General features: G+C 42.8%; 1 protein-coding gene and 1 long non-coding RNA gene across 3 annotated transcripts; one reads left to right on the plus strand and one right to left on the minus strand.

Moving 5' to 3' along the window:
* Nucleotides 1-15,628: 15,628 nt before the first annotated feature.
* Nucleotides 15,629-42,620, minus strand: LOC124552622 (NEDD8-activating enzyme E1 catalytic subunit). Its single transcript, XM_047126950.1, has 5 exons — nucleotides 41,858-42,620; nucleotides 40,902-41,045; nucleotides 34,791-35,012; nucleotides 20,690-20,890; nucleotides 15,629-16,035 (listed from the first exon to the last, which is right to left on the minus strand). The coding sequence occupies exons 1-5, from the start codon at nucleotides 42,542-42,544 to the stop codon at nucleotides 15,949-15,951; spliced, it is 1,341 nt and encodes a 446-aa protein (XP_046982906.1). The 5' UTR covers nucleotides 42,545-42,620; the 3' UTR covers nucleotides 15,629-15,948.
* Nucleotides 42,621-42,726: 106 nt separating this feature from the next.
* Nucleotides 42,727-80,812, plus strand: LOC124552623. Of its 2 annotated transcripts, none has more exons than XR_006967944.1 (4): nucleotides 42,727-43,187; nucleotides 79,997-80,157; nucleotides 80,247-80,393; nucleotides 80,557-80,812. It is a non-coding gene; the product is annotated as an uncharacterized LOC124552623 (long non-coding RNA). The 2 variants fall into 2 exon arrangements; XR_006967943.1 differs by having other exon boundaries at nucleotides 80,560-80,812.
* The last annotated feature ends 63,367 nt before the right edge of the window (nucleotides 80,813-144,179 follow it).

Raw genomic sequence — 144,179 nt, forward strand, 5'->3', positions numbered from 1 at the left:
CACAGGTAATGCAACATCTGGTTCCCATAACCCTCCTGGCCTCTGCATTCTTAGTCACTGCCCTTCACCCACCTATTCTCTTCCCTGTTTCCACTCCAGCACTTCACAGCTCTCAATTCCACCAACGCACTCACATTGTTTTTACTTCTCTCCTTTCCCACTTTGTCATGCCCCCCCCCCCCCTTCCCCCCAACCTTCTGACTGCACTGACTATACTCTCGCCAGCTCATTCATATATGCTCCCTCAAGCAGCACTCACTGTCCCCCACCTTACCTTGATATCTCTCCCGTGTGTGTGTGTGTGTGTGTGTGTGTGTGTGTGTGTGTGTGTGTGTGTGTGTGTTGTCTAATTTGGATGAAGGCCTTTTGGCCAAAAGCTTACTTGCTTAGCAGTCTTTTCATTGTGGATATCTGTGACTCAACATCTCCACTATATGGTGAGTAGCAATCTATCCTTTTCATAATATTGTCATTATTTTATTGAAACAGAAAAGTTATTACATTGCAGCACTTGTTTAATACTGTCATGTCGTGACAAAGTTTAGAGGAAGTATACAACATCTAAAGGGGGTTCAGGTTAGTACACTGTTTTTGAGTTATGAGGTGTAACTGCAGAAAGACAAACTTCCAGTGATGGAAGTGACTGATCTGTGCCAGACACTGTTGTAGGGCACCTAACAGACGTGCAGATTTTGGGACGTGATAAGGGTACTTGTAGGAGAATCAGGAACTCGAGGGTCTGAATAACACTTCTTTATTGCATTCAGACTAAACTGCTACACTGAAGGTTATTTCTACACGTGAGATAAAGCAAATGGCTCAACTGTTGTTACAACAGAAGTCAGTGTCGAAGTGCCATGTTGAGAGCTACCAGAAGCAGCAATCACTAGCAGTGTCTTAAAATGCAAACATATACAAGCCTCACTCCAAGCGAAAAAATGGGCTCAACTCGGATCCTATTTGAGGCTAGTGTTAAACAACACGGAGTTGGAGTTCTGATTGAAGACCACCTCGACTACAGAAATCAAAGTTTTTAAAGAGCGCTGATGGCACTACGCTTCTCTTCGCCTTCCTTACATCTAGGCCCTGTCAACCTTCCGTTCGCGGACGTCACTAAATTCGTGGGTCTTATGTTTGACAGAAAACTGTGCTGGTCCTCCCACGTTTCGGCTCGCTGTCTGTGATCCCTCAACACCCTCCGTGTCCTGAATGGTACCTCCTGGGGAGCGGACCGAGTGGTCCTTCTCCGCCTCTATCGCGCCTTAGTGCGCTCGAAATTGGACTAGTTTACTCCTCTGCTCGGCCATCTATTCTTCGGCGTCTCGACTTTGTCCACCAGTGTGGATTACGTTTAGTGTCTGGAGCTTTTTACTCCAGCCCTGTGGAAAGCCTTTATGCAGAGACTGCTGAACCTCCGCTGTCCAATCGGCAAGCTGTCCATCTGAATCGTTATGCTAGCCATCTGTCTTCCATGCCTACTAATCCGGCCCATGACATTTTTTTTTATGCCTCTTTGGATTTAGGGTATGCAGGCCGCCCATCCTCCCTACTACCACCGGGAGTCCGCTTCCGTCAACTGCTAAGCTCTCTTTCCTTCCACTTTCCTAAGACTTTCCTGACAACTTGGGGGTATAGCACTGCCTTGGCTCCGGCCACGGACCTGCCTGCTCCGTGACCTGTGTCAGTTTCCCAAGGATGTTTATCGTTGGGCATTTGCTGTTCTATGCACACAAATGAAGGATGCCACATTTATTTACACTGATCGCTCAAAAACTTCATTTGATGTTGGGAGTGCCTATATTGTTGGTGACACCCCAAATCGATTTCAGCTTCCTGACCAGTGTTCGGTTTTTACTGCGGAGCTTTACACTGTTCTCCAGGCTGTCCAATACATCTGTCGCCATCAGCGGATACAGTATGTTATCTGCTCAGATTCGCTCAGCTCTCTCCTCAGTCTTCAAGCTCTCTACCCTGTCCACTCTCTGGTCCACCAGATTCGGGACTGCCTCCACTTGCTCCACTTGGGGGGCGTCTCTGTGACATTCCTCTGGATCCCAGGGCATGGTATCTGTGGAAATGAGGCGGCCGGTATAGCGGCTAAGGCTGCAATCTCTCTTCTTCAGCCTGCCATTTGCATGATTCCCTTTGCCGATCTACGGAGTGTTTTATGTCGTCGTGTTGCTCTTTTATAGCACGCACATTGGTCGACACTTCCCAATAATAAATTGCGGGACGTGAAAGCTCTTCCCTGTGCTTGGACCTCTTCCTCCAGAACTCGTCGTCAGGAGGAGGTAATTTTAACTAGACTCTGGATAGGGCACTGTCTTTTTAGCCATCGACATCTTTTAAGTGGCAATCCTCCCCCACTCTCTCCCCACTGCTCTCAACTGTGGACAGTGAGACACCTGTTACTTGAGTGCCCCTATTTTACTCTGTTACGTGCCTGTCTACAGCTGTCGCCTGAGATATCTTCCATTTTAGCAGATGACACATGCTCAGCCGATAGTGTTCTTGAGTTTATTAGTGTGAATGAGATGTCATCAGTTATTTTACGCTCATTTTGGGGACAAACAACCCCTCTTCTGTAGTGATTTTTTAAGCTTTCCTTCTGTTTTTAGTTTCCCCACTTTTTGAATTTCGCTCCCATTGCTGCCGGTTTCCAGTTTTGTTTTTTTACCTTTTCCTAATGACCATAGCAGTTTTGCACCTTAAAACCATAACAAAACAAAAACTACACTTCTCCAGTCTGCAGTGGGCCTGCCAACTCTGCTGTTACTTTAGTCATCAATTAATTTGACATAAGGTTTGCACCTCCATAGTGCCTCCAGCACACCACATTTGGGTCCTTCCCATTCCCTAGATGCTACCCTGTAGATGGGTGTTCCTGGTCTTTATACTAACAAACTCCTTGCTTGACAGCAGCAGCATCCAGCTAAAAGCTAATTATCACTGGCCTCCCTTGTAAGTCCAACAACAACAGTGACTTATGTCTCTTTGCACTCCCTGGGAGGTGGAGACTTCTTTCTTGCGAGTTGGGGCCACTATAATAGAAATTTTATCTATTTCCCATCTCAGTGTAACTTTTATCAATCCACTGACATTGCAGTTCTCAGGAGCAAGGACCATGGTTGCTGCATACGAGGGTGAGATATGGATTGTTCCTGCTGCATTGGCCACGCTAACAAGTGGCAGCAACAGGTAGGGTATAAGCCAACGCTTAAATTAATGATATTGGATCAGGTCATAAACATAACCACCTTGCACTGATGTGGGACAAAGCCACAAGAAAAAGAAGATTTGTAATGTCGTTAAGTAGCAGTAAGTTTCTTATGGTAACTACAAAAACATGTTCAGTTTATTTTTTACTTAACTAGTGAGCATGTGTGATGCTTCCACAGACCACAGTACCCAGCTACTAACTGCAGATGACCCAAAGGCCATCACTCCTCAGAGAAGTGCGCACATCTTGGGAAGTTCCATTTGTTGTAAAACTTAAGATGGCAATTTTTCTATTAAAGTTGACAGACACTGTAAGGTTGTCTGATGTTCTAAAGTTATTGTGGAGGAATGATCAAATCTACACTACTGGCCATTAGAATTGCTACACCACGAAGATGACATGCTACAGACGCGAAATTTAACCGACAGGAAGAAGATGCTGTGATATGCAAGTGATTAGCTTTTCAGAACATTCACACAACGTTGGCACCGGCGGCGACACCTACAATATGCTGACATGAGGAAAGTTTCCAACCGATTTCTCATACACAAACAGCAGTTGACCGGCATTGCCTGGTGAAACATTGTTGTGATGCCCCGTGTAAGGAGGAGAAATGCGTACCAACATGTTTCCGACTTTGATCAAGGTCGGATTGTAGCCTATCGCGATTGCGGTTTATCATATCGCGACATTGCTGCTCGCGTTGGTCAAGATCCAATGACTGTTAGCAGAATATGGAATCGGTGCGTTCAGGAGGGTAATACGGAATGCCATGCTGGATCCCAACGGCCTCGTATCACTAACAGTCCAGATGACAGCCACCTTATCCGCATGGCTGTAACGGATCGTGCAGCCAAGTCTCAATCCCAGAGTCAACAGATGGGGACGTTTGCAAGACAGCAACCATCTGCATGAACAGTTCGATGACGTTTGCAGCAGCATGGACTATCAGCTTGGAGACCGTAGCTGCGGTTACCCTTGATGCTGCATCACAGACAGGAGCACCTGCGATGGTGTACTTGGTGACGAACCTGCGTGCACGAATGGCAAAATGTCATTTTTTCGGGTGAATCTAGGTTCTGTTTACAGCATCATGATGGTCGCATACATGTTTGGAGACATCGCGGTGAACGTACATTGGAAGCGTGTATTCGTCATCGACATACTGACATATCACCCGGCGTGATGGTACGGGGTGCCATCGGTTACACGTCTCAGTCATCTCTTGTTCGCATTGATGGCACTTTGAACAGTGGACATTACATTTCAGATGTGTTACGACCCGTGGCTCTACCCTTCATTCGATCCCTGCAAAACCCTACATTTCAGAAGGATAATGCACGACCGCATGTTGCAGGTCCTCAACGGGCCTTTCTGGATACAGAAAATGTTCGACTGCTGCCCTGGCCAGCACATTCTCCATCTCTCTCACCAATTGGAAACGTCTGGTCAATGGTGGCCAAGCAACTGGCTCGTCACAATACGCCCGTCACTGCTCTTGGTGAACTGTGGTATCGTGTTGAAGCTGCATGGGCAGCTGTGCCTGTACACGCCATTCAAGCTCTGTTTGACTCAATGCCCAGGCTTACCAAGGCCGTTATTAAGGCCAGAGGTGGTTGTCTGGGTACTGATTTCTCGAGATCTATGCACCCAAATTGCGTGAAAATGTAATCACACGTCAGTTCTAGTATAATACACTCCTGGAAATTGAAATAAGAACACCGTGAATTCATTGTCCCAGGAAGGGGAAACTTTATTGACACATTCCTGGGGTCAGATACATCACATGATCACACTGACAGAACCACAGACACATAGACACAGGCAACAGAGCATGCACAATGTCGGCACTAGTACAGTGTATATCCACCTTTCGCAGCAATGCAGCCTGCTATTCTCCCATGGAGACGATCGTAGAGATGCTGGATGTAGTCCTGTGGAACGGCTTGCCATGCCATTTCCACCTGGCGCCTCAGTTGGACCAGCGTTCGTGCTGGACGTGCAGACCGCGTGAGACGACGCTTCATCCAGTCCCAAACATGCTCAATGGGGGACAGATCCGGAGATCTTGCTGGCCAGGGTAGTTGACTTACACCTTCTAGAGCACGTTGGGTGGCACGGGATACATGCGGACGTGCATTGTCCTGTTGGAACAGCAAGTTCCCTTGCCGGTCTAGGAATGGTAGAACGATGGGTTCGATGACGGTTTGGATGTACCGTGCACTATTCAGTGTCCCCTCGACGATCACCAGTGGTGTACGGCCAGTGTAGGAGATCGCTCCCCACACCATGATGCCGGGTGTTGGCCCTGTGTGCCTCGGTCGTATGCAGTCCTGATTGTGGCGCTCACCTGCACGGCGCCAAACACGCATACGACCATCATTGGCACCAAGGCAGAAGCGACTCTCATCGCTGAAGATGACACGTCTCCATTCGTCCCTCCATTCACGCCTGTCGCGACACCACTGGAGGCGGGCTGCACGATGTTGGGGCGTGAGCGGAAGACGGCCTAACGGTGTGCGGGACCGTAGCCCAGCTTCATGGAGACGGTTGCGAATGGTCCTCGCCGATACCCCAGGAGCAACAGTGTCCCTAATTTGCTGGGAAGTGGCGGTGCAGTCCCCTACGGCACTGCGTAGGATCCTACGGTCTTGGCGTGCATCCGTGCGTCGCTGCGGTCCGGTCCCAGGTCGACGGGCACGTGCACCTTCCGCCGACTACTGGCGACAACATCGATGTACTGTGGAGGCCTCATGCCCCACGTGTTGAGCAATTCGGCGGTACGTCCACCCGGCCCTCGCATGCCCACTATACGCCCTCGCTCAAAGTCCGTCAACTGCACATACGGTTCACGTCCACGCTGTCGCGGCATGCTACCAGTGTTAAAGACTGCGATGGAGCTCCGTATGCCACGGCAAACTGGCTGACACTGACGGCGGCGGTGCACAAATGCTGCGCAGCTAGCGCCATTCGATGGCCAACACCGCGGTTCCTGGTGTGTCCGCTGTGCCGTGCGTGTGATCATTGCTTGTACAGCCCTCTCGCAGTGTCCGGAGCAAGTATGGTGGGTCTGACACACCGGTGTCAATGTGTTCTTTTTTCCATTTCCAGGAGTGTATATTTGTCCGATGAATACCTGTTTATCATCTGCATTGTTCTTGGTGTAACAATTTTAATGGCCAGTAGTGTACTTCAGAGTGAATAAAACCCAATGTCAGTTGCAAACTCGCAATTTTTATTTTTGTGAAGTTAGAGAAAAACTAAGCTGAAGATTATCATAGATTCATTAATAGTATGAAAGTTAGTTCCACTTACTGCTTAAAAGCTGCCAACCAACATGGAGTCTGGAAACATCGATCATGTGAAATCGAAATTGAACTTTTCCCACATCACATACTGAAAGCTTCAGATCAAGGCAGTCAGGTAGGTGCAGTATTCCTTGTTTTCTGAAAAGCATTCAGTTCAGTACCACACCTACGCTTATTGTTAAAAATATGATCATATGAGGTGTCAAGTACAATTTGTGACTGTATTGAAGAGTTTTTGATAGGGAGGTCACAGCATGTTATCTTGGATAGTGTATCATCAGATGTAGAAGTGACATTTGACGTGCTCCAGGGAAGTGTGTTGTATATTAATGACCTTGCAGGCAACATTAATAGCAACCTCATGCATTTTGCAGATGATGCTGTTATCTATAATCAAGAAAGAAGCAGTCTAAATATTCACTCAGATTTTGATAAGATTTCAAAATGGTGCAAAGGTTGGCAACTTGCTTTAAATGTCAAAAATATAAAACAGTGCAATTCACAAAATGAAAAAAAAATGTTGTATCCTAGGACTATAAATCATTGAGTGATTGTTGGAATAGGCCAACCTATACAAATACCTGATTGTACCACTTTGTGGGATATGAAATGGAATGTTCACATTGGCCGAGTTGTGGGTGAAACAGGTGGTAGACTTCGGTTCATTGGTAGAATACTGGGGAAGTGCAATCAGTACCTACCAAGGAGATTGCTTAAAAATCACTTGTGTAACCGGTTCTAGACTATTGCTCATGCGTGTGGAACATGTACCAAACAGGACTTACGTAAGATATTGAACGTAAAAAGCAGCATAAATGGTCACAGGTCTGTTCGAACTGTGGGAAAGTGTCACAGAGATACTGAAGAAACTTAACTGGCAGACTCTTGAAGATGATGTACGACATCAGTTCAAGAAATTCCGGAACATTAGTGATTTTGCGCCAATGGTGTGTTGGAGCAAAATGCAGTTGGCATCCCTGCATATGCTTGTGTTTAATGTATAACTTCCAGAAGTTTCATTGTTGTATTTCTGTTACTAATTATTCAGTGCTGTATTAAGCAGAATGTTGTGTCGCACAGTTTGTGAATTTGGAGACAGGAGAGTTAGAGAAACAATGTGTCTGCATTAAATTTTACATGAAACTCGAGAAAATCTTTACAGAGCCACACCAAATGATGCAAGAAGCCTGCGGTGATAAGTGTTTAAGTCACACTCAGTGTTACAAATGATTCACACAGTTTAAATATGTCCGGACCCAATTTAAAGATGACTCTTGTACAGGATGCCCTTCGATGTCTACCAATGATGCTCATGTCAGGAACTTCAAAGAAATTGTGCATACCAATCGAAGACAGACCGTCCGAGAGATTGCAAAAGAATGTAACATTTCAGCTGGATCATGTCACGAAATCCTGACACAGCATCTTGGAATGCATCGTGTTGCTGCCAAGTTCGTCCCATGACTCATGAGTTACGACCAGAAATACCTTCACCTCCTTTGGATTTCACAAATGAGAACTAGATGTTACTTAAGAGGATCATAAGTGGTGGTGAGACATAGTCTACGGTTATGATGAGACCAAGGTTCAATCTTCACAATGTGTTGGGAAAGGTCCAACAAGACCAAAACAAGCCCGTCAGGTCAGGTCAAATGTCAAAGCTACATTGACAGTTTTCTTTGACTACGAAGGATTAGTTCATCATGAATTCGTGCCAGGGAGGCTAGCTATTAATCAATGGTACTATCGGGATGTGTCGCGATGCCCACAAGAAAATGTGAAAAGGAAATGGTCTGAAATGTGGCGAGACCGTTCATGCCTCTTGCATCACGAGAACACATCCTTGTCAGTGCGTAACTATTGCACAAAAACAAAATCAGTGTGCTGCCTCATCCTCCATACTCTCCAGACCTGGCCCCTACAGACTTTTTTATTTCCAGTGTTGAAAACCCTGTTGAAAGGATGAACATTTGCAATGATAGACAAGATAAAAGAACATTTGCAGACGGCACTTCACTCGACTCAGCAATAGAAGTACCAACGCTGCTTCCGGAAGTGGAAACGGCACTGGGAGCAGTGTATCGATTGTTTAGGAGAGTATGCACAAGTAAAAGAAAAATTTTGTGGACAAACTTCCAGAGTTTTTTTGAACAGACCTTGTAAACTGTCCTGAGGAAGCCTACTAACAAAGTTTCAAGAACTGGCTTTAAATGATGACTCTATGAATACACTATGACCCCCTATGTATCGCTCACATAGGGATCGTGATGATAAGAGTGCAGTAATTACTGCATGCAGAGGGGCATTCAAACAATCATTCTTCCTGCATTCCATACACAAATGTACGAAGAAGCAGCCATAGTAACTGGTACAATGGGATGTACTCTGCCATACACTTTGTGGTGGTTTGCAGAGTGTAGTTGCAGAGAAGACTTTCGAATATTTTGGCAGGAAGGGGAGAATATTTTTAAGTGAGGAATGTATTATGTTACCATGAATTTATGAAAGATTTTAACATATATACATTCTGTACTGATCTAAACTAGGTATTTGATTTAATTGGCAGTAGAGAAAGTTGAAGCATTTTATCTTTTTCGTCATCCTTGCTTTTATTTCTACCATCTATATTTCCTCTGACATAGATAAATGAAACTGCAACACACTTTTGAAATTAAATGAAACAACAAGTTCACTGTTACCAGTCACTGTTTGTTTATCTCCACGATGCATTTCAAAGGTTTAAACCACCATCAGGTGGATTTACATTTGTTAGTATGACTGTGTGTGTGTGTGTGTGTGTGTGTGTGTGTGTGAAGATTTTTTGGAGCAGATTTTTTGGAGCAACTTGTGGGACTGTCTAGTGGAGAAACCAAACACTATTTCAGAGCATGGTTTTGGGTTTCTTTTGAAAAAAAAAAAAAAAATTAAATGTGTACCAGTAAACATAAAATAAGTAAAAAGGTATCTCCAGTGGTCACAGGTCCCTTTCACTGTCATAACACATTACATGTATACTGTCATATCGTGTAAACAAATATGGTGTCGGAAACATAAAATGTTCACATTTAAATTTTGAAATTTATTTCCAAACCAGATAAGTGAGATTGGACAGGAACAGAGGGATTACATGAAATGAAATTACTGAGCTTATCTGATGACAAAGTGTTTTATTTGCTTTATAGTCAGATACATAATTAAAAATAAAATTTTAACGCTGCAATCTACAGGCTGAAGAATGATCGCTGGTATGTGTATGAGCAAGCTCTGTTGTCAGTGAAATTTCATCTTGACAGTCTATGTAAGCAATATGCAGGAGGCAGGAGATCTTTAGGTTCTGAAATGGACATTGGTCCTTGGAATTTTCTAAGCAGTTTTTGAAGTTACTTGAGATTTTTATCAATACATCAGGTGCACTTTCTTATGACACAAACGGTCTTACTGCTGCTGTTGTTGTTGTGGTCTTCGGTCCAAAGATTGGTTTGATGCAGCTCTCCATGCTACTCTGTACTGTGAAAGCTTCATTATCTCCAAATAAATTCTACACTCTACATCCTCCTGAATCTGCTTACTGCTTTCTCTCTTGGTCTCCCCCTACATGTTACTCCCCACACTTCTCTGCAATATTAAATTGCTGATCCCTTAATGTCTCAAATGTGTCCCATCCATCAGTTCTTTATTTAGTCAAATTGTGCGACAAATTTCTTGTCTACCCAGTTCTATTTAGTACCTACCCATTAGTCACATGATCTACGCATCTAGTTTTCAGCATTCTTCTGCAGCACTATTTTGAAAGCTTCTATTCTCTTTTTATCTATGCTGTTTATCGTTCATGTTTCACTTCCATACACGTCTACACTCCAAACAAATACCTTCATAAAACACTTAAATCTATATTCGTTGTTAATAAATTTCTCTTCTTCAGAAACACTTTCCTTGACATTAACAGTCTGCATTTTATATCCTCTCTACTTCGGTCATTATCATTTATTTTGCTGCCCAAATAGCAAAATCTATGAACTACTTACGTGTCTCGTTTCCTAATCTAATTCCTCAGCATCAGCTTATTTAATTCGTTTGCATACCATTACCATTGTTTTGCTTCTGTTGATGACCATCTCATATTGTCCTTTCAAGACACTGTCCATTCCATTCAACTGCTCTTGTCTTTTGCTGTCCCTGACAGAATTACACTTTCACTGACAAACCTCAAGGCTTTTATTTCTTCTCCTTGAGCTTCAATTCCTACTCCAAAATTTTCTTGAGTTTCCTGTACTGCTTGCTCAATGTACAGATTGAAAAACATTGGGATACACTACAACTCTGACTCACTCCCTTCTCAACCACTGCTTAATTTTCATGCCCCTCGTCTCTTTGTAACTGCTGTCTGGTTACTGCAGAAGATATAAATAGCCTATTGCTCCCTGTATTTTACCCCTGTTACCTTCAGAATTTCAAAGACGGTTTTCCAATCAACTTTTTCAAAAGCTTTCTATAAGTCTACAAATGCTATAAATGTATGTTTGCCTTTCCTTAACCTATCTTCTGAAAGAAGTTGTTGGGTCAGTATTGCCTTGTGTGTTCCTACGCCAATAAAGCCGAATCTTTCATTTGTTTAACTACAACTTAGCCCATGTGATTGTTTTACTTTATTTACTGGTTTGTTAGTTGATTGTTGGAGTCAAAGGGACCAAGCTGAGAGGTTGTCAGTCCTTTCATCCTATATGTATCGAACCAGGAACAACCCTGAAAGAAGAAAGACACAAAAGACAAATCCTGGGAAGCCTGACTGTAAGCAAGACAGATATAAAATCAAGGAGAAGTAGGAGGGGAGTGAGAGGGGATAAGGTGGTGAAATATTCTGCCCAAAATGCAGTTGGGGGCCCCAGATCAAGGGATGCAGTGGGAGATGCACCCTCAGCATTCCACCAGCACCACCTCACTGCCTGTTACACCAAGGAAATGAGCAACACAGTCAAGGCGATAAAAGTTTAGGAAAGATAAAACATTAAAAATGGCAAACATAAAATAACAAGGAGAATAAAAGACGGGAAGGCCAGGGGCCAGGCCAGACTGCCGAGCAAGAACCACTGTGGGACCAGTGCCCCTCCAACTGTTCAGGCACTCAATGAGGCCGAAGTGCTCCTCCCCACAGAGACAAGTGGAAAGCACCTTCTCGGGTGAAATGTAAAACCAGGTCAGCCACTTTGGCTTTGTCTGCTAGCACCAAAGGGTGTGTCAGGAAGCTTTAAGATATCACGACAAAGCAGCCAAACTTGGGCTGTCTAGCAGAATGCAGGCACCACATTGGCATTAAAGTGGGTCCTCACATTGGAGAATGTGGCTGTGGGTCAGCCAAGTGTGGCAAATGTGTAGCCAACAAAGTACAGTGGATTCCCTGCGAGAAGCACAAAGGGAAGACTGCCATGTGATCGTAGTCTCCTTGATTGCCCTCAGGTTGGCGAGTCCAAGGCAGATCATTCAGAGTTCCAGCCATCCTACAATTGATGGCATAGAGTCGTTTCCAAAATCATCTTGGTGGCCAACTTTGCCAAGAGTTGGCATGTTCATTCCCTATGATCCAAACATCTCCAGGGGCAACAATGAACATGGATAAGGGCTTGTTTGATGGTCATAAATTCAGCAGTGAAGACACTGCATCCATTCGGAAAGGAGCGTAGTTCACTACATCTTTAACGTATGTATCCAAAACCAGTTCATCTGCAACTGTTGAACTGTCAGTGTACACCACTTCCAAACCTGGAAATGCTTTGAGGACAGCCAGGTCAACTGAACCATCCAGTCCACAGGATAAATAGAGACAGATCCAAGGTTGGGGTACATGCCATGGATGCGTACAATTGCTCTCTGACAAGATGCAACAGTAGGGGAAGTTGGAGTTCGGAGCAGAGACACTGTAGTCAAACTGCAATTGTGACTCCAGTCCTTGGTCTCTACTGTGGTAGGTGGTCCTACCCACTAAGAAAATGGGCACGGTAGTTTGGATGGTCAGAAGAGCAGCGAACATATATAGCACAATTCTGTAGCTGTTGGTACCTGTTCCATAGTGGAGGGATCCCAGCCTCCATGCGTAGGCTGTCCACATGGCCATTTCAAAAGGCTCGTGTTGCAAGTTGGACCCAACAGTGGTGTATCAGGTCCAATGACTGTATGCTGAGGACGATGCTGAACCATATGCCAGACTCCCATAATCGAGACGGGACAGGATCAGGGCTTTCTAAAGCTGTAGGAGGGTAGTGAGACCTGCACCCCAGTTGGTGTTACTGGGACAGCAAAGTATCAAGTTGTAGACAGCACCTTTGCTTAAGTTGACGAGGATGGGAAGCCATGTAAACTGGGCATCAAAGACCAGTCCAAAAAAGTGATAATTCTCCACTACACTGAGTAATTGATAGTCGAGGGAAACTTCTGACTGGAGTAACAGTATTTAGCGGCAGAAGTGCACAATGTGGGTCTTTTGGCGACGTAAAGCTGAAAGCCATGGGTGAAGGACCATGACAGCACCTTTCGAATGGCACCCTGCAGTCAGCGTTCAACAACACCCATATTAGAGAAGCAAAAATTGTAAGCATACAAGGAGAGTGATACTGAAGATCCCACACTTGCTGCTACACCTTTGATGGCCACTAGAAAGAGGACACTTAATACACAGGCCTGTGGGGCCCCAATTTCTTGGATATATGGGGAGTACTGTGGGAAGCACCAACTCTGACACAGAAAGTACAGTGCGATGAGAAGTTCTGGACAAAAAAATGGAAGTGGGACCCGGGGACCACACTTATTTAAGGTAGCAAGGATGTGATGTCACCACGTGATGTCATACGTCTTTTGTATGTCAAAGAAGACAAGAATAAGGTCTCAACGTTGGTCAAAAGCTGTCCAGATGGCAGACTCCATGCAAACCAAATTATCAGCAGTACAATGGGATTTGTGATAACCATCCTCTGAGGAGCCAGAAGGCCCTGAGACTCAGGTCGACACAGCCACTGGCTCACCAAAAATTTGAGCTCCTTACAACAAACACTGGTGGGATTTACGGGGTGATAGTCACCCATCTCCAGGGGATGCTCACCCAGTTTCAGTACCGGTACGATGAGCTCTCCCACCATTGAGATGGGAACTCACACTCGCTCCAGATACTATTGAAGATGGTAAGGAGATGATGCTGACAATCTGCTGGCAGCTGTTTGAGCATTAGGCTATGGATGCCTTCTGGTCCTGTGGTTGTATCAGGGCAAAGGGTTAGGGCACTGAAGAATTACCACTCACTAAAAGGCAGGTTGGTACCTCTCAGACACAGAGACTCGACCATAGCACAGAGCAAAATGTTTGACTACAGTGTCTGGGTCCGTGAAGACAGCATACTTCAAGGAAATACCAAGTATACCTGCAGAGGACTGGTATCCATAGATGCAGTTGATCTTCGCAACGAGCAACAAAATCTGTTCATACACATGCAGCTGAACTTGGAGACTTTTTGAACATTTATTGTGAATGTATTGTGAAACTGTATGAACATTGTACAACTTCCTTAGCAGTGAGCTTTGTTTTTTCTGGTTTAATATGAATTCAAGTGCGCTATGGTATTAATCAAAGTAGATTATCTAATACATTCATACAGTTTCAGTTAACGTTATTACCATCATTTTTCCAAAATTAAATTCCCTACAACTTCTGTTGGAAACTTGTGCAATTGTCTGGAATTTAAAAAACAAAGTGGGCCAAGTAGGTAATAAATTAAAAATTTTACGAAATTACATCTTTGCTTCTCTGGATGTTCTGGAAAATTACTGCAGATACACATGTGGGACATGTTTTATTAGATTCACCAGATCAAAAACAACAAAAAATGGAAATCGTGCTTTACTTTAACCTCTTACAGTTTTATAATGGCTTCATATTAGCGAAGTTGCTAAATTTTAGGCAAAATCTTACTAGCCGCACTAGGCCGTACTAGAGTGCTCCCGTCCGCTGCTGGCGCGCCGCCCCGATTGCGTAAGCCAGCCTCGGGCGCTGGGGGTCAAAGGTCAAACTGATAAGAACTTTAACACAGAACATGCTGTTGCCTCCTTGAGCCCCCGGTTCTAGATGTACCCTTGTCCGGTTCTCAGCTACGCTACAGATCAATTTATTTATGGAAATACAATGTACAGTCTCCAACAAACTTTACATATTCACATACTCCTTTACCTTTGATCCAAATGAATACAGACTCATTAACAGATATTTTTCTCTTACTACGGGTATACAAGGACAATGGAAATGGATGGCTGACCGTAGCCATTGTACGAGGTGGTAGCGGAGTTCCGTCTGTTGGTGGCCTTGAAAGTTTTGTTGATAGACATTATTACCTACCGTACCTATCATATTGGAGAACTTGCAAATAAAGACTTTGGTAAATCTGTGTATATGTCACCCTCTTCATTGTCCTTGTATACCCGTAGTAAGAGAAAAATATCTGTTAATGAGTCTGTATTCATTTGGATTAAAGGTAAAGGAGTATGTGAATATGTAAAGTTTGTTGGAGACTGTACATTGTATTTCCATAAATAAATTGATCTGTAGCGTAGCTGAGAACCGGACAAGGGTACATTTAGAACCGGGGGCTCAAGGAGGCAACAGCATGTTCTATGTTAAAGTTCTTATCAGTTTGACCTTTGACCCCCAGCGCCCGAGGCTGACCTATGTTTATATGAACTTTTTCTTTAGTTTTACTTGTAGAGCAACATATTAAAAATGGGTACTAAATTTAGGGCATTTTGAGAACACAAGACCTTAGAAAAGCAACTGAGGTGTCAATAAAATCATGCTTTCTGAGCAAAACTTAAAAACTGAAACAAAATCAGTCTGATCGTTATGAAATGATTTGCCTAAAAGAAAGAAATAAAAACAGATTAGAGCAGCGTTTAATGTGCCTTTGAATTATGCACAAAATAATGCACAGCAAGTCTGCTGTGTCATATGCATATGTAATCTACTTCATTTCTTACTTTAGACAAATCATTTCATAAAACATTTGACTGATTTTTTAAAATATGCTCCCATCATTTCAACATATTTGCAAAATCATTAATGACCTTAATTTCAATGTTCTCCAGTGTTTTATTATTCATTAGTTATAAAATTTTAGGTGTAACATATATTACAAAATTTCTATTTAGTAAAGAATACAAGACATTATCAGAAACTCCTTCCAGAAGGGAACAAACAAACAAAATTGCACTCTGCTACATACAGCCGACCTGCAGCAACCACAGCTGTTCCCGACTGAATTATACACACAGGCACTGCTGTCATCGTCTTCTTCACGAGAATAATTTAGTTTATACAAAGGCTTCTGCACTATATAACAAAGTTGGTTCACTGATACTTCATAAATAAAACAGGTAGGCAGTGAAATGCCTACTTCATCTCCACATCTCCATCTGCTCCGTTATATCTCAACCTCAGCACCACAGTAACAGGTGTAGTGGAGTCAGCTACTGCTACCTGCAACAAGGAAATTTTATTTGTAACAATAAAACAGAAACAACAAGGCTTAGCTCTCTTCAACAAACCAGAAATTTGCTTTAGGTCAGCATGTCACTAACACAGAACTGAGGACAAAGATACTTTCAATTTTTGATCTCTGCAACTTTAGATTTAGAAACAGCTTTTGACAATATTGACTGAAATATTATCTTTGACATTCTGTAGTTATCACGGATAAAATACAGAGATCGATAGGTTATCTATGACTTTTACATAAACCAGCCTGTAGTTTCGCAACTCCTATATCCCGTGTTATTCAATTTGCATAATGAGCAAACACTAAAGGAAACGAAGGAGAAATTTAGAAAGAGAATTCAATTTCAGGAGGAATACATTAAAGCTGAGGTTTGCCCATGCTATTATAATCCTGTTGGAGACACCAAAGGACATGGAAGAGCAGTTTAATCAAATGGATAGTGTCGAAATGAGTTTTGCTATTTAGGTAGAATATTAACTGAGAATTGTAGAGGTAAAATGGAAATGTCGTGTGGCTAGGGCCTCCCGTCGGGTAGACCGTTCGCCTGGTGCAGGTTCAAATGGTTCAAATGGCTCTGAGCACTATGGGACTTAACATCTATGGTCATCAGTCCCCTAGAACTTAGAACTACTTAAACCTAACTAACCTAAGGACATCACACAACACCCAGCCATCACGAGGCAGAGAAAATCCCTGACCCCGCCGGGAATCGAACCCGGGAACCCGGGCGTGGGAAGCGAGAACGCTACCGCACGACCACGAGATGCGGGCGCCTGGTGCAGGTCTTTCGATTTGACGCCACTTCGGCGACCTGCGCGTCGATGGGGATGAAATGATGATGATTAGGACAACACAACACCCAGTCCCTGAGCGGAGAAAATTTCCGACCCAGCCGGGAATCGAACCCAGGCCCTTAGGATTGACAGTCTGTCACGCTGACCACTCAGCTACCAGGGCGGACTATTGTAGAGGTTATAAAATACAGGCTGACGAAAGCAGCAAAGCTTTTCTGAAAAAGAGCAACACAGTTGACATTGACAACAAATGTAAGTCTTAAGATGTCTTTTCTGTCTAGTGTATTTCCTTTCAAGGCAGTATGGAAATGAAGAGAACAGAATCATCTGAAATATAGTGCCACAGAAGAAATCTGGAGATCCAATTGGTACATTGAATAATTGATGAGAGAGATTTTGAATCTAATCATGGAAAAAAGAAATTAAGGCACAGTTTGACTAAAAGATGGTATAGGTTGATACAATACACCTTAAGACATTAGGGAATACCAAATTTAGTAAAGAGAGTGTGTGTGTGTGTGTGTGTGTGTGTGTGTGTGTGTGTGTGTGTGTGTTGGGGGTGGGGGGAGTGGGAACTGTAGAGAGACCAAGTCTTAGCTACAGTAACCAGGTTCAAATGGAAGTGTATTACAATAGTTAACACACGAGACAAGGCTTGCACACGATACACTAGTAAGTGAATCTACATAATGCACTGCCCCTATTATGATGTTGAAATAACTACATATTATTACTGTAAAAATGTAGTCTTATGGCAGTGACACTGAATAACATGTACTTGGGCTTCCAGCAGTGTCAAGTGTTATGATACTTCAGAATTACAACCAAGTACTCATTGGCCATTTGTCATGTGACATTATTGCAGGCGAGATGCAGATATAACCTTATATACTCTATCTGGCAGCTGTGATGTCACCGGTGCTTACAACATTGCCCTATATGGTGATACATTGATTCTGTTTTCTATGTGCCCCTTCAACCCCACGATCACTGGACCCACGTTGTGATAACGTGCTGAGATGCAGGCCACCGTCACTGTTCAGGCTGTTGGTAACCTTTATTATGATGGCTTCTTTAATTACACAATCCCAGAAGCTGTTAGTTTGAGCTGTGGCAGAAGTCATATCTGATCTGGTGACTGTTTTTTTAGAACATTTTCAGCTACAGCAGATTTTTCAGGGTAGCATAGGCAATAAAGCCTCTCGTGCTCCTTCCTATGTTGTTCTTCAATGCGCACCATTCATCCAATAAAAGATTGGTCATATTCACAAGGTATCTTGTAGACCCCAGGTGCCTCAGAACACCTGGCATCTACAAGACATTGCAAGTGTGGCCAATCTTAAGTCGGATAAACAATGCATACTGGAGAACACAGAAATTAGCAAAAGACATACCAGGGCACACTTTACAAAACTGTCACCAGACCAAATTTTACAATACCTCTGCCATGGCTCTCACTTGTGAAGATCACAAAAACAGCTTTAACAGAGTCGGTGGCCTGTAGCTAAGTACTGCACTGGATCCAATGAGTTTGCAAGGATGTACCTGCAGCCCACCAGCAATCATTTCACGTGACAGTTGCCAAAGAGTACTCATCAGGTTACCTTCCATTAGGAATGTGGATGCACTCAATGATGATGACACTTTCAAAATGATGGAGCACAGCAGTCATACTTTTCTTTCAGGTTTTATTAAACAAATCTACAATTTCAGCTAGTGCTTAGTCATTATCAATGCACTATTTCATAGTATCAATGCATGTCCTAGTATGCCGGTCCCTTGTTGTTTGGATTTCTGTCACAGTTCATTCAAGACTTGAGTCTTGACGTACTAGGACATGCATTGATACTATGAAATAATGTATTGATAATGGCTAGGCACTAGCCGAACTCTATATTTGCTTAATAAAACCTAGAAGGAAAGGACAACTGATTGCTATGCTCTATGTTTTAACCACTTTATGTGGCTGGAAGCTTATAAACACTTTATTCACTATTTATTACAGGCTTGCAAAATACTTTCCAGTAAACAGCACATTCAATTACCAAACATATTTAATAAGTAAAATCTGGTTCTCTCTAAAATGTATGATGGGAAGGTGAACAGATCTTTATGCTAGCACAAAGATGATGTCAAATTAGTTTTCTTTATGTCAGTGCAATAAAAGAAGTGCCACTTGAGTCCTAGGAATAATTTTGTTTCTACACTTTTTTTGACGTATCACTCATCCCAAATATCTTTACCAGAACAAAATAATTGCACAGGTTGTCAATGGGGTGGGGAGTAGAGGAATCACTTGATTCCATGAGTGACAGGTATAGTTTGTGCTGCAGCTATTGTTCATGCACACTGCTGAATGCCTACATAGCTCTAATTTCTGCCTACTTCTGAGCTGGAGGTGAATTTCTGAATACATTTCAGATTTAAATTTTTTGTCACACGCTACAAAACCCGCTCGCTCGCTCACTCTTCACAATTAATAGAAAGAACAACAACAATCTAGTAATATTAACCCTTCATTTGGTAGTGTTGCTCTCAAGCAACATCAGATTTACGTTGGCCTTATGGGACAACAAATACTTCCCAGTGTCTTTTACTGACATTGTTGCCTCCAGGCAACATTCCTTTACACATTGCAAATGCCAGTTGTTGTAATAGTACAAGGTTTTCCACACGAGATGGCAGTTTGTGCAGTGGTGTTACAGAGATCTCATGTGAGCAACAGGGGTGTCTTATTTCGGTTCTGAAAGAGTGGATTTCAATAAATTGGCAGTAATCTTAGTAGATTTTCTTCAAGAAATACCCAGAGGTGAGTTTACAGCAGAAATATTTCAATCTAATATTGTTTTGAATTACGTAAATAGTATAAAACTTTTATGTTGCCTGTGAGCAACATTGCCCATAGTTGGGACATATACCATATGCTTACAGCGGATATTCAAAACAATAAAACCGTGACACTTGCAAGCTCATTTTGTGGTGTCCTATCACTCTCAGCAGTAAAATGATGGGACAGCAATGAAAAAAGAAGAATTGAAGTGTCCTGTCGCAGTATTGTACATCAGTACAACAAGCATATGGGAGGAGTTGATCTTGCTGGTATGCTGATAGAGCTCTACAGAGTACCAGTCTGAGTGTTGTAAATGCCTGGCTGATATTTCGAAAAGAACCTCTGGACAAGAAGACCGCACTGAAGTCATTCAGGGCAGATATTGCCAATGGTTTGATGTTTTCAGGGAAAGGGAAAGTAGGAAGGCCCTCAATAGACATAACACCACCACAAAAGAAGAGGAGGAAGCCAACAGCTCCGACTGTTACACAAGATGTCGGATTTGAAAATATGGAGCATTGGCCTGTATACGGTCCCAAGGCCGTTGTCGTTATTGCGCTTCGTTCCAAAGAGAAACTGTTTCCAAAAATTCCATTGCAAGAAGAACTAGAAGGGAAAATGAAACAGTTCTATTACACAGCAGGAATGCATAAATGTGTTTATAAATTAAATTATTCACGTACAGGAAACCTTTTGCTTGAGGTTATTGGCAAACACTTTTTTTCTATAATATGTATAAATGTGGTCTATTGCTGGCAATGTTGCTTATAAGCAACATTTCACAATTTTCATAATTTTTGTCAAAAATTTCTAAAACTGACTGAATTGTATTTCTTTAAGCATAACAAATAAATATAAGCACTGAAAAATTTTTTTTGTTTTTATTTTCACCATTTGCCAAATAAAGGGTTAAAGAATACGATATACGAAACTTAAAATAGTTTATTGAGACAGGTTTGCCTTACTACACTGAAAGCAGGATCTGCATTTATGAGAGACAGTGTAACTCACCTCATGACCGTTCACCAAACCAAGTTCCCCAAGTGTCTTTGTAAGGTTCACTCGTGTCTTCTCCTCGATGCTGGCGACAGTTGGCATGTACAGTGTTCGATTCTTCCCGTCGACCATAGCTGTCAGGCCAGGATTTTTCATCTGTAAGGCTGGGTCGTCGCGGAGTATTGTAATGAGGCCTTCCAGTTTTACGTCTGGACCCTGAAATACAACATATTAAGTAAAATGGTACTGTGTTTCACAATGGTTGGCATCAAATGTACTACACTGCAGAGAATCTAAAGCAGCTGTCCAGCACTGTCACTGAAAGGTTATGTGGCAATATTGGACTTGACTCGTACAGCTGCTGAAGGCACAATAAAGGTTCACCTCAATCAACTGGATGCCAAAATATGTGGCAAGGTAACATTGCCAACAAGCAGACCTAATCACTTGATTCATTTCAAATAATTGATATTGCAACAGTTTCTCTAACAAGCAGTCCATACGAGCAAAGCAACCGCAACTTTTCCTGCCGTTTCTTGTACTTTAGATAACTGGGCTATGCACGGATCTGTTTAAAAAGATTAGCTCAATAACTTCGTAGGGTTGAGCCACACATGTCTGCTTTCATGCACAGCAGCTAACTTTCTCCAAACAATACCCAGTAGCCATAATCCTTCAGTAAAGATACCTATATAGTGGCGGGAAATGCGAATTAATGAAATACACAGAAATAATAAATAATTAATAAAAAGGTTGTGTTCTAATGTCAGTGGTCATCCAAGGCTAACAAAAACTCTATCTAGATCAACACACACAATCCGCAAGCCACTGTACAGTGTGTCATGGTGTGTACTCTGTACCACTACTAATCATTTTCTTTCCCGTTCTACTCACAGATCAAGAGCCCTAATTTCTTTTATCTTCTCTTTGTGGTCCTTATGCAAAATGTATGCTAGTGGCAGTAGGATCGTTCTACAGTCAGCTCCAAATAAATTAAGCCCATTCGTGATCACAATACACATCTCATCATCTCAAATAATTAAAAGTTCAGCATCACGATTCACAAAGCATACAAAATACAAAGAGTAATAACTCACATTCTGTTCTCAACTCCATAAGGCAATCAGAAAAAGTTAAAGTTTTGCACTGGAGCACATTTTGACCTCGTGAAAATAAAGTCCCTCCAAAAGTTAAAGTAATGTAGCGGACGTTCACCACAAAGAATCTATCGCCAACTTGACTGAAAATCACTATATCAGTGGCAGGTCTGCCTTCTTCAGTAAAAGCTTTTTCATGAAAACATTTAAGATTAGGCATAACTACGACTGTTATGAATATCAAATAACTGTACCCAGTCACTTCTACAGATTTTTTGACTACGCGTTTCAGATGGTTATTTGCAATTATAAGGGCAATTTTTAGGTATGCAGAGAAACTGTTAATGCAATTGTTGGCAATGGTGTTGCAATTTGTGCTTCCCCTCTCAGACGAACATGCACACACCTCTCTGCCATGCTCTGTTTCGGCTTGTCATTTGTCGAGAATGGAGTCCCTGTCGAACACTCCTGCCAACTGCAATGTTTGCACAGTCATTCAATTTTTGAACAAAAAGGCATTAATCCCATTGAAATTCATTGCCAATTCATGAAAATGTGTAGGGGCAGTCGTGCACGGATTTCAAAAATATTTGCAAGTGGTGTAGAGAGTTCACAGCTGATCGTACTACGCTTCACAACAAAGAAAGGAGCTCTAGGCTGCTAATTGCCAATGAGGCAGTCGCACAGGTTCAGGAAATTTTCATAAGGATTGAAGGATCACTCTAGAAGCTCTCAACCTTTGGGTTCCTGAGGATTCCCGAAATACAATCCACACTATTTTAACGGAAAAGCTGCAAGGCGATATCCCTCTTAACCTGCGCCTCAAATATTTGAACAATGCATCTGCTGGTAAAGTGGTGGCAACCGTGTTTTGGGATCAGAAGGGGGCCATCACTGTTTGGCTTTCTGCCTTCTGAGACAACAATAAACATTGACTAGCACTGTGAAACACTGAAAAAACTCAGGACAATTCAGAGCTAGAGAAGAGAAATGTTGAACAAAGGTGTAAGCATTCTCCACAACGAATTCCCTTACACCATTCATCAAACTGTTGATCTCTTGCAAAACTTTGGTTGGAATTTCATCACCCGTCCATTGTACAGTCCAGAGATGGCACTGAGTGACTACTGCCTGTTCCCCAAGTTGAATGAACATTTCTTGTTTCAAAATTTCATTGACAGGGAACAGCAGCTTTATTTAAATTCCCTACAGCGTTTATTAATGGTTCTGTCAACAGCTGCAGTTATTTATTAGGGGACTAGTTTTGAAACCTTATAGGTTCATTTTCAAGCCTGGTCCATTGAGGTTACAGTATGTAGTTATCAGTGAACAGTAAATACAAAATGGTATTACAAAAAAAGCTCAAATGCGAGTGGTAACACGTGCTCTATAAATGTTAGCAGGATGAATGCCACAATCCAAAATGCCTGTTACCAAGTCAAAATCAAACCAGAGGTCAACATAGCCAATAGCACCAGCAAACTTTTGATGGCACTAGTGTCGCACCTCACGTACAAGTGCATCCCCAGCCAATGGGAGTGTCGTGCTTTAAAATGGGGATGGGTCTAAGCACCTTTATTAAAGCCGACATCAATACAGTGAATGACAGCAACAAATGTACAGGTATTACATAAATACAAATACTAGAGTGATGTATACCTGTCACGTAGTTCAACAGAAGACAAGCATTTCATGTTCAAGGGTGCATCAACAGCCAACACACACATCAAATTAAAATATGGGACATTGCAGCACCTTTATTTACCAGTCACATGTAATATTTGCTCCACTGCAACTTTTGTATTGTACATACAGACAGTTGCCTTCCAAAAGCCTACATACATATAGTTTACATACATAAAACATTTAAAAACATTACAATTGTTTGACTAATAAGTTTTGTAAAACACAGTTAAATAATCCTAATAAAATTGTCTCATAGCACTGAATAGTTACAGCACCACGTCATGCATGACTACTTTGAAATCGCCTTGTTGTGTACTCACAGTGCCTACCTATTCATGCGAGCTCTGTAGTGAATTACAGAGGACAAGTACTAAAATACAGACACTAAAGCGTTTTACATTATTCCAAACAATTTTGCATCATGCATGTTGCACGAACAATGTTTTCCGTATAGTTCCTCTATGATCATGCCACACTTCAGATACACACATCATAACCTGAGATAATTTACTAACTCGACATGCCAATCCAATTACAGATGCACTTAAATGCTCTCCTATGAAACATTGTTTCACATTTAAACATCCTGATCCAACATGTTTACTGGCTCAATACGCGTCTAATTACAGATTACAATATAATAGAAGGAAACATTCCACGTGGGAAAAATTATATATAAAATCAAAGATGAGGTGACTTACCGAACAAAAGCGCTGGCAGGTCGATAGACACACAAACAAACACAAACATACACACAAAATTCAAGCTTTCGCAACAAACTGTTGCCTCATCAGGAAAGAGGGAAGGAGAGGGGAAGACGAAAGGAAGTGGGTTTTAAGGGAGAGGGTAAGGAGTCATTCCAATCCCGGGAGCGGAAAGACTTACCTTAGGGGCAAAAAAGGACAGGTATACACTCGCACACACGCACATATCCATCCACACATACAGACACAAGCAGACATATTTAAAGACCTTTAAATTGTCCACTGCAGACCGGCCCCGACGGAAGCCACCCTGGGATGGAGCGAGGAGACCGCGCGACTCAAGGACCCAACACAAACGCCGCCCCACCATACGTTCGAGCAATTTGCACAAAACGTTGGTGAGGGTAATGGGACGATAGCTGTCCACCGCCAGTGGGTCCGCACCGGGCTTCAAGATGGGGACAATAACACCCTCTCGCCATTGTGACGGGAACACGCCTTCGCTCCAAATGCGATTAAATATCGCGAGAATGTGTCTCTGGCAGTCCCTGGAGAGATGCTTCAGCATCTGCGCGTGGATGCAGTCTGGGCCTGGTGCTGTATCAGGGCAATCGGCGAGGGCAGCGAGGAATTCCCTCTCGCTGAAAGGAGCATTGTATGTTTCAGAACGACGCGTGTGGAATGAGAACGGCGTCCGCTCGGCTCGCTCCTTGAGAGAGCGAAAGGCGGGGGGATAAGTTGCAGTCGCAGAGCTCTGAGCAAAGTGCGCGGCAAGCTGTTCAGCAATGGCGGCAGTGTCCGTGCAGACAGCGCCGTCCAAGGAGAGCCCAGGGACACCCATAGGGGTCTGGTATCCATAAATCCGCCGGATCCGGGACCACACGAGTGAGGGGGAGACATGGGAGCCCAAGGATGAGACATACCTCTCCCAGCACTCCTGCTTATGCCGTGCAATAAGACGACGGGCCAAGGCACGGAGCCTCTTAAAGGCGATGAGGGTCTCGAGAGACGGGTGCCGCCTATGACGCTGGAGAGCCCGCCGACGGTCGCGAATAGCCTCAGCAATCTCCGGCGACCACCAGGGTACAGCCTTCCTCCGAGGGAGGCCAGAAGATCGGGGGATGGCAGCCTCGGCCGCTGAAATGATGGACGTGGTTAAAACACGGACCACCTCGTCAATGTCACCCTGTGGGGGAGACTCAATGGCTGCAGCAGAAGTAAAAGCCGGCCAGTCTGCCCTGTGGAGAGCCCAGCGGGGCAGGCGCCCAGAAGAACGACACTGGGGTAGTGACAAATAGATGGGAAAATGGTCACTACCGCACAGGTCAGGGTGCACCCTCCAGTGGAGGGATGGGACAAGTCCGGGGCTGCAAAGAGAGAGATCGATGGCCGAGAACGAGCCATGGGCAACACTGATATGCGTGGGAGCACCGGTGTTCAAGAGGCTAAGGTCGAGCTGAGCCAACAAATGCTCCACGGCCCGACCGCGGTCATCAGAGACAGTCCCACCCCATAGAGGGTTGTGGGCATTGAAATCGCCCAGAAGCAGCAATGGTGGCGGGAGTTGAGCCAGCAGCGCAGCCAAGACATGTCGGGGGAGCTCCCCATCCGGAGGAATGTAGTTGGTTGGTTGGTTTGGGGGGATTAAAGGGACCAGACTGCTACGGTCATCGGTCCCTTGTTCCAAAGACAAAGAACACCCACAGAGAATAAAAACGAGGAACAGAAGAGATCACAGGCGATACAGAACAAGAGAAACAGACAAGGACAAGACAAAACGAACTAAAACCACACAGAGCGTGACGGTGGTTGGCCGACCATAGAAAGAAATAAGGAAAAGCCAACCGCTTAGAAACACATTAAAAAATCAGTGTAAAATCATAGGCCAAAGGCCAGAATCAACACAAAACGAGAAAATAAAACAGAAACACTCAGAGTAAATGATAAAATCCCCCTGCCCGAATAAAACATAAAACTAAGTCAGCCATAGTGGAGTCGTCTGTTAAAAGGGCAGGGAGCGTAGCAGGCAGCGCAAATGTCTGCCTGACCACAGCTAAAAGGGGGCAGGCCAGCAAAATGTGGGCCACTGTCAAAACTGCCCCACAGCGACATAGAGGAGGGTCCTCCCGGCGCAGTAAATAACTGTGCGTCAGCCGGGAGTGGCCAATGCGGAGCCGGCAACGAACTACTGAGTCCCTGCGAGTGGCTCGCAGGGATGACCGCCACACAGCCGTCGTCTCCTTGACAGCACGGAGTTTATTGCGCATTGGCAGTTCGCGCCATTCATCGTCCCATAGCGCCAAGATTTTGCGGCGGAAGACTGCCCGCAAATCAGTCTCTGGGAGGCCAACGTCCAGAGATGGCTTACTGGTGGCCTCTTTCGCCAGGCGGTCAACATGTTCGTTACCCGGGATACCGACATGACCGGGGGTCGACACAAAGACCACAGAGCGGCCGCAACAGGCGAGAGTATGCAGAGACTCGTGGATAGCCATCACCAAACGAGAACGAGGGAAACACTGGTCGAGAGCTCGTAAACCGCTCAGGGAATCGCTACAGATAACGAAGGACTCACCTGAGCAGGAGCGGATATACTCTAGGGCACGAAAGATGGCGACCAGTTCAGCAGTGTAAACGCTGCAGCCATCCGGCAAGGAACGTTGTTCGGAAAGGTCCCCTAGAGTGAGCGCATATCCGACACGACCAGCAACCATCGAACCGTCAGTGTAAACAACACCAGAGCCCTGATACGTGGCCAGGATGGAATAAAAGCGGCGGCGGAAGGCCTCTGGAGGGACTGAGTCCTTAGGGCCCTGTGCCAAGTCGAGCCGAAGGCTAGGGCGACGAACACAAGATGGGGGTGTATGCAAAGTAGCCCGGAAAGGAGGTGGAACAGTGAAACCCTGGAGCCCAGAGAGAAGCTCTTTGACGCGGACCGCTATTGTACAACCAGACCGGGGCCGACGTTCTGGCATACGGACGACCGACCGCGGGAACAGGAGGGGATAGTTTGGATGCCCGGGCGAGCTTAGAACATGGGCAGCATAAGCGGCCAGCAAACGTTGGCGTCGGAACCGCAGTGGAGGTACACCTGCCTCCACTAGTACGCTGTCCACAGGGCTGGTGCGGAAAGCACCAGTGGCAAGGCGTATCCCGCTGTGGAGAATCAGGTCCAGCACCCGTAACGCAGATGGGGATGCTGAGCCGTAAGCCAGGCTCCCATAATCCAGACGGGACTGGATTAACGCCTGGTAGAGCCGCAACAGTGTAGAGCGGTCGGCGCCCCAGCGGGTGTTGCTCAAGCATCTCAGAGCGTTTAGATGCCGCCAACACGTCTATTTCAGCTGCCGGATATGAGGCAGCCAAATCAACCGGGCATCGAAAACCACCCCCAAAAACCTGTGGGTCTCCACCACAGCAAGGAGTTCGTCGGCAAGATAAAGCCGCGGCTCAGGATGGACTGTTCGGCGCCGGCAGAAATGCATAACGCAGGTCTTGGCTGCCGAAAACTGAAACCCATGCGCTACAGCCCAAGACTGCGCCTTACGGATAGCGCCCTGTAGCTGACGTTCAACAGCTGCAATGCCAGTAGAGCTGTAATAAAGGCAGAAGTCGTCAGCATACAGGGAAGCGGAGACAGAATTTCCCACGGCCGCAGCAAGCCCGTTAATGGCTATTAAAAACAGACAGACACTTAAAACAGAGCCCTGTGGCACACCGTTCTCCTGGACGTGGGAGGAACTATACGAGGCCGCGACTTGCACGCAGAAGGTACGACACGACAGAAAATTGCGGATAAAAATCGGCAGAGGACCCCGAAGACCCCATCCATGAAGCGTAGAAAGAATGTGATGACGCCATGTCGTATCGTACGCCTTCCGCATGTCGAAAAAGACAGCGACCAGGTGCTGACGGCGGGCAAAAGCAGTACGGATGGCCGACTCCAGACTCACCAGATTGTCGGTGGCGGAGCGGCCTTTACGGAACCCACCCTGAGACGGAGCCAGAAGGCCCCGAGACTCCAGTACCCAATGCAAGCGCCGGCTCACCATCCGTTCAAGCAACTTACAAAGAACGTTGGTGAGGCTAATGGGACGGTAGCTGTCCACCTCCAGAGGGGTCTTCCCAGGTTTCAAAATGGGGATGACAATGCCTTCCCGCCATTGCGACGGAAACTCCCCCTCGACCCAAAGACGGTTGTAAAGATCGAGAAGGCGCCACTGGCAGTCCACTGAAAGGTGTTTCAGAACCTGACAGTGGATGCCATCTGGCCCAGGAGCGGTATCAGGGCAAGCAGCTAGGGCACTGCGAAATTCCCACTCACTGAATGGAGCATTGTAAGATTCCGGGTGGTTGCTGCGAAACGAAAGGCTCCGACGTTCCAGCCGCTCTTTAATGGAGTGGAAGGCCTGGGGGTAATTCGCAGAAGCGGAACTCATAGCAAAATGCTCTGCTAAGCGATTTGCAATGACGTCGGAGTCGGTACAAACGGCTCCATTCAGTGAGAGCGCAGGGACGCTGGCAGGGGTCCGATAGCCGTAGACGCGTCGAATCTTGGCCCAGACCTGCGAGGGAGTGACATGGAGGCCAATGGTGGACACATACCGCTCCCAGCACTCCTTCTTGCCTTGGCGGACAAGGAGGCGGGCCCGCGCACGCAGCCGTTTGAAGGCGATAAGGTGGGCTAAGGAGGGATGTCGCTTGTGACGCTGGAGTGCCCGCCGGCGATCTTTAATCGCTTCAGCGATCTCAGACGACCACCAAGGCACAGCCTTCCGCCGAGCGGACCCAGAAGAACGGGGAATGGCAGATTCGGCGGCAGTAACGATGCCGGTGGTGACAGATTGAACCACCGCATCAATGTCATCAGTAGAGAGAGGCTCAAAAGCGGCAGTGGAGAAGAACAAATCCCAGTCAGCCTTATTCATAGCCCATCTGCTAGGGCGCCCAGAAGAGTGACGCTGTGGTAGTGACAAAAAGAGCGGAAAGTGGTCACTACCACACAGGTCGTCATGCACACTCCATTGGACAGACGGTAAGAGGCTAGGGCTACAGATGGAAAGGTCAATGGCGGAGTAGGTGCCATGCGCCACACTGAAGTGTGTGGAGGCGCCATCATTTAACAGCGAGAGATCGAGCTGCGACAACAAATGTTCAACGATGGCGCCTCGACCTGTGGCCACTGACCCACCCCACAGAGGGTTATGGGCGTTGAAGTCGCCCAATAGCAAGAAAGGCGGCGGCAATTGGGCGACCAGTGCAGCCAGGACATGCTGCGAGACATCACCATCCGGTGGAATGTAAAGACTGCAGACGGTAATAGCCTGTGACGTCCATACGCGTACAGCGACAGCCTCTAAAGGCGTCTGGAGAGGGACAGACTCGCTGTGCAGAGTGTGAAGGACATATATGCAGACGCCACCAGACACCCTTTCATAAGCTGCTCGGTTCTTGTAATAACCCCGATAGCCACGGAGGGCGGGGGTTCGCATCGCTGGAAACCAAGTTTCCTGGAGAGCAATGCAGAAGAAAGGGCGAAGGCTGAGAAGTTGGCGGAGCTCAGCTAAATGGTGGAAAAAACCGCCGCAGTTCCACTGGAGGATGGTATTGTCCATGGCTGAGAAAGGCGTGAAAGGACTGGGAAGGCAATTTACGCCGCTTGTTCACTCACTGCCACCGATTCAGTACCCGTACGAGAGGCATCCATGGCGTCTGAGGGACCAGCGAGATCAAGGTCCTCAGCGGACGCTAGAATCTCGACTTCATCCTCAGATGCAGAGCGCGAAAGGTGCGGTGGGGTTGGTGCCACCGCAAGTTCTTTGGCCTTAGAGGTCTTTCTCTTGGACTTCTCTCGCTGAACCTTGGGTTTCACCGGCTGGGAAGGCTTCACCGATTCAGTCTCCGGGACAGAGGAGGATCGTGAAGCCCTACGCCCGGCCGCTGGTGAGGACTTATCCCACTGGTGGCCGTCATCCTTCCCGCTGGTGGAACCCTGGGAAGGGAGGGTCCCAAGGGAACTCTTACGGGCGAGAGTAGTCGAAGAAGTTAGACGCTTCTCCGGCTGAGAAGCGGGGACGGACGTCCCCGACGGGTGGGAGGAGGTTGCTCCTGAGGTAGGTGGTGCAGGAGCAACCTGTTGGGTAGAGCCCCCCACGAGCAAGGGGGCAGGAGGAGTCTTACTGCTTATCGAGCTGGCTGGAAGTCTCGAAACTGATGGAGCTAGCACAGTAGTTGTAGCAGCTGCATAAGAAGATGTCATTCTCACAGGATGGAGTCTGTCATATTTCCGTTTGGCCTCAGTATAGGTCAGCCGGTCCAGGGTCTTATATTCCATGATTTTGCGCTCTTTCTGAAAGACTTTGCAGTCAGGCGAGCAAGGTGAATGGTGCTCCCCGCAGTTGACGCAGATGGGAGGCGGGGCACATGGAGTATCGGGATGAGATGGGCGTCCGCAATCGCGACATGTGAGGCTGGAAGTGCAGCGGGAAGACATATGGCCGAACTTCCAGCACTTGAAGCACCGCATCGGGGGAGGGATATAGGGCTTGACGTCATATCGGTAGACCATCACCTTGACCTTTTCCGGTAACGTATCACCCTCGAAGGCCAAGATGAAGGCACCGGTAGCAACCTGATTGTCCCTCGGACCCCGATGAACGCGCCGGACGAAATGAACACCTCTACGTTCTAAGTTGGCGCGCAGCTCGTCATCAGACTGCAAAAGGAGATCCCTATGGAAAATAACACCCTGGACCATATTTAAACTCTTATGTGGTGTAATAGAAACGTTAACATCCCCCAACTTGTCACAAGCAAGTAACCTGCGGGACTGGGCGGAGGATGCCGTTTGTATCAGTACTGACCCAGAGCGCATTTTAGACAAGCCCTCCACCTCCCCAAACTTGTCCTCTAAATGCTCTACGAAGAACTGAGGCTTTGTGGAGAGAAAAGACTCCCCATCAGCTCTCGTGCAAACTAAGAATCGGGGCGAATAACTGTTACCTCCATCCTGAGACTTACGCTCTTCCCACGGCGTGGCCAGGGAGGGGAACGTTTTCGGATCGTACTTCTGAGCATTAAATTGAGCCCGAGAACGCTTAGAGACTGCTGGCGGCTGGCCGCCAGCGAGAGATGATGTACCACGCTTCATTGTGGGTCATCCACCCTGATGCCACCTACTCCGACCAAGGGCCCTCCCCACGGGCGCCACCCAGCCACAGCAATAGCCACCTGGCAGGATGGCCATTGCCGGGAGTCCTGATGCCCCAGGGAGATGGGCATCTACTCCTTGGCATACGTGGGGAGTGAACGGCGCAGGCATCAGTAGAGCGATCCCTGTGTTGTCAGGGGGCTACAACCAAGAGGGTACATGGCGGCCCCACCACAACGGACTGGCTACCGTGCTGGATGTTAGGTGACATGTGGTCCATGGGCGTCGTCAGTGCAGAAAATTGCCCTGCACAGTGCTTGGCAGAAAGTGCACGCAGGGGCGCATCGATGCCCAAGAGATGGAGAGCGGGCAAGACTGCAATGCAACGACGAATAAGATGGCGAAAGTTCTCAACACAACACGAACACAATGCACCAAGTAAGGCGCCCTTCCCCAATCGGCTCGCTCTTCGGAAAAATTTTGAGATATGGAGGTCAAACCCAACAGGGGACCATCACATAAGGCCGAAACGTTTGAGACTCCTTTTAGTCGCCTCTTACGACAGGCAGGAATACCGCGGGCCTATTCTAACCCCCGAACCCGCAGGGGGGCCGGAGGAATGTAAACAGAGCAAACAGTAATACCCAGCGAGAGCTCAACCCTGGCAGCAACTGCCTCTAAAGGCGTCTGAAGGGGTACTGGCGAGCTACAGACAGAGTGGTGAACAAAGAGGCAAACCCCACCTGACGATCGTTGACAGGCAGCACGGTTCTTATAATATCCCGATAACCGCGAAGGGCGGGGGTCCGCAGTGCAGGAAACTTGGTTTCCTGCAGAGCAATGCAGAGAACAGGGGAATCACTCAGAAGCATCCGGAGCTCAGGCAGGTGGCGGAAATAACCGCCGCAGTTCCATTGGAGAATGGAAGCAGGAAGGGACTGGGAGGGCGTGAATGCAACTAAGAGGCAGACAGCGCTTCAGAGCCAACTGCCGCCACCGGGGGAGAGTCAGCTGAGTCCACAGGAGAGGCCCCCAAGGGTTCCATGAGGGCGAGATCCACGGCAGAGGCGAGAATCTCCACCTCATCCCCGGAGCCAGGACTATGTACAGCAGGCGGTGCTGAAACCGCCGGAACGTCCTTCTTCTTGGACACATGCCGTTCCTTCTTCTCACGTCGGCCCTTAGGGTGAGAGGGCTGGGAGAGCTTCTCGGAAGGAGCGTCGGAGGCTGACGACGACGCAGAAGCCCTACGACCAGCAGGTGGCGGAACCTTCAGCCACTGGCTGACATCTGGCTGGGAAGGAGAAGAAACGGAGGAAGGGAGAGCCCCGAGGGACCCCTTCCGCGAGAGAGGAACCGGCGGAGGCAACGCCGGCGGAGAAGGAGGGGGAGGAATCGAGCCTCCCGGTTGTGGAGTAGATGTCACTCCCGAAGTAAGCGTGGGGGGAGCGACAGAGGAGGGTTTGCCCCCAACTGCTAAGGGGGCAACAGAGGAAGGCTTGCCCCCAGACACGAGGGGGGCAGACAGAGATACACGGCCCCGACGGCCCACTGAAGGCGGCACAGATGAGGCGACAACCGTCGCTCGCGTGGGCGACGATAACGTGGCTGCAGCATAAGATGGTCGAATGGAAGCAGGATACAACCTTTCATATTTCAGTTTTGCCTCTCGATAAGTAAGCCGGTCCAGGGTCTTAAATTCCATGATCTTCCGCTCCTTATGAAGAACGGGGCAATCCGGCGAGCATGGAGAGTGGTGCTCCGCACAGTTGACACATACAGGCGGAGGCGCACATGGAGAATCGGGAAGAGAGGGGCGTCCGCAATCTCGACATGTAGCGCTGGATGGGCAACGGGAGGACATATGCCCAAACTTCCAGCACTGGAAGCACCGCATCGGGGGAGGGACGTATGGCTTCACGTCGCAATGGTAAACCATCACCTTGACCTTCTCGGGCAAGACATCACCCTCGAAGGCCAAGATAAAGGCACCGGTGGCCACCCTGTTAGCCTTGGGCCCCCTACGTACACGACGGACAAAATGTACACCACGTCGTTCCAAGTCGGCTCTCAGCTCGTCATCGGATTGTAACAAGAGGTCACGATGGTAAATAATCCCCTGGACCATATTTAAGCTACTGTGGGGAGTGACGGTAACAGGGACGTCACCCAGCTTATCGCACAAGAGCAACGCTCGTGACTGGGCTGGGGAGGACGTCTTGAGGAGGATGGACCCATTCCTCATTTTAGACAACCCCGCCACTTCCCCAAACTTATCCTCCAGGTGTTCCACAAAAAACAGAGCCTTCGTCATAAGAAAGGAGTCACCATCAGACCTGCTGCAGACAAGGTATTGCGGTACATAAGGCTCCCGCTTGGCACTAGATCGGCATCCCTCCCATGGCGCAGCCAACGAGGGGAACGACTGAGGGTCATATTGTGCAGCATCAAAGTCTACTCCACCACGCTTAGAGACGCTGGTGGCCGTGCGACCACCAGCTTGGTGTGATTTATTGCGCTTCATTGCGCCACATCCGCCCAGATGCCACCTACTCCGAACGAGGGCTCTCCCCAAGGGCACCACCCAGCCAAAGCAACGGGTACCTGGCCGATATCCTGTTGCCTGGAGTCCCCGTGCCCCAGACAAGATGGGCACATACTCCTTGGCATGCATGGGGAGGAAACAGCTCTGGCATCTGTAGTGCGATCCCTGCGTGGTCAGGGGCCTACCACCAAGAGGGTACATGACGACCCCACCACAACGGACTGGCTACCGTGCTGGATTTTAGGTGTTGAAAGGGTCCACAGTTGTCGTAGGCGCTAAGAAGAAGAGTGCGCACAAGGCGAGAAGGAGACAACCCAGAAGATGTTGGGCGTAGTCCCCCCCCCCCCCACACGACAATAGGTAACATGCAAGATGGTGGAGCATGATGGACCAATAGAAAAACACCACGTAAGGTGTCCTTCCCCAAATGGCATGCACTGACAACGGGGGGAAAAAAAGTAGGTCAAACCCAAGAGGGGACCATCACAGAAGGCCGAAACGTTTGAGACTCGTTTTAGTCGCCTCTTACGACAGGCAGGAATACCGCGGGCCTATTCTTACCCCCGAACCCGCAGGGGGGTAACCCTTCTGACCTCAATCTTCACTAACCTAGTGTCCCCACAGCCTCTATGACAACTCTTACCCCACCCTAGTCCACCTACCAAAATACAATCTCTGAATTGTGTATTCACCCAGAACAATATAGAGGCACAGGCATGTGCGTATTTTTGTGCTGTAGCTTGACAGATTTATTCTGAAAGCTAGAATAGTTTTCTTTCTTTTTTGTGCGTGCATCTGTTGACGAATCAACAATTCTGCTAATCAGCGAGTGGTCCTTTACTTCTAAATTACATACATCGAAGTTAAATCTGATTTTTTGTTACCTCAAAGACAAAGAAACTAGCAGTAAAGTAGAAAAGGGCCCCCCACTCACCTCAATATCAATAACTCTGGGCACTTGACTACAAGCGAGGCAATCTTCTTTCTTCTCCGCCTCATACGTATACGTGTAAATGCCATCGGCATCATTAAACACCATGTAGTTGTCCATGGGAACGCAACAGCTCGTAGCCAGCTTGAAGGCTTCTGTGGCACATGCCGCAGCCACCACAGCATTCGTAGATGCCACTGCAGGTATTATGTTCTTCACAACACCCTGTAACAAAGTAAAACTTTACCTTAGTGCATCATCAAATTCATGTTATACTTTTGACGACCATACTACAAAAGTTATTACAACGAAAATAATCAATTATTGACTATATAATGTAAATGGATGGATAAAAAATCTACTCACCAAGCAGTGGCAGGGTAACACACACACACAAAAGGATTTAACTTTTACACACTTTCAGAGCCAGTAGCGCCTTCTGTCAGAAGAGTTGAAGGAGAAGGAAGAGGGGTGAAGGAAAAGAACTGGAGAGGCTTAGGGAAAGGGATACAGTTCAGAAAAGTCGCCCAGAACACTGATCAGGGAAAGCTTACCAGGCGGGATGAGAAGGGAAAATTGATTGTTGGGGACTGCACCAGATGAAATTTGAAGATCTGGGAGCTTAGATGTGGAAGACAGCGTAATATGCAAGACAGAGATTACTGCTAAAACTTCATGTACGAGTTAATAAGAGTGAGGAACCAAGTGCATTGTATGTAACAAGGGTGGGAGGGGATGGTGAAAAATAGAAATGTAAAAAAATGAAAGATGTAGAAAACTAAAATGGAGTGAAAAAAGTAGTCACTGTGAAGAAATGCTGGGATAGAAGGAATTAATGTAAATTAAGGCCCAGTGGGTGGCGAGAACCATGGACATGTTGCAGTGCTTGTTCCCACCAGTGGAGTTCTGAGAAACTGGTGTCTGGAGGAAGAATCCAAATGGCATACGATCCAAATAAATGATTGGAAAAAAATAGGGAAAGTCATGAAAGGATTCTTTCCCCACACACCAGTTTTTCAGAAGACACACATTATTTCGGTAGAGAATGTTGGTCTCGATTCAGTTTGTAGATGTATGTATAGCTAGCTCATTATATATGGATGTCTGAATAAAATGCACAGTGTCAGGAATTGGGGTGTACATTGCCCGGTAGCTGCACCAGAGGCTCATCCAAAGGGTGTGGGAACCCACAATAAAGGGAGGGCTGTCAGTAAAGCCAGTACTACACAATACATCTAAAAAAAAAACAAGCTGTGATTTGAGCAGACAGTTTATCTGCCAGGGAGAAATAGAAACTGTTCTATCCTGCCATGGACCTGTGCAAATGTGGTAGAAGAGGGGCATGCACATAACACACCATTTCAAGTGGACTTTCTGGTTATTTTTTTCACTTGCGGTACACAGGAGAGACATACATTAACTCTTGAGAGTTTTTTTTTGGCTACTGCTCAAGATATTCGACACATTTATCAGTAACTTTTTATAAATACAGTAAATAATAATAATAATATTAATATTAATGTGGGGCTGACAGGCCTTGTGCAAGTCTTTCAATCGGACGCCACTTCAGCAACTTGTGTGTGTCTAGCCTACCCCAGTTACCAAACCAGGGAAAGGAGAGCTAAGGTTAATGTGGAACATAAACCATGTGTCATTTCTGGTAATTACTCACCCCATACAGTAATAAAATAAATGAAAATTCTCTTTTTTTGAATTGGCGTTGAGAAAAGCTGTATATTTAATGATAGCTTCTTATTGTAGCTGTACCATTATAAGGTATGTCCACAAACGTTTAGCTCCGAGTTTATGTCTTCTATGTATATGTACATATAATTTTGCTTTTGATGTGTGTATGTATCACATTAATTGGTTAAAGTGTGAAATAGCTTCCCTCATTACTGTGCCACTTGTGCAAATCGCACCATATATGATCGACAGCAGTTTTTCGAAACAAGGTATGTCCATTCTGACAAAGTTCCTAAATTCCTGTGGATCTTAGGGCTCAAATGTTTCATTAACAGGGAGAGTACGTCCCTGCCTTCATGCCTTTTTCCCAGTCAGTGTTTAACACAAGTCCTACTCCTGACATTACATTGTCATTCTGCCATTCTAACAACGAAGGCGGACACCATCATGGCAAATACTGCATAGATAATAGCAGCCTCCGTGTCAATCACTGAAATGTAAACACAGATAATCATTTGTTAGAACTAGGATAACAAAATTATCACATTAGTCCATAACTGTGTGTGACTAACATAATTTCATTCTAGCTCCACAAAATAACAATAACTGCTTAATAAATATGACTCTAGACCTCATAGAAGTCTCAATATCAGTAAATACCAGATGTGGCTATGTAGACTTTCCCAGCGTATTAGTATATCAAACTCTAGTCAGGTTTCCAGCCGGATCAAACTGTCATCTGAGCACAATGTTTCAGTGAGAAAAGCTACGCTGCTCTCACCGATAACTGAGTCGACTCGCAAATGATTGCACCTTTATATGCATCAGAAGTACAACAGCACATGCGCTAAATACAGTGCACACGCACTCAATCATTCCTGCTGCCCCCGGCGCAAAAAATGTTGCGGTGCCTCCTGTGGTGAATACTATTAAAAATGATATAGTGTTACAAATGATTATTCATAGCCAGCCGATTCAGATGCCGTTGTTTCTTAATACCTGATAAAACAGGATTCCACGTTTTACTTAGCAGATATCCATTATCAGGATTAATGATATTATCTGCTAGTCTGATTTCGACAGATTCTTCTAAAACACAATCCCAGTACTGTGAAGCATTTGCAACTACTTGCGTTTCATTGTATAGCATACTGTGTCCCTCTGTAAGGCAATGCTCAGCCACCGCAGATTTATCTGGTTGTAATAATCGTGTATGGCGATGATGTTCAATACCCCTGTCGTTGACGGTCCGAATAGTTTGGGAATGTAAATTTTTCTGCACTAACACGATATTTTGTAAATGCCAGACTACCTCAAACCTAAATCATCTTTGACAGAGCCAAGAAGTGCTCAAATCGTAGCTGGCAGACGAGAAACACATCTGATCTCATATTTCTTCAAAAGTCTATCTATCTTGGCAGACACATTCCCAGCATAAGGAAGAAAAGCCACAGACCTAAAGGTATCTTCAGAAGGTTCAGGTAGGTGTCCAAACTCAAAAGCACGTCGAATTTGTTGGTCCGTATAGCCGTTATTATTGAACACGTCCTTCAGATGTTGCAGCTCCTGTGGTAAATTCTCAGCATCCGAGACAGCATATGCTTGTTTAACCAAGGTCCGAAGGAATCCTGCACGTTGAAAAGGTGGATGGCAACTGGTAGCATGTAAATACCAGTCGGAATGGGTAGGTTTCATGTTAACACTGTGTCCAAGAGTTCCGTCATCATTTCTATAAACTAGTACATCCAAAAATGTAATATTCCCTCCTTTTCAATTTCCATCATGAATTTGATGTTCAGATGAAGACAATTAAAATAGTCCAATAGCTGGTGCAAAGAGTCTATTTCATGTGACCAAACAAGAAACATATCTCAAAAAACACAAAGGCTTCAAAAATATGTTTACACGGCCATATCCTCAAAGTTCTCCATAAAAAGATTAGCGACTATGGGGGGGATAAACGACTCCCCATAGCCACACCGTTCGTTTGTTCAAAATATTTGTCATCTTGGAACATGATGGCAGAGCTTTGTCATTTACATATCAGTTTTTCATTAATTAAAATCAAAGACCCGAGTAAAAGGGACACCACATCAAAACTAACAAGTAAATCAGAGGGACCAAGGCGAAGCAATTTTAAACACTGAATAAATTCCATGGAGTTGGATACATGGTATTCACATTTACCCACATGAGGGCTGAGAGCCGATGCTAAATATTTTGCCAAGTTGTAAATTGGTGCACCCAAATTAGAAACAAAACCTAGATTATACAGTTTGCCAAAAATCCATAAGGATGGGATCCCATTGCGCCCTATTGTTTCAGACTAGCAGATAATATCATTAATCGTGATAATAGATACCCGTTAAGTAAAACGTGGAATCCTGTTTTATCAGGTATTAAGAAACAGTGGCATCTGAATCATTTGTAACTATATACCGTTTTTAACAGTATTCACCACTGGAAGCGCTGCAACTTTTTTTTGCGCCAGGGGGCAGCAGGAAGGATTGAGCGCATGTGCACTGTATCTAGCGCATGTGCTGTTGTACTTCTGATGCATATAAAGGTGCAGTCATTTGTGAGTGGAATCAGTTATCGGCGAGAGCAGTGTAGCTTTTCTCACCTGATGATGGCGGCCAGGTGGACCGCTGAAATATTGTGCTCAGATGACAGTTTGATCTGGTTGGAAACCTGTCAAGAACTTGATATCTGTAAATACCTGCTGTACAAACATATCAATATCAGGCATAAATGAGCCTGTGATTCAGAATGTGGATCCTTGGGATTCTAGCGCAGACTTACGTGTTAGTTGTATCATGTAGTAGGGCTAACGAAAAAATTGGCAGTTCCAAGTTAGTATGTTTGGGGCACTGGTGGAAACTTGTAAATAAAGGTGTGTCGTGTAATACTGGCTTAACTGTAGGTCTTGCATACACGTTCTTTGGGAGGGGGGTTTAAGTTCTCATAGAAGGTCTTCAAGTTGTACCGTTGCTGACTGCCGTATTTGAAGTGGCTAATTCTCTTGGAGATGGTACGGAATTAACTTTGTAAACACTGAAACCAACACACTCAGTCAGTTACAAGGCAGATATAATGTTCAACATTAGGCATAAAATGGGGCTCAACATAACTTTATGGTGAAAGAGAAGGGTAAGAGCTGTTACTTATGTTTTTCCTGGCGAAATGTTGATAGCACTAGCTGCTCCATGTGAAGCAAATGCAAGAGGTGGTGCTGACAGCTGTTTTAAGTACACAGTGAGAATACAACAACCACGAAACATATTCTCTAGAGATGAACTTGTGTTCAACAAAAATAGTGATCAGTAACCTTTAACAATTAGTGCATCAAGGCTGTGTGGTTGGCAACAAACTAATAGCTTACACTGCAATCAAAACAGAACTTGACAGTGTGCAAATAATCCGAGGGTGCAGCACACAGCAATTTGTAGTGTGATAGTTTGGAACTGTCAAAGAATAAAGAAGGGATAGCAATAAAAGTCCCAAGCTTTGATCTGTGATGCTGTCAACAAGGTAATTATCCACGATACCTCTGAACACTGGCTCTTTGGATACCATCTTGATTGGTTTTGACAACATACAACCTAAACTTAGACTTCTAGATGACCAACAGGTCATTTTGTCATCATAAACTGCTTTCCACTGATCTATCACATTCCCCATCCCTTGCCATGAATCTTGAATCCTTGGGAGACAATTTCTTAACATGGTCTGTCGGTTCCAAAATTGCTCTACTAAATCACCTATTCCAGTAAAGCAATATTGTTATGATTTGCTTTATGAAGTTGTGGAAATTGTGCTATTTGTACAAGTTTCTTGAGAATTACATGCCGAGTCAGGCAGAGCACCTTGGACCCGAGCAAGTATGATACAGCTGACTGGCAGTAGAGATGACCCACAGGAAATCCTCTCTAGCCCCCATTCACTTTACATCTATACCAATCTTGTGAGCCAGACAGGCAAGACAAGGACCCTAATCCATGCTACGTTTCAGTGCCACACTTCACTGCATTTGGTCGAGCATGCCAAAGTCTATGATTAGGATGAACTTGTAGCACTCACTTCCCCCCCCCCCCCCCTTCCCCCAACCTACCCATGACCATTGGGTGCACCATGCACCACCAAACTCATACTGGGCAAGGTTGCAAGGGTTTTCAAGACGAAACCCAAAGGAACAGTATACTAGCTTAACAAACAATGGGATGCTGTGCGACGAGTGCTTACAAGAGCCTTATTAGAATTGTTGAGCATGACATGATCAGATTCTCTTATGTCTGATATTATACTGCTTTTGAAGTTGCCTAGGCAATCATAAGGCAGAGGAGAATAAAAAATCCTCAATTTAAAAGCCTACATTGGAAAGAGAAATGAACACCATACAGTGTCAAAATGGAATACAATGAATATTACCTGGACAAGGCGATATGTAACACCCATTATGCCAAACTGTGCAGCACGCTCTGATGCTTTCTCACAAATCCATCCAATATGCGCTGGGTCATCCCCATCAATTGGAACATCACACCACGGGGACTCTCGCGGCCACTGGATCACCTGAAAATGAAACTCTGAGCAGAAAATATAATAGCAGAATAGTTTGTTATGAAATAATTAACAGATATTCAAAATGCTTGTTACAAAATCTCAATTAGCCTATCTCTAGCAGCAAATCTCTTTGAAGACTCCTGTGGGTTAAACAGGAAAGCAAGGTGAATGCTTACATAGCTGCATAGTCAAAATTGTTACACACATGTAAGATAAAAATGATAACCGAAGATTAATACTAACTATCATCCAAGTGAACTTTTATGTGAGACTGCATACCAAAAATGTTACATACAATATAAAATACAAACTATGTGAAGAAAACTAACTGTATTTTATAACTTTCGTTTTCTATAGTGAGAATAAAAACTCATTTTCTTCCATCTGTAGCATAGTAAATACACAAATTTTTTTTAATCACTCAATATGTGGTCAAAATAAAATTCTGCACTATAGCAGGCTATTGTCATCAGCTTCTACTACTGGCAAATGCTCTTGTAAATTTTATTTATGTCCCCCTTTCCTTGTAACGAAAAGATGCAGTCCACAGTTGCATAATGCAAGTACTGAAAGGGATAAATAGATTACCATATTTGGAAACGACATGGGAGTCGCATGCTCCCTGAAGAACACTTAATTAGGATTAAACAGGAGTCCCACATTTTACTGTATTATGGCTTACACAAAAGACGAGAAAATTTTGCAAGCAAGCAAAAACTGTACAAAATAATACTTTGGGATGAAGTTACACAATAGAACCACGATATTAAAATAAAAATTCCCTTTATTTGCGTTAAATGTCACGTACAATACTCACTTACCTTCACATATTCAATACAATGCTCTGGCAGACGCGGTGTGTTTGCAATTGTACAAAGTGGGTATGTCACTTGTGGGGGAAAGAGATCCAGAGTGCATTCGATGCAAGCAGTGACACCGGGTAGTATCACTCTAGCATTGCCCTTAAAGCCTTCTGTGCCACCGTCAACCATTGGCACAATTGATGTTCGATCTAACTCCCCGTCCTCATACTGAAGCAATGATATCAGCATACCATTTATCCACCGACGGGCGACTATTGAATCGAGGCCACAGACAACTAAGTGAAAGGATCTATAAAACGATTCGTCGAAATCTTGAATCTTACAGAAATGTGGCGTCACACGGCAACCGGGGATCCGGTTGTTTATGAAGTCTGCTGCAACTTCTGCCTTCGATTTTCCTATATCTTTTCTTCGGAACAGAAACTGTCTGTTAAGGTTAGAAAGTTCAATTGTGTCCATATCTATTACGTGTATGTCTTTAAATCCCATAAGAGCCAAGTCTTTCAGTAATTCACAACCTAATCCGCCGGCACCTATAACCAATATCTTGCATGTACTCATTAAAAAATTTAATGTTTCCGATGACGGTTCGAAATCAGGGTGACAAAAAGGCCCCGACCTCTCCAACACTTTTCTCAAATGACTCCATCTACGCTGCATCCCGTCTCCGTCACCACCACTCATTATTAAATATATGAAGTTGACGGCCCAAACAATTACACCTCCATAACCACACAGCGGGCAGAGATGTGATACACTGTCAATGACGTATATCTTATCTTTGTATTATTTTCGTGTCAGAATCGCACGCTAAATGGCTATGAAGTGGTTTTCAGTAAGATAACATAAAAGTTTCTGGGAATATTAATTTCCTATTTTTATAATTAATTTGAAATAAATAAAACTTCCGGAGTTTGATGTGACGTAGCAGCAGGAAAAGTGGCGAATTGAATGGTTAAAAGTGTACTGGCAACCAAACAACAGCAAAATAATCTACTCTATGCTGATTACCATAGACCTTACGCTGATAACCACTGATTTAATGGCTTCAGCTAGTTCAGTAGCATGAGGTATGAGTTATTTGTGAAGCAAGAATTTGTGCGAAACAATGCTGGTGAATAAACTCTCATCTGTGCACATCCGCTAGCAAAAGGAAGGCATTTTCATTAAATTGCATCTATAAGATGTTTCTCAAGCGAAAGAAGCATGCAAAATAGCATATTCCAGCCCTGCTGTTCGTTAGATTCGTTTTTGAGACATGAATTATTCTAACGCTAATGAACAACTGCACGCTACCTAACCGAGGCATCACTTTTAAAATTTGAAGGTACACGTTTTTGTTTTTATACCGTCCTCTATTTATGTAAGATTACTCTACTTGTAGTGTAGTATTTAGAAGCTAACTCATTTGATACTTTTATGGATGATTTTTGTTTTCTTGATGAACAGTGAAACTTTCAATTAAATTTCGAGTTTACTACGTCCTTGCTAAGAGTATGTGTGAAACGTATCTCAGAACGTTCAAGATTTTCGTATAAAGTACAACGAAAAATTTGCAGAAAATAACCTCCCTTCTCCCCCCCAGTCCTTTAGTATTCCCCTCCTCTGCCTACCCCACTCCCTGTCGCGTCTGCCCCCCACCCCTCTTATGGGTCCTCATCCTCCTTCAGCTCCTTTCCCGGCTCCCCCCTTCGCTTTTACTCTCCTTTCCCCCCTTTTTTGTTTTCCCCTCTTCTGTCCAGTTTCCCCCCACCTGCTCTCGACTGTGGTGTCACATTTGCCAACTTTTTAGTGCAGTGTTCCAGTGACTATTCAGTGTTGTTTGTCTTTCTCGTGTTGCGAACAGAAACCATGCTGTCGCTAGGTGTGAATTTTATGTCCTTTGCGAACAGAATCCAGACTGTCGCCGTGTTTTTTAACTGTCTATTGTTTTCCCTGTCTGCTTCGTATGTATTTTTCTTAGCATCATCATCCCTCTGTTGTTGTTTTAAGTTCCACGATTTCTTTTCGCCTTGTTATCTCTAAGTCTCCGATTTTATCGCCTGTTTTTTATTATTTGTTCTCTTGATCTTTGTCACAAAATCTGTCGGCTGAAGAGCGGCATACTAAGCTGCTGCCAGCCTGCCCCCTTCGGGGGGGAATTGAAATTCAATAAATGAAAAAAAAAAGAATTGCAGAAAATATTTGTGTCAACGTACGTCTTGTGGGATTTCATACTTCCATCATCCTTCAACCATACAATAATTTAACGGATGTCTGGTTTGTGCTGATTTACACGAAAGGTTTTTTATAGTGCGATATGAAACGGTGTTACACACACACGGGGTCTAGTGCAGCAGGGGATACAACCCGTCGGCTTTGAACAATGACGTCATTCCTTAGTCATAGATCATAAAGACTTCACTTCCAGGCATAGATAATAAAGCAGTTCTGTGTTCTAATAAGCACTATCATTAAAATAATTGAATGTAAATCTAAAAGCTTTTGCTGTTATGTTCCAGTTTCGTTTCTTTACTGATTGCTTGATGAAGTAGGATCAGTTTATTCTATCTCGTGAGATTTTTTTTTTTAAAAAGCCAAAAAACTCTTATTACGTACTGAAGGGAGCTAGAACACTAAGATATTGACAAGATATTGCGGATCAGTTTATTCTATCTCGTGAGATTTTTTTTTAAAAAGCCAAAAAACACTTATTAGGTACTGAAGGGAGCTGCTTAATAAAGTAGGATCAGTTTATTCTATCTCGTGAGATTTTTTTTTTAAAGTCAAAAAACACTTATTATGTACTGAAGGGAGCTAGAACATTAAGAACAATCGCTTCTCGGCTTTTGACAAGATATTGCTTAATAAAGTAGGATCAGTTTATTCCATCTCGTGAGATTTTTTTTTTTTTAAGTCAAAAAACACTTATGCTTTTAACAAGATCAATGTTTATCTCTCTCGCATTCCTTTGTTTCTCAACATTCTCCTCAGCTCTTTCATCTCTGTAATACATGCTCTCTGGCGACTTGTGACGTCATTGTTCAAAGCCGACGGGTTGTATCCCCTGCTGCACTAGTCCCCACACACGCACAGAAACACCGGAGTTTGGAACGTCACTTTAAATACGCCATCTTGAAGATGGTGACAAGTGAAGTTATTCATAGGGATAAGCTCAGTAGTATGCTCCAGGCGAAAGTCCTTCTCTCAAATATCTACAGGAGTTAACACGACTGCGCATCTTTTAACCGAAGGATAGTGACGCTGACAAAGAAAAATGGGAACTACATATGTCAGGTACGGACATGGGTATCTCGTAGACACAGTTTGGAGACGTCCAGTACGCTAGTAAGAGCAAGATAACAGGAGAGATACTGAGAAATAATTAATTTCAAATATGCCGAGTACGAAAGTCATTTTCGAATGTAAAATCAGTTTTAATTATTTTTGAGGCACCTGTCCGGCTCTATACAAAACCGAGGAGACGTACGTGAGATGCCAAGCCAGTTCACGGTATTTTATTAGAAGTATTCATTGAGATATATGGCAACTGGAGGCACTACAAGCACTGCAACATACGTGTTGTATTCTGAAGAGTACAAGTTCAAAATTTTTATGTTATGTGCTTGGGTGCTAACTACTACACACCAAAGGTACAGCAGAAAGTTTTTTTTTTTTCATCAGTTCGGCTTTGTTTTTATTTTTAGATTAGAGTTAGCCAAGATTCTGATAGGTGACAAGTTCCGTAAATATAATATTGCCTTTACAGATATGATATTAATCTTGTAACCAAATATTGTAGTATTGTGTAGAGCAGTCATTATTTAGTGATGTGTAAATACAAACACAGCAGTATTTAAGTAGGATTGTCATTAGCTTCAAAAGTAACTTTAATTCCCCAAGGGCGCAAGTGAATTTTGTTCTGATGACTGTTATCTGTAAAGACAACGTGGTACCATGTACAATTTTGTTTATGTTGAGTCTTCATGACTTGGATATAAAATCAAAGATAGCTACACAGCAGCTGAACCATACATTTTCGACAAATTGCCAGCAACCATTAAAGACCTGGTTTCAGATAAAGCACAGTTTAAACAGAGCTTCAAAGACGTTTTGGTAAGAACTCCTTCTACTCCATAAGTGAATATCTTATCAGGGACTGTTAGGCTATCTTAAGTAAAAACGTTTGTTAGATTTCAGTTTTGATAGCACTTGGTCACAATAGTCAAGATAATGTATTTTGTGTATGATAAATTTATTAAAGGTGCATAACGGTATTTCATTCGGATAATGTATTAATTCTGTAAATATTAGCAGTGCCAGTTTAATGTATTCATATATCTTGACAATCTCCAAACAAATGATCGAGGAAGTGAGTAATACATTCAGATGTTCTGTTTTTTATGTTATACTCCCCGACATGTTCCATTCCCGCGAGAATTATCCTATTTTTGGGTCAATGAACGAAAACTGAATCTAATCTAATCTTAAATCTAAATCAATCTGCATTAAACGGGTTAAAAATGTATGACCGATGCTGCCCTTCCTCCTATTTTGAATAAATTTTCCACACTCATGTTCAGAAAAAACAGAACACCTTGAATGACTAGAGATATGACGTTCATATTCACAGTAAATGAATATTAGTATGTTCAGCAGAAATTATTAGCATTTGAACCACGTCGGCCCGCGACTCTCGAAAGTCGATTGTGCGGAGAAATGAGCTGGCAGTGTCTAGAATGCTAATTAGCGAGTTGTAAAATGGGATCGAAGCTTTCTTCGAAAACCATTTTTGAATGATCAGGTGTAGTTTTGAACCTTTATTGAGACTAATAGGCACATCTCTTCAGAAAAAATATTCGCTAATGCGGGATGCTATTGCTGCTTCTCTAAAGTTGCAAGTTACCTTAGGGATCTTGCTTCAGGCAATTCATTTGCCTTACTGCAATATACTTATTATAGGTTGTATGAAAAAAAGTTAAACCCCATGCATAGAAATAGAAACAACTGCATTTAAGGTGTCTTACTTAAAATAAGGATTCTAAATTTGCAACAACCTGCCTCATACGGTATCGCATTACACTGTGCAAATTTGGATGACTGCTGCTGAACATTACAATGCTTTTATGGTGCACCAGAACTGTTGATGCATATAAATTCACACATACAGGATACTGTTGTAACAAGCAGCATTTAAATTTGCATAAATAGTACGTACCTCTGTAATTCTTTTAACAAGGAAGAGGCCACGTGCCTAGTATATATTACCTTAAAATATCTGCTACTTTAACATATTGAAATTATCAAAGAAAATGGTTAAATGATTTTTTGTAACGTTTGCTTATGTGACCCATACTATACTATACACTTTCATCACTTTGTGGTACATTTTCCCTCGTTTCGTTTACAGTATCTCTTATTGCTTCTGCCTACATATTTCTGTCTTTATAAGGTTGGTTGGTTGGTTTGTGGGATTAAAGGGACCAGACTGCTACGGTCATCGGTCCCTGTCTTTATAAGTACCACGAGCATAGTGAATGCATTATTGTGGCCAAGATAGATACGAAGCCCACACCTACTACAGTAGTACAAGTTTATATGCCAACTAGCTCTGCAGATGACGAAGAAATTGAAGAAATGTATGATGAAATAAAAGAAATTATTCAGATAGTGAAGGGAGACGAAAATTTAATAGTCATGGATGACTGGAATTCGAGTGTAGGAAAAGGGAGAGAAGGAAACGTAGTAGGTGAATATGGATTGGGGCTAAGAAATGAAAGAGGAAGCCGCCTGGTAGAATTTTGCACAGAGCACAACATAATCATAGCTAACACTTGGTTTAAGAATCATGAAAGAAGGTTGTATACATGGAAGAACCCTGGAGATACTAAAAGGTATCAGATAGATTATATAATGGTAAGACAGAGATTTAGGAACCAGGTTTTAAATTGTAAGACATTTCCAGGGGCAGATGTGGACTCCGACCACAATCTATTGGTTATGACCTGTAGATTAAAACTGAAGAAACTGCAAAAAGGTGGGAAGTTAAGGAGATGGGACCTGGATAAACTGACTAAACCAGAGGTTGTACAGAGTTTCAGGGAGAGCATAAGGGAACAATTGACAGGAATGGGGGAAAGAAATACAGTAGAAGAAGAATGGGTAGCTTTGAGGGATGAAGTAGTGAAGATAGCAGAGGATCAAGTAAGTAAAAAGACGAGGGCTGGTAGAAATCCGTGGGTAACAGAAGAAATATTGAATTTAATTGATGAAAGGAGAAAATATAAAAATGCAGTAAATGAAGCAGGCAAAAAGGAATACAAACGTCTCAAAAATGAGATCGACAGCAAGTGCAAAATGGCTAAGCAGGGATGGCTAGAGGACAAATGTAAGGATGTAGAGGCTTATCTCACTAGGGGTAAGATAGATACTGCCTACAGGAAAATTAAAGAGACCTTTGGAGATAAGAGAATGACTTGTATGAATATCAAGAGCTCAGATGGAAACCCAGTTCTAAGCAAAGAAGGAAAAGCAGAAAGGCGGAAGGAGTATGTAGAGGGTCTATACAAGGGGGATGTACTTGAGGACAATATTATGGAAATGGAAGAGGATGTAGATGCAGATGAAATGGGAGATACGATACTGCGTGAAGAGTTTAACAGAGCACTGAAAGACCTGAGTCAAAACAAGGCCCCGGGAGTAGACAACATTCCATTAGAACTACTGACGGCCTTGGGAGAGCCAGTCCTGACAAAACTCTACCATCTGGTGATCAAGATGTATGAGACAGGTGAAATACCCTCAGACTTCAAGAAGAATATAGTAATTCCAATCCCAAAGAAAGCAGGTGTTGACAGATGTGAAAATTACTGAACAATCAGTTTAATAAGCCACAGCTGCAAAATACTAACACGAATTCTTTACAGACGAATGGAAAAACTAGTAGAAGCCGACCTCGGGGAAGATCAGTTTGGATTCTGTAGAAACACTGGAGCACGTGAGGCAATACTGACTTATCTTAGAAGAAAGATTAAGGAAAGGCAAACCTACGTTTCTAGCATTTGTAGACTTAGAGAAAGCTTTTGACAATGTTGACTGGAATACTCCTTCAAATTCTAAAGGTGGCAGGGGTAAAATATAGGGAGCGAAAGGCTATTTCCAATTTGTACAGAAACCAGAAGGCAGTTATAAGAGTCGAGGGACATGAAAGGAAAGCAGTGGTTGGGAAGGGAGTAAGACAGGGTTGTAGCCTCTTCCCAATGTTATTCAATCTGTACATTGAGCAAGCTGTAAAGGAAACAAAAGAAAAATTCGGAGTAGCTATTAAAATCCATGGAGAAGAAATAAAAACCTTAAGGTTCGCCAATGACATTGTAATTCTGTCAGAGACAGCAAAGGACTTGGAAGATCAGTTGAATGGAATGGACAGTGTCTTGAAAGGAGGATATAAGATGAACATCAACAAAAGCAAAACGAGGATAATGGAATGTAGTCGAATTAAGTTGGGTGATGCTGAGGGAATTAGATTAGGAAATGAGACACTTTAAGTAGTAAAGGAGTTTTGTTATTTGGGGAGCAAAATAACTGATGATGGTCGAAGTAGAGAGGATATAAAATGTAGGCTGGCAATGGCAAGGAAAGCGTTTCTGAAGAAGAGAAATTTGTTAACATCGAGTATAGATTTAAGTGTCAGGAAGTCGTTTCTGAAAGTATTTGTATGGAGTGTAGCCATGTATGGAAGTGAAACATGGACGATAAATAGTTTGGACAAGAAGAGAATAGAAGCTTTCGAAATGTGGTGCTACAGAAGAATGCTGAAAATTAGATGGGTATATCACATAACTAATGAAGAAGTATTGAATAGGATTGGGGAGAAGAGAAGTTTGTATCACAACTTGACCAGAAGAAGGGATCGGTTGGTAGGACATGTTCTGAGGCATCAAGGGATCACCAATTTAGTATTGGAGGGCAGCGTGGAAGGTAAAAATCGTAGAGGAAGACCAAGAGATGAATACACTAAGCAGATTCAGAAGGATGTAGGTTGAGGTAGGTACTGGGAGATGAAGAGGCTTGCACAGGATAGAGTAGCATGGAGAGCTGGATCAAACCAGTCTCAGGACTGAAGACCACAACAACAAGTACCACGATTTATGATCCACGGACACGGTCACACGGATGTTGTTTGTAGAGTTCCAGAACTTGCACAGTATACTGCAACAGCCACTTTTTTTGTCACTGCCATTGCATTTCAGATCTCAGCAACAAATTAAAATTTGCTTGATGTCAGTCAACTCTCGAACGGTCAAAAACAGACTATGGCATTTGGCAAGAAGGACCATTTGGCGACGACAATTAAAAAGTAGTGGGGGAATCAAAAGTACACAACTAAATAGAACAGTCTTCAATTTTCATTTCTACGTGCGTCAGTTGCGACAACGTGCGGTTTTCGATCTTTACACGTACATCTTTATGTGTGCAAGTCGAAGTGTGCCAAAAATACGTACCCATGTTAGATGAAAATCATTGTTGCTACTTTATTATATTTGCAAAAGTCTTCCTTCTAAAATTATTCAGCTTATTCACAAAAAAGGAGTTAATAACGATTAACTGTGCCAACAGTTATCATTGACCCATAATAACAACAAGGTGAAGCTGCTTTCAACATCAATTTCAATGTATTCCGGATCGATTAGGGAACACTCAAGAGCGACTCTCTTAAAGTGTTAAAGTCATTAAATGTTAATTTTGGAAAAAAAATGTTTCGCATTCGTCGCTTATGAATCTCAAAAGTTTCTTTCCTGTCACCAACAGTAATGACATAGCACAGTTATTTGCCGACAGTGACGTCGCAGGGTTGACTGCTAAAAATAAAAATACACTCATCTACTGTTTTTCATTTTTTTCATATGGACAATAAGAGCTGTTAATAAAGGCCGACTCGCTTTTCGCACAACGGAACACATCACGTCGCGTTAAAAATTTCCACAATTCATTTCAAATGGCGGTGTTCACACAGGCTGTCAGTGGCATGGAATGAGACGAACCGTTACTTATTGTCAAGTTTCTCAGGGAAAAATTTTTAATGTTGACGTTGGTGGAGGGGGGGGAGGACTGTTTCGTCATCTTCTAACAACTTAAGTTAATCTAAACTGACAGAAAAAATCACAACACCGAGAAGGAGTTGTGCAACATAATCGAAAGCCGGTAGGAGCGTTTCTACATCTGTAAGATGATGTCTATTCAAATTTCGCGCCAGTCCGAAAAGAGTGGCGCTAGTAGCGCCACTGCAAGATTGCTAATCAGATTTGCTTTAAGTACACGCTGTAATGGCCGTAAGCGTTAGTTACTGTTGAGACTGGACAAGATGAGTTGATGTTAGTCAAGAATGCCTTTAAGGCGACAAAGACGCCATTATCAACACCTCACGTAGTTTGAACGAGATCGTGTAATAGGGATAAGAGAAGCTGGTTTCTTCTGCGATACTGCTGAATGCCTGACACTGTACATGATTGCTGGCATGGGAATGTATGGTCTCAAGAAGACCAGGCTCCGGATGGGCCACGTGAGGCTACTGACAGGGGAACCTCCCCATCGCACCCCCCTCAGATTTAGTTATAATTTGGCACAGTGGATAGGCCTTGAAAAACTGAACACAGATCAATCGAGAAAACAGGAAGAAGTTGTGTGGAACTACGAAAAAAATAAACAAAATATACAAACTGAGTAGTCCATGCGTAAGATAGGCAACATCAAGGAGAATGTGAGCTCAGGAGCGCCGTGGTCCCGTTGTTACCGTGAGCAGCTGCGGAACGAGAGGTCCTTGGTTCAAGTCGTCTCTCGAGTGAAAAGTTTAATTTTTTATTTTCAGACAATTATCAAAGTTCAGGCACTCACACATAATCAACTTCGCTCTCTAAAATTCCAGGACATGTTCAGATTTGATTGGACATATGCAGGATTTGACGGTCTACACACGGAAAAATTTGAAAACGTTAAAAACATATGTTTTGACAGAGTACAGGGAAAACTGTGCGACCTAGAAACTGTTGCATTCATTTGTTGCAGTTTATGTGACAAACTCTTATGTTTTCATCACTTTTTTGGGAGTGATTATCACATCCACAAGAAAACCTAAATCGGGCAAGGTAGAAGAATCTTTTCACCCATTCGCCAAGTGTACAAGTTAGGTGGGTCGACAACATATTCCTGTCATGTGACGCACGTGCCGTCAACAGTGTCGTATAGAATATATCAGACGTGTTTTCCTGTGGAGGAATCGGTTGACCTATGACCTTGTGATCAAATGTTTTCGGTTCCCATTGGAGAGGCACGTCCTTTCGTCTACTAATCGCACGGTTTTGCGGTGCGGTCGTAAAACACAGACACCAAACTTATTACAGTGAACAGAGACGTCAATGAACGAACGGACAGATCATAACGTTCCGAAAATAAAGAAAGAAAACTTTTCACTCGAGGAAAGACTTGAACCAAGGACCTCTCGTTCCGCAGCTGCTCACGCTAACCACGGGACCACGGCGCTCCTCAGCTCACAGTATCCTTGATGTTGCCTATCTTACGCATGGACTGCTCAGTTTGTATATTTTGCTTATTTTTTTCTTAGTTCCACACAACTTCTTACTGTTTTCTCGATGGATCTGTGTTCAGTTTTTCAAGGCTTATCCACTGTGCCAGCTTATAACTAAATCTGAGGGGGGTGCGATGGGGAGGTTCCCTTGTGAGAGGGAAGACCACCGTTTTCGGTGTATGGCTCCGGCACATCGTACTGCATCTGCAGCAGCAATTTGAGCAGATGTTGGCACGACAGTCGACACAAGAAACGGCTACAAACTTCAAGGACAGCTTCGTACCAGACACCTTGTAGCATGCATTCCACTTCAAACTGTTGCCGTTAGCGACTTCAGTGGTGTCGAGCAAGAACTCATTGGAGAGCAGGGTGGAGGTCTGTTGTGTTTTCTGATAAAAGCTGGTTCTGCCTCGGTGCCAAGCTGTGTGGTGGTAAGAAAGATGCCGGTTGAGGGTCTGCAACCAACTTCTGTGCATACTAAACAAAATAGTTCAAAAGGCTCTGAGCACTATGGGACTTAACTTCTGAAGTCATCAGTCCCCTATAACTTAGAACTACTTAAACCTAACTAACCTAAGGACATCACACACATCCATGCCCGAGGCAGGATTCGAACCTGCGACCGTAGTGGTTGCGCAGTGCCAGACTGTAGCGCCTAGAACCGCTCGGCCACCCCGGCCGGCCATACTAAACACGCTGGAGCTACATCTAAAGTTATGGTATGGGGTGAGATCGTCAGCAGGAGCACTCTCGTGGTTATCCCTCGCACCCTGACTGAAAATTTGTATGTTAGTCTGGTTACTCGACCTGCTGTACTGCCATTCACGGACAGGTTACAAGGGTGTGATTTCCAAAAGGATAACGCTGGGACACATATCGCTATTGTAACCCAGCATTCTCTACAGAGCGTCGACATGTTGCCTTGGTTTATTGGTCACTAGATCTGTCTCCATTCGATCACATAATTGTACATCATCCGATGACAACTCCAGCATCATCCACAACCAGTATTAATCGTCTGTATTGACCGACCAAATGCAGCATGCATGGAACTCCATCCCACAAACTGATATGCGGCACCTGTACAGCACAATGCATGCACGCTTACATGCTTCCATTCAAATTTCTGATGGTTACATCAGTTATTAATGTAACAGCAATTCACATTTGCTGTGGCTTATCTCGTGCGTATATTAATCGGTGGTCTTACAACATTAATCACTTAAATATGCTGCCTAGACAAATGTGTTCCCAGAATTTCATTACCCTGCATTAATTATTTTTTTGTGTAGCGATTTTTTCCCGTCAATATATTTTCTCCCCAGTTGCTGTAGTTATAGTAGTCAATTTTGTGTTTTTGTGTTTTCGTAATTATTCCTGTATTATTTTGCTTTGTTCTCGTGACACATTACAAATGTTCCGTTATGGCTTGAATAGTCTTTCCATTGAGTCCAGAACGCCCATTGAGTCCAGAGTCTGCCAGGTAGTTTCCATTAAGTGTTCTTCCATTGACGAGGACAGATATCTGAAAGCTAAATACACTCCTGGAAATGGAAAAAAGAACACATTGACACCGGTGTGTCAGACCCACCATACTTGCTCCGGACACTGCGAGAGGGCTGTACAAGCAATGATCACACGCACGGCACAGCGGACACACCAGGAACCGCGGTGTTGGCCGTCGAATGGCGCTAGCTGCGCAGCATTTGTGCACCGCCGCCGTCAGTGTCAGCCAGTTTGCCGTGGCATACGGAGCTCCATCGCAGTCTTTAACACTGGTAGCATGCCGCGACAGCGTGGACGTGAACCGTATGTGCAGTTGACGGACTTTGAGCGAGGGCGTATAGTGGGCATGCGGGAGGCCGGGTGGACGTACCGCCGAATTGCTCAACACGTGGGGCGTGAGGTCTCCACAGTACATCGATGTTGTCGCCAGTGGTCGGCGGAAGGTGCACGTGCCCGTCGACCTGGGACCGGACCGCAGCGACGCACGGATGCACGCCAAGACCGTAGGATCCTACGCAGTGCCGTAGGGGACCGCACCGCCACTTCCCAGCAAATTAGGGACACTGTTGCTCCTGGGGTATCGGCGAGGACCATTCGCAACCGTCTCCATGAAGCTGGGCTACGGTCCCGCACACCGTTAGGCCGTCTTCCGCTCACGCCCCAACATCGTGCAGCCCGCCTCCAGTGGTGTCGCGACAGGCGTGATTGGAGGGACGAATGGAGACGTGTCGTCTTCAGCGATGAGAGTCGCTTCTGCCTTGGTGCCGATGATGGTCGTATGCGTGTTTGGCGCCGTGCAGGTGAGCGCCACAATCAGGACTGCATACGACCGAGGCACACAGGGCCAACACCCGGCATCATGGTGTGGGGAACGATCTCCTACACTGGCCGTACACCACTGGTGATCGTCGAGGGGACACTGAATAGTGCACGGTACATCCAAACCGTCATAGAACCCATCGTTCTACCATTCCTAGATCGGCAAGGGAACTTGCTGTTCCAACAGGACAATGCACGTCCGCATGTATCCCGTGCCACCCAACGTGCTCTAGAAGGTGTAAGTCAACTACCCTGGTCAGCAAGATCTCCGGATCTGTCCCCCATTGAGCATGTTTGGGACTGGATGAAGCGTCGTCTCACGCGGTCTGCACGTCCAGCACGAACGCTGGTCCAACTGAGGCGCCAGGTGGAAATGGCATGGCAAGCCGTTCCACAGGACTACATCCAGCATCTCTACGATCGTCTCCATGGGAGAATAGCAGCCTGCATTGCTGTGAAAGGTGGATATACACTGTACTAGTGCCGACATTGTGCATGCTCTGTTGCCTGTGTCTATGTGCCTGTGGTTCTGTCAGTGTGATCATGTGATGTATCTGATCCCAGGAATGTGTCAATAAAGTTTCCCCTTCCTGGGACAATGAATTCACGGTGTTCTTATTTCAATTTCCAGGAGTGTATGATTTAGGGTTTACAATAACATAACACAGCTGATGCTTATCCTTGTTAGAAATAAAAACATAAATTGATGAAGCAATTCTATTAAATAACTTTGTATTATATAAAAAAGTCAGCTCCATTGAAGGAAAAAATACAGTTGTTTATGACATTCTTTCTAACACAGGAAGAAAATAAAGGATAATATAAGCAGGCTCCATGTTTCCATTTACTAATATTGATTTGATGTGTTTGTATGAGGTCTGTTCAAAAAATTCCGTAACTTTGTTCACAAAATTTTTCTGCTATTATCTTTTACTTATTGTACATGGTCTCCTTCGACATACTCTCCTCCACAACTGATACACCGCTCCCAACGCCGTTTCCATTTGTGGAAGCAGTCTTGATACGCCTCCTGCTGGATCGCGTGAAGTGCCGTCTGCAGATTTTCTTTATCTCGTTAATCGTTGCAAATCTTTATCCTTTCGATGGGATTGTCAACTTTGGAAATAAAAAGATGTTCGCAGGGCTCATGTTAGGAAAGTGTGAAGAATGGGGCGCACACTGATTTCTTTTTTTGTGCAATAGTAACACACCAACAGGAATGAACGTGGGGGTGTATTATCGTAATGCAAGAACCATGAATTGTCTCGCCACATTTCACGCCGTTTCATTCTCACATTCTCTTGCAGGCGTCGCAACACGTCCAAATAGTACCATCGATTAACAGTTAGTCCAGGTTGGACAAATTCATGATGAACTAACGCTTCAAAGTCAAAGAAAACTATCACCATGGCTTTGACATTTGACCTGACCGGGCGAGCGTGTTTTGGTCTTGGTGAACCTTTCCCAACTCATTGTGAAGATTGAACGTTTGTCTCAAATCACAACTGTAGACCTACGTCTCGTCACCACTTATGATTCTCAATGTACCTTAGAAGGACTAAGAAGCGGAGGAGTGATGTATGTGACCATGGACAATTATGATCGTTAAATAATATCGTAGAGTGTGGACTTCGTGGATATGTGAAACAAGGAGAACGGTGCATGTAGAAAAATAAAAGAAAGTATTGATGATATAGTTAACACTTATCGAAGCACCGGGATTTACTATCAGAATCGCAGCAGTTCAGAAAACTGTCTTAATAGGGGTCGTCGGCCTTCATTTTATCCACTAGACGGAGTTAAAATAGTTTCTACTTCAACAGCAATTATAACAAACTCTCTGAAACAGTGTAACTGTATTCCGAAAGAGGCAACGTTTAAGATTTTCGTTAATGTAAAATCGCGTGCTACCTCTGAAATACAAATGGCACAATTTTGGATGGTAGGAAATAATGGCGACCATTTACAGCCGGTATTATGCTTTCTGTTTGCATTTTCGTGCGTTTCTGTCAATACTTCATTTCGATCATCCATATCGTCGGTACCGACGTTTCCTTGAACAGGTCACGATTGCTACCTTTCTGTACGCTTAACATTAATGAAATTTATGTTCATTTCCTCTTCGGTTTAATCTACATTTAGTATACTGCAGAGAAAAGGAAAAAGGTATACTCGTGACACCAATACATTTTGTGCTGCGTATTCGATTACGATATTTTTAAAAATAATACCGGTATGATTATCCTAACTTAACTGCGATGATGTTTTTTGACAAACGGGACAAAGAACAACTCTGTGTTGCCTCAGCGTGAATAACAATGGGACGACTCTCTTACTCATTGGTTCCGTTGCTAGGTTTCTGCACATACGTCGCGTCTTTTCAACTGTTTCGCTAGGTGGTGTTGGAAGCGACATTGCTAGCGAGGTCTGACGTTTAGCGAAGCGGGGAGTACTATGGCAGGAGTCTCGCGAGAGGTTGCACTCAGTAGACGCCTTCGGCTGGAAGGCGGGGCTGATGAGCGGATCATGGACACGTTCAGACTCCAGCAGCTGCAGCTAGAAGCTGCGAACAGCCTGTGCAGGCGTGTAGACGCACTGCTGGAGAAACTGGACACAGCTACAGAGACGCTGATACGCTGTTGTGGAGTGGAGCGCTCCGGAATGCGTCCCCAGCTGGAACATAAGCTGGATCAGGATAAGCGGCTGGAGAAAGAGCAGTGTCAGCTCCTGCAGAGGCGAGGCCAGGATGGTTATTCTGAGGTGGTGGGCGAGATATACGAGCAGATGGAGGAGGAGCTGTATCAGAAACTCCTAATCAAGCTAGAAAAGGACGAGAAAGAGGAGAAACAGCCCGAGGACGAGCCGCAGCAGCCTCTGCAGACAGAACAGCAGCAGCAGACGGCAGAGGCACCTGGCCAGCAGCAGCTGGAGCAGGAGGAGGAGCAGCGACGACAGCTGCATCTGCAGCAGCTGGAGGAAACGCTGGAGAGAGATCAGGAGCTGTGGTGGTATACCGACCCGCCTGCGACCGAGTCGCGGTGGCGCATCGCCGCGGTCTGCCTGTGTGGCGTTTCTCTGCTAGTTTGCGGGCTCCTTCCGTGTCTGTGGTCCGTTGTTGGGGATTTGCAGCTGATTCACCACAGCCCACCGCCGATCTGAGAAAGTGTGCCGACAGCGTGTCTTTGTGTACGGGTCTGGCGTTATCGTGCTTTTGACAGACATTAGCTGGAGTACTCCTCCTGTTATAGGAGTCTGAGAAACTCGCCACCCAAATCTACAGTTCTCTGCCGTCTTACAGAATACAGTGCTAATCTCAGTATTTGTTTAGCAAGTAAGATAATCATTTGGACAGAACATGGCTGCAGTACTCCTCCTGTTATAGGAGTCTGAGAAACTCGCCACCCAAATCTACAGTGCTCTGCCGTCTTACAGAATACAGTGCTAATCTCAGTAGTTGTTTAGCAAGTAAAATAATCATTTGGACAGAATCTGGCTGCAGTGTTACTCCTGCTTCAGGAGTCTGGTGTGTCTGCTCACATGAATGGAAGCGTAGGGAAGTGCCAGATAATACAGTGTTGATCTCATTTATTGTGCAACAAGTAATATCCTGTTTTGGACAGAATACTCGTGGAATACTCTTCATTACTAATGTGCCTAAGGATGCCTACAGTGAATGGTACGCATACAATATACAGTTCTTATATCATTACTGGTTTAATATATAATTATCTTAATTTGGACAGAGTATTGTTACAGTACATCTTCTGTTTTAGGTGTCTGAGGCTGATTTCTCGCAAAACCCACAGTGTATTATAATGATTGTGGCATACCTCATTAATTGAATAACAAGTAATTTCTCGATTTGGGAAGAACATCGCTGCAGTTTTACTGCTGTTTCTGGGGCGCGAGGATGGCTGCAGAGCTACAATGCATGGTACGCTTACAATATACAATGTTTATCTCATTATATCTCTTATATCTTAATTTGGACAGACTTTTGTTACAGTATCATTCTTGTTTCAGGAAGCTCATGCTGTCTGCTCGAGTAATTACAATGCATTACATTGACTGTGATTTTCCTTATTGCTACGTATTTATAAATTTTGGAAGATAATCGCTGCGTTTCTCCACTGTTTTTGGATCCTGAGGATATATTCTGAGAGTGAGTACAGTGCTTTTTTTATTATTTAAATTTGGAATGACAGCGTTGGAGGCTTTCCAATAACTCGATTATGATGAACGAAATTAAATTTATTTCATTAATTGTGACACAGATGTTATTTTGATTTAGCAGGAATCGAAGCAAGACTGCAAGCCAAATCTACAGTGAAGTGTTGGCTGAGAGTATACACTGTTTATATGTCAGTACATGTGGAACTGGTGTAGTCGTAGCCTGGACATTAAACTGCCGCAGTGGTACTCTTGCTTCATGAGTCAGCGTTAAAAATAAACTCAGTACTTTGATCGTGCTTCGGACGGACAATTACTGCTAGACCATCATGTCTTCCATAAGTTTGAGGAAGTTTATTCTTGTTCTGTTGTCAACAGTCCAGTGCATACAAACTGACAAATTGATACACATGTGATATTATCTTTTGTGGTGTTTCATGTTGTGTGCTATTAAAACTACTTGAATATTAATGTGTGTTTTACTTACATAGAACGGTGTGATGTATTGTGCAATGCATTTGGTTAAATAACAAATGCAATATTTTTTCAGGTTATGCACCATAATATTTTCAAAATGATGCAGCACTTGTTGAAGTGTAATTAGTAGCATACATTTTACAATCCAGTTTCCTGATGCCTGACTCTGAAGCTTGTTTTTCACCAGAATTTTGTTTAGCTGCCAAAGGTTGGCATGCTTTATCTCTGTGCTGTACAAGGCCAAAATGTATTCTACTATAAGGATGTTGTTTGGGATCCGTCTCCTTGTTTTTCGTAGATGTATTAAAATTATAATACCGAAATTGTGCATTACATTGAAAAACACACTTCTGCATATACCCTGGTTTGTTCTGGTACTGATTTGGAGAGTCAATGTGGAACGTAGCGCTTCCATGTTTCGATAGACATAAAGAACGGTATTTTCTGTTTGAGAAAATATGAAAATGATGTAATATAGAAGTTAATTTGTGCAACGGGAGTTTGCCAGTCGAAATGCAAGAATTGTGAGGGTCAAAAAAGTAGAAAGAATTATTAGTTCTCAGCATGATAACATGAAAACACGAGTATCAGTAAGGTCTTAATATACAAAAAGTCAGACCAAATGTGGTACTATAATACTTGCACAGCAATCTCTCAATCACTACAAGAAAATTTTTGGCGATGAATGAAAATAGGGAACTACAACACTCAAACACGCATGATAGCAGAACGGCTAATATCATAAACTTTATATGAGTGTAATAGGGGAGTAAATAACACAGAAAATAAATAAGGGAGATTTTACATCTTTCTATGAGAAGTCAATGATATGATAGTGACATAGCAGGAAACAGTTGAGATTCAAACTCATAGGAAGCGTACAAAAAAATGCATTTGTGTAAAACTAACAAACAATGCGGTAAAACATACTTCTCCAACTCACATCATATATTTTCAATGGCGTAGCAGAATTTACTTGAACCAAGTTACAGACAGTTGAGATCTACTCTCTTCCACAGCACTGTATTTTGCTCGAGGGATCAATAAATTATAGTTGACAGAGGGGCTAGCTTAGCCACAGTTTGATAAAGAATCTGATAGGAATTGCATTGGGCCCCGGAGCTTAGTTCAATTTTAACGTTTTCAGCAGTTTCTCAACACCACTGATACTAATATCTATTTCATCCATCTTTACCGTGGTACGAGAATTTAATTTTGGCAGTACTGCTGGGTTTTCCTCTACAAAAGAACACTTGAGAGTAGAGCTAAGCATTTCCTTTTTTGCTTTGCTATTCTAAGTTTCTGTTCCTGTCTTGTCCATAAGTGACTCGATACTATCTTTGATGCCACAAACTGCCTTTATATATGACCAGAATTTCTGTCGATAATATTCTGCTACAGTAGTCATTGAAAGCTTCAAGCATTGCTCTGTTGACTGCCAAGCGTATTTCATTCAGCATGTCCCTCTCTATATGTGGCTCTATACTTTCTTTTAGACCTATTATGTAATGGTCTCCGTTTCTTTAGAAGTATCTTTATGGTGAGTGTACACCAAGGAGGATCTATCCCATGATGAACTGTTCAACTGTGTACATATCTGTCCAATGCACGATCGACTATTGTCTTAAACTTGAACCACAGTTCCGCCACATGCTTCTTCCCTCAGGCAAAAGTTTCAAGTTGATCATCGAGATATGACACTATTGTTTCTGTATATAGTTTTCTGAAAATGTAAATCTTTCCACTTGTCTTAATTGCTCTTTGTAGTTTGGTATTCATTCTTGCTATAACTGTCTCATGGCCACTGATGCCAGTTTCGATATGGACTTTCTCAAAGAAGTCCGGTCTGCTTGTTGTCACTAGATCTAATGTATTTGAAACCTGATTGGGGTTCCGAACTATCTGTTCCAGGTACTTATGAGAGAAGGCACCCAGCACGTTTCACAGGATATCATGCTACGTCCACCGTTAGCGAAACTATAATCATCCCAGTTGATTGTTGGTGATTAAAGTCTCTTCCAATGGTTACAGCATGATTAGGGAACTTGTGTACAAGCGAACTGAGATTTTTTTCTCAAGTTTTCAGCTAAAGCAAAATAATAAAGTCTAAAAAGTGCGTAACATCACGAAATACAGTACTATAACATGAGTGAGGATGGCAAAATTAGTTTACTTCCGATATTAACAGAAGCTAACACCATTCCTTGTATGAACGTCAGTGTCGAAACTTTCTTCCCAAGAAACCTTAAACTTGACGTCCTATTCTGTTCTGTGGACGGTGTGTGTGGATGTCACCATTTGAAATGCATTGTGGAATGTTTCGACTCTCCTTTCCGCCAGGTGTGAATTGACCTTTGTCGTTTAGGGAGACTCTTCCTAACCTCAGCTTTGACAATGCTTCGGATTGTAAATGTCATAAAAGAAGTACAGAACGTTTTCTGAGCCATCCGACAACCTTATGTGAGCAGAAAAATGTTGATAATTCCCATTTTGAGCGAAGGACTACCCTGCTGAGTACGACAGTTACTCCTCAGCCAACTTTTCACAAGCAGTCTTCAGTACGGCAGTGACGAGCAGCTGCCAGAGAAATGGCAGGATCTCCAGAGGGCAGATCCTGCTGCCGGTCAAAAATGTGTAAATCTTTGATTCCACATGCAACAACAGTTCTCTCTCTCTCTCTCTATTCGTTTAGTCGGTTCCGACTCTTCGTGACCCCATGAACCAAATCACGCCACTTTTTCCTGTCTTGCACTTTCTCCCGTAGACCTTCCAGGTTGGAACACATTGCTTCTGTGATGCCATCGATCCATCTCATCCTCTGACGTCCTCTTCTTCTAGTTCCTTCAATCTTCCCCAGCATTAATGTTTTTTCCAGCGAGGCATGCCTTCGCATTGTGTGTCCAAAGTAGGTCAGCTTTTGTTTTAAGATTAGACCTTCCAGGGAGAAATCTGGTTTAATTTGCTCCAAAATTGATCTGTTGGCAACAACAGTTACACCACAGCAATTGGCGTGACGGCTGATTCGGCCATGGCGCCGTTTCCACACACACTTGTCAAAACTCTCCTTGCTCGGTTTTCACGATGGCATCAACTCAGATTTTTCGGACATACATTAGTGTTGGCATTCAGGTTATGGCGTTAGAACTGAGCCAAGAATCCGGTAAGGAGAAGAGATAGGATATATGTTGGTGTTTGAAGTGGGTTTTGCGCAGTAATAACACAGGGACATGTAAGACACTTATAAATGAAGTAACACTCGTAATCGAAAATCCATTCTTGAACCACATCCAGACAACACAAGTAAATTTCAGGATCTAGTTGAGCAGCAGATCTAACTATATTACAAAAGTTCGATACTGAGATAGAGATGCATTACCTGCTACACTCTGATATTTGACATATCATGATTACCTGTCGTCTCTCTAATGTAAGGCGCGTTCAAAAAGAAACGAGCCGGAGGCATAATTACAGAAACCGACCCTGGCTGTAGAGACACTTGTCCAACTGTGACACAAAGCGGTCAATGGCTGTCTCGTAAAATTCCTGGGACTTCGATGTTAACCTGTTTCGATCATACAGGTGGACGTCTTCGTCCGAGGTGAATCGGACTTTCTTCTTTGACCAAGATGGCGCTTCTGTGATTCACTTCCTGCAGCGCGGGACAACAGAGACTACCCAGCGTTACTAGCAAATCTTGACCACCATTCGCCAAACGATCTCACCTGTGGGGTAATTCCGCTCCACTTCAATGTAAAGCCTCATACGGCCATACAGTCGCGGCTCTAATGCACAAATTGAAATGAGAGATTCTCGGCCACCCTCCATACAGTCTGCACCTCTCTCCCAGTTTTGGTCGCCTTAAAAGGGCTCTGAGGGGAAACGATTCACCTCGGACGACGACATGCAGCTGTACGTGTGGAACCGGTTAACATCACCCCCGGGAATTTTATGAGACAGCCATTCTCCGCCTTGTGTGAGAGTGGGACAAGTGTCTCAACCGCCAGGTTCAATACTTCTAACATACCAGTACTGGTTTCTGTAGTTATGCCTCCGGCTCGTTTCTTTTTGAACGCCCTTTTATTTATACCACATCTTCAAACCTACAGTTTCACTGTTCTTGTCTGATGTGCTGCATTCTATTTCCTCCTACTATGCTCTGAAGGCTACCTTGAAAGCTAATATTTTCACTTTTGTATCAGAGATCAGTTAAATACGATGAAATATTAAATTTAATCTATACGAAATTTTAGTGTCATGCTTCGTGAAAGTGCACTAAAAGACACTGTCACATAGTTGATTTCCTTTATTAAAAGCTAAAATCAATATGAAATTATACTGCGACCAGAAACCTTTTCATTTGCTTCTTCTAATGCACCAGACAACGGTTTAAGATAATATAATTTGCCAGTACTAGAGTCGGAACATACTGCCGACAATCGATTCATTTTCGCCATTTCTAGAGTTAAGTGATCTGTTGTAAAGCTACTACTTTCACTAATTACTCACTCACGAATTTTATCCATGTATTATATAATAGAAATAGCATATACTTTCACCACATAACCGTTATGTGCTCATAGATTTTTTATATACCGAACGCGCACTTTCTGCCATTGTAGGGCAACACATTGTACTGTCGGGTTGGTGAATAGGTCCATAGCGTATTTCCGCAAGTTTAATTAATACAACAGATACACATAACAGAGAGTTTGGTCATCAATAATATATTCCTTTTCACTGTTTACAACACTTTGCCAACGCTGGGGTAACTTTTTGTTTCCGCGACTGTAGAAAGCACGTGGTTTTTTGGCGAAGAACGCGTTGACTCATGTTCACAATGGATTTCATCCTGAACAGAAGTTCTATGAATGCTGTTAAATAGAAAGGAAAGGGCGAAATTCTGAGGGCGCAAGTTCCACCCCAACGCCGGTATAGTGTTTTTTATCAGTTTAGCAGAATGCGCGTGGGCTTTATTGTGGAATAGCATCACTTCACGCTATCTTCCTGTTCGTTGTTGTAGGATTGCGGCTGCAAGACGTCTTGATCGTTGAGAATAAATGTGCCGCAGTGATGGTTACAACTCGGCGTGGCGGTTTGTATTTCGCCACTCCGTCGCTCTTTTACCACGTGCGTAACATTATCTTTTGTGTATTTGTGAGGTCTTTGTAGGAGGAGTTGCTGCTTTGGGATCAACCGTTGCTTTCTTTTCCTTATATTAGTGAAGATGCAATATAAGAATGATCGATGTTGTTCAAGAGCCAATTGTAAGTAACGAGCAAGGAGAGATCAACATATGACCCCCTCCCCCCCCCCCCCCCCGGCCCACTGATTTTTGTGATTTTGGCTTAGAGCGCACAGAACTCTCCCCATTGCTTGCAAATTTCATACGATGGTGGAGTGATCACAGTTTATCACTTCTGTCAGTTGTCCAGTATAGTTACGTGGATCATTGTGAACTACTTCGTTTAAATGATGTCCCAACACCGAAGGGCTCTCTGAACGTGGAGAGTAACCAATGTCAAAACAAGCAGTCTTAAAACGAGAAAACTATTTTCTTGCCATGTGCTGTCCAGTGGGATTATCTCCCTATACGGCGCAAACAAAGTTTCTAGCTGCCTACGCTACTGTCATCGCTCTATCAAACTCAGTCACAAGAGTATGTCGGAAATGATCCGATTTCTTCACTAGGCACTCTGTTTTCTACTGTCCAAACACTCACTAATTGTCTTGACATGACAAATTGACAGCATGTAAACTCAAATAGCAAAAATGAAGTACAAATAAAATATAAGTCGGTAAACAAACCCATAGCACCCGGAGTACCAACATGCAAACCGAAAACGCTACGAATTTGACCTTCAAAACATATCAACACCATCTGCCGAAGTCAGAGTGAACTAGAGGTTTCTTTTTCTTTTTTTTCCCCCAATACCGAGTATGTTAACGTCGAAACTAAGTTGTTTATAAATAAGTTGTTTATGAATGTGCAAAGTTCTATCTTCATGGGTACCGGACTGGGTGAAGGTGAAACTAATGTGCTTGCAGGAATAATTACGAAACTTATTGAAAATACTTTACAAATTATTTTTCCTACTATTCCTTCATCGCCGGCCGTTGCGGCCGAGCTGTTCTAGGTGCGTCAGTCCGGAACCGCGCTGCTGCTACGGTCGCAGGTTCGAATCCTGCCTCGGGCATGGCTGTGTGTGATGTCCTTAGGTTAGTTAGGTTTAAGTAGTTCATCAACCCCAAAAGTAAGACATTTTCCAGAATTAAAAAACACGGAAATCACGCATCATTGAATACAAATACGTATTTACTCAACAGATTTCATTTATGTATATCAACAACGGTGAATTTTATTTTTAGAAACACTGGAATTAGTTTCAGAAGTTTGTTTATTATTGTAAAGGGTGGATAGCCAATCTAGCAGATGAATTAATGGAGTAGCTCATTATATTTCCAGTTGGTACATTCACAGTAATTTTGGAAACTATTGCTACCTTTTACTTCTTCGAAAATGAGAAACTGCCAACTCGTTACTTATATATGTATTACAGAAACTACTTGATGATGAGCTCCCCCAATGGTAAATAAGTGTGCTGGCTGTGTTTAGTGTGTTCTCAGTTGCGTGAAAAATGAAAATTCACTTCGAGAAAAATAGACTTCTTCCTTTTCAGCTGAAAATAACAGAAACAAGGAAGAGAAAAACAGGAACATTTCTATATCGGTAACAGAATACATTTCATCAGCATATGTGCTTCAAATATTTATATATAGAGATTTAATTACTAAAATGCTGTATTTGTATTTTTTAATCATAATTTTGATTTTATTCCAAAATAATTCCCAATAAAGCGTTTCTGTGTAAATTATGCATGCTGGTTCTAGAAGCATCCCCAGGAATTTAGGAACATACTAAGAAATACAAATTAAGATAATATAGTTTTATTTGTGCTGCATGATATGGCAATCGTGAAAACAGTTCTGTAGTTATGTTTTTCATTGCTGTGGAGAGACGCACTGCATGAGATTTTGATTGCATTTTTCAAAATTGATCACATATCACACACCCCACTCTGCTGAGCATGTACAGGCCGGTGAGCACGGAGATTTAGCTTCCTTATGCCGCTGGACACAGAAATAACACTGCTTCTTGTCTTCTTGTGTAGTTTTGCCACTGGACATCCTCTTTCTTTATAGGGCATCGTCCTTGTGTTTGTAGCCCCACTGTCAAGTATCGTATAAATAACATAGGCATTGACATATACTATTTCAAGCATGGCAAAGAACGATTTGTGCCACCACTTGTTCTACTTTTTGTTCCTGGTACATTGAGAGGGGAGAATATCTGCCTTTGTTGCCCTCAGTGCGGCCTAGTGAAATATTTACCAGTGTGCTATAAATTTTTAATTACAAGGGTAGTAATCGTAAACTGTTTAAATATATTTAAATTTTATAATTCAGTGTTTGAAATTGTGAGGAATAAAATTAAATGTTAGAAGGGTGGGAATTTAACCCACACGACGAACTGCTAGTCGGAGCACATGATCACTGGGCCACAGCTACGTTACATCAACTTTTCCTCAAACACCCCTAAAGTCTACATTTGGACAGTACTTTACATACAATTTCAGAGAGAAATACTGACCTGGTGCCGTGGGAAGTACAAGACTCATAGTGTCGGAAGAAATAACGTCACGTCAGGACATGCACATTCGAAAACAGACAGCTGCGTCCATTCTCGAAACTGATTGTAGTGCGGTTGATCATTTCTGAACTCGACACTGGTGTCTACTTATCGTGGACAGAGTGCTACAAACCATGTTTTAGTCCACTGTAGTTGCACACCAGCATGCATCTGAAAGGAAATAGTGTAGTTTTAGTGTGATCTGCGGCTCATATTTAAAGAGAAATGAGGTAATTTTAGCGCGATTTCCGACTCGCATTTGAAGAGAAATGGTATAATTTAGTGATATATTTACAGTGTGCTGTTGCGCATTAGCACATATAACTGGCCTCCACTAAATGCACACATAGATAAATTGTATTATCTGATAAGCACAGGGTTCTGCAATGTCTTTCTATGTCCCATCCCCATTTTTTACCACGCTAGTTGCCGGCCAGAATGGCCGAGCGGTTCTAGGCGCTACAGTCTGGAACCGCGAGACCGCTACGGTCGCAGGTTCGAATCCTGCCTCGGGCATGGATGTGTGTGATGTCCTTAGGTTAGTTAGGTTCAAGTAGTTCGAAGTTCTAGGGGACTGATGACCTCAGAAGTTGAGTCCCGTAGTGCTCAAAGCCATTTGAACCACGCCAGTTAGTAGAATCAGTGCCATGATAATTTGATAATAGATGGACGTGTTTGTTGTCCTGTCGTGTGATGAATGCAATAGTTTGAGTACTTGAGCGAAAATCAGAATCACCTCTCTTGAGTAGTTTATCACCCTGAAGCAATGGAAGATGCTTGCTATTAGGACGAACAGTTTCGCAGGTAAATATGGTATTTGCATTCAGGTGTTCGAAAAATTCTACAGATGTAAAATAACTGTCCATCATTACTGTATAGCCACATCCGTAGAGTGGACTGTACACAACACAGCTGCCGATTCCAAATCTTCATTTGAATGCAATATTGTCATTGTCCACTCTCTTGCTGTGGTAACCCTCAAAATCATATACATAACCTCTCATTTCAGCAGTACACCATAGTTTGTAGCCTCTCTTAACGGACTTTATGGGAATGTACTTTTTCCACAATAAACAGGCTTTGAGTAGAACCATACTTCCATAGAGACACTGAACTGCATTAGACAACATGAAAAGATGAATGTTCCTATTGAGAGTAAAATTATACCCGCAGTTGCTGTAGGACGACAGTGTATGTTTTTCATACACTATGTGAGCAGACTGCCACATACTGAATCGTGGAAGGAAAAACGTCATGAACCGCCTTTGTAATAACAGCTAGTAACATATGCTTTGGGGCCGGTGTGGCCGTGCGGTTCTAGGCGCTTCTGTCTGGAACCGCGTGACCGCTGCGGTCGCAGGTTCGAATCGTGCCTTGGGCATGGATGTGTGTGATGTCCTTAGGTTAGTTAGGTTTAAGTAGTTCTAATAGGGGACTGATGACTTCAGACGTTAAGTCCCATAGTGCTCAGGGCCATTTGAACCATAAGCTTATGTAAACAACACTAAATAAAGTGTCTCAAAGGAGTAATTCTTGTGACAACCCAAAACAATGTGCACTGTGTAACGCCTAATGGAAAAAACAGCGATTGACTACCAAGCTCTGCCGAATATATTTACTCTCACTTTCAAAACCACCTGTCATGACCACAGTGATTTACTTCCGATATGAATTCTGCTTTACCTTCTGAAAAGCTGGTTCTTGACATCTACCAAAATCTGAGCATTTCAAAATGTCTCGCCGCGCAGAGTGGCTGCGTGGTTAGAGGCACCATGTCATGGGTTGCGGTGCCCCTCCCGCCGGAGGTTCGAGTCCTCCCTCGACAATGGGTGTGTGTGTGTGTGTTGTTTTTAGCACAAGTTAGTTTTTGCTAGTTCGAGTAGTGTGTAAGTCTAGGAACCGATGACCTCAGCAGTTTGGTTCCTTTGAAAGGAACACACATTTGAACGTTTTTTTTAAAAAAAAGTCTCTTAAATATGTACCCGTGTGTCCGTGAAATTCCGGTTACAAATCTCTAGGACTTGTCTAAGGGAGTGAGTACACAATATTCGGAATGGGAACTCAAGTCTGTAAACGTACCGTTTCGGTTCTACGACGGGTTCGATTCAGATGTTGAACTCACCCACTTTTGCTTGAGGAATTTAATAAGGTTTTCCGCAGTTTGATTATCTGGTAACAACTGGAAAGGAACGTAACGAAACACCTATTTATCATGTAAGCACATTTGTTTGTATTAACACTTAAACATTACTTGTTTACAGTATTCCAAAACGAAAAAGAACCCAGAATACTGTACATACAGAACAGTACTGATGCAATACACCAGCGCCTCTATATGGCGACCACCAACGTTGTTACAGACACTGTACATACGAAGCATGTTCTGGTACACACTCTCCATCCCATCTCGTGTCTCTTATTTCTAGTACTGCGGCCAGATCTTGTGCCGGCAGATCTTCTTCTGCCTCTACCGGAGTCTCGTAAATTAAACTTTGGATATGACCCAGTGAGGAGTAGTCCATTGGAGTTAAATCGGACGATCGCGGCGACTACACTGTTGCACCACCACGGCCTATCCATCTTTCACCATCTCGTCTGTTGAAATGTCACCAAACAGCACGTGAGAAGTGACGTAGTGCACCATAATACCGAAATCACATTTCCTGATGGACATTCATTGGGACAGTTTCCAAGAACGGGTCCAGGGCGTTTTGTAGGAAGATCAAGTATGTAGGACCAGTTAGATTGAGTGGTAGGAGGTATGTCTCCATCACATAGCCATCCAGAATACCTGTCCACACGTTATCACCAATCATAGTCAGCTTACATTCATCTGCGAATGGTACTCAACGTTAAAAGAGGGGTGTGTCGATGCAGCGGTGCGGGAACCACGAGCTGTAGGCAGCGGGTGATGGAAAATCAGCTCCACCCATAGCGTGTACCCTTCGTAAGTGGTACGGATATAATTGTTGTTCACGCAGAGCCTGCATGTACACACGTGGCCAATTAGTTTGGTAGCAGACATAAGCTGAAATCCTGCATTTCACTCAACAGAAGGTTTTCGCGTTCGCTTCTTAATTTCTTTACTTTTATTACTCTCTTTAACTTTGGCCACGCTCCTACCCAACAGTGTTTTTGATCCATTGTAATTATTCTCGCTTTGAAAATAATTTTATGTATGTCAATTGCTTTAGCTAAAACTTGGATATATAACTTGCATGAATGTACACTGTAGGTAGCGTCCGGTACTTCAAATGAGGGCTATTGTTGAAATATATAGGTACTGGTATCTGAAATGTTTTGAATTTGCAACTGCATTCTGAAAGGTGATTGGCGGATTAGTCGAGAGTGTAGGTCATGAGATTTTAAGTCGCGGAAATAAAAGTAAAAAAAAAGAAAAAACTGTTCATACTGCAATTATTTGAACAAGCGCTTTAGTACGTAGTTTTTTGAGTCTTGTCTAGTAGGATGCCCGGAAAGCATTCACAGAGTTGGTCCTGTATTTCCTAATTTCGTATTTTTTTCACTAGGTGACAGTCTGGAACCGTATGGGATATGTATCATGTGTATGCCGCTGTGGACGAACAGAGCGAGTACTTGTGCCTAGTCCCCGACGTACAGTTATTACTAAAGGCTTAAGAAGAGAGCAGAGAACTGGCGGGACGTTTGAGTCTGTGATATTTACGTGGAGTGCAACAGGTAAGTCAACAGAGTAATATTATTGGAGAAATATAAAAAATATACAGGAGTAACGAAAAACATTTGCGGGAATGTCTTTTACTTACCAATGTATCTACAGGCAACATAAACTTGCGCATGCATCCCCGCAACACGTAACTGACAAGTTACATGGTCTGTAGAATCTTCCTGGCACAGCCGACTTCGGATACGTCACTGACTCATTCGTATCAGCTGGCATGAGTCATAAAGTTAAATGCTGTTTAACTTTCTGGCCTCACGCACCATTCCCCACCACCAGTGTCACAAACAGCCCGTATATGGATCATGCATCTTCGGCAGAACGTCTCTTGAATCTTTTGCATTTGTATGTGATAAGTTGGTATCATAATAAAAAAATTGAACTTCAGCATCAACTGTGAAGGGAGTCCCAGGAGCAATGGTGAATATTCAGGCACGTGACAGGAACGATCATTCGAAGCAAAAGACTACTTGTAAACATGGTGTCTAAAGTGAATAACTTAAGAGCTGTAATCACTTCGTCATCTTCGATACTAGGAAACACGTGTCTTGTACTGAACAAGTGCGCACAGCTCACGAGGTATGCAATTTTGTTCTATGTTTGCTAGACAATTTTTTCTTGTTTTGGTCATCCCTCTTCTCCAAAAATATGGAAAACTAAGCGCTTACAGTAGAGAAGATTTGTTTCACAGTATCGAAGATGAAGTGCTCGTAGCTCTTAAAGACATGCATTTTAGAGTCCATGTTTACTGCACCTTTGCTTCGAATTATCGTTCTTTCATATGCCTGGATATTGACCACTCCCCCTGGGATACCATGTATAAATAAATACTTTATAAAGTGGTCAAAATGTCCTTAAAAGATGTCATAGTAATCTCATTCTTGACAACATTTATTTTTATACACTGAATTCCTTTATTTACAGTAACACAGTACATTGAGAGATATCGACTTACTGAGTGTTCACATTATTCTAGAAATTCCAACATTTTAAAGGCTTTTTGATGCTAATCAAAGATTAGAAATGTTTGCTTTACTCACTGATCGTAAATATTACTACCAAGTGGATATAGGAAATTTGTATGTGTCTTCATAGTTCAAATCTGATTATTATACAACCGTATTCGTATTGGCGCAGTCACTGTCTGGAGATTAGTCCAGCACAATGGCACAACGTTTAATTACAAGAAAATTGTACAAGGATATTTATTTATATTTATAGCATTAGTGACCCCTCAAAACCGTGATGTAGAACAAAAGCAAATCAGAACAGCAGAAATAAGGACATTATTTTCTGGTGTACCTTCACGATATTACAAACAGCAGCTAATAATTCAATTAAAAACTTGGAAATTGTGTTTTTAAGAAATGCAACAAGAATATAACAGTGGTAACAAGAGTGTCTCCATTTGCCGGTTGTCTGTGGTATTTGCAACTTAAATGCGAGCCGGCATGCCAAAATAGCAGACGTATATCTCACTGTTGTGTAAAGGAAGAAACACAGCTGGAAAGGAACTCAAAATTAGTTTTATACGTCCGGAAGCAATATTCAAACGTTACTTCTTTCCCTTACCTATAAACTTTTTATTAACTAATTTGACACCCATTTCTATGATGAATCGGATTTCGCGACCGGTATTTCGGAACTCCGTCTTCTCTTCGTAGACGTTTCTACATCCATGTTCACACTCTATAGACCACCTTAGTGCATAGCAGCAGGTATTTAGCATTGCATGACGTGCCTAGTTTCTTTCCGTTTCAGTCGCACCTGGAATGCAAGAAGAATGCGTAGATCACTGTGTTTCTGCTGTGAAGAGTCTAATCTTGCATTTTTGATCCCTATGGGGCGGTAGGTAGGGGCCCTGAAGAATAACTGTAGATTCTTTACTTAATACTGGTTGTGGAAACTTTGAAAGTATGCGTTCGTGAGTCAAACAAACCTACGACCATTCGTGCAGCCGTTCCTTCATGCGTCCATTACTTTTACATGGCAGTAGTTGTATAACATGTATCCTCCGAAGAATGATCTATCTGGTGTGGAAAGACGTCAAAGACATAAATTTAATTTAATTGTTTACCGAACAGCATGTCCGAAACCTGATGTTTTTGAATAATGGTCTTGAAGGCACAAATCAACCACTTCTTTATCAGGATCTGAAGTCAGATATTCCAGTGCCAAAGGAAGTACATGGTCAAAAGCTACAAATTTTACTTTTTCGTCTTGCATCAAACACTGAATTTGAATCAGTGAGACATGGTGTACCACAAGGTACGATTGAGTCTTCTGTTGTTTCTGAAATACACTCCTGGAAATGGAAAAAAGAACACATTGACACCGGTGTGTCAGACCCACCATACTTGCTCCGGACACTGCGAGAGGGCTGTACAAGCAATGATCACACGCACGGCACAGCGGACACACCAGGAACCGCGGTGTTGGCCGTCGAATGGCGCTAGCTGCGCAGCATTTGTGCACCGCCGCCGTCAGTGTCAGCCAGCTTGCCGTGGCATACGGAGCTCCATCGCAGTCTTTAAGGGGAGTTGGAATGCCGGAAAATGGAAAAAATTCACATTTTCAGTTTTTAACCTTATAACTTAATTTGAAATTTTCTGCTTAAAATGGTGCAAAATTTGTTAAGAAATTCCAATTGGAAGTATTTTTATTTAATTTTTCAAAATTACATGTGCGCCCAGCAAAGTTACCCATCTTGTGATTTGTACACATTTAAATCTTCGCATTTCCGAAAACATTACATATAGAAGGCTGTGGATTTCACTCTTCAGTTGTAGAATCTTTGATCCTTCCATAGGTACCATTGTTTTTACGACTAGCTGTGTTTATTGTTCAGTTTTTGATCTGTGAGTGTTTGTTTTGAGCCTCGAGTTTAGTTTGTCGCTCATTTGGAGTTTGTTATCTGTCTTGTTTTGACTTTCAGTGGTGAGTGCGTAGTTTCTACGATGCCTAGGAGTGCATCATTATTTAAAAAGCGAAAGTTTCGCGGTAATAGATTTACAAATAACGTTTGTTCAAGTGATTCTGCTTCAGCACCTGTTGATGCTGGTGAAAGTTCTGACGTTTGTACAGCTGAGATGTGTGAAGGAGACACGCCCACCAGTGCATCAAAAAAGAAGTTATCAAACTGTGCAAGTGAAATTACAGATGAAGCTTCTAATGAACAATATGTTTTAGTCGACTTTCCTGTTTTTACTGAGTTTATGAAGAAATGTTTGTGTTGTAATCTTTGTGGAGGTTCTTTTGATATGAACATAACAAAATCTATAGGACTTTCCTGCAAAATTGCTATAGTTTGTGCCAGTTGTGAAAATGAGACCTGTTTTTGGAGCTCTAAAACATGCAGTAGCAATTTGTTTGAGAGTAATATCAGGCTAATGTATGCAATGAGAGCAATTGGTAAAGGACATACTGCTGCTCAAACATTTTGTGCCATAATGAATCTTCCACCTCCACCTGCTAAAATTGACAATTACACTGAAGTGATAGGAGATGCTGTTCAGTCTGTAGCAGATTTATCAATGAAAGCTGCTGCCAGTGAAGCAAAATATATAAATGAAGGAAACCCAGATATCCCTGTTGCTTTTGATGGAACCTGGCAGAAAAGGGGTCACACATCCAAAAATGCTGTTGCTACTGTTACTAGTGTGGACAGCGGTAAAGTTTTGGACTATGAAGTGCTCACTAAACATTGTTACCATTGTGCATCTGGTAAGATAGAAGCAGCTCACATATGTAGCAAGAATTATGAAGGTACGAGTGGAGGCATGGAGGCTGCCGCTGCTGTGAAAATGTTTAGCAGATCAGAAAAAGAACGGGGAGTATTTTACACAAAATTCCTTGGAGATGGGGACTCCAAGGCATACAAAAGTGTTACAGAATCCATGCCATATGTCAATAAGACAATAACTAAACTAGAATGTGTCGGTCATGTTCAGAAACGAATGGGCACTCGTCTAAGGAAACTGAAACAGAATCTGAAGGACAAAATTTTGTCAGATGGTAAAACCATTAGAGGTCGCCTGTCAGATAAAATTATAAATGAATTACAACAATACTATGGTATGGCAATAAGAAATAATGCAAATAATTTGCAGGAAATGAGACAAGCTGTATGGGCCACATATTTACATCGATCATCAACTGATGATAATCCTCAACATTTTGCTTGTCCAGATGGTCCTCAGTCATGGTGCAATTATAGAAAATCTCAAGCTACTGGGGATCCTTATCACCATAAAAATTATATTCCATTGGCTGTTATGGAAGTAATTAAACCAATATATAGAGACTTGGGGCATCCTGATCTTCTGCGAAAATGTCTTCATGGTTGTACCCAGAATCAAAACGAGTCGTTCAACAACCTCATTTGGACTCGTGTACCTAAGAATGTATTTGTTGGGATAAAAACATTGAAATGGGGAGTCAGTGATGCTGTTATTTCATTCAATGATGGTCATATGGGTAGGCTAAAGGTCATGGCAAGGCTCGGCATTGCTCCTGGTATCAACACCATCAGAGGTCTTCAGCTTCTGGACAGCGTGCGAGTAAGGAAGGCTCAGTATGCAGCTGAATTTAATACAAAAAAAGCAAGGGCAGCAAGGAGAAGAAAGCTTCTAGGTGAAGAAGAAGAACTAGAAGATGACCCTGATTACTCTGCTGGACACTTTTGATAATAGAATAAAAGGTATTTGTGAATTTTCATAATAAATTACTTTAATCGCATTTTCTGGCATTTGACATTTTTAGTGTTACATGTACCTTTATCTCATAAACCACTCAACCAACAACATTCAAATTTTCAGAAATGCTGCAAAACAGTTCAAAGAGGCCACTGAACTAGAATCATGACAAGAACTGGCTTATTCTCTGAACTAGGGAAGTTTATGTTATACTTTTTCCAATAAAAAATGGCTTAATGGTAAAAAATTCATAAATACTATACCAACAAAAAGAAAACATTGGTTCTAGTTCAGTGGGCTCACAATATATGCTGAAAACCTCTGCCAGAATTTCAAAGTTCTGAAGATAATAGTTCCAAAGAAAAAGGTACACAAAGTTAGCAAATTTAACATTGGCGAGATAGGGCATTCCAACTCCCCTTAACACTGGTAGCATGCCGCGACAGCGTGGACGTGAACCGTATGTGCAGTTGACGGACTTTGAGCGAGGGCGTATAGTGGGCATGCGGGAGGCCGGGTGGACGTACCGCCGAATTGCTCAACACGTGGGGCGTGAGGTCTCCACAGTACATCGATGTTGTCGCCAGTGGTCGGCGGAAGGTGCACGTGCCCGTCGACCTGGGACCGGACCGCAGCGACGCACGGATGCACGCCAAGACCGTAGGATCCTACGCAGTGCCGTAGGGGACCGCACCGCCACTTCCCAGCAAATTAGGGACACTGTTGCTCCTGGGGTTTCGGCGAGGACCATTCGCAACCGTCTCCATGAAGCTGGGCTACGGTCCCGCACACCGTTAGGCCGTCTTCCGCTCACGCCCCATCATCGTGCAGCCCGCCTCCAGTGGTTTCGCGACAGGCGTGAATGGAGGGGCGAATGGAGACGTGTCGTCTTCAGCGATGAGAGTCGCTTCTGCCTTGGTGCCAATGATGGTCGTATGCGTGTTTGGCGCCGTGCAGGTGAGCGCCGCAATCAGGACTGCATACGACCGAGGCACACAGGGCCAACACCCGGCATCATGGTGTGGGGAACGATCTCCTACACTGGCCGTACACCACTGGTGATCGTCGAGGGGACACTGAATAGTGCACGGTACATCCAAACCGTCATCGAACCCATCGTTCTACCATTCCTAGGCCGGCAAGGGAACTTGCTGTTCCAACAGGACAATGCACGTCCGCATGTATCCCGTGCCACCCAACGTGCTCTAGAAGGTGTAAGTCAACTACCCTGGCCAGCAAGATCTCCGGATCTGTCCCCCATTGAGCATGTTTGGGACTGGATGAAGCGTCGTCTCACGCGGTCTGCACGTCCAGCACGAACGCTGGTCCAACTGAGGCACCAGGTGGAAATGGCATGGCAAGCCGTTCCACAGGACTACATCCAGCATCTCTACGATCGTCTCCATGGGAGAATAGCAGCCTGCATTGCTGCGAAAGGTGGATATACACTGTACTAGTGCCGACATTGTGCATGCTCTGTTGCCTGTGTCTATGTGCCTGTGGTTCTGTCAGTGTGATCATGTGATGTATCTGACCCCAGGAATGTGTCAATAAAGTTTCCCCTTCCTGGGACAATGAATTCACGGTGTTCCTATTTCAATTTCCAGGAGTGTACATAAATGATTTTCAGTTTCCAGTCTCAGAATATGAGAAGATGCTGCTTGCTAGTTTTTCAAGATAATGTAAGTATAGGAATACAAGCTATTATTAGTTCCTTCACTGAAAAGACAGCCATGAATTATTCGAAATCCATAACAGAGTGATCTAGGCAAACGTATTATCGTCGAATTTTATCAAGGCACAGGAAATGGACTTCAATTCTTCTCATAGGACGAAGCAAGCTATAAAAGTTGGTTTCTCAAACAATAAAGTACAAAAGTCGACAGTGTTAAGTTTTGACATAGATTACAATGTTAACTGAAAAACCCACTGCCTAGAATTAATGGAGCATCTTGGTTAAGTTGCTTGATGTATGCATTATAACTGTTATCGTCGATTTCAAAATTAAAGATACTGGTATTTCCCCATATTTGCTTTTACGAATGAGTAATGGAATCATTTTTTGAAAAAACTGAAATTTCAGGGGTAGTATTTTCGGAGCACGGAAGGGTAATATGATAACTATATTTCGTGTTATCTCCGCAATGTCTTGCGGAGAGCTTTTTAGAAAACTGGGCATTTTGACAACTACATTCCAATACGTGTTTTCATTACCAGTAATGTCCTAACTCATTACATGCCTGCTGCAGAGGCCCAATACGCAGCAATGTCCGCAGAACGGTCGTCGAGGAAACACTATTGGTAATTCCCTGGTTCATCTCGACGACCAGTTGGTCAGTAGTTGCAAGTTTACTCGCGAGTACACATCTCCACATGATTACTTCACCTCTGACACGTATGGCTCTTGGATCACCACAGTTGCCTCAGTGCCCGCTTTGGATAGCGCCATTTTCATTTATTTCTCCTTCCGTTTAATCGTCATTCAGTGTATTACAAACAAAAGGTAACGTCAGTAATTCCATAAAATACGCTCCTGATACCAATAAATTTTATGCTATGTATTCCATTACTAGATTGCCGAAAATAATAACGGAAAGGTTATCTTAAGTTAACTTCGAATACATTTTTGGCAAATAAGAACAACTCTGTGTTGCCTCAGCGTGAATAACAATGGGACGACTCTCTTACTCTCTGGTTCCGTTGCTAGGTTTCTGCACTTACCGTCGCGTCTTTTCAACTGTTTCGCTACGTGGTGTTGGAAGCGACATTGCTAGCGAGGTCTGACGTTTAGCGAAGCGGAGAGTACTATGGCAGGAGTCTCGCGAGAGGTTGCACTCAGTAGACGCCTTCGGCTGGAAGGCGGGGCTGATGAGCGGATCATTGACACGATCAGACTCCAACAGCTGCAGCTGGAAGCTGCGAACAGCCAGTGCAGGCGTGTAGACGCACTGCTGGAGAAACTGGACACAGCTACAGAGACGCTGATACGCTGTTGTGGAGTGGAGCGCTCCGGAATGCGTCCCCAGCTGGAACGTGAGCTGGATCAGGATAAGCAGCTGGAGAAAGAGCAGTGTCAGCTCATGCAGAGGCGAGGCCAGGGTGATTACTCTGAGGTGGTGGGCGAGATATACGAGCAGATGGAGGAGGAGCTGTATCAGAAACTCCTAATTAAGCTGGAAAAGGGCGAGAAAGAGGAGAAACAGCTCGAGGATGGGCTGCAGCAGCCTCTGCAAACAGAACAGCAGCAGCAGGCGGCAGAGGAACCTGGCCAGCAGGAGCAGGAGGAGGAGCAGCGACGACAGCTGCATCTCCAGCAGCTGGAGGAAACGCTGGAGAGAGATATGGAGCTGTGGTGGTATACCGACCCGCCTGCGACCGAGTCGCGGTGGCGCATCGCCGCGGTCTGCCTGTGTGGCGTTTCTCTGCTAGTTTGCGGGCTCCTTCCGTGTCTGTGGTCCGCTGTTGGGGATTTGCAGCTGATTCACCACAGCCCACCGCCGATCTAAGAAAGTGTGCCGACAGTGTGTCTTTGTGTACGGGTCTGGCGTTATTGTGCTTTTGACAGACATTGGCTGGAGTACTCCTCCTGTTATAAGCAGTCTGAGAAACTCGCCACCCAAATCTACAGTGCTCTGCCGTCTTACAAAATACAGTGCTAATCTCAGTAGTTGTTTAGCAAGTAAGAAAGTCATTTGGACAGAATATGGCTGCAGTACTCCTCCTGTTGCAGGAGTCTGAGAAACTCGCCACCCAAATCTACAGTGCTCTGCCGTCTTAGAGAATACAGTGCTCATCTCAGTAGTTGTTTAGCAAGTAAGATAATCATTTGGACAGAACATGGCTGCAGTACTCCTCCTGTTATAGGAGTCTGAGAAACTCGCCACCCAAATCGACAGTGCTCTGCCGTCTTACGGAATACAGTGCTAATCTCAGTATTTGTTTAGCAAGTAAGAAAGTTATTTGGACAGAATTTGGCTGCAGTACTCCTCCAGCTTCCGGAGTCTGAGTTGTCTGCCCGCAAAATTTACAAGTGTCTGAGGCTCTATGCTCGCATAATCCATAGTGTATTTCACTGATTGTGGTATACCACGTTACTTGTGTAACAAGGAATGTCCTTATTTGGGAAGAATGTCTCTGCTGAGTGCAACCAAACCTACAGTGCATGACATACTTACAATATACAATGGTTATCTCATTACTTGTTTAACAAGTTATATCTTCATTTGGACAGAAAATGACTGCAGTGTTACTCCTGCTTCAGGAGTCTGGTGTGTCTGCTCACAAGAATGGAAGCGTAGGGGAAGTGCCACATAATACAGTGCTGATCTCATTTCTTGTGCAACAAGAAATATTCTGTTTTGGACAGAATACTCGTGGAATACTCTTCATTACTAATGTGCCTAAGGATGCCTACAGTGAATGGTACGCATAAAATATACAGTTCTTATCTCATTACTGGTGTAACATGTAATTATCTTAATTTGGACAGAGTATTGTTACAGTACATCTTCTGTTTTAGGTGTCTGAGGCTGCTTTCTCGCAAAACCCACAGTGTATTATAATGATTGTGGCATACCTCATTAATTGCATAACAAGTAATTTCTCGATTTGGGAAGAACATCGCTGCAGTTCTACTGCTGTTTCTGGGGCGCAAGGATGGCTGCAGAGCTACAGTGCATGGTACGCTTACAATATACAATGCTTATCTCATTATATCTCTTATATCTTAATTTGGACAGACTTTTGTTACAGTATCATTCTTGTTTCAGGAAGCTCATGCCTTCTGCTCGAGAAATTACAATGCGTTACATTGACTGTGCTTTTTCTTATTGCTATGTAACAAATAATTTATAAATTCCGGAAGAATATCGCTGCATTTCTCCACTGTTTTTGGATCCCGAGATTATATTCTGCGAGTAAGTACAGTGCTTATTTTATTATTTAAACTTGGAATGACAGCGTTGGAGGCTTTCCAATAACTCGATTATGATGAACGAAATTAAGTTTATTTCAAGTATTGTGACACAGATGTTATTTTGATTTTGACAAATCAAAAACGTTATACTTCTCCTTCTTTAGCAGGAATCGAAGCAAGACTGCAAGCCATATCTACAGTGAAGTGTTGGCTGAGCGTATACACTGTTCATGTCAGTACTTGCGGAACTGGTGTAGTCGTAGCCTGGACATTAAACTACCGCAGTGGTACTCTTGCTTCATGAGTCAGCGTTAAAAATAAACTCAGTACTTTGATCGTGCTTCGGACGGACAATTACTGCTAGACCGTCATGTCTTCCATAAGTTTGGGGAAGTTTATTCTTGTTCTGTTGTCAACAGTCCAGTGCATACAAACTGACAAATTGATACACATGTGATATTGTCTTTTGTAGTGTTTCATGTTGTGTGCTATTAAAAGTACTTGAATTTTAATGCGTGTTTTACTGATATAGAACGTTGTGATGTATTGTACAACGCATTTGGTTAAATAACAAACGTAATATTTTTTCAGGGCTATGAACCATAATATTTTCAAAATAATGCAGCACTTGTTAATGTGTAATTAGTAGCATACATTTTACAATCCAGTTTCCTGATGCCTGACTTTAAAGCTTGTTTTTCACCAGAATTTTGTTTAGCTGCCAAAGGATAGCATGCTTCATCTCGATGCTGTGCAAGTCCAAAATGTTTTCTACTGTAAGAATGTTGTTTGGGATCCATCTCATGGTTTCTTGTAGATGTATTAAAGTTATAATACTGAAATTTTGCATTACATTGAAAAATACACTTCTACATATGTCCTGGTTTGTTCTGGTACTCATTTGGAGAGTCAGTGTGGAATGTAGCGCTTCCATGTTTGGATAGAGATAAAGAACGGTATTTTCTTTTTGAGAAAATATGAAAATGATGTAATATAGAAGTTAATTTGTGCAACGGGAGTTTGCCAATCGAAATGCACGAATTATGAGGGTTAAGAATACACGTTTAGTTCCCAGCATGATAACATGAAAACACGAGTGTCAGTAAGGTCTTAACATACAAGAGTCCAGACCAAGTGTGGTTCTATAATACTTGCACAGCAATCTGTCAATCATTACAAGAAAATTTTTAGCGCTGAATGAAAATAGGGAACTATAACACTCCAACACGCATGGTAGCAGAAGGGCTAATATCATAAACTTTATATAATAGGGCAGTAAATAATACAGAAAATAAATAAGGGAGATTTTACATCTTTCTATGAGAAGTGAATGATATGATAGTGACATAGCAGGAAACAGTTGAGATACAAACTCATAGGAAGCGTACAAAAAAAAAAGGAATTTCTGCAAAACTAACAAACAATGCCGTAAAACATACGTCTCCAACTCATATCATAAATTTTCGATGGCGTAACAAAATTTACTTGGACCAAGTTACAGAGTGTTGAGATATTGTCTATTTCACAGCACAGTTTGTTGCTCAAAGGATCAATGATAAATTATAGTTGACAGAGGGGCTAGCTTAGCCACAGTTTGATAAAGAATCTGATAGGAATTCCATTGGGCCCCGGAGCTGAGTTCAATTTTAACGATTTGAGCAATTTCTCAACAGAACTGATACTAATATCTATTTCATCCATCTTTACCGTGGTAGGAGAATTAAATTTTGGCAGTACGGCTGGGTTTTCGTCTATAAAAGAACACTTGAGAGCAGAGCTAAGCATTTCCTCTTTTGCTTTGCTATTCTCAGTTTCTGTTCCTGTCTTGTCCATAAGTGACTCGATACTATCTTTATATATGACCAGAATTTCTGTCGATAGTATTCTGCTACAGTAGTAATTGCTCTGTTGACTGCCGAGCGAATTTCATTCAGCATATCCCTCTATATCTATAGCTGAATACTTTGTTTTAGTCCTATTATGTAATAGTCTCTATTCCTTTAGAAGTTCCTTTACAGTGTATGTACACCAAGGAGGACCAATCACATTATGAGTTGTTCTACTCCGTACATATCTGTCCAATGTACGATCGACTATTGTTTTAAACTTGAACCATAGTTCTTCGACATGCTCCTTCCCTCAGGCAAAAGCTTCTAGTTCCTCATCGAGATATAACACCACTACTGCTTCTCTGTCTAGTTTGCTGAAAATGTTAATCTTTCTACTTGTCTTAACTGCCCTTTTTAGTTTGGTATCTATTTTTGCTATAACTGTCTCATGGTCATTGATGCTGGTTTCGATATAGTATTTCTCAAACAGATCAGGCTTCTTGGTGTCATTAGATCTAATATTTGCAACATGAGTGGGGTTCCGAAATATCAGTTCTAGATACCTGTCAAGGGGGGCACCCAGCAATGCTTCACAGGATATCATTCCACGCCCATCATTAACAAGAGTATAATTATCCCAACTGATTGTTGATGGTTAAAGTCTCCTCCGATGGTTACAGCATGATTAGGGAACTTATGTACAAGAGAACTCAGATTTTCAAAAAATGGGTCAAATGGCTCTGAGCACTATGGGACTCAACTGCTGAGGTCATTAGTCCCCTAGAACTTAGAACTAGTTAAACCTAACTAACCTAAGGACATCACAAACATCCATGCCGGAGGCAGGATTCGAACCTGCGACCGTAGCGGTTTTGCGGTTCCAGACTGCAGCGCCTTTAAGCGCACGGCCACTTCGGCCGGCTCAGATTTTCACTTAAAGTTTTCAGCTTAAGCAAAATAATAAAGTAAAGACTAAAAAGCGTAACATCACGAAATAAAGTATTATAACATGAGTGCGGATGGCGAAATTAGTTTACTTCCGATATTAACAGAAGCTAACACCGTTCCTTATATGAACGTCAGTGTCGAGACTTTCTTCCCAAGAAACCTTAAACTTGACGTCCCATTCTGTTCTGTGGGCAGTGTGTGTGGATGTCACCATTTGAAATGCGCTGTGGAATGTTTTGACACTCCTTTCCGTCAGTTGTGAATTGACCTTTGTCGTTCAGGCAGACTCTTCCTAAATTCCGCTTTGACAGTGCTTCGGACTGTGAACGTCATAAATGAAGTACAGAACGTTTTCTGAGCCATCCGGCAACTTTATGTGACCAGAAAAAGGCGGTAATTCCCGTTTTAAGCAAAGGACTGCTCTGCTGAATACGACAGTTACTCCACAGCCAACTTTACAGAAGCAGTTATCAATACAGCAATGTCGCGCAGCTGCCAGAGAAGTGGCAGGATCTCCAGAGCGCACATCCTGTAGCCGAACAAAAATGTGGAAAGCTGTGTTGCCAAATGCAACAACAGTTACACCACAGCAATTGGCGTGACGGCAGATTCGGCCATGGCGCCGTTTCCACACACTCTTGTCAAAACTCTACTTGTTCGGTTTTCACGATGGCATCAACTCAGATATTTCGGACATACATTAGTGTTGGCATTCAGGTTATGGCGTTGAACAGAGCCAAGATTCCAATAAGGAGAAGAGATAGAATAAATGTTGGTGTTTGAAGTGGGTATTGTGCAGTAATAACACAGGGACATGTAAGGCACTTATAAATGAAGTAACACTCGTAGTCGAAAATTCATTCTTTAATCTCTTCCAAACAATAAATGTAAATTTCAGGTTCTAGTTTAGCAGCAGATCTAACTATATTAAAAAAAGTTCGATACTCAGATAGAGATGCATTACTTGTTCGAGTGAAACCAGAAGCTACACTCTGATATTTGACATCAAGTGATTACCTGTCACCTCTCTAATATAAGGCGCGTTCAAAAAGAAACGAGCCGGAGGCATAATTACAGAAACCAGTACCGGTATGTTAGAAGTATTGACCTTGGCTGTTGCGATACTTGTCCAACTGTGACACAAGGCGGTCATGGCTGTCTCATAAAATTCACAGGATTCGATGTTAACCAGTTCTGCACGTACAACTGGACGCCGTCGTCCGAGGTGAATCGGACTTTTCGTCTTTGACCAAGATGGCCCCCTCTGATTCACTTCCTGCAGCACGGGACAACAGTGAATGCCCAGCGTCACTCGCAAACCTTGACCACCCTTCGCCAAGCAATCTGGGCCACCCTCCATGCAGTCTGGACCTCTCTCCCTGGGATAACGCCATTTTTCGTCTTCCTAAAAAGGCCCTGAGGGGCAAACGATTCACCTCGAACGACGACGTGCAGCTGTACGTGTGGAACCGTTTAACATCACAGCCCCAGGAATTTTATGAGACAGCCATTCTCCGCCTTGTCAGAGTGGGACAAGTGTCTCAACCGCCAAGTTCAATACTTCTAACATACAGGTACTGGTTTCTGTAATTATGCCTCCAGCTCGTTTCTTTTGGAACGCCCCTTATATTTATACCACATCTTCAAACCTACAGTTTCACTGTTCTTGTTTGATGTGTTGGATGCTATTTCCTCCTATAATGCTTTGCAGGCTACCTTGAAAGCTAATGTTTTCACTGTTGTATTGCAGATCAGTTAAATATGATGAAATATTAAAGTTATTCTATACGAAATTTTGGAGTCATGCTTCGTGCAAGTACACTAAAAGACATTGTAACATAGTTGATTTCCTTTATTAAAAGCTAAAATCAATCTGAAATTATACTGCGACCAGAAACCTTTGTATTGCTTTCTCAAATGCACCATGCAACGAATTAAGATAGCAGAATTTGCCAGCACTAGAGTCGGAACATACTGCCGACAATCGATTCATTTTCGCCATTTGTAGTTAAGTGATCTTTCACTAATTAATCAAATGGTTCAAATGGCTCTGAGCACTATGCGACTTAACTTCTGAGGTCATCAGTCGCCTAGAACTTATAACTACTTAAACCTAACTAACCTAAGGACATCACACACATCCATGCCCGAGGCAGGATTTGAACCTGCGACCGTAGCGGTCGCGCGGTTCCGGACTGTAGCGCCTAGAACTGCACGGCCACTCCGGCCGCCTCACTAATTAATCACTCACGAATTGTATCCATGTATTATATAATAGAAATATCATATAGTTTCACCACATGACCATTATGTGCTCATAGATTTTTTATATACCGAACGCGCACTTTCTGCCATTGTACGGCAATACATTGTAGTGTCGGGTTGGTGAATACATCCATAGCGTATTTCCATAAGTTTAATTAAGACAACAGATACAAATAACAGAGACCTTAGTAATAATATATTCCTTTTCACTATTTACATCACTTTGCCAACGCGGGGGTAACTTCCTGATTATGCGACTGTGGTTTTTTGGTGAAGAACGCGTTGAGTCATGTTAGTAGTGGATTTCATCTTGAACGGAAGTTCCGTGAATGCTGTTGAATACAGAGAGGAAAATCCGAAAATCTGAGGGCGCAAGTTCCACCCCCAACACCTGTATAGTGTTTTTTGCCAGTCTAGCAGAATGCGCGTGGGCGTTATTGTGGAATAGCATCACTTCACGCGATCTTGCTGGTCGTTGTCGGACTGCGTCTGCAAGACGTCTCGGTTGTTGAGAATAAATGTGTCGCAGTGATGGTTACACCTCGGCGAAGCGGTTTGTATTTCACCACACAGTAGGTCCTTTACCACATGCAGAACATTATCTTTTGTGTATTTCTGAGGTCTTTGTACGAGGAGTTGCCGCTTTGTTTGGGCTCAACCGTTCCTTTCTTTTCCTTATGTTAGCGTAGTGACAACACCATTTCCCGTCACCAGTAAAGATGCAATATACGAATGATCGATGTTGTTCAAGAGCAACATAGTAACGAGCATGCCTCAGGCATGGATGTGTGAACTGTCCTTAGGTCAGTTACGTTTAAGTAATTCTAAGTCTAGAGTACCGATGACGTCAGATGTCAAGACCCATAGAGCTCAGAGCCATTTGAACAATTTTTTTGTTCGATTCAGATGTTGATCTCATCCACTTCTGCTTGAGGAATTTAATTAGGTTTGACGCAGTACTATTATCTGGTAACAACTCGAAAGAAAACCTAACGAACATATGAAACTTCCTGGCAGATTAAAACTGTGTGCCCGACCGAGACTCGAACGCGGGACCTTCACCTTTCGCGGGCAAGTGCTCTACCAACTGAGCTACCGAAGCACGACTCACGCCCGGTACTCACAGCTTTACTTCTGCCAGTCAGTAGAGCACTTGCCCGCGAAAGGCAAAGGTCCCGAGTTCGAGTCTCGGTCGGGCACACAGTTTTAATCTGCCAGGAAGTTTCATATTAGCGCACACTCTGCTGCAGAGTGAAAATCTCGTTCTGATAACGAACATCTATTTATCCCTTAAGCACATTTGTTTTCATTAACACTTAAACATTACTTGTTTACAGTATTACAAAACAAAAAAGAACCCAGCATACTGTAAATACAGACCAGTACTGATGCATTACACCAGCGCCTTTATATGGCGACCACCAACGTGGTTACAGACATTGTACCTACGAAGCATGTTCTGGTACACACTCTCCATCCCATCTCGTGCCTCTTCTTTCTAGTACTGCGGCAAGAACTTGTGCCAGAAGATCTTCCTCTGCCTCTAGAGGAGTCTCGTAAATTAAACTTTGCACATGGACCTGGAAGGAGTAGTCCACAGGAGTTAAATCCGACGATCTCAGAGACCACGCTGTTGGACCACCTCGGCCTATCCATCTATCACCATCTCGTGTGTTGACAAGTCACCAAAGTATGTGAGAAGTGAGGTGCTTCCCACAATGCCGAAATCACATTTGCTGACGGACATTCAGTGGCGTAGCTTCCAAGAACGGGTCTAGCGCGTTTTGTAGGAAATCACAATCATCTGCGAACGCTACTCAACGTGAAAAGAGGGGTGTGTCGATGCAGCGGTGCGGGAACCACGTGCTGTAGGCAACGCGTGGTGGAAAATCAGCTGGACCGATAGTGTGTACCCTTCGTAAGTGGTACGGATGTAATTGTTGCTCACGCAGAGTGTCGCAGACGATACTGTCACGAATACCCACTGCAAGCGCAATTGTTCCACTACTCGTTGTCGGGTACTTCTCAGTGCAATGCAGAGTCTTCTTCAGATCAGGCCGTGGAGCACCACAGTCCTGCCTGCTCGCGGTAAAAGTACCTGTTTCTAAGAGCAGCTGCGTCACTTGAACTAAAATATTGTGCGATGGCGTGCCACGCTGCGGAAAAACGGACGTGATACAGCCGACTGACAGCTCTTATGTTACCTCGAGCTTCGCCATACAAAAGGAGCATGTCTGTTTATTTCGAAAATATACCGAACTATTTTTACTGTATCGGGGTGCACTCAGCCTCGTGATGCCAATTGAGGAGCTACTCGACCGAACAGTAGCGGCTCCGGTAAAAAAAACCATAATTACGACCGGGAGAGCGGCGTGCTGACCACACGCCCCTCCTATCCGCATCCTCAGCTGAGGATGACACGGCGGTCGGATGGTCCCGATGGGCCATTTGTGGCCTGAAGACGGAGTGCTTTTTTTACTGTACCGGAGACCCACAGGAACTGAGTAGGTCACGCAGCAAAGCAGATAGTGAATTACATCAGGTGACTAACTAACGTAGCACACGGCATCCTATCTATCCTATTGCATACCAGGACAAGCAACTCTCAGACTTTTCTCTTTCCTGAAGCGTATTCAAAATATCGTGTACTCACTCCCGTCTACAAGTCCTAGAAGTCTGTAATGGAAGTTTCCGAAACCCTTTGTATACGAGTAGTGTCTGTTGTGTCGCACATGTAATGACGCCATTGGTGTACACATTTCATGTGAAATGGAGGAATGGGAGGAAAAGTGTGGCTGGTGTGTGTGAAATCCTAAGGGACCAAACTGCTGAAGTCATTGGTCCCTAGACTTACACACTATTTAAACTAACATAAAATAACACATTCTAAGAACGACACACTCACCCATACCCGAGGGAGAATTCAAACCTCGCTCATGAGGAGCTGCGCAATCCGTGACATGGTGTCTCAAACCACGGGGCCACTCCGTGTGTGGTGGCTGGAACTAGGGACCTTCAGCTGCACAAAAAGTTGAGGAAATGTAACGGCGAAAGTTGAAAATTTGTGCTGGACCGGGGCGCAAACCCGGTAATACTGCTTCTCATGAGCAGTTGCCTTAACCACTTACGTCATCCGGGCGCCCTCCCTACCAGACCGAAATATCCAACTTCTCGTACCCTGCAATGCGTCGTCCATCGTCCATTAACTCCTTTTCGGAGCAAGTAATTGATTTTCCATAGGAGTTCGGTCCATATTAGTGCATCCGCACTGAAGGAAATGCCACGGAGCCGCTACGCTATCACAGAAATATGTATAAACTGATAGTGTCTGTTCTGCCTGATATGCACTGTGCGACTGGAAGTCACTAGTTTCCCACTCACCCTTTCCCCTTTTCTTCCCATTCCTCAATTTCATGTAGAGTTAAAAGTTCTCATGGTGGAAGGCATATATACTATCATGGGAAGGCAGGTAGACCATCAGATAACACTGAACGAATGTATATTTCAATCTTGATCAAGAAAAGAGGCTTACTAGACCACAACAGATCTCAGCAACTTGATTACGGCAGACATCACAGCCAGGGAACAGAAGCAACGCACTGCATCATTATAAGATTTCGATGCATATGCACATGTGGCCCAATAGTTTGGTAGCAGACATTCGCTGCATTCCTGTATTTCACTCAACAGAAGATTTTTGCTTTCGGTTTTTAATTTGTTTATTTTAATTACTCTCTTCAACTTCGGCCACGCTACAACCTAACAGCGTTTTTGATACATTGTAATTATTCTCGATATGAAAATAACTTTATGTATCTCAATATGTATTAGCTAAAACTTGCATAAATAACTTGCATGAATGTACACTGTCGGTAGCGTCCGGTACTTCAAGTGAGGGCTATTGTTGAAATTTGTAGGTACTGGTATGTGAAATGTTTTGAATTTGCATCTGCATTCTGAAAGGTGATTGGCGGATTAGTCGATAGTGTAGGTCCTGAGCCTTTAGGCCCCGGAAATAAAAGTGAAAAGAAGAAAAAAGTGTTCATATTGCAATTACTTGAACAAGCACTTTAGGACGGAGGTTTTCGAGTCCTGTCTAATAGTATATCCTGAAACCATTCACAAAGTTGGTCCTGTATTTCATAATTTCGTATATTGTTCACTAGGTGACAGTCTGGAACCGCATGGAATATGTATCATGTGTATGCCACTGTGGATGAACAGACCGAGCACTTGCGTCTAGTCCCTGACGTGCAAATATGACTGAAGGCTTAAGAAGAGAGCAGAGAACTGGCGGGACGTATGAATCTACATGGAGTGCAACAGGTAGGTCAACAGTGTAATATTATTGGAAAAATATAAAAAATATACCGGAATAACGAAAAACATTTGCGAAAGGAATGCCTTTTACTTACATGTTTCCACAGGCAACATAAACTTGCACATGCATCCCTCCAACACTGAACTGACCGGTCATGTGGTCTGTAGAATCATCCTGGCACAACCGACTTAGGATACGTCACTGACTTATTTGTATCAGCTGGCATGAGTCATAAAAGTTAAAAGCTGTTTAACTTTCTGTCCTCACGCACCATTCCCCACCACCATTGTTGCTAACAGTCCCTATATGGATAATGCATCCTCGGCAGAAACTCTCTCAAATCTTTTGTATTTGTATGTGATAAGTTGCTATCATATTCAAAAACTGAGCTTTACCTTCAGCTGTGAGCAATGGTGAATATTCGGGGACGTGACAGGGACGATCATTCGAAGCAAAAAACGTCTAGTAATCATGGATTCTAAAGTGCATACCCTAAGAGCTATAAGCACTTCGTCATCTTCAGTACTATGAAACACATATCTTGTGCTGAACAAGTGCGCACAGCTCACGAGGTATGCATTTTAGTTCTATGTTTGCCCGCTCTGAGCACTATGGGACTTAACTCCTGAGGTAATCAGTCCCCTAGAACTTAAAACTACTTAAACCTAACCAACCTAAGGACATCACACACATCCATGCCCGAGGCAGGATTCAAACCTGCGACAGTAGCGGTATCGCGGTTCCAGACTGTAGCGCCTAGAATCGCTCGGCCACGACTACATTTAAAACAACGCGATATTATTTACAGTAACACAATATATTGAGAGATGTCGACTTACTGAAGTTCTCATTATTCTAGAAATTCCAATATTTTGAAGGTATTTTGATGCCAATACAATGATCAAAATGTTTTCTTTAGTCACTGAACGTAACGCTACTCTTGACCTAAAAAAATCTGATTCTTATACAACCATGTTCCTGTTAGCGCAGTCACTGTCTGATGATTAGTCCAGCACAATGGCTCAACGTTTGGTTACAAAAATGTTGTACAAGAATATTTATTTATATTTGTAGCGTTAGTGACGCCTCAGAACCGTGACTAAGGAAAAAAAAAGAAGCAGAACAACAGAAATACGGACCTTACTTTCCGGTGTGCGTTCAGGGTATACAAATAGCAGCCAACATTTCATATAAAAATTTACAAATTGTGTCTTTAAAGGAATGCAACAAGCATACAACAGTGGTAACAATAGTGTTTCCACTTGCCAGTTGTCTCTTGTGTTATTTGTAACTTAATGCGAGCTGCCATGCCAAACTAGCTGCCGTGTATCTCATTGTTGTATAAAGGAAGAAACACAGCTGGATAGGAATTCAAAATTTGTTTTATACGTTCGGAAGCAGTATTCAAACGTTACTTCTTTCCTTACGTATAAACTCTTTATTAACAAATTTGTCGCCCATTTCTGTGATGAATCGGTTTTCGAGTCCGGTATTTCGGAGCTCCGTCTTCTCTCCGTAGACGTTTCTACACCTATGTTCACACTCTATAGACCACCTTAGTGTATAGCTGTAGGTATTTAGCACTGCATGACGTGCCGAGTTACTTTCCGTTACAGTCGCACATGAAACGCAATATCAGTGCATAGATGGCTCTGTGTATTCTGTGAGTCTAATCTTGCATTGTTCATCCGTATGGGGGCGATAGAATATCTGTAGATTCTTCACTTAATATTGGTTGTGGGAATTTCGCAAGTATGCTTTCGTGAGTCAAATAAACCCATTCGCGCAACCGTTCCTTCATACGTCCATTACTTTTACATGACATTACTTGTATAACATGTATCCCCCGAATAATGATCTATCCGTTGTGGAAAGACGTCGAGGACATAAATTTAATTTAATAATTACTGAACAACATGTCCGAAAGTTGATGTTTTTGAATAATGGTCTTGATGGTACAAACCAGAGACTTCTTTATCAGAATCTGAAGTCAGCTGTTCCAGTGCTAAAGGAAATACGTGGTCCAAGGCTACAACTTTTACTTCTTCTTCTTTCATAAACACTGAATTTGAATCAGTGAGACATGGTGTACCTCAAGATCCGATTGGGTATTCTGTTGTTTTTGAAAAACATAAATGATCTGCAGTTTCCAGTCTCAGAATATGAGGAGATGCTGCTTGTTAGTTTTTCCAGAAACTAAAAGAATAGGAATACAAGCTATTATAAGTTCCTATACTGAAAATACACCCCTGAATTATTCGAAATCCACAACAGAGTATTCTAGGCATACGTATTATCATCGAATTTTATCAAGACACAGTATACAGACTTCGGTTCTTCTCACAGGACTAAACAAGCTATAAACGTTGGTTTCAAAAACAATAAAGTACAAAAGTCGACAGAGTTATGTTTTGTCATAGATCACAATGTTAACTGGAAAACCCACTGCCTAGAACTAATGGAGGATCTTGGTTCAGTTGCTTGATGTACACATTATAACTGTTATCGTCGATTCCAAAATTAAAGAAACTGGTTATTCCGCATTTTTTCGTTTACGAATCAGTTATGGAATCCTTCTTTGGAATAAGTGAAGCTTCAGGGATAGTATTTTCGGAGCACGGAAGTGTATTATGATAGCTATATTATTTTCGTGTTATCATTGCAATGTCTTGCGGAGAGCTCTTTAGAAAACTAGTCAATCTGACAACTACTTAACAATACGTATATTCATTATCGGTAATGTCCTTAGTCATTACGTGCGAATAATTCTCTTTTCACAGAAAATAGTGGAAAGCATGAGCATAACAACAGCACCAAAAATTCTCTACAAATTCGATAATAATAAGCTAATAAGCAGGACATATGCTAGTGTATCTGCGATCCTTACAGGTAATATTCATAGTGAAGTTAAAGAACGGCAGCCCGTTTTGTCATCGGTTCAAAAATGGTTCAAATGGCTCTGAGCACTATGGGACTCAACTGCTGAGGTCATTAGTCCCCTAGAACTTAGAACTAGTTAAACCTAACTAACCTAAGGACATCACACACATCCATGCCCGAGGCAGGATTCGAACCTGCGACCGTAGCGGTCTCGCGGTTCCAGACTGCAGCGCCAGAACCGCGCGGCCACTTCGGCCGGCGTCATCGGTTCATTAAGCGAGCAAGCGAGTTAATATTTTTTTTTTGTGACGTTTTCGAGGCGTTTGATTGTGTAGATAGTTATAGTCGTAGAAAACTTGAGTTTTATGGAATCGATGGTTTTACACACAACTGGTTTGAATCATACTTACAAATAAGAATCCGATAAGCTGTGCTGAATAATTCGAACGGTATTGGAACTTAAAAAATTTGAGGGACTGGTGAGAAGTCACAGAGAGGGTCCGCAGGGCTTAATTCCTGTTCGTTATACACTATCGAATCACGTTAATGCGATCACCTGTTAAAGGCCTCAATAAACACCTTTTGAAGGTCAGATCGCTGAGAGATTCGCAGCAGGAGAGTCAATCAGGTTCTAGAACGTGCCGACAGGGATGTGGTGCTCCGCCTACTCCACTATCGCGGCCAGCTGCGCTACGTTTGTCGGATGAGGAATCGTGGTGCAAACAGGCCTGAGTGGCTTTAAATACAGCGAGTTTGGTGGAAGGGAGAGTACGGAATATTCATCATGGTGCTCTTCCAACCTCATACATACATTGCCAGCAGTGTGAAATGGTGCATTATCCTGCTGGTAGATGCCACCTTGCCGATGAAGAACAACCTTTATGTAAGGGTGGACGTAGTCCCCAAGGACAGATAAATACTAGTGTTGATACAGTTTGCCTTCCAGAATGACGAGATCACCCAGTGAATGCCACGAAAACATTCTCCAGAAAATAACACTCTGACCTCTGCCCTGGGCCCTTCCGACGATTCTTGCAGATACTTTTCTTTCAGACGTTTTCACGGTGACGCGCTATAAGAAGTGATACATCTCAAAAGTCCACCTGTTGTTATTCAATGAACAATCAGCTGCGGTATTTGCTTGCGGATCCCAGCCTGTGACGGTAATGAATGGGTGTAAGATTCAGGCACCTGCTGTAGAAGCCCAATACGCAGCAATGTCCGCAGAACGGTTGTCGAGGAAACACTATTGATAGTTCCTTGGTTCATCTCTGCGACCAATTGGTCAGTAGTTGCAAGTTTACTCGCACGTACACATCTCCACAGCCTTGGTTCACCTCTGACACTTATGGTCCCTGGATCACCACAGTTGCCTCGGTGCCCGCTTTGGATAGCGCCATTTTGTCATGCATGGTATACTTAACACGAACATTTTAGACACTTAGTTGTTTCCACCCTTGGACAGAAAGCCTATGATCGTGCTCTTTCGTACCTCAGATAAATCGATCCCATTTCTGCATTACGATAACGACTGCAGGCAAAGGCCACCTCAAATAAGAATAATATGGGTTGTTCATCCACAATCATCATGTAGGTACCTCTCCAAGGAGTCGAGCATTTTAACTGCACCTTCATACTACACATATTCGCTGGTGAAATTATTCATAAATGATCCATCACAATTTTAGAAGATTTGTGATATCCACACCTACAACAGTAGATGAAAGAATGATCTTTATTATCCTTTAATAAAGTTGTTAGTGACTCAGAAGAGAGTTCAATATGCAGCAACAAAAGTTTTTGATCATTTGTCTAATAACATGAAATATCTGACAGGTAGGAAAGCAAATTCTGATTCTAACCTAAAATAATTACTTGTGGACAACTCCCTCTGCTCTTTTTGAAAACTGGTATTCCGAAAAAACGCTAACATTTAGTTACGACTGTTCTTCCCAAACACCATCACGAATGTTAAAAGTGGCAAAAGACTCTGCTACATACCAGAAGCACCCTCTGCCATAAGGTGTATGGTGACTTGTGCAACTCAGCTGCAGCAGGAAACAGCGGTGGTGGGAGACTTGTTTACCAGCTGTTCACCAATACTGAAGCAAAAATTCGGATAGGTGATATCGAAACATCTCGTGAGTACATGGAAATGGACTATATCCAGTGTACCTTAGAAGGATTAAGAAGCAAAGCAGTGAAGTATGTCATCATGAAGAATTATGATCTTCAAAAAATATTGTAGAGAGTGCGCTTGGTGCATATGTGAAAGAATGAGAACGGCGGATATTGAAAAATAGAAAAAAGTATAGCTGATTTACGTTAAAATCTATCGTAACACCGAGATTAACTATCAGAATAGCTGCAGTTCAGAAACCTGTCTTAATAGGGGACGTCAGCCTTGCTTTTATCCGCGAAACTGAGTCAAGATTGTTCTACCTGAACAGTAATTATAATAAACACCCTGAAACATTGTAACTGTCTTCCGAAAGTTGTAACATTCAAGATTTTCGTTAACTTTAAATCGCGTGCTCACTCGTGAAATACACATGGTATGATTTTGGATGGCAGGAAATAATAGCGAGCATTTACAGCTAGTCTTAATGTTTCTGTTTCCTTTTTCGTACGGTTCCGTCAGTACTTCACTACGGTAATTCATGTAGTTGGTAGCGACGTTTTCCTGAACAGGTCATGGTTGCTACCTTCCTTTATGCTAAACACTAATGAAATTTTCATTCATTTCTCCTTCCGTTTAATCGTCATTTACTGTATTGCAAACAAAAGGTAACGTCAGTAATTCCATAAAATACGCTCCTGACACCAATATATTATATGCTATGTATTCCATTACGATATTTTTAAAAGTAATAACGGAAAGATTATCTTAAGTTATCTTCGATTACATTTCTGGCCAAAAAGAACAACTTTGTGTTGCGTCAGCGTGCCATAACAATGGGTCGACTCTCTTACTCACTGGTTCCGTTGCTAGGTTTCTGCACTTAACGTCGTGTCCTTTCAACTGTTTCGCAACGTGGTGTTGAAAGCGACATTGCTAGCGAGGTCTGACGTTTAGCGAAGCGGAGAGAACTATGGCAGGGGTCTCGCGAGAGGTTGCACTCAGTAGACGCCTTCGGCTGGAAGGCGGGGCTGATGAGCGGATCATGGACACGATCAGACTCCAACAGCTGCAGCTGGAAGCTGCGAACAGCCAGTGCAGGCGTGTAGACGCACTGCTGGAGAAACTGGACACAGCTACAGAGACGCTGATACGCTGTTGTGGAGTGGAGCGCTCCGGAATGCGTCCCCAGCTGGAACGTGAGCTGGATCAGGATAAGCAGCTGGAGAAAGAGCAGTGTCAGCTCCTGCAGAGGCGAGGCCAGGGTGATTACTCTGAGGTGGTGGGCGAGATATACGAGCAGATGGAGGAGGAGCTGTATCAGAAACTCCTAATCAAGCTGGAAAAGGACGAGAAAGAAGAGAAACAGCTCGAGGACGAACTGCAGCAGCCTCTGCAGACAGAACAGCAGCAGCAGGCGGCAGAGGAACCTGGCCAGCAGCAGCAGGAGCAGGAGGAGGAGCAGCGACGACAGCTGCATCTCCAGCAGCTCGAGGAAACGCTGGAGAGAGATCAGGAGCTGTGGTGGTATACCGACCCGCCTGCGACCGAGTCGCGGTGGCGCATCGCCGCGGTCTGCCTGTGTGGCGTTTCTCTGCTAGTTTGCGGGCTCCTTCCGTGTCTGTGGTCCGCTGTTGGGGATTTGCAGCTGATTCACCACAGCCCACCGCCGATCTGAGAAAGTGTGCCGACAGCGTGTCTTTGTGTACGGGTCTGGCGTTATCGTGCTTTTGACAGACATTGGCTGGAGTACTCCTCCTGTTATAAGGAGTCTGAGAAACTCGCCACCCAAATCTACAATGCTCTGCCGTCTTACAGAATACAGTGCTAATCTCAGTGATTGTTTAGCAAGTAAGAAAGTCATTTGGACAGAATATGGCTGCAGTACTCCTCCTGTTATAGGAGTCTGAGAAACTCGCCACCCAAATCTACAGTGCTCTGCCGTCTTACAGAATACAGTGCTAATCTCAGTAGTTGTTTAGCAAGTAAGATAATCATTTGGACACAATATGGCTGCAGTACTCCTCCTGTTATTGGAGTCTGAGAAACTCGCCACCCAAATCTACAATGCTCTGCCGTCTTACAGAATACAGTGCTAATGTCCATACTTGTTTAGCAAGTAAGATAATCATTTGGACATAACATGGCTGCAGTACTCCTCCAGCTTCCGGAGTCTGAGTTATCTGCCCGCAAAATTTACAAGTGTCTGAGGCTCTATGCTCGCATAATCCATAATGTATTTCACTGATGTGGTATACCACATTACTTGTGTAACAAGTAATGTCGTTATTTGGGAAGAATATCGCTGCTGTTTACTCCCGTTTCTCGAGCCAAAGGATGAGTGCAACCAAACCTACACTGCATGAGATGCTTACAATATGCAATGTTTATCTCATTACTTAACACGTTGTATTTACATTTGGACAGAAAATGACTGCTGTACTCCTCCAGCTTCAGAATTGTGAGTTGTTTGGTCGCTCAACTTGCAGTGCATGGTGTTCTCGTGATATACAGTGTGTTCGTCATTATTTGCATAGCAAGTAATATCTTCATTTCGACAGAAAATGACTGCATAACTGTTCCTGCTTTACGAGTGTGTTTGCTCTCATGAATGGAAGTGCCACAGAATACAGTGTTTACCTAATTACTTGTGCAACAAGTAATATCTTGTTTTGTACTGAACACTGGTGCAGTGCTCTACATAACTAAAGTGCCTTAGGATGCCCACAGTGAATGGTACGCTTACAATGTACAGTTCTTATCTCATTACTGGTGTTACATGTACTTATGTTAATTTGGACGGAATATTGTTACAGAACCCCTTCTGTTTCAGGTGTCTGAGGTTGATTGCTCGCATTATCCCACTTATATAACAAGCAGTTTCTTGATTTGTGAAGAACGTGTCTGCAATTCTGTTCCCGTGACTGCAGCGAAATCTACTGGTACGCTTCCATATACATAGCTCGTCTCCTTACTTGTGTAACAAGTAATATTTTAGTTTGGACAGAATTTTGTTACAGAACCACTCTTGTTTCAGGAACTTGATGCTGTCTGCTTGCGTATTCTACGGCGCATTACACTGACTGTGCTCTGCCTAATTACTACACAACAAGCACTATTTATACTTGAGAATATCGCTGCAGTTCTCCGCCTGTTTCTGGGTCACAAGGATGTATTCTGCGAGTAAGTAAAGTGTTTATTTCACAATTTAAATTTTGAATGACACAGTTAGAGACTTTCCAAAAAGTCGATTATGATAAACGAAACTAAGTTTATTTCTTTACTTGTGACACTTATGCTATTTTGATTTTATCAAAAGAAGAATTTTGAATTTCTCCTCCTTTTGCAGGAATCTGTGCAAGTGTGCAAGCCATATCTACAGTGGAGTGCTGGCTGAGAATATACAGTGCTTACGTCAGCTGTGGAGCTGGTTGATCGTAGTTTGGACATAAAACTACTGCAGTGGTGCTCTTGATTCCTGATTCAGTGCTACATATCAACAACTCGTTGTTTATTGGCAGTTTACAGAACTTTGATCGTGCTTTGGACGGACAATCACATCTTCCATGAGTCTGAGAAAGTTCACTCTTGCTAGAAATCAGTTTTTTAGTATTTAACTTTGTGTGCTATTAAAACTACTTGAACATTATTGAGATCAATATGTGTCTTACTTATATAGAAATTTAGGAAGGGTCAGACATTCCGTGTGGTTAAATAACTAATGTAACATTTTTGTAGCGATCTGTACTATAATATTTTCAAAATTATCCAGCACTTCTAACTGTGTAATTAGTAGCATACATCTTACTTTCCAGTTTCCTGATACCTGAGTTTAAAGCTTATTTTCCACCAGAATTTTGTTTAGCAGCCAAAGCTTGGTGTAGTTCATTAGGTAACCTGTGCAGGGCCAAAATGTAGTCTACTGTCAGGAAGTTGGTTGGGATTCGTCACCACGGTTGTTCGTAGATGTATTGAAGTAATAATACTGAAACTCTGCGTTAGATTGAAAAATACAATTCTACTTATGCCTTGGTTTGTTCTGGTACTAATTTGGCGAGTCAGTATGGCATGTAGCGCTTCTATGGTTGGATCGACATAAAGAGCGAAAATAAGTATGAAAATAGTGGAACGTAGAAACTCATTTGTGGAACAGGGGCTCTGCCAATCGAAATGCACTAATTACGAGCATTTAAAAATGGACAGCATGCACTATTAGTTTCAAGCATGATATCATGAAAACACAAGTGGCAGTAAAATTTTAAAAAACATACAAACAGCCAGAGCAAACTTGGCACTGTAATACCTGCACAGAAATCTGTCACTCATTACAACCAAATTTTTGGCAGTAGATGAGATAGGGAACTATAACTCTCAAACCGGCGTGGTGGCAAAAGGGCTAATATCATAAACGTTATAAGAATATAAGAGGGGAGCAAGTAACACAGATAATAAATAAGGGAGATCTTACATCTTTCTATAGGGGAGTGAAGGATATGATAGTGACATAAAAGAAAGTAGTTCAGATACTAACGTCTAAGAGAACAGAAATGGCAGCCTACAAAATAAGAAAATATTTAATAATGCACTAAAACAGAGTCCTCCGGCTCACATACGGTGGCGTATATAATATTCACTTGAACCATGTTACAAAGGGTTCATATCTTCTCTATTTCGCAGCATACATTACTCACTAAAAGTGTCCTGTTATGTTCTAGGTCTTGACCAGTGACGTAGCATCATGCGACCGAGGTATGATCATATAAGACATAAAAATTGCGTAGTGCCGTCAGTATGTCCAGACTACGTTGTCCGACAACATAACGGGCCACACGAATTGCAGCCTCGTATACTACGACGTTACCGGTCACTAACCCAGCAATGTCTGCGGCAACACATTTCCTTGAGAGAAGTTTTTACAAAGGGGCCACACTATTGCCACAAAATGGAAGTACACGTACTAGTGGAAGTTGAGTATAGCTCTACTAATTATACACCACACAAGGAATCAAATTAGGAAGAACATTAGAAATCGGACTTCGTGCATGCGTTCTCTTGCAAGTAATCGAAATGCGATCATCCTTCAGTTTTTAGATATTGACAACTCTTACTGAAGTTTAATGTAGCTGGTTAAATTTCACTATTGATCAACTGGCCTTATGGTACGAGAATTGTGATATGCTTTAATAGAACTGAAATATTTCACTAAAGGGAAGTATGAAATAAAAATACAAGTTTATATTTTTGTTCACCAGCATAAATCACTGTTTATACTAATTTCCGCTTCAGGTGGATGAAAGTACACGTGCGTTTCCACTATTCCTAGCAACATTTTTGCTACCCGTTTGGCACTGGTTCGAACACTGGAATTTTTTGTATGGTTGATCAAGCGTGCTTCCGAGCTCATTGCGACAGCTTACCTACAGTTTTCTTTTTTCTCAGATTGCGATGTTTGCTTAGTTTACATTAATTTCGATGTCGCATAGCTCTGGTATACACGAATCGCATTTATAAATTACGTAGTTTTTCCGTTTGTTCACTGGAACATTTCTGTAGAGCAAATGGCAACACATGTGGCTACATGTTATGCACTGTAACATGCGAACAAAACTGAAACGATATTCTTTTCTCTCAGACACGTGACTGCAGCGCTTTCGGTGAGAGGAGTAGGAAACACAGGTTAGAGCAAGACTGAAGCATTCAAAGACAAGGACAGAAGTAGATATTGTTCTGCAATACAAAATATTCTCGACTTTTGGTGGAGACACCGGCAACCCCTCCCGGTACAGTGTGTTAACTGTTAGACGGCGGAGTTGTGAGGGGAGTCCGGGGAGAGGAGGAAGCAAGCATTGGCTTGCGAGACGTGAGAAGCCGAGAGGGGGGGGGGGGGGGGGGGGGGGGCAAGACACGCCTACCAGTTGCAGTGCTGGCACTACAAACTGCGCGTCATGCTTACACGAAAGCAGACGAAAGGCTTGGAAGTAAAACTCGCTTTAAATGTTGTTCGTAAACGAAACTGAAATCGTCATGTACATTAAAATATATATATATATATATATATATATATATATATATATATATATATATATATATATATATATATGTTTGTCTACTATGCGCTCACAAACCATTCATCCGATTGCAATGAAACTTTGGTAAGTTGTTCTCCGAACCCCCAGAACGGGTAATGGACAATGTTCAACAAATATATCACCGTAGCATGCGTAGCGCAATTAATTAGGTAAAGGTTTGTCAAGTAGAGGACCCAGGTTCGATTCCCACTGTTCGCAATTTCTTTTTGATTTTATTTCATTCCCCGCAATGTTAAACTATTGATTATAAAATTTAAATATACTTAAACATGTCATATAGTATAAAGTAACTATCAATCTCTATATATATAAATGAATGTATTTATGTCTGCCCTCTGTGCGTTCCCAAACCATTCATCCGATTGCGATGAAATTTTTGTGACTTGTTGTCCGTACGCCCACGAAGGTTCCTAGCCGAAAAAAAAGAAATAAGACACATTCTTGAGGAGATATGACGTCATAAACAATGAGATGCCACCGCGGGAAAATACCCAGATTTATTCATCCACTATTTGAGAGTGAGAGCACTTAGCGACTAGCAACAAACGTTACATACAATTTCAAACCTTTACGAAAATTTTTCTCGCTGACACCCCCCACAAAATAATGAAAGGAAAAAGGGTTGTCGCTTACTACATTTTCTCAGTACCTATCGTAAATCTGCCGCAGTAGGCATGACGTTTTAATGTATTATTTCATTACTATTAACTCTAATCGCAACAAATTTCGCATACAGTATCCACATATATCAGTAAATGCACCGGCAAATTTATGTCTCTTAACGACATATAATTCAGGAGGTATGACGTGGTAAACATCGAGATGCGTGAAAAAGTGCCGCGTCAGGCATGACGTTTTGTTCTATTATTTCTTCACTACTAACACTATTCGCAACACGTTTCGCAAACGTGTTAAAAAAAGTATATAAAACCACGGGCGTATTCCTAAAAAACTCCCGAGATGGGCCAGCAACTGCCTCTTCACTCATTTTGATAATGTTTAGCACAACTTCACAATAAAAACACGCAGAACAATACAGCGCAAAACAATAACGAAGCAGACGACAATGGCTACCTTGTACAACACAATCAGCTACGTAATGTTGGCAGCAGTCGAAACTGCCTGCCTACCGAAGCCTCTTGACGATTACCGACTTCTACCGATTCAGGACTAGGGAGAGGTCTGCCGTCTAAAAGTTTACACACTGTACACAGCCATGCTCTCACCACCATACTTTCGTTTCGTCGTGGCTTCGTTAGTTCGCGGTTTTCGTGGTTGGTGTCGGTTGGTATTAGACGTGTTTCTTATTCGGTCTTCGTTATTTTTTGTTATTTGTTATACTTTCGTGATGGCGGGTGTTAATAGGCTGTATTGCAGTCACCCACATTGTGGCAATGTTGACCAAAGCTGCAAAATAAAGCGGGGGAAGTTCCTTCCAGTCTGCAGTTTCGTAGAGGAGGCGATACCAGATGTGGAAGTGAATCACGTCTATATTCTGTTGGTGCACAATTTGGAAACGGACCATCAGCAACAGACGTAAATTCACCACCAAAATGTTGTTCTCAACTTCAAGATAGTCAGCAAAATGCATCTTTCAGCACTGATATTACAAATAGCAGTTAAAGCAATCCTCAGGGTCCTTCGTCTAGAGATAGTAAGACCATAAGGTCGTTTAGACGCGACTGCTACTATAATTACACCAAAACAGGCCAGGAAATTAAACGATTTTGACAATGGTACTCCCCTGCTTTCAATACAATATGTTGTGCAGCGTGCTGGCTACCTGGAGATGGAGGAAAACCCATGATGTGATGGACAAAATAAGGAGTACATCAATAGATGAGTTTATTCACCTTTAACCTGAATTGTGGTATGTGAATGTCTAGTATTTTCGTATTTCTTCACTGAAAGCTTATTAGTATGCAAGGCCACCAAAATTTATATGCAAGGCTCCCCAAAACGTTAGTTTCGCCACTGTCCATGAGAACAAGTCGTTGGTACAGCTCTATGGTTGTGCGCCAGCATTCAGCATTATATTGTGGAACTGGACGGATATGGGTCGCTATACTATCGACAGTAGCTCACTTAGAATCTTCCGGCTCCAGAGTACATCAGTTACAGAACGCCATTTGGTTACAGAACGCCATTTGAGCCACATACTGCTCACGCGATTAGAAATATTCTTTTTAGTTTGTACTGTTTATCTCGGTATCCACTACTGTTGCAGAGCTCTCTTTAAAATACGAGATTCTATTTCTTTCCAAGAAATGTTACTCTTATTAATATCGTGTGACTGATCATAGTAACTGTAACTCATGCATTTTTTCTCGTTTTAGGAGAGGAAGCGTTAGCTGACGTGTCGGCCACGACCCATGTCCAAAGTCCAAACTAGAGCCGATGGAATCCGTACGCTGCGCATAGCACTGGCCGCCGACGCTGTCGCCTTCCCGTCAACGTTAAACAAGAAAGGATACAAAATGTTTGCTGGCACAGTTCATTAGTCAGTTTGATCCCGACCCCCATCCCTTAAAAAAGGGGACCATTATTAGCCACCTTCCCTCTGATCAAGAATTACAAAGGGCGATCGAAATGTTTCTTTTCGAAGGCTGTACAGTCCATAACCGGTGTGGCAATCAGGTAAAACCACCGTGAGCATTGAGGCACGCGTTTGGTAAATGATCTGTCCTGCTGTGCGAAAAAAAAGACTATAATTGCCAGGAGTATGTCCGAGTCCGACAGAAATCGTTGACCTTTTTTACGCCAAGTAAGTTTATTACTATGTCATCCATATCGGACTCTGTGCGATGGTCAAACGACGGTACGTTTGTACGATTCTCCCGCGTGAATGATTTCTTAAACATGGAATCTGAAACTTCGGTCTTCCTCTTGCTGTCTTCGGCTGCCAGACCAGACTGTTTCAACGAGTGACTGAATGGAAGCCTTAGACCCACTTAGAGATTTTACATGGGAACAGAATTGTTTCGGGTTCTCCACGAAGGTATGACGGTGGTAGCTGTTGTATACTTCCCACATAGATCTTTTCATAGACACAACGAATCTGTGCTAATCTTTGCCTGTCGTTATTTGCGCATCCTCTTTTGAACAGAGTGTGCAACAGCCTATGCTTCCTCAGCACTTTCCAGATATCGTTATTAAACCACGCCGGGTCTTTTGCGTCCGTAATCCATTTACTAGGCACATACTAGTCCAGAGCACGATTTAAAATCTATTTCCACTTTGTCTATAAATTCCTCTGTTGCCACCCTCCTGCAACTAAATGTTTGGTGTTCATTGTCTAAGTGAGATGCTAACAACTGCTTATCCGCTCTTCCTAGCAGAAACACTCTCCTAGCCCTCTTGACTGATTTATTAACTTTCGTAACCATAGTCGCTGTGATGATATCATGTCGACTAATCCCCGTCTCTGTAGTGACACCATAGATAAGGTCCAGCGTATTTGTAGCTGCAAGGTCCAAGATACTTCCATTGCGTGTGGGCTGCCTAACTAACTACTCAAGACAGTTTTCGGAAAACGAGTTCAAAAGTATTTCACAAGACTGCAGACCCTCATTTAGAGCAAACTGCCATCCATCATATGAAATAGAAATTCTATCCAAGTCATCCTGTTTCTTTTGCAGTTACTCCAAGATGACACTTTCTCAAACACTACAGTGTCTTCAGCAACAGTTGCGGAGTTATGCTCACATTATCTGTCAGGTCATTTATGTATATGGAGAACAAGAGGGGACTATCACAATTCCCGGGGGCACTCTTGATGATACCCTTGCCTCTACTGTGTTCTGTTATTTAAAAAGGCTTAAAGACACTCACATATCTGAGAAACTATTCCGTATGCTTGGACCTTCATTAAAAGTCTGGAGTGTGGTAGTGTGCCAAAAGCATTGTGGAAATGTGTGGGTTGAGAATTTGCATTTTGCCCTTCATCCATGGTTCACAGGATATCATACAATAAAAGGGAAAGCTGAGTTTCACATAAGTGATGCTTTCTAAATCTGTGCTGATTTGTGGACCAAGGCTTTTCTGCCTCAAGGAAATTAGCTATGTTCAGTCACTCGGGTCTTTACGCTTGGTGAGAGGTTCACGATAAATGCAAGCTACGCTGAAGAGTACGGTCTGTGTAACAAAACTGGTATTACATCTAGACTGGCAACTTTCTTTTTCTTCCACTTCTTTCAGTTGCTTCTCATCACCAGGGTACCTATTCTCATGTCCTCTATTGGGAGGACATTCCATGCATCTATCTAATGTGGAAAAAAGACTTTTAATATGTTTTTATGCTTGCTCTTATTAGTCTCAATTTACCTTTGCCCTCTGTACATGAGTAATACGTAGGTGAGTGAATATTTTCAAAGATTCTGCCCCGAAAATTGCTTGTTACAATTTCCTAAGCCAACATCTTTTTTTGTTTGTTTGTCTGGCAACTGAGATATTATTAGTATTTCTGTTATACTGCCCTTTGATGAAAGCAAGCTTCATATGTACTTCTTGTATTCTGCTAGTCATACTTGGTATGAATCCTGCAGAGCTGAGCTGTACCCTGAATATGATGTACAATCATCTCCAAACTGGCCAGGTTTGTCAGTAGATGCGAGTTCCACATGATCACTACTTCAGTCATTTATTCACTCATTATGTTCCTTAGGTACTATTAAGTGTTAGAACGTTTAGAGATGTGGAATGAGGCAAGGTATGCAATACCAAAATACAAGAAAATCATAAAAACTTATGCTGTATGGTGTATTAATAACAATCTGCCATCATACTGCTTAATCCTATTTGTGGTTTAGACAGATAAATGTAACTGCAAATTAGAGAGATAATTACTACTGTGACAAAAGCTATTGCTTGCTTAGTTATATTGGCACTGTACTTGAGAGGATTCCTCCAGTACCATGTGAGAGCTTCGTCAAAAGCTGTATAAAATGAGGAAATTAAAACCAGGGAAGAGTTCTTCTTGAAATAACATATGCATACCTCAGAAGAGAGAAGATACATTTTCAGTATTTGGGAATGTGCCCGCCCAGTCAATCATATTGCTGAAACAACTAAGATCTCAGAGGTAACTGTGAAACTATTGAGCAAAAGAAGCATTTTTGTGTATCAAAATGCACAGCAGTATAAAATAACTAATAGCAACCTGTTGTACTCAATGAAGCAAGCCTAGCACATAGCAGCATAAATAGCAGGAAGCGAACCGCCTGCCACTGGTTATTCATTGCAGTACAAGATAGCTGGCTTGCAATGTATGTGCTCATAGGGAATTCTACTACAATACGGATAGGATGGGCAACAAAATATGAAACATGCAGTAAACATTTATTAACATCTTTGATACAAAATGAAATACTCTATTTTGAGTGCTACAACGCGTGTGGCACTGGAGTCCTAATGCTAACTATGCTAACATTTTGAAAAGAACTGTGTCATCTCTAGCTAGAGCTCTGTTTGGACTGCTGTCTGTGACAGTAATAAAGTTTAGTATTTGAATCTGAAGTTCACTAGATGCTCAGCATTTAATTGTCTCCAATCACTTATAAATAGTGGTTCGGTATTATGGCAGCAGTTTTTGATAGCTTCGATAGAGATAATTGTAGATTGGAATTGTTTGCAGCTGATGAACCGCAACTGGGACTGTGGAACTGCAACAGTAACTGGCTGTGGTGTGCGATGCATCTTCGTTTATCTATGATTGGCAGAAGATTTCCAACTGTGCTCTACTTTTGGTAAGAGGAAAGTAGTTCACACTCTCTGTCAGGTAAATAACTTGTGGTTTGTAGGATCTCTAGTGTCAGCATAAATTAGTTCAGTATATGGGTGTCATTTATGCAGTGTTTGCATGGAAATTATAGTCATCTGACCAGCAGATTGTCTGGATTGAGATGCCCTCTTATGATATTGCTGTGTACCAATTTACTGCAGGAGCAGCAACACCCTAAACCATTTGAAATGCCAACATCATGAATCCATTCATGTCAGCTACAGAAGTGGTCACAAAACTTAATCTACTGTGAGTGCAAATATTGTCTGCTGATACCTTGATTCTGCTGGTTTTGGTCACTGCAAGCCTGAAACAAAATGGTTCACTAATTGTAACACTTAGAAGCAGCTCCAGTATTTCCCTGCTGCCAAAACCATCTTGAACTTCAAACTGGTAATGAGTCTAAATAAAGATTTCATGTGTGCTCTCAACTTCATGGGTTTGCAACCCCTAACATAATTAAAAATTTGAAACAGATCCTGTATCTCCCGACTGACAGTGTCAAGAATCTTGATTCATGGTATGTATGGATAAGACAGGTTTTATTTGGATAAGGATAACATACAGTATTTTGCATGCATTTCTCCAGATCTCATTTTTGCAGCAACACAGTATGGAAGGAAAGCTTGATGTTTGAGCCTGATGCTACAACTTATCTTGAAGATATGTTAAGCAAAGGTAAACATACGTTTATAGTAAATGTGGATTTAGAGGAAGCTTTTGACAATGTTGACATGTATACGCTCTTTGAAATTCTGACGGTAGTAGGGATAAATTACACGGAGCAAAAGGCTATTTACAACTTGTACAGAAACTGGATGGTAGCGATAAGAGTTGAAGGGCATGAAAATGAGACTGTGGTTTAGGGGGGAGTGAGACAGGGTTTTAACTTATGCCACATGTTATTCTATTTGAACATTGAACAAGTAATAAAGGAAACAGGGGAGAAATTTGGAAAAGAAACACAAGTTCACAAGAAAAAATACAAGCTCTGAGGTTTGACAAAGAGTGATGTTGTAATTCTGTCACAGACAGCAATGGACCTGGGAAAGCAGGTGATGAAACGAACTGTGTCTTGAAATGAGGTTGCCAACGGCCTTGCCGCAATGGTAACACAGGTTCCCGTCAGATCACCGAAGTTAAGCGCTGTCAGACTGGCTAGCACTGGGATGGGTGACCATCCGGTCTGCTGAGCGCTGTTGGCAAGCTGGATGCACTCAGCCCTTGTGAGGCAAACTGAGGAGCTACTTGATTGAGAAGTAGTGGCTCTGGTCTCGGAAGCTGACATACGGCTGGGAGAGCGGTGTGCTGACCACAGGCCCCTCCATATCTGCATCCAGTGACAGGTACAGGCTTAGGATGACACGGCTGCCGGTTGGTACCATTGGGCCTTCATGGCCTGTCTGGGAGGAGTTTAGTTTTAAATGAGGCTGTAAGATAAGCATCAACAAAAGTGAAATAAGGATATTGGAATGTAGTTGAATAAAATCAGGTGATGCTGAGGGAAGGAGATTGGGAAATAAGATACTTAAAGTAGTAGATGAGTTTAGATATTTGAGCATCCACGTAACTGGTGATGGCGGAAGTAGAGAGGATATAAAATGTAGACTGCAATAGAAAGTGAAGCACTCCTCCGGAAGAGAAATTTGTTAACATCGAATATAGACATAAGTGTTAGGAATTCTTTTCTGAAGGTATTTGTGTAGAATGTAGCCATGTATGGAAGTGACACATGCACGATAAACAGTTTTGGTAAGAAAAGAATAGAAGCTTTTGAAATGTGGTGCTACAGAAGAATGTTGAAGATCTGATGGGTAGCTCACAAAACTAATGAGGAGGTGCTGAACAGAAATTTGGAGAAAAGAAATTTGTGGCACAAGTTGACTAAAAGACGGAAAGATGGAATCAGTTGATAGGACACATTCTGAGACATCAAGGGGTTACCAGTTTGCTAGTGGAGGGAAGTGTTTGGGGCAGAACATTGTAGAGGGAGATAAGAGATGAAGACAGTAAGCAGATTCAGAAGTATATGGGCTGTAGAAGTTATTCAGAGATGAAGAGGATAGAGTATCATGAACAGCTGTATCAAACCAGTCTCTGGACTGAAGACTGCAACAGTGTAACAATAATGGAAATTTCTGGCTGTAACAATGCATAAATTAAGAGATTGGCAACCACTCATCTATAGCGGACTAATTCGTGGTGCGCGCACACACACACACACACACACACACACACACACACACACACACACACACAACAGATAACAGTACTCACAAGCTTTATCTTGCTTTTCAGCCAGTGCTCCCTGCCGCCGTTGGATAAGCAGCTGCAGCAGCAAGTCGTATACTCCTAGCTCACTCATTTGTTACATAGTTTAATTCTTAATGTCTTTGCGTATTTTTGGTACTTGCATTGTTTAATTCATAAATTTCGGACGTATTATAGTATTTGAGAGTTGTAGCATCGCGTTTTAGTACCTGAATAGTGTAAAATCGCGTAGTCTCCTTCCGCCGCCGAGCAGTGTGTCAGCAGTGCGCAAGTAGCAGCATTACTGCATTTACTAGACAATCTTGTATTTTAATAACCGTTTAAATTTTGTGTCGTTTTTTGCGCTCTCTGTAGATTAGTTCAGACGTTCTTTGCACAACAGTTTTTAGCATGGATAGGGACTGCAACTGCTGTGTTCGGATGCAGTCTGAGTTGGCATCCCTTCGCTCCCAGCTTCAGGCAGTGTTGGCTTCGGTCACACAGCTTGAGGCTGTTGCCAATGGGCATCACTGTGGGGTCCGGATGGGGGTTTTTCGGGGACGGCCAGCTCGTCCCACGCATCCCCCGATCGGACTACGACTGTGGCTGCCCGGGATACTGCCCGCATTGAGGCTGATCCCTCACCTGTGGTAGAGTGGGAGATCGTCTCAAGGTGTGGCAGGGGGCGAAAGACATCCGGAGGGCTGAACGGAAGGCCTCTCCAGTTTGTCTGACGAACCGGTTTCAGGCTCTGTCTCAGGCTGATACTGATCTTCGGCCTCACATGGCTGCTTGTCCTGTTCCAGAGGTTGCCCCTCAGTCTGCAAGATCCGGGCGGTCGCAGAGGGTGGGCTTACTGGTAGTTGGGAGCTCCAACGTCAGGCGCGTAATGGGGCCTCTTAGGGATATGGAAGCAAGAGAGGGGAAGAAAACCAATGTGCACTCCGTGTGCATACCGGGGGGAGTCATTCCAGATGTGGAAAGGGTCCTTCCGGATGCCATGAAGGGTACCGGAACTTCAAGCGCTGATAGAAAGCACCGAAGCTGAAATCGTTACAGGTACAGAAAGCTGGCTGAAGCCAGGGATAAATTCTGCCGAAATTTTTACAAAGGTACAGACGGTGTTTAGAAAGGATAGATTGCATGCAACCGGTGGTGGAGTGTTCGTCGTTGTTAGTAGTAGTTTATCCTGTAGTGAAGTAGAAGTGGATAGTTCCTGTGAATTATTATGGGTGGAGGTTACACTCAACAACCATGCTAGGTTAATAATTGGCTCCTTTTACCAACCTCCCGACTCAGCAGCATTAGTGGCAGAACAACTGAGAGAAAATTTGGAATACATTTCACATAAATTTTCTCAGCATGTTATAGTCTTAGGTGGAGATTTCAATTTACCAGATATAGACTGGGACACTCAGATGTTTAGGACGGGTGGTAGGGACAGAGCATCGAGTGACATTATACTGAGTGCACTATCCGAAAATTACCTCGAGCAATTAAACAGAGAACCGACTCGTGGAGATAACATCTTGGACCTACTGATAACAAACATACCTGAACTTTTCGACTCTATAAGTGCAGAACAGGGAATCAGTGATCATAAGGCCGTTGCAGCATCCATGAATATGGAAGTTAATAGGAATATAAAAAAAGGAGGAAGGTTTATCTGTTTAGCAAGAGTAATAGAAGGCAGATTTCAGACCACCTAACAGATCAAAACGAAAATTTCTGTTCCAACACTGACAATGTTCAGTGTTTATGGAAAAAGTTCAAGGCAATCGTGAAATGCGTTTTAGACAGGTACGTGCCGAGTAAAACTGTGAGGGACGGGAAAAACCCACCGTGGTACAACAACAAAGTTAGGAAACTACTGCGAAAGCAAAGAGAGCTTCACTCCAAGTTTAAGCGCAGCCAAAACCTCTCAGACAAACAGAAGCTAAACGATGTCAAAGTTAGCGTAAGGGGGGCTATGCGTGAAGCGTTCAGTGAATTCGAAAGTAAAATTCTATGTACCGACTTGACAGAAAATCCTAGGAAGTTCTGGTCTTACGTTAAATCAGTAAGTGGCTCGAAACAGCATATCCAGACACTCCGGGATGATAATGGCATTGAAACAGAGGATGACACGCGTAAAGCTGAAATACTAAACACCTTTTTCCAAAGCTGTTTCACAGAGGAAGACCGCACTGCAGTTCCTCCTCTAAACCCTCGCACAAACGAAAAAATGGCTGACATCGAAATAAGTGTCCAAGGAATAGAAAAGCAAGTGGAATCACTCAACAGAGGAAAGTCCACTGGACCTGACGGGATACTAATACGATTCTACACAGAGTACGCGAAAGAACTTGCCCCCCTTCTAACAACCGTGTACCGCAAGTCTCTAGAGGAACGGAAGGTTCCAAATGATTGGAAAAGAGCACAGGTAGTCCGAGTCTTCAAGAAGGGTCGTCGAGCAGATGCGCAAAACTATAGACCTATATCTCTGACGTCGATCTGTTGTAGAATTTTAGAACATGTTTTTTGCTCGAGTATCATGTCGTTTTTGGAAACCCAGAATCTACTCTGCAGGAATCAACATGGATTCCGGAAACAGCGATCGTGTGAGACCCAACTCGCTTTATTTGTTCATGAGACCCAGAAAATATTAGATACAGGCTCCCAGGTAGATGCTATTTTTCTTGACCTCCGGGAGGCGTTCGATACAGTTCCGCACTGTCGCCTGATAAACAAAGTAAGAGCTTACGGAATATCAGACCAGCTGTGTGGCTGGATTGAAGAGTTTTTAGCAAACAGAACACAGCATGTTGTTATCAATGGAGAGACGTCTACAGACGTTAAAGTAACCTCTGGCGTGCCACAGGGCAGTGTTATGGGACCATTGCTTTTCACAATATATATAAATGACCTAGTAGATAGTGTCCGAAGTTCCATGCGGCTTTTCGCGGATGATGCTGTAGTATACAGAGAAGTTGAAGCATTAGAAAATTGTAGCGAAATGCAGGAAGATCTGCAGCGGATAGGCACTTGGTGCAGGGAGTGGCAACTGACCCTTAACATAGACAAATGTAATGTATTGCGAATACATAGAAAGAAGGATCCTTTATTGTATGATTATATGATAGGGGAACAAACACTGGTAGCAGTTACTTCTGTAAAATATCTGGGAGTATGCGTGCGGAACGATTTGAAGTGGAATGAACATTAATTGTTGGTAAGGCGGGTACCAGGTTGAGATTCATTGGGAGAGTCCTTAGAAAATGTAGTCCATCAACAAAGGAGGTGGCTTACAAAACACTCGTTCGACCTATACTTGAGTATTGCTCATCAGTGTGGGATCCGTACCAGATCGGGTTGACGGAGGAGATAGAGAAGATCCAAAGAAGAGCGGCGCGTTTCGTCACAGGGTTATTTGGTAAGCGTGATAGCGTTACGAAGATGTTTAGCAAACTCAAGTGGCAGACTCTGCAAGAGAGGCGCTCTGCATCGCGGTGTAGCTTGCTCGCCAGGTTTCGAGAGGGTGCGTTTCTGGATGAGGTATCGAATATATTGCTTCCCCCTACTTATACCTTCCGAGGAGATCACGAATGTAAAATTAGAGAGATTCGAGCGCGCACGGAGGCTTTCAGACAGTCGTTCTTCCCGCGAACCATACGCGACTGGAACAGAAAAGGGAGGAAATGACAGTGGCACGTAAAGTGCCCTCCGCCACACACCGTTGGGTGGCTTGCGGAGTATAAATGTAGATGTAGATGTAGATGTAGATGTAGAAGCTCATCATCTAATAAGAAGTGTACACATACACACATCCATGCATCCACGCACGTGCCCCCTCCCCTCCCCCCCCCCCTCCCCACACACACACACAAAAGTGTACTAGCAGTGACACTGATTAGTAATTTGCTTAATCTTGCTAAAGAAGACCAGTGTAAGCTGTGGGAAAAATGTATTAAGTATAGGGCTCTTATCAATACAGTTGCTGTAGATACATTTGGTAATTACCATCATGCAAATGAAAAGACACTAATGTATAGTACTATGATGCACAGTTTGATAAGAGCTATTCAGTAAATGCATATTGGCAATATTGTTGTTTGTTTACTACAGAAAGAATAACGGTTGGCTTACAGGATTGTGTAAAATTTCAAAAGATCTAGTAGAATAAATACTAAAATGTTTTTAATAGATGTTATACAAAGAAATGCCCCATGGAAATGACAGAATTAGAGACACCCTTATGTTAGCTGTCCACTAATTCAGTCATTATGTTACACTGAGCTCATCAAGAAATAGAACCATCAGTAACGTGAAACAAGGCTTGGTATACATCAACAAAAGTGAAGCAAAACTTAGAAACAGAGCCTGTACACTGCATTGATTGATTGATTTTTATTCGGTCCAATTTGATTACATTTTGTGCAAAGTGTGTAATTGTAATATAGTATAAGTGAACTTAAACCTATTTTCTCATAGTATTTATCCTATTTATTACAATTTAATACATGAAAGTGGCAATACTTATAATCATGTTGCATACATTTTTCACCTAATTTTTAGGTCCTGGAAATTATTTTCATGCTACATTATACTCATATTTACGCTTTTCTCTCAGTATTCATGTTCTCATGTTATTTACATATCACAATATGTTCAGTTAATTACAGTACCTCTATAACAGTAGTAGTAGCATTTTTAATTCATTGATACACACTACACTATAAAATTCTTTTTCCATTAAATAATCCTTTAAAAGTTTTTGGAATGTCTGTTTGCTCACGTTGTCCTGCAAACTCTTTGTAAGGCACTTTAAGAGTTTGACACCCAAGTATCAAGGACCTTTTTCAGTAACTCTCAGTTAGTGTTGTATACGACCCAGCTGGCCTTTATTTCTTGTCTCATATGTATAAATGTCTGTGTTTCTTTTTAGTAGTGCATTTCCTTTTATTAATGATGTTATTGTTTTGTAAATGTATAGAGATGGAAATGTCAGTATATTTAGACTATGGAAAACAGTTCTGCATGAATCTCTTTGTTTCTTGTTCAAGATAGTCATAACAGCTTTTGCTTGCAATGTAAATATTCTGTTTGTATTTTTGCTGCTGGGATTTCCCCCAACAGTAATTCCATATTGTTGGTATGGCTCAAATAGAGTATGGTACACTGTCCATAGAAGCTACTTGTTGGCATAATGTGCATAACAAATATTGCAGTGCTTAATTTACAGCAAACGTTATCTATATGTTGACTCCACTGGAGCTTATTGTCAGCTGTAATCCCCAAAAATTTAATAATGGTAACTTCTTCCAGTCTTGTTTCATCTATGAATATATCTACATCTTCTTCCTTTTCTCTATTTGTGAACACCATGAACTTTGTCTTTTTTAGATTTAAAATTAGGTCATGTTGTATAAGCCACTGTCTGTTGTTATTTATTGACATAAATGCATTTCTTTCCAGTGTTACCTAAAATTTCTTATTTCAGATCTGCATTCAGTTTCTGTTTCCACATACTGCTTTCTGTTCTGATGTATGATTTTATCCACTTGGCTGCATGTCCACGAATACCATAGCTTTCAAGTTTTTCAATAAGTGTAGTGTGGGTGATTGTGTCAAATGCTTTAGGCAAATTCAGAAACTTAGCAGACACAGTGTTTCTTTTGTCTCATGCATCTATAATGAATTAGCAATAAGCTATCAGTTTACTGCCTATTAATGTATGTGTGTGCCCCAGCTACATGTAAGCTGGTAAATCAGAGGGAAAGCTCCTGGTTTGGGAAAAAATCTTGTTGCCTCCTCAGTTATATTAAAAAGCTGCTGTTTATCTTCTGTCAGTTGCTCAATATTTACTTCACTACACTGGTGTTGGTCGAAGAAAATAGAACCAACATCTGCAATGACATATGCCTGTTTACAATACACTACTCTTGCAATATGGTTTTACAAAGAACACTTCAATCTGTGAGAAACTGAAATATGTGGCAGAAACCCATGACTGCATGGGCATCCACAGAAATTTATATGAGAGGAGGCAAGATTCTAAAATTACCATTTTTGATGTTAAACTTGTGCTTAAGTTGGTTATCAACAAAAATAAAAAGATGCTTTGTTCGACTTACATCACATATAGCACTGCCTGCTTACATAAAACACCTCACCATATTAGTAGATTTATTGTGTTATTTTTTGCTTTCTGTTTTTTAAAGTTGACAGCCATAATAACAATTCGATAAAGCATGTTAGAGTTCTGATAAACTGTTGAAAACATTTGCAAATATCCTGGTAAACTTGTTGAATTAGCAACCTCAGATTAAACCAAAATAAGCCTTTTCCCCCCATGAACCTCTCTCCCTTCTCCACTTTGGCACATTACTGAGCAGTCATACCAACTAGGCTGCTGAACTTATAGTCCATAACTACATGTTGTGCTGTGTTCCACCTCATGGAATTTGGGAATATTCTATTTCTTGAAGTAGAGATCTCTTAGACCTTTATTTTCTGAAATCTTTTTCCCTCTCTTCTAGCACAGAAAAGGGTGTTTTCTCTTTTCGATAGATGAGTTAAGATGAACACAACTACAGTATAACAAGAACATGTTCTTCAAAGTCTACTACAATCACTCTGCAATTGTAAAACTGGATGTACTCTGTGGGGACTGCACCAAGTGCAAATGGGTTTGTGTGGACAGGAATATCGGCAAGCTGTGGTGATCTTCTTTGACTGTGCACACAAGTAGTAGACCACTTGTATAAAGTGGAGGGGGGAGAAATGAAAGGAAAGAGAAGGACTAGTAATATCAGCAGCATTGTGACTTTATGCGGAGTGAATGGGGATGAGTGAAAATGTGTGCCATACTTGCAGCATCTCTTGCTTACTAGGCAGTTAAATTAACCACTGCACCACCTGGATACAATGTTCATTGTAAATGCACAGACAATCCCAGCACATTTTCTGACCTTCCCACATTCCCACCTAGCACCAACTACCCATAGACCCCAACTATACCATCCACGCCTGCCAATTTTCATTGCCCATCGAGGTGAAGCAATTATATGAATCCGCAGCTGTGATATGTAGGCGAGAGTGTGTGTTGGTCGGGCAGTGTGTCGAGATATCAGCACATTTGCTAAAACAGTGTGGTTACATGGTGTAGTGGTTAATGTAACTGCCTTGTAAACAGGAGATCTTGGGTTCGAGTCCCGGTTCATCAGGTATTTCCACTTGTTGCTGCTGATTCTACATAAAGTCCCAATGCATCTGATACCGTATGTTCTGTCAGAACTTTCCTTACATATTTACATCTGGAACATGACATGACTAAATGTGTGTCTCACATTAAAGTCTTGTGAAGCAAGTGTGGCAGTGCGTTCCAGAGAATGTCAGTATACAAATAAGGAATTTGACGGATGTGTCCCACAAACATCCTAATCCCAGAAATTGCAGTGGACCATTCAGTGACAAGAGGCGTTGACTGGTGGCCTGCTGAGCCAGAGCAGTGCTTGCTAGGCACAGTTCAGCATGCAACGCAGTTTGTGATCGAGGTATTCTGTGAAGGTGTTTCAAAGCCAGCTGGTACTTCTGTTCTTTCTCTTACCGATTTTTATCTTTTCTTGCACGTGATATAGGTTTTTCAGTGAAAAAAGTCGTGGAAATGACTGTAATATACAATTTTCAGACACAGGTGGCAAACTTCTTAAACCAGAAATATGTGGTATGACATTTATCAGTTCTAATCAAAAAATTGTTGTAGTAGCTCAATGATTCTTTTAAACAGTTGTGATAATAATTTCTTTCTCTTTGTGGCCCTAAGGATATTTACTTTCTGTGTCAAAAAGCCTTCCTCAAAGTGTTCCTGCATTGGCAACTGGTTGATAGATGCTTCTCATCCATCAAAAATGTTATTAATATTCATTTCTTGTTTCAATTTTGAATAGAAAAGGTAATTTGTTTCCTTTTGCACGCAGGTTGCTAAATGCCCCTCTAGAAGGCAAGATCATGAGCGTTCAGGATGCGTTAACAATCTGGAGGGCTGTTCCGAGAAACCCTGTGGCTCGTGCTATAGCTTTTGATTATGTCAGGGAACACTGGACTAACCTTACAAAAAGGTAGGCTGAAAAATTTCATGTAATATCAATTATTAAAAAAATTTTCTCTATTTTTTGGTCAGATATTTGCACAATGAAAATAAGGTATGAGCACTGTATGTGGGGAAAGAACAACTGTAATTAAAAACAGATTCCTTTGTTTTTCCTTTTATCTTTTAAAATATCACAGATATTTTCTGATGCATATGTGCATTTTTTTCTTTGACAGACAGCTCTTTGGTTCCTAATGGAAATAATTCAGAAGATTTCAATAAGAGAAGGTGTATGCTCAGCATTTACGAGTCTTAACAGTCTCACAGTACTCTAGAACAGAAGTGCTCATTAGTGCCACGGTGGAAACTCTCAATATTCAGTTTTTTTCTTTGATCATTCTGATACACTTTGACAACATTTGCATTGTGCTGGAGTTAAAATGTGTAAATAAATTTCAGCTACTTGTTTTAATGTTTGTCTCCATACAAAATTATGTTAATTTTTTCTGAGACTTTATCTTGGACTTCTGCTAATCTATTAATAGCACTATCCACACTTCCATTACACATGGGGAAAATAATTATTTTCTTGTTGATGTCAGGCTCTTTTAATAGCTGATATTTTAAAGGTTTTTCTTCACTAACTAAGCTAGGATAGTGTCTCAATTTAAACTGTGTTCCTTTTTTTACATAAATGCACAGTTCTTTGCCCTTTGAAGCAATCCTACAGTAAGTGTTGATCCTTCAGGCAGTGATAATTTTAGATGTTGGATTTCTAGTGTCTCTGCACCATTGCTCTTTGTGATAAACTATAGCACAGTTCAAGGGTTAGAGCTCAATTTCAAATTGTTTTTTACATGTTTCATGCTTTTGTGTAATGGTCAGTCGGTCGGTTTTGGGGAAGGAGACCAGACAGCGAGGTCATCGGTCTCATCGGATTAGGGAAGGACGGGGAAGGAAGTCGGCCGTGCCCTTTGAAAGGAACCATTCCGACATTTGCCTGGAGCAATTTAGGGAAATCACGGAAAACATAAATCAGGATGGCCGGACGCGGGATTGAACCGTCGTCCTCCCGAATGCGAGTTCACCTTGCTCGGTTTTGTGTAATATTGTGAAATCTATGAAATGTCCAGTATTAATTGTCCCAATGGTTTCTTTCCCCCTGTTACATCCAGTAGGTGCGCTTTTTGGTGTGTCGTAATCTGTCCCGCGAGTGCCTGCTGCCAAAGTTTTCTTCAGGTTGAGGAGCATGTTGTCTGTCTTTATCCTAAGACAAAGGACAACTTCTCTTATCTATAACAGCAGTTAGTTGATCATGCACGATCTGATGCTGACTTTCTGTAAGTATCAGTACCAATCTTCCCTTTCAATCCTGTTTAAGTGTAAGCCACACCTAGTGGAACTCCGCCTATTGACGGTTCTAACTGGTAACCGATCAGCATGTGCAAGATCAGTCACTGCAGGTGCCATTTTAAAGCTCCCATTGATATGTCTCAGAGTTTCATCATGGCCAAAACAGCTCGACAAAGTGCACATTAGTAGACATTGCTCAGATATGAGATCCTTCAGCTGCACATTCTGTGGGTTTGAGCAGCTATAAGAATGTCACTTAGTTATTGCCCCAAGGGGTTACGATCCAATAATTTTTCTATTGAGGTGCTTCATAAATGAACTATATTTTATCAAACTGTATGGAGTCCCCTCCAGTATGTTCCTGTCCCATAATTTATGTACAGCATTTGTTGCCAGCAACTGGAGACGAGGCTGCTGTAGCGTACTTTTTGTACCGTGTTACAGATTTTCCGACACAGACTTCCCCATTAAGGACACGCTGGAAGGTTCTACTGCTGGACTGAGCACTCAGGTGCAGCTGGACGATGTAAGTATAAGGCAGGACTTCAGATATTAATTTTTTGCTTTTACAGTAGTTTTACAACTACTAATTGTCAGTGTCAGGGCATTAAAACTTTTTTAATGGTCTGCGGTTACTCATTTGTGCATACAACAAAATGCCTATCACGATTTATTGGTATTAGCATCTGTTGCACTTTTGTTTTCATTTTATGTAAGTCTTGCTGCATAGCAGCACATTATCACATATCTCGTATCTTGGGGGCGGACCGGATCACTGGAGCGTTGTACTGAGCACTAGCGCCATACAAAACAAAGGGAGCTTGAGAAGTCGGCCATAGCGGAGCATTGCCTATAAAACGGACATAAAATACCGTTCGAAAATAGAAAGTGTTGGCTCATACATCAACATATTGGGACTAAGTTATAAAGGAAGCGGCCGAGGTCTGTTTAAACAACATTTTCAACAGAGACAAGGGGTACACACTCAGCAGGGCATTGGGGCGGGCGTTGGGCGTCGAAAGAAAGGAAAGACGGATGCGCGACGCGGGACCGGCAGTTTCAAACGTGGCGCCTGCCCCTGACGTCAGCTGACGTCACCGGTGCTGCCATGGGCAATAGCTCCGCTAGTTGCCCGGGTCGACTTTCGCTCGCGCGCCACATTGTATCTATCTGGTCGCATCTACATCTACGTGGTTACTCTGCAATTCACTCATAAGTGCCTGGCAGAGGGTTCATCGAACCATTTTCATACTTCTTCTCTACCATTCCACTCTCGAATGGAGCGTGGGGAAAAGGAACACCTAAATCTTTCTGTTCGAACTCTGATTTCTCTTGTTTTATTATGATGATCATTTCTCCCTGCGTAGGTGCGTGTCAACAAAATATTTTCGCATTCGGAAGAGAAAGTTGGTGAATGAAATTTCGTAAATAGATCTCGCCGCAAAGAAAACCGCCTTTGTTTCAGTGAGTGCCACCCCAACTCGCGTATCATATCAGTAACACTCTCACGCCTATTGCGCGATAACACGAAACGGGCTGCCCTTCTTTGCACTTATTCGATGTCTTCCGTCAATCCTACCTGGTAAGGATCCCACATGTCATCATGCCACATGTTAGAAACCGTAGCAGCCACGGCAGTCAGTGGACTCCTGACGACGATGGCGGAGATGGGTATCGAAAGCTCGAGGATTTTATTCGAATTGACGCGGCTTGAAAACCGAGAACGTTTTATTCAATCCTACTTTTCTAGTTACACCTCCATCTTCAAATGCGTTTTCCGCTTTGTCCTATACCTCCATTCCTGACGCAGCCTTTTCTATATGAACATAATTTACTGGATCAACCAAATGGATGAATTTTAATTTGGCCTTCCGATCCTTAGCAGAAAAACTTGATTCTGTAGGTTTCAGTGTACCATTTATGACGTCCTATAGGTCACCCAAATACAAATACATCTCAACGGCAAATTTCCAGCTTGCATAATTCGTGCGACCACAGTCACTTTTATTCACCTTATAAATAATGCAACTTCATATGAAATTATGTGAACTTTTGCGCAAATACATGTCGCCGTGAAATTCATTATTTCACTTTAATTCAGTGCTGGGTCTGTAATCAGTTGGATTCTTTGCTTAGCTCAGCGAAATCACGTGGAAAAAAGGTTTAGGGACAAAATATAACTCGTTTTTTGCTGGCACGTGAAAAGATTTTAAGCAATGGCTATGGACAAGATCTCGTTGCCAACCAATAACCATACCACATCATTCGACAGAGGTCTAATGCACTCAGCAATATAATATATACACTGGAAGAATGCTTTGTTCACATAGATCCAACAATTCGTCGTAAATAATCCATCACTACTTGAAAAGAATATTGATGCTGACACGTACAATAGAGGAAAAAGTGACCTTTATTACCCACTATTAAAGCTACCAGTGGCTCAAAAAGGAGTTCAATAAGAAGCAACAAACATTTTTGATTATTTGCCGAATAACACTGACGGACAGCAAAGCAAGTTTTAAACCTGACCTAAAATCATTACTACTCGACAAATCATTCTATTCTATCGACGAATTATTATTTAAAATCTAGTAGCTTCTTGAAGATAGTTTTTAAATGTATCTGCATGAGTAGGACTAAAAAATTGTGTTTCAGAATGTGAGCAAGTATACATAACTTGTAATATGCCTCTTTCCAAATTATTTCGATAAAAGAATCGTTCAAATGATCTACTTAAAACGCTAGGGAGATGCAAGTCAAACTCCAAACAAGAAAGACGTTGGAGTCCATGGAGAGATTTACTGTTCAAAATCTGAGGCGATCGCGGTATGTTAAAAAAGCACCACATTTCTCCCTCTCACAGACGTCCACAACATGAGAACGACCACAAAACCAGGTAAGTTGGGGTTCATACAGTTGACTGACAGCTGCTCTTCCCAGACACCATTACGAAAGAGCAGTGGAGGAGACGGCTGTGGTCCATACCAGAAGTACCCCCCGCCATAAGCCGTAAGGTGGCTTGTGCAGTAGAGCTGCAGCTACGTGTAGCACACAGCAGTGGAAGACGTGTTTACTTGCCAGTCACCAAAACTGAAGCAAAAATTCCGATAGGAGATATCGCAAGATCTCGTGGGGTGGTCTACTGAATATCTTGAAATGGACTCCATCCAGTGTACCTTACAAGAAATAAGAGGCAAAGCAGTGACGTATGTGACCATGGACAGTTATGATCGTAAAATAATATCGTTCAGAAAGCACTTTGTGGCTATCAGAAAGAAGGAGAACGGTGCACGTTGAAAAATAAAAAAAGTATACATGATATAGTTAAAATGAATCGGAGCAATGGAATTAACTATCAGAACTGTTGCAGTTAGGACAACTGTCTTATTACGGGTCGTCGGCTTCGCTATTTTCAGCGAGACAGAGTTAAAAGTTGTTTCTACTTCAATAACAATCATAACAAACGCCGTGGAACATTCTAACTGTATTCCGAAAGCAGTAATATTAAAGATTTCGGTTAACCATCTTATCGCCTGGACACTCTCAAATACAAATGTCACGATTTTGGATGCTAATAAATAATGGCTATCATTTAAGTCGGTATTATGTTTTCTGTTTCCACTTTCGTCCGCTTGTGTCAGTACTTCACTTGTGTAATTCGGGTCGTTGGTACCGACGTTTTGTTGAAAAGGTCACGGCTGCTACATTTCTGCTTGCTAAACGCTAGTGAGATTTTCATTCATTTCTCCTTCCCTTTAATCGTCATTTAGTGGATTGAAGAAAAAAGCTAACTACAGCAGTTCCATAAAAGGACACTCGGGACAGCAATATATTTTATGCTGTTTACTCAATTACGATATTTTTAGAAGTAATGACGGAAAGATTATCTTATGTTAACTTCGATCATATTTTTTGACGAATGCGACAAAGAACAACTTTTTGTTGCCTCAGCGTGCAATAACAATGGGAGGCCTCTCTTACTCATTGGTTCCGTTGCTAGGTTTCTGCACATACGTCGCGTCCTTTCAACTGTTTCGTGGCGTGGTGTTGGAAGCGACATTGCTAGCGAGGTCTGCCGATTAGCGAAGCAGAACGAACTATGGTGGGTGTCTTGCGAGAGGTTGAGCCGAGTAGACGCCTTGGGCTGGAAGGCGGAGCTGGTGGTGAGATCATTAACACGATGAGACTGCAGCAGCTGCAGCTGGAGGCTGCGAACAGCCAGTGCAGGCGTATAGACGCACTGCTGGAGAAACTGGACACAGCTACAGAGACGCTGATACGCTGTTGTGGAGTGGAGCGCTCCGGAATGCGTCCCCAGCTGGAATGTAAGCTGGATCAGGATAAGCAGCTGGAGAAAGAGCAGTGTCAGCTCCTGCAGAGGCGAGGCCAGGATGATTACTCTGAGGTGGTGGGCGAGATATACGAGCAGATGGAGGAGGAGCTGTATCAGAAACTCCTAATAAAGCTGGAAAAGGACGAGAAAGAGGAGAAGCAGCTCGAGGACGAGCTGCAGCAGCCTCTGCAGACAGAACAGCAGCAGCAGGCGGCAGAGGAACCTGGCCAGCAGGAGCAGGAGCAGGAGGAGGAGCAGCGACGACAGCTGCATCTCCAGCAGCTCGAGGAAACGCTGGAGAGAGATCAGGAGCTGTGGTGGTATACCGACCCGCCTGCGACCGAGTCGCGGTGGCGCATCGCCGCTGTCTGCCTGTGTGGCGTTTCTCTGCTAGTTTGCGGGCTCCTTCCGTGTCTGTGGTCCGCTGTTGGGGATTTGCAGCTGATTCACCACAGCCCACCGCCGATCTGAGAAAGTGTGCCGACAGTGTGTCTTTGTGTACGGGTCTGGCGTTATCGTGCTTTTGACAGACATTGGCTGGAGTACTCCTCCTGTTATAAGGAGTCTGAGAAACTCGCCACCCAAATCGACAGTGCTCTGCCGTCTTACAAAATACAGTGCTAATCTCAGTGATTGTTTAGCAAGTAAGATAATCATTTGGACAGAACATGGCTGCAGTACTCCTCCTGTTATAGGAGTCTGAGAAACTCGCCACCCAAATCGACAATGCTCTGCCGTCTTACAGAATACAGTGCTAATGTCAATACTTGTTTATCAAGTAAGAAAGTCATTTGGACAGAATATGGCTGCAGTACTCCTCCTGTTATAGGAGTCTGAGAAACTCGCCACCCAAATCTACAATGCTCTGCCGTCTTACAGAATACAGTGCTAATGTCAATACTTGTTTAGCAAGTAAGAAAGTCATTTGGACAGAATATGGCTGCAGTACTACTCCTGTTATAGGAGTCTGAGAAACTCGCCACCCAAATCTACAATGCTCTGCCGTCTTACAGAATACAGTGCTAATCTCAGTGATTGTTTAGCAAGTAAGAAAGTCGTTTGGACAGAACATGGCTGCAGTACTCCCCCTGTTATAGGAGTCTGAGAAACTCGCCACCCAAATCTACAATGCTCTGCCGTCTTACAGAATACAGTGCTAATGTCAATACTTGTTTAGCAAGTAAGATAATCATTTGGACAGAACATGGCTGCAGTACTCCTCCAGCTTCTGGAGTCTGAGTTGTCTGCCCGCAAAATTTACAAGTGTCTGAGGCTCTATGCTCGCATAATCCATAATGTATTTCACTGATTGTGGTATACCACATTACTTGTGTAACAAGTAATGTCGTTATTTGGGAAGAATATCGCTGCTGTTTACTCCCGTTTCTCGAGCCAAAGGATGAGTGCAACCAAACCTACACTGAATGAGATGCTTACAATATGCAATGTTTATCTCATTACTTAACACGTTGTATCTACATTTGGACAGAAAATGACTGCTGTACTCCTCCAGCTTCAGAATTGTGAGTTGTTTGGTCGCTCAACTTGCAGTGCATGGTGTTCTCGTGATATACAGTGTGTTCGTCATTATTTGCATAGCAAGTAATATCTTCATTTCGACAGAAAATGACTGCATAGCTGTTCCTGCTTTACGAGTGTGTTTGCTCTCATGAATGGAAGTGCCACAGAATACAGTGTTTACCTAATTACTTGTGCAACAAGTAATATCTTGTTTTGTACTGAACACTGGTGCAGTGCTCTACATAACTAAAGTGCCTTAGGATGCCCACAGTGAATGGTACGCTTACAATGTACAGTTCTTATCTCATTACTGGTGTTACATGTACTTATGTTAATTTGGACGGAATATTGTTACAGAACCCCTTCTGTTTCAGGTGTCTGAGGTTGATTGCTCGCATTATCCCACTTATATAACAAGCAGTTTCTTGATTTGTGAAGAACGTGTCTGCAATTCTGTTCCCGTTTACGGGGCGCAAGGGTGACTGCAGCGAAATCTACTGGTACGCTTCCATATACATAGCTCGTCTCCTTACTTGTGTAACAAGTAATATTTTAGTTTGGACAGAATTTTGTTACAGAACCACTCTTATTTCAGGAACTTGATGCTGTCTGCTTGCGTATTCTACGGCGCATTACACTGACTGTGCTCTGCCTAATTACTACACAACAAGCACTATTTATACTTGAGAATATCGCTGCAGTTCTCCGCCTGTTTCTGGGTCACAAGGATGTATTCTGCGAGTAAGTAAAGTGTTTATTTCACAATTTAAATTTTGAATGACACAGTTAGAGACTTTCCAAAAAGTCGATTATGATAAACGAAACTAAGTTTATTTCTTTACTTGTGACACTTATGCTATTTTGATTTTATCAAAAGAAGAATTTTGAATTTCTCCTCCTTTTGCAGGAATCTGTGCAAGTGTGCAAGCCATATCTACAGTGGAGTGCTGGCTGAGAATATACAGTGCTTACGTTAGCTGTGGAGCTGGTTGATTGTAGTTTGGACATAAAACTACTGCAGTGGTGCTCTTGATTCCTGATTCAGTGCTACATATCAACAACTCGTTGTTTATTGGCAGTATACAGAACTTTGATCGTGCTTTGGACGGACAATCACATCTTCCATGAGTCTGAGAAAGTTCATTCTTGCTAGAAATCAGTTTTTTAGTATTTAACTTTGTGTGCTATTAAAACTACTTGAACATTATTGAGATCAATATGTGTCTTACTTATATAGAAATTTAGGAAGGGTCAGACATTTCGTGTGGTTAAATAACTAATGTAACATTTTTGTAGCGATCTGTACTATAATATTTTCAAAATTATCCAGCACTTCTAACTGTGTAATTAGTAGCATACATCTTACTTTCCAGTTTCCTGATACCTGAGTTTAAAGCTTGTTTTCCACCAGAATTTTATTTAGCAGCCAAAGCTTGGTGTGGTTCATTAGGTAACCTGTGCAGGGCCAAAATGTAGTCTACTGTCAGGAAGTTGGTTGGGATTCGTCACCACGGTTGTTCGTAGATGTATTGAAGTAATAATACTGAAACTCTGCGTTAGATTGAAAAATACAATTCTACTTATGCCTTGGTTTGTTCTGGTACTAATTTGGCGAGTCAGTATGGCATGTAGCGCTTCTATGGTTGGATCGACATAAAGAACGAAAATAAGTATGAAAATAGTGGAACGTAGAAACTCATTTGTGGAACAGGGGCTCTGCCAATCGAAATGCACTAATTACGAGCATTTAAAAATGGACAGCATGCACTATTAGTTTCAAGCATGATATCATGAAAACACAAGTGGCAGTAAAATTTTAAAAAACATACAAACAGCCAGAGCAAACTTGGCACTGTAATACCTGCACAGAAATCTGTCACTCATTACAACCAAATTTTTGGCAGTAGATGAGATAGGGAACTATAACTCTCAAACCGGCGTGGTGGCAAAAGGGCTAATATCATAAACGTTATAAGAATATAAGAGGGGAGCAAGTAACACAGATAATAAATAAGGGAGATCTTACATCTTCCTATAGGGGAGTGAAGGATATGATAGTGACATAAAAGAAAATAGTTCTGATACTAACGTCTAAGAGAACAGAAATGGCAGCCTACAAAATAAGAAAATATTTATGAAAAACTAACAAATAATGCACTAAAACAGAGTCCTCCGGCTCACATACGGTGGCGTATATAATATTCACTTGAACCATGTTACAAAGGGTTCATATCTTCTCTATTTCGCAGCATACATTACTCACTAAAAGTGTCCTGTTATGTTCTAGGTTTTGACCAGTGACGTAGCATCATGCGACCGAGGTATGATCATATAAGACATAAAAATTGCGTAGTGCCGTCAGTATGTCCAGACTACGTTGTCCGACAACATAACGGGCCACACGAATTGCAGCCTCGTATACTACGACGTTACCGGTCACTAACCCAGCAATGTCTGCGGCAACACATTTCCTTGAGAGAAGTTTTTACAAAGGGGCCACACTATTGCCACAAAATGGAAGTACACGTACTAGTGGAAGTTGAGTATAGCTCTACTAATTATACACCACACAAGGAATCAAATTAGGAAGAACATTAGAAATCGGACTTCGTGCATGCGTTCTCTTGCAAGTAACCGAAATGCGATCATCCTTCAGTTTTTAGATATTGACAACTCTTACTGAAGTTTAATGTAGCTGGTTAAATTTCACTATTGATCAACTGGCCTTATGGTACGAGAATTGTGATATGCTTTAATAGAACTGAAATATTTCACTAAAGGGAAGTATGAAATAAAAATACAAGTTTATATTTTTGTTCACCAGCATAAATCACTGTTTAAACTAATTTCCGCTTCAGGTGGATGAAAGTACACGTGCGTTTCCACTATTCCTAGCAACATTTTTGCTACCCATTTGGCACTGGTTCGACCACTGGAATTTTTTGTATGGTTGATCAAGCGTGCTTCCGAGCTCATTGCGACAGCTTACCTACAGTTTTCTTTTTTCTCAGATTGCGATGTTTGCTTAGTTTACATTAATTTCGATGTCGCATAGCTCTGGTATACACGAATCGCATTTATAAATTACGTAGTTTTTCCGTTTGTTCACTGGAACATTTCTGTAGAGCAAATGACAACACATGTGGCTACATGTTATGCACTGTAACATGCGAACAAAACTGAAACGATATTCTTTTCTCTCAGACACGTGACTGCAGCGCTTTCGGTGAGAGGAGTAGGAAACACAGGTTAGAGCAAGAGTGAAGCATTCAAAGACAAGGACAGAAGTAGATATTGTTCTGCAATACAAAATATTCTCGACTTTTGGTGGAGACCCCGGCAACCCCTCCCGGTACAGTGTGTTAACTGTTAGACGGCGGAGTTGTGAGGGGAGTCCGGGGAGAGGAGGAAGCAAGCATTGGCTTGCGAGACGTGAGAAGCCGAGAGGGGGGGGGGGGGGGGGGCAAGACACGCCTACCAGTTGCAGTGCTGGCACTACAAACTGCGCGTCATGCTTACACGAAAGCAGACGAAAGGCTTGGAAGTAAAACTCGCTTTAAATGTTGTTCGTAAACGAAACTGAAATCGTCATGTACATTAAAATATATATATATATATATATATAAATGAATGTATGTATGTTTGTCTACTATGCGCTCACAAACCATTCATCCGATTGCAATGAAACTTTGGTGAGTTGTTCTCCGAACCCCCAGAACGGGTAATGCACAATGTTCAACAAATATACCACCGTAGCATGCGTAGCGCAATTAATTAGGTAAAGGTTTGTCAAGTAGAGGACCCAGGTTCGATTCCCACTGTTTGCAATTTCTTTTTGATTTTATTTCATTCCCCGCAATGTTAAACTATTGATTATAAAATTTAAATATACTTAAACATGTCATATAGTATAAAGTAACTATCAATCTCTATATATATAAATGAATGTATTTATGTCTGCCCTCTGTGCGTTCCCAAACCATTCATCCGATTGCGATGAAATTTTTGTGATTTGTTGTCCGTACGCCCACGAAGGTTCCTAGCCGAAAAAAAAGAAATAAGACACATTCTTGAGGAGATATGACGTCATAAACAATGAGATGCCACCGCGGGAAAATACCCAGATTTATTCATCCACTATTTGAGAGTGAGAGCACTTAGCGACTAGCAACAAACGTTACATACAATTTCAAACCTTTACGAAAATTTTTCTCGCTGACACCCCCCACAAAATAATGAAAGGAAAAAGGGTTGTCGCTTACTACATTTTATCAGTACCTATCGTAAATCTGCCGCAGTAGGCATGACGTTTTAATGTATTATTTCATTACTATTAACTCTAATCGCAACAAATTTCGCATACAGTATCCACATATATCAGTAAATGCACCGGCAAATTTATGTCTCTTTACGACATATAATTCAGGAGGTATGACGTGGTAAACATCGAGATGCGTGAAAAAGTGCCGCGTCAGGCATGACGTTTTGTTCTGTTATTTCTTCACTACTAACACTATTCGCAACACGTTTCGCAAACGTGTTAAAAAAAAAGTATATAAAACCACGGGCGTATTCCTAAAAAACTCCCGAGATGGGCCAGCAACTGCCTCTTCACTCATTTTGATAATGTTTAGCACAACTTCACAATAAAAACACGCAGAACAGTACAGCGCAAAACAATAACGAAGCAGACGACAATGGCTACCTTGTACAACACAATCAGCTACGTAATGTTGGCAGCAGTCGAAACTGCCTGCCTACCGAAGCCTCTTGACGATTACCGACTTCTACCGATTCAGGACTAGGGAGAGGTCTGCCGTCTAAAAGTTTACACACTGTACACAGCCATGCTCTCACCACCATACTTTCGTTTCGTCGTGGCTTCGTTAGTTCGCGGTTTTCGTGGTTGGTGTCGGTTGGTATTAGACGTGTTTCTTATTCGGTCTTCGTTATTTTTTGTTATTTGTTATACTTTCGTGATGGCGGGTGTTAATAGGCTGTATTGCAGTCACCCACATTGTGGCAATGTTGACCAAAGCTGCAAAATAAAGCGGGGGAAGTTCCTTCCAGTCTGCAGTTTCGTAGAGGAGGCGATACCAGATGTGGAAGTGAATCACGTCTATATTCTGTTGGTGCACAATTTGGAAACGGACCACCAGCAATAGACGTAAATTCACCACCAAAATGTTGTTCTCAAGTTCAAGATAGTCAGCAAAATGCATCTTTCAGCACTGATATTACAAATAGCAGTTAAAGCAATCCTCGGGGTCCTTTGTCTAGAGATAGTAAGACGATAAGGTCGTTTACACGCGACTGCTACTATAATTATACCAAAACAGGCCAGAAAATTAAACGATTTTGACAATGGTACTCCCCTGCTTTCAATACAATATGTTGTGCAGCGTGCTGGCTACCTGGAGATGGAGGAAAACGCATGATGTGATAGACAAAATAAGGAGTACATCAACAGATGAGTTTATTCACCTTTAACCTGAATTGTGGTATGTGAATGTCTAGTATTTTCGTATTTCTTCACTGAAAGCTTATTAGTATGCAAGGCCACCAAAATTTATATGCCAGGCTCCCCAAAACGTTAGTTACGCCACTGTCCATGAGAACAAGTCGTTGGTGCACTTTCATGGTTGTGCGCCAGCATTCAGCATTATATTGTGGAACTGGACGGATATGGGTCGCTATACTATCGACATTAGCTTACTTAGAATCGTCCGGCCCCAGAGTACACCAGTTACAGAACGCCATTTGAGCCACATACTGCTCACGCGATTAGAAATTTTCTTTTTAGTTTGTACTGTTTATCTCGGTATCCACTACAGTTGCAGAGCTCTTTTTAAAATACGAGATTCTATTTCTTTCCAACAAATGTTACTCTTATTAATAACGTGTGACTGATCATAGTAACTGTGTAATTCATGCTTTTTTCCTCGTTTTAGGAGAGGAAGCGTTAGCTGGTGTGTCGGCCACGACCCATGTCCAAAGTCCAAACTAGAGCCGATGGAATATGTACGCTGGAGGATGCTAAGTTCACTGGACTTGGATACGATGTGACGTCATTATGACGTAACACGCTACATCGAAAACGATAGAAACCGTATATAGACTATTCGACCTTTGTGAACTTTCGAGAGATTGTGACAGGGTAGCGCTGTGCTCTGCGCCATTCGTCTAAATGCGTTTTGCGTTCCTTGCGTTTAAATCGTGTATTGTACTGTGATTGTGTCCTGTGCGTTGTTTTTCGTTTGTTCGCCTGTAATTATGTGTTCAGCATTCGAGAGGCTAATGAGAGGAAACCTTACCACCATGGAATGCTTTGACACTATCATACCACCATGGAATGCTTTGAGACTGCATTCAATCATTTCATACGTCAATCAGTACTAGACACTAACCTTTGGTTAAGATTACGTTGAGAAATCCACTTCCCCTCGTATTTCATCTCCGGTTGACGATTTTTCTTCAACAATGCCTCATATTTTTCTTTTTAAGTTCGAAATTCAGTCATTCTACACATCAGTCATTACTGGACACTAAGGTACCTGTCTCTGCGGTCCGAGTGTAAAATTACTTGGAATTAATGGTTGATAAAAGGCTATCTTGGGATGGACATATAAATTACTTAGCTAACAAACTTGCATGAGTTCTCTTTCAGCTATATAAATTAAGAAAAAAGTCGGCAAGAGTATGCTGCTACAATCTAATATGTACTGACAAGACCAATTGTATGAAACCATACTAAAATGTTGATAATAAATAAATATTATTTTCGGCGTAAGCATTCAATTCAACAATCACACAATATAATCTGGTCGGGACATACGAAGACTTCACTTTTTTACGTGGTGTTTTCAAGGCCACGGTCACGAATATTTCTATTAGTATCCAGCTCTTTTATTTTGGCGAAATACATATACGCTGCCACACTGAGCTGTTTTCAGAATCGCACGTATCAAAACAAACCACTAGCTAACGACAGTTTAGAATCTCGAACGTTCGTAAAAGTCGATAGGTGTGTTAATCGACTAAAGCGTATTACGTCATAATGACGTCACATCATATCCAGGTTGGGTGAACTTAGCATCCTCCATGTACGCTGCGCATAGCACTGGCCGCCGACGCTGTAGCCTTCACGTCAACGTTAAACAAGAAAGGATACAAAATGTTTGCTGGCACAGTTCATTAGTCAGTTTGATCCCGACCCCCATCCTTTAAAAAAAGGGACCCTTCCCTCTGTTCAAGAATTACAAAGGGCGATCGAAATGTTTCTTTTCGAAGGCTGTACAGTCCATAACCGGTGTGGCAATCAGGTAAAACCACCGTGAGCATTGAGGCACGCGTTTGGTAAATGATCTGTCCTGCTGTGCGAAGAAGACTTTAACTGCCAGCAGTATGTCCTCGTCCGACAGAAATCGTTGACCTTTTTTTACGCTAAGGAAGTTTATTACTATGTCATACATATCGGACTCTGTGCGATGGTCAAACGACGGTACGTTTGTACGATTCTCCCGCGTGAATGATTTCTTAAACATGGAGTCTGAAACTTCGGTCTTCCTCTTGCTGTCTTCGGCTGCCAGACCAGACTGTTTCAACGAGTGACTGAATGGAAGCCTTAGACCCACTTAGAGATTTTACATGGGAACAGAATTATTTCGGGTTCTCCACGAAGGTATGACGGTGGTAGCTGTTGTATACTTCCCACATAGATCTTTTCATAGACACAACGAATCTGTGCTAATCTTTGCCTGTCGTTATTTGCGCATCCTCTTTTGAACAGAGAGTGCAACAGCCTATGCTTCCTCAGCACTTTCCAGATATCGCTATTAAACCACGCCGGGTCTTTTGCGTCCGTAATCCACTTACTAGGCACATACTAGTCCAGAGCACGATTTAAAATGTATTTCCACTTTGTCTATAAATTCCTCTGTTGCCACCCTCCTGGAACTAAATGTTTGGTGTTCATTATCTAAGTGAGATGCTAACAACTGCTTATCCGCTCTTCCTAGCAGAAACACTCTCCTAGCCCTCTTGACTGATTTATTAACTTTCGTAACCATAGTCGCTGTGATGATATCATGTCCACTAATCCCCGTCTCTGTAGTGACACCATAGATAAGGTCCAGCGTATTTGTAGCTGCAAGGTCCAAGATACTTCCATTGCGTGTGGGCTGCCAAACTAACTACTCAAGACAGTTTTCGAAAAACGAGTTCAAAAGTATTTCACAAGACTGCAGACCCTCATTTAGAGCAAACTGCCATCCATCATATGAAATAGAAATTCTATCCAACTCATCCTGTTTCTTTTGCAGTTACTCCAAGATGACTCTTTCTCAAACACTACAGTGTCTTCAGCAAACAGTTGCGGAGTTATGCTCACATTATCTGTCAGGTCATTTATGTACACTCCTGGAAATTGAAATAAGAACACCGTGAATTCATTGTCCCAGGAAGGGGCAACTTTATTGACACATTCCTGGGGTCAGATACATCACATGATCACACTGACAGAACCACAGGCACATAGACGCAGGCAACAGAGCATGCACAATGTCGGCACTAGTACAGTGTATATCCACCTTTCGCAGCAATGCAGGCTGCTATTCTCCCATGGAGACGATCGTAGAGATGCTGGATGTAGTCCTGTGGAACGGCTTGCCATGCCATTTCCACCTGGCGCCTCAGTTGGACCAGCGTTCGTGCTGGACGTGCAGACCGCGTGAGACGACGCTTCATCCAGTCCCAAACATGCTCAATGGGGGACAGATCCGGAGATCTTGCTGGCCAGGGTAGTTGACTTACACCTTCTAGAGCACGTTGGGTGGCACGGGATACATGCGGACGTGCATTGTCCTGTTGGAACAGCAAGTTCCCTTGCCGGTCTAGGAATGGTAGAACGGTGGGTTCGATGACGGTTTGGATGTACCGTGCACTATTCAGTGTCCCCTCGACAATCACCAGTGGTGTACGGCCAGTGTAGGAGATCGCTCCCCACACCATGATGCCGGGTGTTGGCCCTGTGTGCCTCGGTCGCATGCAGTCCTGGTTGTGGCGCTCACCTGCACGGCGCCAAACACGCATACGACCATCATTGGCACCAAGGCAGAAGCGACTCTCATCGCTGAAGACGACACGTCTCCATTCGTCCCTCCATTCACGCCTGTCGCGACACCACTGGAGGCGGGCTGCACGATGTTGGGGCGTGAGCGGAAGACGGCCTAACGGTGTGCGGGACCGTAGCCCAGCTTCATGGGAGACGGTTGCGAATGGTCCTCGCCGATACCCCAGGAGCAACAGTGTCCCTAATTTGCTGGGAAGTGGCGGTGCGGTCCCCTACGGCACTGCGTAGGATCCTACGGTCTTGGCGTGCATCCGTGCGTCGCTGCGGTCCGGTCCCAGGTCGACGGGCACGTGCACCTTCCGCCGACCACTGGCGACAACATCGATGTACTGTGGAGACCTCACGCCCCACGTGTGGAGCAATTCGGCGGTACGTCCACCCGGCCTCCCGCATGCCCACAATACGCCCTCGCTCAAAGTCCATGAACTGCACATACGGTTCACATCCACGCTGTCGCGGCATGCTACCAGTGTTAAAGACTGTGATGGAGCTCCGTATGCCACGGCAAACTGGCTGACACTGACGGCGGCGGTGCACAAATGCTGCGCAGCTAGCGCCATTCGACGGCCAACACCGCGGTTCCTGGTGTGTCCGCTGTGCCGTGCGTGTGATCATTGCTTGTACCGCCCTCTCGCAGTGTCCGGAGCAAGTATGGTGGGTCTGACACACCGGTGTCAATGTGTTCTTTTTTCCATTTCCAGGAGTGTATATGGAGAACAAGAGGGGACTATCACAATTCCCGGGGGCACTCTTGATGATACCCTTGCCTCTACTGTGTTCTGTTATTTAAAAAGGCTTAAAGACACTCACATATCTGAGAAACTATTCCGTATGCTTCGACCTTCATTAAAAGTCTGGAGTGTGGTACTGTGCCAAAAGCATTGTGGAAATGTGTGGGTTGAGAATTTGCATTTTGCCCTTCATCCATGGTTCACAGGATACCATACAATAAAAGGGAAAGCTGAGTTTCACATAAGTGATGCTTTCTAAATCTGTGCTGATTTGTGGACCGAGGCTTTTCTGCCTCAAGGAAATTAGCTATGTTCAGTCACTCGGGTCTTTACGCTTGGTGAGAGGTTCACGATAAATGCAAGCTACGCTGAAGAGTACGGTCTGTGTAACAAAACTGGTATTACATCTAGACTGGCAACTTTCTTTTTCTTCCACTTCTTTCAGTTGCTTCTCATCACCGGGGTACCTATTCTCATGTCCTCTATTGGGAGGACATTCCATGCATCTATCTAATGTGGAAAAAAGACTTTTAATATGTTTTTATGCTTGCTCTTATTAGTCTCAATTTACCTTTGCCCTCTGTACATGAGTAATACGTAGGTGAGTGAATATTTTCAAAGATTCTGCCCCGAAAATTGCTTGTTACAATTTCCTAAGCCAACATCTTTTTTTTTCTGTTTGTCTGGCAACTGAGATATTATTAGTATTTCTGTTATACTGCCCTTTGATGAAAGCAAGCTTCATATGTACTTCTTGTATTCTGCTAGTCATACTTGGTATGAATCCTGCAGACCTGAGCTGTACCCTGAATATGATGTACAATCATCTCCAAACTGGCCAGGTTTGTCAGTAGATGCGAGTTCCACATGATCACTACTTCAGTCATTTATTCACTCATTATGTTCCTTAGGTACTATTAAGTGTTAGAACGTTTAGAGATGTGGAATGAGGCAAGGTATGCAATACCAAAATACAAGAAAATCATAAAAACTTATGCTGTATGGTGTATTAATAACAATCTGCCATCATACTGCTTAATCCTATTTGTGGTTTAGACAGATAAATGTAACTGCAAATTAGAGAGATAATTACTACTGTGACAAAAGCTATTGCTTGCTCAGTTATATTGGCACTGTACTTGAGAGGATTCCTCCAGTACCATGTGAGAGCTTCGTCAAAAGCTGTATAAAATGAGGAAATTAAAACCAGGGAAGAGTTCTTCTTGAAATAACATATGCATACCTCAGAAGAGAGAAGATACATTTTCAGTATTTGGGAATGTGCCCGCCCAGTCAATCATATTGCTGAAACAACTAAGATCTCAGAGGTAACTGTGAAACTATTGAGCAAAAGAAGCATTTTTGTGTATCAAAATGCACAGCAGTATAAAATAACTAATAGCAACCTGTGGTACTCAATGAAGCAAGCCTAGCACATAGCAGCATAAATAGCAGGAAGCGAACCGCCTGCCACTGGTTATTCATTGCAGTACAAGATAGCTGGCTTGCAATGTATGTGCTCATAGGGAATTCTACTACAATACGGATAGGATGGGCAACAAAATATGAAACATGCAGTAAACATTTATTAACATCTTTGATACAAAATGAAATACTCCATTTTGAGTGCTACAACGCGTGTGGCACTGGAGTCCTAATGCTAACTATCCTAACATTTTGAAAAGAACTGTGTCATCTCTAGCTAGAGCTCTGTTTGGACTGCTGTCTGTGACAGTAATAAAGTTTAGTATTTGAATCTGAAGTTCACTAGATGCTCAGCATTTAATTGTCTCCAATCACTTATAAATAGTGGTTCGGTATTATGGCAGCAGTTTTTGATAGCTTCGATAGAGATAATTGTAGATTGGAATTGTTTGCAGCTGATGAACCGCAACTGGGACTGTGGAACTGCAACAGTAACTGGCTGTGGTGTGCGATGCATCTTCATTTATCTGTGATCAGCAGAAGATTTCCTACTGCGCTCTACTTTTGGTAAGAGGAAAGTAGTTCACACTCTCTGTCAGGTAAATAACTTGTGGTTTGGCTTGGTTCAAATGGCTCTGAGCACTATGGGACTTAACTGCTGTGGTCATCAGTCCCGTAGAACTTAGAACTAGTTAAACCTAACTAACCTAAGGACATCACAAACATCCATGCCCGATGCAGGATTTGAACCTGCGACCGTAGCGGTCTTGCGGTTCCAGACTGCAGCGCCTTTAACCGCATGGCCACTTCGGCCGGCACTTGTGGTTTGTAGGATCTCTAGTGTCAGCATAAATTAGTTCAGTATATGGGTGTCATTTATGCAGTGTTTGCATGGAAATTATAGGCATCTGACCAGCAGATTGTCTGGATTGAGATGCCCTCTTATGATATTGCTGTGTACCAATTTACTGCAGGAACAGCAAGACTCTCAATCATTTGAAATGCCAACATCATGAATCCATTTGTATCAGCTACAGAAGTGGTCACAAAACTTTATCTACTGTGACTGCAAATATTGTCTGCTGATACCTTGATTCTGCTGGTTTTGGTCACTGCGAGCCTGAAACAAAATGGTTCACTAATTGTAACACTTAGAAGCAGCTCCAGTATTTCCCTGCTGCCAAAACCATCTTGAACTTCAAACTGGTAATGAGTCTAAATAAAGATTTCATGTGTGCTCTCAACTTCATGGGTTTGCAACCCCTAACATAATTAAAAATTTGAAACAGATCCTGTATCTCCCGACTGACAGTGTCAAGAATCTTGATTCATGGTATGTATGGATAAAACAGGTTTTATTTGTATAAGGATAACATACAGTATTTTGCATGCATTTCTCCAGATCTCATTTTTGCAGCAACACAGTATGGAAGGAAAGCTTGATGTTTGAGCCTGATGCTACAACTTATCTTGAAGATATGTTAAGCAAAGGTAAACATACGTTTATAGTAAATGTGGATTTAGAGGAAGCTTTTGACAATGTTGACATGTATACACTCTTTGAAATTCTGACGGTAGTAGGGATAAATTACACGGAGCAAAAGGCTATTTACAACTTGTACAGAAACTGGATGGTAGCGATAAGAGTTGAAGGGCATGAAAATGAGACTGTGGTTTAGGGGGGAGTGAGACAGGGTTTTAACTTATGCCACATGTTATTCTATATGTACACTGAACAAGTAATAAAGGAAACAGGGGAGAAATTTGGAAAAGGAACACAAGTTCACGAGAAAAAATACAAGCTCTGAGGTTTGAGAAAGAGTGATGTTGTAATTCTGTCACAGACAGCAATGGACCTGGGAAAGCAGGTGATGAAACGAACTGGGTCTTGAAATGAGGTTGCCAACGGCCTTGCCGCAATGGTAACACAGGTTCCCGTCAGATCACCGAAGTTAAGCGCTGTCAGACTGGCTAGCACTGGGATGGGTGACCATCCGGTCTGCTGAGCGCTGTTGGCAAGCTGGATGCACTCAGCCCTTGTGAGGCAAACTGAGGAGCTACTTGATTGAGAAGTAGTGGCTCTGGTCTCGGAAGCTGACATACGGCTGGGAGAGCGGTGTGCTGACCACAGGCCCCTCCATATCTGCATCCAGTGACAGGTACAGGCTTAGGATGACACGGCTGCCGGTTGGTACCGTTGGGCCTTCATGGCCTGTCTGGGAGGAGTTTAGTTTTAAATGTGGCTGTAAGATAAGCATCAACAAAAGTGAAATAAGGATATTGGAATGTAGTTGAATAAAATCAGGTGATGCTGAGGGAAGGAGATTGGGAAATAAGATACTTAAAGTAGCATCCACGTAACTGGTGATGGCGGAAGTAGAGAGGATATAAAACGTAGACTGCAATAGAAAGTGAAGCACTCCTCCGGAAGAGAAATTTGTTAACATCGAATATAGACATAAGTGTTAGGAATTCTTTTCTGAAGGTATTTGTGTAGAATGTAGCCATGTATGGAACTGACACGTGCACGATAAACAGTTTTGGTAAGAAAAGAATAGAAGCTTTTGAAATGTGGTGCTACAGAAGAATGTTGAAGATCTGATGGGTAGCTCACAAAACTAATGAGGAGGTGCTGAACAGAAATTTGGAGAAAAGAAATTTGTGGCACAAGTTGACTAAAAGACGGAAAGATGGAATCAGTTGATAGGACACATTCTGAGACATCAAGGGGTTACCAGTTTGCTAGTGGAGGGAAGTGTTTGGGGCAGAACATTGTAGAGGGAGATAAGAGATGAAGACAGTAAGCAGATTCAGAAGTATATGGGCTGTAGAAGTTATTCAGAGATGAAGAGGATAGAGTATCATGAACAGCTGTATCAAACCAGTCTCTGGACTGAAGACTGCAACAGTGTAACAATAATGGAAATTTCTGGCTGTAACAATGCATAAATTAAGAGATTGGCAACCACTCATCTATAGCGGACTAATTCGTGGTGCGCACACACACACACACACACACACACACACACACACACACACACACAACAGATAACAGTACTCACAAGCTTTATCTTGCTTTTCAGCCAGTGCTCCCTGCCGCCGTTGGATAAGCAGCTGCAGCAGCAAGTCGTATACTCCTAGCTCACTCATTTGTTACATAGTTTAATTCTTAATGTCTTTGCGTATTTTTGGTACTTGCATTGTTTAATTCATAAATTTCGGACGTATTATAGTATTTGAGAGTTGTAGCATCGCGTTTTAGTACCTGAATAGTGTAAAATCGCGTAGTCTCCTTCCGCCGCCGAGCAGTGTGTCAGCAGTGCGCAAGTAGCAGCATTACTGCATTTACTAGACAATCTTGTATTTTAATAACCGTTTAAATTTTGTGTCGTTTTTTGCGCTCTCTGTAGATTAGTTCAGACGTTCTTTGCACAACAGTTTTTAGCATGGATAGGGACTGCAACTGCTGTGTTCGGATGCAGTCTGAGTTGGCATCCCTTCGCTCCCAGCTTCAGGCAGTGTTGGCTTCGGTCACACAGCTTGAGGCTGTTGCCAATGGGCATCACTGTGGGGTCCGGATGGGGGTTTTTCGGGGACGGCCAGCTCGTCCCACGCATCCCCCGATCGGACTATGACTGTGGCTGCCCGGGATACTGCCTGCATTGAGGCTGATCCCTCACCTGTGGTAGAGTGGGAGATCGTCTCAAGGTGTGGCAGGGGGCGAAAGACATCCGGAGGGCTGAACGGAAGGCCTCTCCAGTTTGTCTGACGAACCGGTTTCAGGCTCTGTCTCAGGCTGATACTGATCTTCGGCCTCACATGGCTGCTTGTCCTGTTCCAGAGGTTGCCCCTCAGTCTGCAAGATCCGGGCGGTCGCAGAGGGTGGGCTTACTGGTAGTTGGGAGCTCCAACGTCAGGCGCGTAATGGGGCCTCTTAGGGATATGGAAGCAAGAGAGGGGAAGAAAACCAATGTGCACTCCGTGTGCATACCGGGGGGAGTCATTCCAGATGTGGAAAGGGTCCTTCCGGATGCCATGAAGGGTACCGGAACTTCAAGCGCTGATAGAAAGCACCGAAGCTGAAATCGTTACAGGTACAGAAAGCTGGCTGAAGCCAGGGATAAATTCTGCCGAAATTTTTACAAAGGTACAGACGGTGTTTAGAAAGGATAGATTGCATGCAACCGGTGGTGGAGTGTTTGTCGTTGTTAGTAGTAGTTTATCCTGTAGTGAAGTAGAAGTGGATAGTTCCTGTGAATTATTATGGGTGGAGGTTACACTCAACAACCATGCTAGGTTAATAATTGGCTCCTTTTACCAACCTCCCAACTCAGCAGCATTAGTGGCAGAACAACTGAGAGAAAATTTGGAATACATTTCACATAAATTTTCTCAGCATGTTATAGTCTTAGGTGGAGATTTCAATTTACCAGATATAGACTGGGACACTCAGATGTTTAGGACGGGTGGTAGGGACAGAGCATCGAGTGACATTATACTGAGTGCACTATCCGAAAATTACCTCGAGCAATTAAACAGAGAACCGACTCGTGGAGATAACATCTTGGACCTACTGATAACAAACATACCTGAACTTTTCGACTCTATAAGTGCAGAACAGGGAATCAGTGATCATAAGGCCGTTGCAGCATCCATGAATATGGAAGTTAATAGGAATATAAAAAAAGGAGGAAGGTTTATCTGTTTAGCAAGAGTAATAGAAGGCAGATTTCAGACCACCTAACAGATCAAAACGAAAATTTCTGTTCCGACACTGACAATGTTCAGTGTTTATGGAAAAAGTTCAAGGCAATCGTGAAATGCGTTTTAGACAGGTACGTGCCGAGTAAAACTGTGAGGGACGGGAAAAACCCACCGTGGTACAACAACAAAGTTAGGAAACTACTGCGAAAGCAAAGAGAGCTTCACTCCAAGTTTAAGCGCAGCCAAAACCTCTCAGACAAACAGAAGCTAAAAGATGTCAAAGTTAGCGTAAGGGGGGCTATGCGTGAAGCGTTCAGTGAATTCGAAAGTAAAATTCTATGTACCGACTTGACAGAAAATCCTAGGAAGTTCTGGTCTTACGTTAAATCAGTAAGTGGCTCGAAACAGCATATCCAGACACTCCGGGATGATAATGGCATTGAAACAGAGGATGACACGCGTAAAGCTGAAATACTAAACACCTTTTTCCAAAGCTGTTTCACAGAGGAAGACCGCACTGCAGTTCCTCCTCTAAACCCTCGCACAAACGAAAAAATGGCTGACATCGAAATAAGTGTCCAAGGAATAGAAAAGCAAGTGGAATCACTCAACAGAGGAAAGTCCACTGGACCTGACGGGATACTAATACGATTCTACACAGAGTACGCGAAAGAACTTGCCCCCCTTCTAACAACCGTGTACCGCAAGTCTCTAGAGGAACGGAAGGTTCCAAATGATTGGAAAAGAGCACAGGTAGTCCGAGTCTTCAAGAAGGGTCGTCGAGCAGATGCGCAAAACTATAGACCTATATCTCTGACGTCGATCTGTTGTAGAATTTTAGAACATGTTTTTTGCTCGAGTATCATGTCGTTTTTGGAAACCCAGAATCTACTCTGCAGGAATCAACATGGATTCCGGAAACAGCGATCGTGTGAGACCCAACTCGCTTTATTTGTTCATGAGACCCAGAAAATATTAGATACAGGCTCCCAGGTAGATGCTATTTTTCTTGACCTCCGGGAGGCGTTCGATACAGTTCCGCACTGTCGCCTGATAAACAAAGTAAGAGCTTACGGAATATCAGACCAGCTGTGTGGCTGGATTGAAGAGTTTTTAGCAAACAGAACACAGCATGTTGTTATCAATGGAGAGACGTCTACAGACGTTAAAGTAACCTCTGGCGTGCCACAGGGCAGTGTTATGGGACCATTGCTTTTCACAATATATATAAATGACCTAGTAGATAGTGTCCGAAGTTCCATGCGGCTTTTCGCGGATGATGCTGTAGTATACAGAGAAGTTGCAGCATTAGAAAATTGTAGCGAAATGCAGGAAGATCTGCAGCGGATAGGCACTTGGTGCAGGGAGTGGCAACTGACCCTTAACATAGACAAATGTAATGTATTGCGAATACATAGAAAGAAGGATCCTTTATTGTATGATTAAATGATAGGGGAACAAACACTGGTAGCAGTTACTTCTGTAAAATATCTGGGAGTATGCGTGCGGAACGATTTGAAGTGGAATGAACATATAAAATTAATTGTTGGTAAGGCGGGTACCAGGTTGAGATTCATTGGGAGAGTCCTTAGAAAATGTAGTCCATCAACAAAGGAGGTGGCTTACAAAACACTCGTTCGATCTATACTTGAGTATTGCTCATCAGTGTGGGATCCGTACCAGATCGGGTTGACGGAGGAGATAGAGAAGATCCAAAGAAGAGCGGCGCGTTTCGTCACAGGGTTATTTGGTAAGCGTGATAGCGTTACGAAGATGTTTAGCAAACTCAAGTGGCAGACTCTGCAAGAGAGGCGCTCTGCATCGCGGTGTAGCTTGCTCGCCAGGTTTCGAGAGGGTGCGTTTCTGGATGAGGTATCGAATATATTGCTTCCCCCTACTTATACCTTCCGAGGAGATCACGAATGTAAAATTAGAGAGATTCGAGCGCGCACGGAGGCTTTCAGACAGTCGTTCTTCCCGCGAACCATACGCGACTGGAACAGAAAAGGGAGGAAATGACAGTGGCACGTAAAGTGCCCTCCGCCACACACCGTTGGGTGGCTTGCGGAGTATAAATGTAGATCTAGATGTAGATGTAGATGTAGAAGCTCATCATCTAATAAGAAGTGTACACATACACACATCCATGCATCCACGCACGTGCCCCCTCCCCTCCCCCCCCCCCCTCCCCACACACACACACAAAAGTGTACTAGCAGTGACACTGATTAGTAATTTGCTTAATCTTGCTAAAGAAGACCAGTGTAAGCTGTGGGAAAAATGTATTAAGTATAGGGCTCTTATCAATACAGTTGCTGTAGATACATTTGGTAATTACCATCATGCAAATGAAAAGACACTAATGTATAGTACTATGATGCACAGTTTGATAAGAGCTATTCAGTAAATGCATATTGGCAATATTGTTGTTTGTTTACTACAGAAAGAATAACGGTTGGCTTACAGGATTGTGTAAAACTTCAAAAGATCTAGTAGAATAAATACTAAAATGTTTTTAATAGATGTTATACAAAGAAATGCCCCATGGAAATGACAGAATTAGAGACACCCTTATGTTAGCTGTCCACTAATTCAGTCATTATGTTACACTGAGCTCATCAAGAAATAGAACCATCAGTAACGTGAAACAAGGCTTGGTATACATCAACAAAAGTGAAGCAAAACTTAGAAACAGAGCCTGTACACTGCATTGATTGATTGATTTTTATTCGGTCCAATTTGATTACATTTTGTGCAAAGTGTGTAATTGTAATATAGTATAAGTGAACTTAAACCTATTTTCTCATAGTATTTATCCTATTTATTACAATTTAATACATGAAAGTGGCAATACTTATAATCATGTTGCATACATTTTTCACCTAATTTGTAGGTCCTGGAAATTATTTTCATGCTACATTATACTCATATTTACGCTTTTCTCTCAGTATTCATGTTCTCATGTTATTTACATATCACAATATGTTCAGTTAATTACAGTACCTCTATAACAGTAGTAGTAGCATTTTTAATTCATTGATACACACTACACTATAAAATTCTTTTTCCATTAAATAATCCTTTAAAAGTTTTTGGAATGTCTGTTTGCTCACGTTGTCCTGCAAACTCTTTGTAAGGCACTTTAAGAGTTTGACACCCAAGTATCAAGGACCTTTTTCAGTAACTCTCAGTTAGTGTTGTATACGACCCAGCTGGCCTTTATTTCTTGTCTCATATGTATAAATGTCTGTGTTTCTTTTTAGTAGTGCATTTCCTTTTATTAATGATGTTATTGTTTTGTAAATGTATAGAGATGGAAATGTCAGTATATTTAGGCTATGGAAAACAGTTCTGCATGAATCTCTTTGTTTCTTGTTCAAGATAGTCATAACAGCTTTTGCTTGCAATGTAAATATTCTGTTTGTATTTTTGCTGCTGGGATTTCCCCCAACAGTAATTCCATATTGTTGGTATGGCTCAAATAGAGTATGGTACACTGTCCATAGAAGCTACTTGTTGGCATAATGTGCATAACAAATATTGCAGTGCTTAATTTACAGCAAACGTTATCTATATGTTGACTCCACTGGAGCTTATTGTCAGCTGTAATCCCCAAAAATTTAATAATGGTAACTTCTTCCAGTCTTGTTTCATCTATGAATATATCTACATCTTCTTCCTTTTCTCTATTTGTGAACACCATGAACTTTGTCTTTTTTAGATTTAAAATTAGGTCATGTTGTATAAGCCACTGTCTGTTGTTATTTATTGACATAAATGCATTTCTTTCCAGTGTTACCTAATATTTCTTATTTCAGATCTGCATTCAGTTTCTGTTTCCACATACTGCTTTCTGTTCTGATGTATGATTTTATCCACTTGGCTGCATGTCCACGAATACCATAGCTTTCAAGTTTTTCAATAAGTGTAGTGTGGGTGATTGTGTCAAATGCTTTAGGCAAATTCAGAAACTTAGCAGACACAGTGTTTCTTTTGTCTCATGCATCTATAATGAATTAGCAATAAGCTATCAGTT

The sequence above is a fragment of the Schistocerca americana genome, chromosome 10 (assembly GCF_021461395.2).
Source record: "Schistocerca americana isolate TAMUIC-IGC-003095 chromosome 10, iqSchAmer2.1, whole genome shotgun sequence".
NCBI classification, from domain to species: Eukaryota; Metazoa; Arthropoda; class Insecta; order Orthoptera; family Acrididae; genus Schistocerca; species Schistocerca americana.

Coding starts and splice junctions, on each gene's coding strand:
- LOC124552622 (XM_047126950.1), bottom strand. CDS start 42,544: ATGAGTGGTGGTGACGGAGACGGGATGCAGCGTAGATGGAGTCATTTG. Junction 41,046..41,857: donor ATTGTATTGAATATGTGAAG/GTAAGTGAGTAT, acceptor TTTCATTTTCAG/GTGATCCAGTGGCCGCGAGA. Junction 35,013..40,901: donor TTACATATCGCCTTGTCCAG/GTAATATTCATT, acceptor ACTTTGTTACAG/GGTGTTGTGAAGAACATAAT.